The 132,506-nt window shown below is 36.0% G+C and overlaps 17 protein-coding genes across 33 annotated transcripts; 8 read left to right on the top strand and 9 right to left on the bottom strand.

The window, feature by feature from the left end:
- Nucleotides 1-4,402: 4,402 nt before the first annotated feature.
- LOC120003651 (cell number regulator 6-like) lies at nt 4,403-8,024 on the bottom strand. The gene is made up of 5 exons (XM_038852666.1): nt 7,864-8,024; nt 7,652-7,759; nt 6,771-6,885; nt 5,534-5,799; nt 4,403-4,570 (listed from the first exon to the last, which is right to left on the bottom strand). The coding sequence occupies exons 2-5, from the start codon at nt 7,757-7,759 to the stop codon at nt 4,403-4,405; spliced, it is 657 nt and encodes a 218-aa protein (XP_038708594.1). The 5' UTR covers nt 7,864-8,024.
- Nucleotides 8,025-8,177: 153 nt separating this feature from the next.
- LOC120004386 lies at nt 8,178-14,806 on the top strand. Of its 3 annotated transcripts, none has more exons than XM_038853730.1 (9): nt 8,178-8,326; nt 9,465-9,537; nt 11,134-11,266; nt 11,594-11,867; nt 12,442-12,570; nt 12,651-12,700; nt 13,499-13,596; nt 13,679-13,966; nt 14,257-14,806. In XM_038853730.1, exons 2-9 carry the CDS (start codon nt 9,487-9,489, stop codon nt 14,746-14,748), a joined length of 1,515 nt encoding a protein of 504 aa, XP_038709658.1. In that variant the 5' UTR covers nt 8,178-8,326; nt 9,465-9,486; the 3' UTR covers nt 14,749-14,806. The 3 variants fall into 3 exon arrangements, with proteins under 3 accessions (XP_038709658.1, XP_038709656.1, XP_038709657.1); XM_038853728.1 differs by having other exon boundaries at nt 8,207-8,326; nt 9,475-9,537; XM_038853729.1 differs by having other exon boundaries at nt 8,211-8,326; nt 9,493-9,537.
- A 1,877-nt stretch (nt 14,807-16,683) lies between these two features.
- LOC120003969 (E3 ubiquitin-protein ligase BRE1-like 1) lies at nt 16,684-31,960 on the top strand. 2 transcript variants are annotated; one of them, XM_038853143.1, is made up of 19 exons: nt 16,684-17,207; nt 19,080-19,241; nt 19,399-19,483; nt 20,811-21,038; nt 21,143-21,304; nt 21,833-22,026; nt 22,102-22,185; nt 22,296-22,415; nt 22,514-22,700; nt 22,838-22,998; nt 23,075-23,146; nt 24,532-24,608; nt 24,891-25,094; nt 25,944-26,016; nt 26,093-26,179; nt 26,328-26,465; nt 26,547-26,749; nt 26,826-26,991; nt 30,919-31,960. In XM_038853143.1, exons 1-19 carry the CDS (start codon nt 17,094-17,096, stop codon nt 31,048-31,050), a joined length of 2,649 nt encoding a protein of 882 aa, XP_038709071.1. In that variant the 5' UTR covers nt 16,684-17,093; the 3' UTR covers nt 31,051-31,960. The 2 variants fall into 2 exon arrangements, with proteins under 2 accessions (XP_038709071.1, XP_038709072.1); XM_038853144.1 differs by having other exon boundaries at nt 24,900-25,094; nt 30,919-31,056.
- A 6,915-nt stretch (nt 31,961-38,875) lies between these two features.
- On the bottom strand, nt 38,876-40,108 carry LOC120004325 (ethylene-responsive transcription factor ERF034-like). The gene has a single exon (XM_038853640.1). It carries the CDS (start codon nt 39,934-39,936, stop codon nt 39,235-39,237), a length of 702 nt encoding a protein of 233 aa, XP_038709568.1. The 5' UTR covers nt 39,937-40,108; the 3' UTR covers nt 38,876-39,234.
- A 3,942-nt stretch (nt 40,109-44,050) lies between these two features.
- LOC120004324 (chaperone protein dnaJ A6-like) lies at nt 44,051-49,274 on the bottom strand. 3 transcript variants are annotated; one of them, XM_038853638.1, is made up of 8 exons: nt 48,826-49,274; nt 47,072-47,249; nt 46,297-46,468; nt 46,041-46,179; nt 45,422-45,555; nt 45,190-45,332; nt 44,842-45,040; nt 44,051-44,739 (listed from the first exon to the last, which is right to left on the bottom strand). In XM_038853638.1, the coding sequence occupies exons 2-8, from the start codon at nt 47,219-47,221 to the stop codon at nt 44,393-44,395; spliced, it is 1,284 nt and encodes a 427-aa protein (XP_038709566.1). In that variant the 5' UTR covers nt 47,222-47,249; nt 48,826-49,274; the 3' UTR covers nt 44,051-44,392. The 3 variants fall into 3 exon arrangements, with proteins under 3 accessions (XP_038709566.1, XP_038709567.1, XP_038709565.1); XM_038853639.1 differs by having other exon boundaries at nt 47,072-47,238; XM_038853637.1 differs by having other exon boundaries at nt 47,072-47,253; nt 48,826-49,273.
- A 2,025-nt stretch (nt 49,275-51,299) lies between these two features.
- Nucleotides 51,300-53,213, top strand: LOC120003650. Its single transcript, XM_038852665.1, has 3 exons — nt 51,300-51,964; nt 52,333-52,535; nt 53,137-53,213. Exons 1-3 carry the CDS (start codon nt 51,300-51,302, stop codon nt 53,211-53,213), a joined length of 945 nt encoding a protein of 314 aa, XP_038708593.1.
- Nucleotides 53,214-53,225: 12 nt separating this feature from the next.
- LOC120003649 (transcription factor DUO1-like) lies at nt 53,226-54,861 on the bottom strand. The gene is made up of 3 exons (XM_038852664.1): nt 54,674-54,861; nt 53,977-54,217; nt 53,226-53,741 (listed from the first exon to the last, which is right to left on the bottom strand). The coding sequence occupies exons 1-3, from the start codon at nt 54,859-54,861 to the stop codon at nt 53,226-53,228; spliced, it is 945 nt and encodes a 314-aa protein (XP_038708592.1).
- Nucleotides 54,862-56,075: 1,214 nt separating this feature from the next.
- On the top strand, nt 56,076-56,545 carry LOC120003648. The gene is made up of 2 exons (XM_038852663.1): nt 56,076-56,086; nt 56,131-56,545. Exons 1-2 carry the CDS (start codon nt 56,076-56,078, stop codon nt 56,543-56,545), a joined length of 426 nt encoding a protein of 141 aa, XP_038708591.1.
- A 1,529-nt stretch (nt 56,546-58,074) lies between these two features.
- On the bottom strand, nt 58,075-60,124 carry LOC120004127. 2 transcript variants are annotated; one of them, XM_038853380.1, is made up of 3 exons: nt 58,569-60,124; nt 58,423-58,495; nt 58,075-58,286 (listed from the first exon to the last, which is right to left on the bottom strand). In XM_038853380.1, coding segments are annotated over exons 1-3 (1,611 nt in total). In that variant the 5' UTR covers nt 60,105-60,124; the 3' UTR covers nt 58,075-58,284. The 2 variants fall into 2 exon arrangements, with proteins under 2 accessions (XP_038709308.1, XP_038709307.1); XM_038853379.1 differs by having other exon boundaries at nt 58,075-58,495.
- Nucleotides 60,125-60,566: 442 nt separating this feature from the next.
- On the bottom strand, nt 60,567-70,187 carry LOC120004130 (non-specific lipid-transfer protein A-like). The gene is made up of 2 exons (XM_038853387.1): nt 69,850-70,187; nt 60,567-60,961 (listed from the first exon to the last, which is right to left on the bottom strand). Exons 1-2 carry the CDS (start codon nt 70,185-70,187, stop codon nt 60,931-60,933), a joined length of 369 nt encoding a protein of 122 aa, XP_038709315.1. The 3' UTR covers nt 60,567-60,930.
- Nucleotides 60,851-65,774, bottom strand: LOC120004128 (putative uncharacterized protein DDB_G0270496). Of its 2 annotated transcripts, none has more exons than XM_038853383.1 (13): nt 65,579-65,774; nt 65,223-65,497; nt 64,817-64,889; nt 64,526-64,600; nt 64,327-64,437; nt 64,131-64,170; nt 63,200-63,266; nt 62,514-62,616; nt 62,336-62,431; nt 62,164-62,196; nt 61,641-61,743; nt 61,258-61,342; nt 60,851-61,137 (listed from the first exon to the last, which is right to left on the bottom strand). In XM_038853383.1, exons 1-13 carry the CDS (start codon nt 65,666-65,668, stop codon nt 61,011-61,013), a joined length of 1,278 nt encoding a protein of 425 aa, XP_038709311.1. In that variant the 5' UTR covers nt 65,669-65,774; the 3' UTR covers nt 60,851-61,010. The 2 variants fall into 2 exon arrangements, with proteins under 2 accessions (XP_038709311.1, XP_038709309.1); XM_038853381.1 differs by having other exon boundaries at nt 64,128-64,170; nt 65,579-65,773.
- Nucleotides 65,913-68,709, top strand: LOC120004129 (50S ribosomal protein L13-like). Of its 3 annotated transcripts, none has more exons than XM_038853385.1 (6): nt 65,913-66,053; nt 66,361-66,442; nt 66,800-66,871; nt 67,230-67,396; nt 67,663-67,774; nt 68,271-68,709. In XM_038853385.1, exons 2-6 carry the CDS (start codon nt 66,401-66,403, stop codon nt 68,487-68,489), a joined length of 612 nt encoding a protein of 203 aa, XP_038709313.1. In that variant the 5' UTR covers nt 65,913-66,053; nt 66,361-66,400; the 3' UTR covers nt 68,490-68,709. The 3 variants fall into 3 exon arrangements, with proteins under 3 accessions (XP_038709313.1, XP_038709312.1, XP_038709314.1); XM_038853384.1 differs by having other exon boundaries at nt 65,963-66,053; nt 66,382-66,442; XM_038853386.1 differs by lacking the exon at nt 65,913-66,053 and adding an exon at nt 66,212-66,251.
- A 15,273-nt stretch (nt 70,188-85,460) lies between the features above and the next one.
- On the top strand, nt 85,461-86,314 carry LOC120004538 (ethylene-responsive transcription factor 2-like). The gene has a single exon (XM_038853903.1). It carries the CDS (start codon nt 85,494-85,496, stop codon nt 86,214-86,216), a length of 723 nt encoding a protein of 240 aa, XP_038709831.1. The 5' UTR covers nt 85,461-85,493; the 3' UTR covers nt 86,217-86,314.
- A 7,032-nt stretch (nt 86,315-93,346) lies between these two features.
- LOC120004419 (ethylene-responsive transcription factor 13-like) lies at nt 93,347-94,146 on the top strand. The gene has a single exon (XM_038853769.1). The coding sequence runs from the start codon at nt 93,405-93,407 to the stop codon at nt 94,047-94,049; it is 645 nt and encodes a 214-aa protein (XP_038709697.1). The 5' UTR covers nt 93,347-93,404; the 3' UTR covers nt 94,050-94,146.
- A 5,932-nt stretch (nt 94,147-100,078) lies between these two features.
- LOC120004359 (COP9 signalosome complex subunit 7-like) lies at nt 100,079-109,039 on the bottom strand. Of its 7 annotated transcripts, none has more exons than XM_038853688.1 (10): nt 108,595-109,039; nt 107,033-107,108; nt 105,536-105,598; nt 104,232-104,320; nt 103,569-103,658; nt 103,414-103,458; nt 103,228-103,298; nt 102,276-102,414; nt 100,697-100,893; nt 100,079-100,456 (listed from the first exon to the last, which is right to left on the bottom strand). In XM_038853688.1, the coding sequence occupies exons 1-10, from the start codon at nt 108,751-108,753 to the stop codon at nt 100,435-100,437; spliced, it is 951 nt and encodes a 316-aa protein (XP_038709616.1). In that variant the 5' UTR covers nt 108,754-109,039; the 3' UTR covers nt 100,079-100,434. The 7 variants fall into 7 exon arrangements, with proteins under 7 accessions (XP_038709616.1, XP_038709620.1, XP_038709619.1 ...); XM_038853692.1 differs by having other exon boundaries at nt 100,697-100,802; nt 108,595-109,038; XM_038853691.1 differs by having other exon boundaries at nt 100,697-100,805; nt 108,595-109,036.
- Nucleotides 109,040-110,149: 1,110 nt separating this feature from the next.
- Nucleotides 110,150-114,847, bottom strand: LOC120004345 (serine/threonine-protein kinase D6PKL1-like). 2 transcript variants are annotated; one of them, XM_038853672.1, is made up of 4 exons: nt 114,543-114,847; nt 114,072-114,115; nt 112,194-113,673; nt 110,150-111,138 (listed from the first exon to the last, which is right to left on the bottom strand). In XM_038853672.1, the coding sequence occupies exons 3-4, from the start codon at nt 113,624-113,626 to the stop codon at nt 110,256-110,258; spliced, it is 2,316 nt and encodes a 771-aa protein (XP_038709600.1). In that variant the 5' UTR covers nt 113,627-113,673; nt 114,072-114,115; nt 114,543-114,847; the 3' UTR covers nt 110,150-110,255. The 2 variants fall into 2 exon arrangements, with proteins under 2 accessions (XP_038709600.1, XP_038709601.1); XM_038853673.1 differs by having other exon boundaries at nt 112,194-113,635; nt 114,072-114,113.
- A 16,183-nt stretch (nt 114,848-131,030) lies between these two features.
- Nucleotides 131,031-132,155, top strand: LOC120003240 (phospholipase A(1) DAD1, chloroplastic-like). Its single transcript, XM_038852130.1, has one exon. The coding sequence runs from the start codon at nt 131,103-131,105 to the stop codon at nt 132,153-132,155; it is 1,053 nt and encodes a 350-aa protein (XP_038708058.1). The 5' UTR covers nt 131,031-131,102.
- Nucleotides 132,156-132,506: the final 351 nt, after the last annotated feature.

Here is a 132,506-nt window from a genome sequence, read left to right as displayed (position 1 = left end):
AAGTTCCCTTTCTAGTTTCTAGTCCCAAATGGTGGATGCTCGGTTTCGATTACTCAAGGTATGTTCAAAGAATCGTAGTTTCGATTTTTCTCTTTTAATTTCGTGATAGTTGTGTGATTGGATCTATGGAAATGACATATTGATGGTATTTTCGGATTGTCTAGTCTAGGGATTGCATCTAATGTGTTTAATTGAGAATTGTTAAACTCATTGCATGATTTCCTTAATTAATTGAGTTTTTCATTGCATAGCTATTAATTATGTGTATTGATGATGGAGTTTTGGGTTAAATTAGGAATATGCATGGGAGAGTTATGGTTAATTGATCTTTGAGTGTGAAACTAGGGTGTTAGCCAAGCCAAGCCCCAAGGGGGAACATTAATTCATAATATTAGGTGCTTATCCCTTTGCGTTCATCGTAGATTAAGAGACCCGATGGCCTACATGTATGAATTGAAGTCTTATAACCCAATTCTCTTTGCATATGTATGATTGATAGTATCACACAATGCATTGTGTATGGTTGTGTGTGTTTGCAATGATGCCTTGAGTATGAGAACCGAGTAGCCACCGGGACGGATTAGAGACTAGGTTTTTAATTAATTGTTTTAAATCCAATTCGTGCTTACTTTGATTACAAAATCGCTCATGCTACCGAGTCATTCGGCCAATTTCTTTTACTTGCTTTTATTTGATATTCATTGTGTTTATTAGTGTTAGCTAGTCATTTGCATATCATTCACTTCAAATTTGCATTGCTTCCTCGTGGATCGATACCGGACTCACCGGTTTATTACTTGACGATACCCTACACTTTGGGTAAGTACACACACACACTTTGGTGTCGGTCATATATGCATGGTCAAAAGAGCATAATCTCTACTGTAAACAGTGTTTTAAATTCTGGATTGAACCGGGTGTCGTATGGTCCGCTGATACGATTAAACTAAAAAATTGGGTATATACCGGATCGGTCCATACCAGTCAAAAATCGAATTTGAGAACTCAAGTAGGAAATACTAAGTCTTAACCACCAAAGTAACATGATTTTTATTACTCTTATCCTCCACAAAACATATATTTTTTATCTTTGTGTCACTCGGTTGATTGAACCCATTATACCACATATATATGACATATCAATCCTCTGACCGGCATGATTCTGATACCGATATTTAAAACACTAACCATAATCTTAAATTCATTATTTTCATTAGTACCAATATTTGTACAATTTTCTTAACACTAACCATAATCTTAAATTCATTATTTTCATTATCAATTTTCTTAACGATTAATGCAGAATTATTTTATTATTATTATTTTTTTTTTGAGAACACAACACAAACAAGATAAGACAACTCTACACACTTGACACCTATGATTATTTTATCACAGGTAAAAAGTCAAGTGGTAGAAGGAACTTATCAATTACAAGTGAGGGATACACACAAACGATGTGGGAGTTTTTATCTGTGTTGTCTAATTAGTTGGTGCTTTAAAGTCTAAACTTTAAAGTTGTCTCTGTTAGGGTACATTACTATCTATTGAATATTCTTATGATCACATATAATATGATAAGCTAATTAAGCATATATATAGTCCAATTTTTCACAAATTAATGTAAGAAAACTGTTGATAAATTTTGAACACCATTTAACGATCAAAAGAAGAATGGACTGTTTTTGATAAAGATGTGAATTATATTAAGGAGAAAAGAATATACAACAGTAGAACTTGAGGGACAGTTCCACTCGAATGACCCCCCTTAAGTATGCAATTCGGTTTCCTTCCCTCTTTCTCTTTGTATGGGTGAATCTCCATGGAGTATCAATACCCTTATTGAGTCTCACCTTGTGGGTGGTCCATATCCGAAAAGCCCATAGATTATCCAAACGTCATCGGGTGGAGGTCTTGAGAATCGAGTAAAGGCTCTGATATCATGTGATAATTTGAAAAATTGGTAGAGGATAAATGTTGTACCCAACAACACTTGAAGTATTGTCTCACATTGGACCAAAGTCTCATGTGGGTTTTGTCTCTAAAAGGACCAACAAGAGTTTTAAGGGTTGAGCACCACTTATTAATTATATGAGGATCCCACAGCTAAACGAGGTGAGACTCTTAACATAAAGCAATACCCTACATACAATAATACATTTTCCTAGGCCCAGTGACTTTGGCTTTGATCAGTAGTAGTTGGGCTTGCTCAGTGAGGTAGACTTCGGCTTGTAATAACTGAGCTAAGGAAGAACAAAGTCGTGTGGGTTAGATGTATCCATAGTAAACTAATAAATCCAAAATGGATAATATTATTGACATGTATGTGAGTGTGGATTTCTGATACACTCAAGAACCCTTCTAATGGAAAACCACAACATTTCCAGCCAACCATATAGACCAAAGAATGCCTTAAGAAATCATCCACCAAATCTTCTGTTGAAAATTACCCAGAAGCATAGAGGTCCCATTGATTGAACAACATCTCCATTGAAATAGGATCATAATCATTATCTAAATACTCCCAATTGAAGCTTTATGAAGACCATAATGAATGTTTGCAAGACTCAATTTTTTATATCTAAACTTTCGCAATTAAAGCTTCATTAAGACCATAATCAAATCACAGTTCCAACATCCATTTTCCATGGCAGGCAAACATCAAATGGTTAAATGACTGGAGGGGACGGTTAGATTTGTAAAAACAATGGAATTCGAAGGTTATATAAGTAAAACCACATGAAATAGAACAGAATTGGAGTAGTAGACGATCGAGGGAGGCCTAGTCTAGTCTAGTCTGATGGTATTCGGTGAAAGGCTGACACGGGACGTTGACTCTTTTGTACGGAATGTCTACTATGTACACTCCTCTGCGGCTAATAATAACAAAGGAGATGGTCTTTTTGAAATATTTTTCTGTTGTAACCCCTCAACAAATGATAATTGTAACATAATTCTTACCTAAAGACTGGTTATCTTCAAAGACATTACTTTTTGATACCACCTCCTCCTTCTTCTTGTTTTTTTTTTGCAATCCGTTTGACAAACTGTTAGGCATGCCCTAACGCAACGAACCTAGCTCCTTGAGGTGGAGTTTGCCGTATCGGTTTGTTTGTTGTTTGGCAAAGTGGTGCGTTGCATCCCACCGCATATAATTGCGGTACCAAATGAAGAGGAAATCAGCTACTTCTATTGTTGCAACGACTTGTTTTCGAGTTTTGTCCAAAAAGTTTTTATAGTTTTGTTACCTTCCAACTATAACTCCGGCTTCCGGTGGCCACTTTGGCCGGTGAAGGGGCAAAACATGTAGAACTTGGGCTGGACAATATTTATGTGGTTGTGGAATAGGTGGCATAGCTGAATTAGACATTTTTTCTCACGACTTCCGCACCACTTTGCACCGTGGTTCCAACAAAACGAGTGTTTTTCTTGGTGATTGATGGTCAGAAATGATTTATGGAGGTCAAGAGCCTCAATTTGATATGGCCAGAAGACGAAGAAGGGTGGTGGCCAGGTGGGTTGGTAGTTGGGACAGAGGGTCCGAGTGAAAAATATGAATTATGTGGTTTGTTTTGTAATTTATAAAACATTATCGGTGATTATTGTAATTTATTAGGTAGACTCTGTAATTTCATTTTGTTTGACACGCCAAAAATTTCTTGTCAACTTAACTCACTTCTGCTCACCATAATTTTTTTAAATCACCTAATTTTAATAGGTCAAAATACAACATTCCCAATTCCCAAACAAACCTAATATATCCCACCATAATGAAGGGTAGGTTCACATGTTGTCCTGTGGTGATTTTCACCATCGAATGTTGCATGAAACCAACTTATGCCAATGACAATAGGAAAACTATACAAATAGTTTTCACGACAGGCCTTCCTTATTCTAATTTGACTTCCTAATGAAAACGCTCAACTTATCCACTACAAGGATGGGATCACATAGGTAACCCATGCAATAAGGGTTCCACTATATATCTTTGTCCTTTGTAGGAAATTGAAGTTTCTGAAATAAAACCGAACAAGTCGAAGATCAGGTTTTCCTTTCTCTTGTCTTGTCAACATCTCAAGCCCATGATCAGACAAAACAGTTAGCTAAGCAATTTCATTAACCACCATATACATTCACCAGGAATCATCATCTCTAATGATTCACCAGAGTCTTCAAATTCTTAATACATTTGAAACAGCTAGGAAAAGATCGAAAGAAGAAGAGACCGAAGAAAGAGAAGGGAAAAACAAGCACAAGTAATTATCATAACAGTATGCAGACCATGTGGAAACTCTGATAAAGAGGACCACATGAAAACAAGAAGACAGTGACCAAATGACATTTACCATTGTTCAAAAAGGTTCCCGCGAAACTTCCATCGAAACTTTTCTCGCACACCAAATTAAAAATGCTTCCTGCAGCTGACAATCTCCTGTACTGGTGGAGGGTTAACGATGGTCGTGGATGTATTAGCATAATCAGATAAATGGATCTTCATCTCCCTGTGCTCCTGACACAGGGCACACCAATGCAGGCAGCAGTGCACAAGGCATGGATCACAAGGCGAATTCTGTAAAAAAAAAGTAGCACAAACGAGACACATGAAAAAGAAACAAATTAATCTGCTAATCATGTTGTATATATCTTCTTTAACAATGAGTAAGAAGAAAAACTCGTCATAAATTAATCTGCTATTCCCCGATGTTAATAAACATCTTAGTCTACCATATTAAGATGCTATTATTGCATAATTTGTATGCAATGATGACTTTGGAGGTTGCAACTTTGCTAAGCTCTTAATATATACCTGAGGTATTGAATCTTCAAAACAGCCAACAATAGAATATTCAGTATTATCATTTACAAAGGAAACAACATTTGGCGACAGAGATTAGTCCTGATATCAACCATCCAACCATGTATAAAGTGGCAGTGGAGCCAATGAACCTGGAGGTTTACACCATATGGCACCAGTCAAGGACCAATAAAGCAAGCATACTCCCTTGAAATGTAGCCAAAAATATGAACACACAACAGCCACTGATTCCAAAAAAAAAAAAAAACCGACATTGGATAAACTTTTACTTTCACTTCTACCATGTAAATCAGGAGAATCTTTACATCGCAACTTTCATGCATCCCACATTCTGCATATTTCTATACGACTATTGTCTCAGGCATCATGAACATAAATAAAGAGGTCCCTGATGAGTCAAGAGAAAAGAAAACATTAAGGATTGTCATGTATACACAGGTCCCTTACTATCTGTTCTCCACCCAGTTAAAATTTGATTGCAAGGTGCATATTTTGTTTCCTATGCAGAAAAAATCCCATTAAAAGAGAGTGAAATTTATTAAAGAGCACATCATGTGTCTTTGTTCATAAAAGGATAGTCGATGTTCGCAAATAGCACATAACTGTATCAATATGCAAGTGAAGTGAAGATTAAGAATGTACTATTTTTTTATCAAGCCGTGGACTTGAAGATTTTGAGTATCAACATTTATATGCATCATAAGGAGAAAAAAATACCTTGAGATGATATTTCGTCTGCAGAGATTGACGAAAGAGACCAGTGTAGATTCCACACATCCACCAAGCAAATAACAAGCTCTCACAAATGAGAAATGACGTTTTGGGATCAACACCATGGAACATTGCTGTAGCTGCTGCAAGTACCATTCCACCTTCAACACAAATGGCATGACACACACATGCATTCTGCCAGGGAATGTCCTCCCTCAATGTTTCAACATTACGCCCAAACAACACACACGGGCAAAAGAGACCAGTCCAGCCTGAAAGACAAATAAAATGATTACCGGATGAGTTTCTACCAGGAAACAGGACAAAAGGTTCATATGTACAATGGAAGAAGATTAGGGTCGGCATATTCAGAGGATTTCCTTAACTGCATGTTCCCCAATCCAAGCACAATAGGTGTTAAAATTCCACCCTCTTAAGTCATGAATCTGTAGGATAAATAAACTTCTCAATACTTCATTAAGGAAGATCTACGGGGACTAGATGCAACGAGAATTTTGTACAATTATTTTTTGATGCCTCCCTTCCCCCAACTCTACAACCAAGCTACAATAGAATTGTAAAACCAGAATCATCACCAGCATTAAAGCCTCTATATCCCAAATAATATTGCGGTTGGCAGCATGAATATATAGGAAAATTAAGCCTAAAATGACTGACTTATATAAGGTTGGCTCGATGAGAATCCATCTATAAATTCTACTTCACCATTCATTCCGCTCAAAAAGCGACACCCTCAAATAGTTCTATAGACTCCAATACATTCTACACCAAAACAGACATGAATGGTGAATCACAATGTGTTTTATGATTTTATTTGACTTGTCAATGAATTTGATGGGTTTGTAACAAGAATAAATTCAAAGTCAAAAGTGAGGACATGCTGTCTAAGGATAGCAACCAGATGAACTCTAGATATAAAAAACATGGATGTTCAAGGCAAATATCACAAACGCGATAAGAAAAAAATTCTCCATGGGTGATTACAAAGAACATCCATAAACAATTAGTCAATTACTATTACAAGTCGACTCATGCTTTCAGAAAAATATGTCAGTGCTATCAATTATAAATATCCCGGTACATATCATTGCACTGTCCATTGGTGCCCAATGTGGAAAATTCCGAGAAAAACATGAGCTTTGAATATAACAACAAATCATAAATTTTGTGACATATCAGCATTTTATGGCAGTTTGATAATAGCTATGCAATGGATTCTTACACCTGTCAGTATCTTTAGCACAACCAAAAATTCCGGAAGTCCAATCCTCATCAGCTGGTGGCTCATAACTCTCAGGTAAAGGTTGTTGACATTCAGGGCATCTATGAACAATTAGCTACATCCAACCATATATATACTCAGCAGAGAAGATAAGTGATAAATAAAGGGAAGATTATGCACTCTGTGGGCTCATCTTAAGGTCATAAGTGAAAATTTAGCACATGTGTATGTGCTATCATCACTGAATGAAAAAATGTAGATAGTTTTAAATGCCACAATAACAAGAACTGGACCAAAAGTTCTACGAGTAAATACGATTTGCTTAGCCCTTTGAATTCCACACGTCTCTCTTGGAATTTGAGCCATTACTGTTTACCTCAATCTGTTCTTATGTTAAACCTTTTGATAATACAAATACATTTTTCCAACACAGTATGGCTTACTAGTGCATAGCCAAAAGGTCATCTCCTTTTTTGCGTAATGGAAAAACTTGTGTTATAAGTTCATAACAAAAAATTTTAACCAGTAAGAAAAAAAAGGAATTCTGTGTAGTAATCTAGTTAGTAGATACATAACAACTGCAGAATGCCTGAACCGCAGAATCTCCAGATGGACATCCACCAGCATTTAAACATAAATGGCAGACCACTTGCACACTAACCTTCTGTTATACCCGAAAGAATTGTAGCTAAAGCAACAAACAGTCGATTTTTTTTTTCCGATTAGATATAGATAACTATATTTCCCTTCGCAGCCAAACAAACAAGCAAAAACCAAGAACAATATTAAAAAATACCCATTGAGCATCATATCAATATAAAATAAAGCTTCTTCAGAATCAGAGAAGTGAATCTAATGTATATATATAAAGGGCATGAGACCTGAGGGACTTGAATGGGTTGATTGAGTTCTCCGGGATTGATATCTTCCGCCGGCGCCTGATCTTTGGTCAACCTCACGTACCGCGATTGCACATTTCCCTCTGCCATCTGATCAACATTTTCAAAAACAAGGAAACCACATCACCAATTCATACACACGCAGAAAGAGAGGCAATCGTGTAAATGTATATGATCTGAAACTGAAACCGAACCTTGAATCTACAAAAGTGGACGAGGTTTTGAAGAAAATTGTGGAAGTAAAACCAGCTCCAAATCTGGAGATTGTATGGAGAAAATCCTTCTAGGTTTCCCCTCCGAAAAGCAGCATCTCCTTCCTCTGTTTCTGTTCCTTTTGACTCTGAAGCGCCATAACGTTAAATAAGAACGTCTTCAAAACGATGGGTCATGCGAGCTGATGGACGGAAATGCCCTCAATATAAAATCGAATGGGCCATTCCACACCGGGCTCAGCCCCCACATGGCCCAAACCACTGAAGCGCTGAACGAAACGACGACGCAGTCTTCTCCATTTTAGATTTTATCTTGTTCTTTGCTTAGGCGGTAAGATTCTTTGGATTCCGTGTCTCCCTTCGACCGTGTATAGAATTTTTCGAAGGCCGAAGCAGCTCCCATTCAATCACCGATACTGTGATGAGCGATTCGCGAACATTCCAGGTAAGATTTCTCTACTGGCACACCCTTATTGTCGGCTTATTTTATTTGTTTTGATCTTATTATCTATAAATTTTGTGAATTATCAGCAAGTAAAATGTATTTGAGGATATGTGAAAGAGAATCCCTTTGAATTGCTTCTGTGTTTATGCATACACATTAAGGCAAGGGCTAACTGACATTTGAAGATAACAGGAACCAGAATTGTTCAATCATTAATCACTAATTTTTTTTTTAAATAGGATTATAAATGGAAAAGGGAGTATACTTTACCCATTTATATTGCTTGTGAAACAAAATTCTATAATTTCTTCTAACAGAAGATAGATGGGTTTGTGAGATGAGATTCCTGACGTGTGTGTGTGTCGGGAAGTTCGTGAAATATTGTTATACGTATGTATGCTAGCTGTGGATGTATAAGTTATCTTGATTTAACTAAATGAACTGCAATTTATGGACTTCCTCACGGAGATTCCAATAATCAGGTATTTTTTTAAAAAATTTCAACATTCCTTTTGTAGAGAAGTTAGGCATTAAATTGTTTGAAAATGTAAAAGGATTGGAAAATATAATATGTTGCGAGTTTAAGCATGTTTGTATATATGAGTATGCAGGCACAGACATGCATTAATTAAAGGAATAAATTCTAGCAAGATGATGATTTGTTTGTATATATGTGTAACTACTTCCATTGTTTCCCAATCTGGAACTAAGATTCAGAGAGAAGATATAACGGATTGCTTTTAAGTTTTTTTTTTCATCATTTTAATTTTAAATCTTATATTAAAAAACATGCACAAAGAGTCGTTGACTGAGATGGTGAACTTGACTGCGGTAACTTTAGCGTAAGCAGGAGGCCGTGAGTTCAAGTCTCATAGGTGTTTCTATTATCGCAATTTGCGAGATGGACTCTTGCTTAACTCAGCGCGTGCAAATGGCATCCTTTGTTACCTTCCCGCATTGGACCTTGGCCCAGGTCTCAATTGGTTTCCATGTGGCCTGGGGTTTACCAACCAGTTGTCCGGTGGGTGGGTTCCACGTTACCAAAAAATAGGAGTTTTTTTTTTCATAATTGCTTACTTATTTATGCTTTTTGGGGCTTTTGAGAATATTCATTGCAAATCAACTTTTATAATTTTAGTGGCTTACAGAATTTAACTTCTATGAAGGAAGCAGAAAGCTCCAGAAGTGAAGAATCTAGCAGGCCACTTGTGGTTAGTATTATCATCTTAATGTTTTATGCTGATTGCATTTCTTCCAATAAAATTTTTCGGGGTGGAGTGTAGCATAGTTGTATAGGCGATGCAGCATTGGAGATCTTTTATTAGTTTGCTTGAGCTGGGTTTTTGGTTGTTTTTTATTTATTTATTTATTTTGATAATGCTGAGCCAAAGACACTCCGCCTTCTCTATAGAAGAACTCCACTGAGTTCTGACTTCTGAATGAATTAGCTCTTTGGTAATGGCTTAATGCCTTAATCTATGGATAGGAAGTTCTATGATGGGAAACTACCATGTTAGGTTTGGACTGGTTATATAATAGGTGCAGATGCAAGTATTTTTTTTATTTTTTTTTAAATCTTGGAAAAGGACAATCAGCCTATGGCCACATACTTTTGTACGCTCCCTCAAGTCAGGGGCTGATTCTCTTATAGCAATCAATTCTCCGGTCTCACACAAGGATCTGGTTATTTATTACGTAGCCGGATTACCACCGGAATATGAGTCTTTCATCACCACATTCACAAATAGCACAACCCATATCAACTAAGTTTTGATTGTTTTATGTTTTTGGTCATGTTTTTTTACGTTTCTTTTGGTTTTTATTATGTTCATTTCCTGCGGAAGCCTTGCACATGGTGGTTGTTTACTTTTTCTCAAGATTGCAAAAGCTGGTGGAACTTGGCAAGTCCAAACTTAAATTTTAATTGATAATATAAATGGCATGTAAACAATGTGGGAGGATAATAGTGGGCCTAGAAGAAGAGGTTGGAGTTTGCTGGCATTAAGCAAATACCGTGTGACAGGGAAAAAAACCCTAACGTGTTTGCTGGGGATATGTATTCAATTGATTTTGTTATGAATTCGATTATGTTGTGGTTGAAAAGTTTGAGCTTAAATGAAACTTGAAGTTTGTGTTTTACTGGTGATGGATGTGATTGTAATTTGTAAGGTTGAATTTTTCCTTAATCAGGCACTGATTAAAACTTCTGATACTCCTTATTGCTGCTTATGTTATTTTAGAATCTTCTTTCTTCATCACTTCCTAGGTTACACTGGATCTTTCAACCTCAAAATGATCAATTCTGACCTCTGTTTTTGCTCAACTTTTTATTAAAAAGCGAGAAGATGGAAAAGATCAACCATGACTCCGCTGTTTTGTATTAATTTATTCATGGCTTTAGCGATTTGTTTGTCTTCACTAAAGATATTGTTGACTATTGAAAACTTCTTCTGGTTCTTTTGCGACTTTTAACGCTGGTATAATTCGGAGCCATGATTTGACTCTCCACTTGCGAAAGACTCAACCTATTAATTTTAAAGGACCCTTTTATATCCTTATCTGCACTGCAGTAATGAAATTATCTTTCATCAACTTCATTTATTCATCTAAAGATTTATTATTATCATCGTCGTTGTTCAACAGGATTAGGGATTCAAACCCTTGCTCTTAGGATAGGATAGAGAGGAGTTTGACTACTTGAACTAGTGGTGCTCCTCAGGATTCTTTTTATCCTTTTAGTTAAAAAAAAAGATATGTTAGCTTTATGACTCTTGAAAAAATGTATGACATATTCTCTCTTTTGACAGGTGCAAAATCGTGGTCTTAGAAATGATGGGCTCATCCCTCAGATTTTCACCTCTGTACCATCACTCAATGAAGCTGCTTCTTATCTAGCTGAAACTACATCGTTGATAACCCGTTGCTTCAATGATCATTCAGGTGATACTTTGAACAATTGTCTTCTCACTTCCCTCTCTAAATTTTCCAGTAGCTTCAAGGCTGAAGGTTTTTCCCTCCCATTCTTGTCACTTGTCTGATACATTGGTCATTGACTGGCATGATATAAAAGTAATTTTTTAAGGGGGAGGGTCATGGTATCTTGCTTCTGGGATCCTTGTGTCACCCTCGTATTGAACCTGGGGCATTCCTCTAGAAAACAATAAAATGAAATTTCGTCTAACCCTATTTCTTTTCAGTTGCCTCAATATGCTATTCTTGCTTCTTGTTTGAGTCATTGCATTGGATTTTCATTTATCCACCTTGCAGTGGAACCTGTTTCCAGAGTTTCCAGGAATCAGTCTGGTATGCATGCACAGGAATTAGTAACATTCTCTACTGGGCAATCTGAGGCGCTGATTGATAATCAGCCATCCTCCTGTGGAAGCTATTCAACATTTTCTGAATCATCTGCTTCTGCAACTGCTCCTCCTCCTATTCATGATCGAGTTACAAGGGACACTGTTTCAAATGCATCTCACAATGATAGCGCTCCTGAAGATTCAAATCAACCTGGGCAAAATGGGATTACCATGTTTCAAGGGTATCAATTCTGTATACTACTTTGCTTGTCTTGTCTCGCATCACATGACTGAACTGCAAAAATGCTTCGTAGTTCACGTTAGGGCTTAGGCTAAAATGTTGTTGTATATTGTTTGCTAGTAGTGAGCGACATGTTGTCTTTCCTTTTTTCAAAAAAAAAAAAAATTTGATTCTCTCTCTCTCTCTTCATATGGTCATTTTTCCTGGTCCAAATTTTGATTGTATTATAGTGACCAACTTATCTTGTAAACTTTTTTCCTTTCATTGTAAAAGCCATGGTTATATGGGGTGCAACCTAGAGGTCACAAGTCTCGTTGCTCTCTTCTTGCTCCTGGGCTTTTCGCTTGTTCGGTTTATCTTGTTGGAAGTGGATTGGCTTCAATTCTTGGAAACAACCTATCCACATATTATGTGGGGCTAAGATTTGCATACATCTTGACTGTCCCCGACCCCACCTAATGCAGGTGCCTTGTGCAGGGTGGTATTTACTTTTATACCTACTTGTAAAAGCCATGGTTAATTGCGTTTGTGTGCTTTCCATCCCCATCAGTTGGTAACTTGAAGATTGATTTCAGGCTTATTGAACGGGCACGGAGGACTGTTCGTGGCTCTGCAGATGATATAGGATGGCTACAGCGTTCGTCAGATATGCCTCCAGCTGAAGATGAGACCGAAAGTTTTATGGAAATTCTTGACAACATCAGGTACAATCGACTTCTGAACAAATGCAATATGCGTAGCATGTTTATCAAATTGTTGATGAAACAGTTTATTTTTATTACAGGCATGGACTACACAAGCTACCGAATTCAATGGTTTACTTGTTGGTTCCAGGTGGTAACTGAAATTTTGACGCCTGAAAAAGTTCTTTTCAATTGTTAGTTTTTGTATGACGTTGTATACAATTATATATATTTTTTCTTCTGCTAATATGGATGCCATTAGCATCTACTTGGAAAGCATAATTGGTACTTGAGGGGCATCCCTATTTCCTCCTAAATAACATATTTGGTTGAGGACACTTTTAAAAACTATGAAACACAGATATGTTTGTCGCAGCTTTTTTATATATTAACTTCTAATATTTTTCTTATGTTTTGGATTAAGTGAAATAGGAAATGCTTAAATATGTATTAAGTTGATTAAATAGGGCATCTCCATCTCCTTGGGGAAAACTTGTCAAGTTTGGGGATGGGGATTGTTATCCTCTGCTTATTGATGAGTGGGGATGGTAGGTAATTCTTTATCTCTACCTGGTTTGGAGAGTGGGGTGCAGGTAAAGGAATGTGATTCCTCTCTGGACCTGGGGGATTACCATACCTTATTTTGAATTGAAAAGTAAATTTGTACCTTCTTGAGCTGTTTCCTTCACTGAGTCATGTAGTTAGTTTTTCATCTGGAATAATAATTGAAATGAGTAATGGGAATATCTTGCTGGAAAAGGTTTTGGGTGCAAAAAAATTAAGAATATTACATGCATTAATTTATGTCATTAAAGTCCTTGATTTGTGGATACTACAAGAGTACTGCCCATATCACTTGGATGTTAGATTTAGGGAGAGATCTTTGTGTGTTTTTGCCTTAATATTTGTTGCCATTCTCATAAGGTTTTACTGTGTGTACAAATGGCAGGCCTTTTCAGTAACCACGGGCCACTTTATTTTATTAACACAAAAACTAGTTTCTCGAAGATGGGGCTGACTTGCCATATTGCCAAGATTCATAGCGAGGTACCTTGGATGATTTTAACTTGTAATCTTGTATATTTATGTTATCTATATGCTTTACTAAACTCATATAGTCCCTAATCAGGCTTCTGTTGAGAAAAATGCTAGAGAGATAAAGGAGTATGTTGAAGAGATCTACTGGGGTTCCAAGAAACGTGTTTTGCTGCTTGGGCACAGCAAAGGGGGAGTAGATTCAGCAGCTGCCATGTCATTGTATTGGCCTGAGTTGAAGGATAAGGTTGCTGGACTGGCATTGGCACAAAGTCCGTATGGTGGTAGCCCAATAGCTTCGGATATTTTACGAGAGGGTCAACTTGGTGATTATGTTAATGTACGCAAACTCATGGAGATTCTAATTTGTAAAGTGATTAAGGTATGGAAATTATGCTCATATTATATTTCACATTTGTGCTTTGTGCCGTTGTTTCTGAATAATTTATGTGGTACGTGGTGCAATGTTTTATTTTTCATCAGATATTTGAGATATTTGTTGTCTGCATTGTGTCAATCATCATCCCAGTCTTCATTCCAAAAATTTGGAGTCGGCTATATAAGCCTATGAGAAAATCAACGGGAATCCACTATATGTATTATGTCTATGACTTCACTAGTAAATGGAACTTGTTTTATATAATTTACTATTTTACTATTTGCTTATGTTAGGGTGATTTGCAAGCTTTAGAAGACTTGACGTATGAGAGGAGAAAAGCCTTTTTGAAGAATCATCCTTTGCCAAAAGAACTTCCAGTTGTATCATTCCATACAGAAGCTGGCATTACTCCTGCTGTTCTTGCCACATTGTCTCATGTTGCTCATGCAGAGCTACCCTTGGTGGCACCTCTATCACCTCCAGGTCAAGCTCCTAAACTTCCAGTGGTCATGCCCCTTGGTGCTGCAATGGCTGCATGTGCTCAGCTGCTTCAGGCTAGGTATGGGGAGAAGAGTGATGGGCTTGTAACTTGCCGAGATGCGGAAGTTCCTGGATCTGTGGTGGTTCGGCCAAAACGTAAATTAGACCATGCTTGGATGGTTTATTCATCCCTTAATGATGACCCTACTGAGGCAGATGCTTCACAGGTATGTGAGGCTCTCTTAACTTTGCTTGTGGAAGTTGGGCAAAAGAAAAGACATGAACTTGCCATGAAAGATGAGTGACTCCTGTCTTACATTGCCTTTAATCTGAATATAATCTTCTTCTTTTTTTCATCTCCAATTTATTCTTTTTCTTGAAGATATCACAGCTGGGTTTTAACATCTGTGGCACTAAATTGAAATTGATCTGATTTTACAAAATTATGCTCAGTTGTTAATTATTTATTGATTCATATTTTCACAAAATTTGATTGAGCGATCGAAGCAAAAAAGATAGGGATTCCAGTCATCCCAGTAAATGATATTGTCCCCTGATTGATATAAGTGTGGGGCCCATAAAACTTGGTGATTGAACCAGATAGTGATATATCATTTACTGGGATCCCTGTCGTTTTTGCGATAAAAGTTAGTAATGGAAGGGAAAAATGTTTACATTTATCTGCAATAAAACTTCATATGTTTTTTTCCCTCTTAATTTGGATAAGATTTTCCAAAATTATCTGGTAATGGCTGTAATTGTAAATACATTTGTTCAAATCTGGCATGTATTTGACAGTTGGCCAGTTCCATTTCTACATTTGTTGCTATGTATTGGCAATATGCAAACACACCCCTAAAGTCTGTCTGTTTTGCAAAGACATCCTTTTAATTTTTATTTTTTTATGGACATCCTTTTAATTTTAAGAACAAGAGATGATTCACCACAATATGTAACAATAGTACCATACCAATTTTCAAAAGGCGTTTCAATATATAGCCCTTTTTTATGACATAAGATCTGGCAGCCACTATCTTTTCGAATGTACATTGGAGGATAAGCCTATGAATCTGAATAATAAAATAATAGCCCACTCAATAGTTTGGTTTTGTTTACTATTCATACCCTCAAATATCTAAAATTTGGTTTGGTGTGACTGATAAACCTAAGATTGGCATGGTACAAATAATAGATGTAAAGAGTAAATAATGCATATGAAATCAATCTATAATACTGAATGAGAGAACCAAATGAATGACTCTATGCCATTAATCTATCATCTACACGATTAAATTTGGATAGCTTGCATAAATTTTATACAACTCATTTTCTATTCACCTCGTTATCAATAAAGCCAAATAAAGTATTGAAATATATATTTTAGATTTGAAATGTCGTTATGTCGTTTGATATGTTTTAACCAGAAAACCTAATTTTTGAATTAGTTTACAATCACACGTGTCTTTTTTTATGAAAGAAAAAACATCGATTGAATTAAATTTGATTCATTTCCATATCATGATATGATCAATGTAAAATTATTAGGTTAATATCAATAAAGTCACATAAAGTCTTGAAATACGTATTGTTGATTTGGTATATCGTTAGACCGTTCGAACCATTTTAATGAGAAAGCAGAATCTTTAAAATTAGCTTGTAATCACGCGTGTTTTTTTCTACAGGAAAAAAATGGTAATTACAAATTTGGTATGCCGTTAGGTCGTTTTGAACCGTTTTAACGAGAAAACCTAAATTTTAAATCAGACGGGTGTCTTTTCTACGAAAGACAAAATATGCACCGATGGAATTTACTTTAATTCATCTACATATCCTGATATGATTAATGTAAAATTATAATTAGGTTAGTCATTTAAAAGAGATATACTATATGAACCACAATCAATCAAGGATTACATTTCCTACCGTGAATTGATAATATTGATGAAGAACTTATATTTAGGATATTTTACTACAATAAAGAATCTATTATCCCACTAATTATCCATGCTTATGAACTTGTCTCTAAAATAACAAAATAATGAAAATATATAAAAAAAAAAAGGTTCTATTTTAACATGGCCGTACTGTTGAATTCCATAACAGCCACTAAGATCTCGAGTTTAGGAGGAAAAAGTAAGGTCAAAAGAGTATTTCCAAGTTTTCCCTCCAACGACATTCTTCGCATTCCTCACTCTCCAACTTTTTTAGAATTCCTCCAACGATTGCACGCACAGAAAACCCGAAATACCCTTCCAACATTCCTAAAATTTCCAAGCTCTCCCAAGTACAAAGCCAGTTCCACAGGACAATTCTGCCTCCTCTCCTCGAAACTGCGGCAGATAGAGAGAGATAGAGAGAGAGAGCGCGATAAAGTTTAACTGTGTTCCTTCAAGAGATCGTTACCGGACGCTAAAAGGATTCAAAAGGGAACGATTTTTGATTGGGGAATTTGGGAGAACGGGCAGTTGGGAATCGGATTAGGGTTTTTGAGAATTGATTGGTTAGGGGGTGCATAGGGCAGTGCATGTGGTTTTCGATGTGGTATTTGATAATATTGTTTGGTGATGTGAGTGAAATTTTATGTGGTATAGTCTAGGGTTTGTGGTTGCTGGGTTGGACTTTCCTGACAGTGGTGAGTGTGGTTTTTTCAATGGGGAGCACGGGTGAGCATGACCGGAAACGGCGTCACTTTAGCCCCATCTCGCCCACAGAAACTGCTGCAGCAAAGAAACAGTCTTTTGCGCCAATCTCAGAGGAAAAGAAGGTTTATATGTGCTCCATTTGTTACGTGGTTGCAAATTTGGATTCTTTCGTTTTTAGTATATCAAATTTTGTTGATTATTGATTATGAATCTGTAATGTACTAATTCTTGCACTACTTCTTAGAAGGTTTCTTGCTTGGGCTATCTGTATGTGTAAGTGTTTTTATTTAATTTTAGGTGGGGTGATGGTTTCTATTATATAAATGTGAGGTTTTCTCTAACTTTCTAAGTGGAAGTTAAGCTTACCCTTTTGGTTTGTGTTTCTTTCTAAGTTGACTGTTATTTGGACAACTTGAGCAATGTTGCTTAAATTGTATCTAATCCGTTTCTTTCCCTCAGCTAATGGGAATCAGCTTATGTGATATTGGAATTTTTATGGAAACCTAGAAAATGTAGCATGCCATTTCAGTCGCTCTTTCAGACGAGAAAAATGGGGAATAGGGGTGGGAGAGAGTTTAGGCAGTTGGAAGTTGCAGTTGAAAGATGTGTTTTAAAGGAAGTACTCTCTATAGTGGGAAACATATGTCATAAACCGAAGCTGCTTTCCATTTTCGATTTTAAATGAGATATCAACAAATATTAAGTATCAAAATGTGGTGTTTATTGATTAAGTTGTAGAATTGGTTAAGATGCTTGGCTTTTTGTGATTCTGTTTTTTCTTCAAAATATTCATCATTACCTCACCATAAATTTCTTTCAGTAAAGCTATTTGGATGAAATGTAAAATGGCTTATGATGTATTGCTTGATTGAAAGATAACTTAAGCCTCAGAGAATTTTACAGATATGCTATTCGTATCCTAGTTGTGTATGATCTGGAATTGTTTGTTGCTGAATGGCAACTTTAGTAGAAATGGGAATGTTGCTGTGGATATGCCTCAATACAAGGAAAAATAGGATGTGAAATGACGATTGGAGGAAGGGAAAGGTATCTGATTGAAGAGGAGATAAGAGAATATTGTTCGGCATGGCATAAACATATTGCACATGGAGATATTAGTGCTTTGGGTGCAAACTCGAGACAATCATGGTTAAAGATGCAACAATCTATAAAAAATAAAATCAAAAGATGTTTAAAAACAGAAGAGGGAGGCTTAAACGGACACAAATGAAAGTATTAAAGAAGGATATGGATTCAAAAGGAATTAGAGGGACTGCAATTTTGGGCAGGATTGAGTGGCGAAAGAAAATCAACATTGTGAATTCTTGATAGTTATGACATAAAATTCATTTCTTTCACACCCTGCTGTCCTTCTTTAGGCCGATCAAAGACCTTCTTTAATAGCATGAGGTTTTTTTAAACAAATGATTGAGAAGTGCTTTTAATTCCAACAAGGAAATTTGCCATATACTTATATCTTTGCTGTATTGAATGTCTTCTAGATGCAACAATTTTTTTGGGATTCTTGACTTCATTATTGCTATAGTGTTCATTAAGAAGGCTGAACCCTTGGCGTAGTGGTTAAGTTGCTTCTCCACAGCCTAAAGGTTGTGGGTTTAAGACCTAGATACGGCCTCTCTGCTATGCAGGAATGAGGCTGTACGCATGTTGCCCTTCCCTAACCCCTGCCTCCACTGTAGTAGCCTTGTGCATATGAGTTGCTTACCTTTTTACACGTTGCCTGAAAATATCATCTTCTAGTTGTTGCTGCTTGATTCTGGTTTGAGTTTCTGATGCTCTGCTAGAGCACCCCTTTCTTTTTGCGAAGTTGCAACTCCTCGTTTGAGTACATGCAATGCCTATTATTTTCTAGTTTGTTAGGAGGGGATATATATAATCCCCTATTTGTTTTATAAGAATAGTAGGTTGCTATTGTGATTAACTTTGGAATAACGGATATGTTTTCAACTATTTATTCCTTTTCAACGATGTAGCTTGATGCTGCTGTTCTTCAATTCCAAAACCAGAAGCTTGTTCAGAAGTTACAAGCTCAAAAGGTTGAGTATTCTGCACTGGAGAATAAGTTATCTCAAATAAAGGAAAAACAACAGCCGTACGAATCCACACTGAAAGTTATTGATAAATCATGGGAAGCGGTAATCCTTAGCTGTTGGCTTTTCTACACATTGTATACTTTACTTCTGCAACTTGCACTATTTATAAATAGCATGCAGCCATGCACTATATTTTGTGCTTAATGCACTCAGTAAATATCTTGCTTGATGGGAAATTAACTTCTTGTTTTTGTTATAGCTGATTACTGACTTAGAAACGTCTTCTATCCACACCAGAGAGTCAAACAGTGGACAAGATGTTAAACATGTATTGATAACAGATGGTTAGTTTTCTCTGTTTTGTTGCCAGTCATTTTCTTTTTCTTGATTGTATTTTAGCATTTTCTATGTGGTAGCTTACTTGTGATTACCTTCTATGTTTTTTGAATTTCATTTACATCTAACTTCAGTCAGGCTGGTTAGATCTGTGGTTCCTTTTTGACTGGAATAGGGTGGTCAATGGAATGGGAATGAGTCTTTAGGACCAGCTGCAAAGTCGGAGGTCTTGGGTGTGAATCTAGCATCATGTATCTTGGATTTAAAATGATACTAGTGGTTTGTGGGATGACTGATAGTATACCAATTTACCTCTCATGGTTGGGTCCAATGTGGCACAACCCTGGAGAGGTTCCACACTCTTTAAAATAATTGTTCTATGGTTCCTTTTTGCATGCTTAAACACATGTAATTGCGTGATAGTTGGCTTTGCATTTATGATATGTGTTGTCTTGCTACTGTAATGGAGTGCCATTATGGGGGTAAAAATTAAGATGAAGTTAGCATGTGTTAAGGAGGCTGCAGGACCTTTAACTTATTGGATAACTTTACAAGATTTTGATGTGGTTAGAATGTATGCTGGTCAAAGAAATGCAGAAACTATGGAAGTTAGTTGTAATTTAGCCTTGTTATGGGTAACTTTTGATAATGACTTTGCATTTGCATGCACTCAGCATAATTATTCTGCGAATAAGTTGGAAGTAAATCATATTCTGGAAAATTAAAGCAATTTGAAAACCATTTTTAACTTCCAAATTACATTGTTATGTCTTATGTGGTCACAAGTTGCATAATACAAATTAAAGCAATTTTATAAGTTTGTAGTTGCCTCGTTCCTGCATCCCCTCCCTGAAAAGTGGTCTAGCAACTTAGCTACGATAATTGGCGTCTTCTAAAGGGAAAGTTTCAGTAGTCTGAAGCAGATTTAGTGGCATAAGTATATGGCTCTCTGTTGGGGAGTTCGAGTTTATGTAGATGGTGTTTTGGGAAACTTTAGAAGTAAAAGTTGTGAAAATTTATATGGAATGCTTCAATCTGTCCCCAAAAGCCTGCCACAAAGTGCCTGTTCAAATTATACATGGAAGAGTTTAAATTTCTCCTTTAATTCTCGCTGGGAATTGAGTTTATTAGTGTGAGTTATGAATTTTATTGAGTTATGTCTTTGTGCTGGAGGCATAAGCACTGCGGTGTCAGTCTTATGTCTTATCATTTAAATTTTCTCTCAGTAGTTTTCTGAGTATCATTTGATTGAAAGTTTTAATAGTTTGCTTGCAAAACAGGATGTCTCCTTATTGTTATTTGACTAAATACTCGATCTTTCAAATCGCTTGGCAGATGGAGCTTCTTCTCCCTTCAAGGATGCTTTTCTTAGCAGACTCTGTGAAACTGGTGCAACAGAGAGTTCATCTGCAAATATTTGCCCAAATCGAATGGAAGAAGATGATGGAACTACTTGTGAAAAGATTAGAAACATTTTAGGAAATATAGTAACTGCCATCGACAACCTTTGGAATTGGAGGAATGGATTGCATTCTGCAGTTCTTAAAGAGCTTCCGGTGGATGGTAGGAGTTTGATAGGCAGAATTATCCTGTGTTGTTTCTGTTCTATGCCTATTTTTGGTGAGAACTTTCTCTTAGTTTCCTTTGAATACTTCTCCTTTTGCTAGGTTCATGCAAGGAAAAGGCTTCTCGTGCATTAGAGATTGAAGTGAAGAGCCTGAGGCCAGTGCTAAGTGACCTTCATTTGAAGCACAAATCATTAGCACGGGAGTTGCAGAGTCATCGAGACATGGATGCGAGGAATAAAGCAGAGCTTAAGCGTTTAAAAGGTAACTTTTGTTGTAGGCTAAGAATGTTTGGGACCCTCTACTTAAACAGATGTAGCAAACATGTGTCCATGACTTGTCTGATGACTGATGCATAGGAATTTATTTGTTTATTTTGTCTGTATATATCTTTATACAAGTATTTTCAATGCATATGCACTTCAAGAAACATTTCCATTGATACGAAGAAGATTTTTTTCTTTGTTTCTGTTAAATTCCTTCCTAAGCTTGGTTTGATTCATAATGGTTGTTTTTCTAGAAGGGTCAGTGAATACTTTGTTTGCAATTTTGCATGCATTCTTCTAGTGTAATATATATTTTCCTTGATAATGTGAGAATTGGTCTCCTGATGCTTTGACAATTTATGAACTTTTGAAACGAGAATTTTTTTTTCTAAACTGGTGTTGTTCAGCTAGTTTTGCCAAATACCAGTTGTTTTGCCACTCTTTACCTGATGTTATAAAACTTTTGTGATTCCTATGGATGAGAGGTGATTTATGACGTGTAAGCCTGATTCTTGTGTTCCTGAAGGGGAATTGGGGATCATGGTTGCGGAATTGGAAGATAGTAATCGGAAGCTTGGAGCTCTTAAAGCGGAGAGAGATGCCACCAAAGGGGCATTTTTTCCTGTCTTAAACTCGGGTAGTAAACATGTTTCTAATGATAGAGTTAGAGATAAGAAGAAAGATATGCATGACATGGAGTGCGCACTGAAAGAGCTATCAGTAAGTCTATTTCCTTTTTCCTTGGCAATCTACGAGATTTACTTAAATATGTATGGTAATCAGTTGAGCTTGCAGGACCAAACTGCTTCTCGACTACTGGAGTTGAGGGGGCTTCATGAAGAAAGGATAAAGATATTGCAGCATTTGTCAGATTTGCGGGTATGTTTTTTTTTTTGGGTCCAGTTTACATGCGCTCCTTATTCTTCTTCTAAGGGATTATATCTCTAAATTTAGTTCTATGATTTGAATGGGAATTTCTGGTCTTACAGAACAAGTTGAAGAGTGTGAAGTCTCTTTCCTCTTCCCAAGCCTACCTCTTGGTCAAAGGTCAACTAGAAAAGTCAAGATTTGAAGTTTTGCAGTATCAGGCATTATACGAGAAACTACAGGTTGTTACTGGTCGGTAGTTTCATTATACCTTTTTCTGTTAGTCAGTTATGGTAGGGATTGGCTCAGATGCTGACATTTCTGTTGTCCCTGATTGTAGGCTGAAAAGGATAGTCTTCTGTGGAAGGAAAAAGAATTGCATATAAAAAATGACTTGGTTGATGTTTCAATAAGATCTTCTGCAGTTGCTGATTCTAGAATTTCTGAGTTAGAGGTAGAAATAGAAAAACAAATTAGTGAACGGAATATGATTCAATCGAAGTTTGAGGAGGCATCAAGAGAACCAGGTAACAAATACTGAAACTTTACCCTTTTTTTTTTCCATTCTGCATTTCCTTCGTAATTCTAGTTTTCTTGTAACTGCTGCTGCATTTATCTGTGCTTTTTATGCTGAAAGCTTTTTGAAACTTTTCTGTATTTTCAGGAAGGAAAGAAATAATTGCTGAATTTAAAACTTTGCTTTCATCTTTTCCTGAGGAAATGGGAACAATGCAAAGTCAACTTAGTAAATACAAGGAATCTACTTCTGATATACATTCTTTGCGTGCTGATGTGAAGTCTCTTTCTGATGTTGTTGATAGGAAGGTTGGTTTGTTGATATATATATAATTTCTTTCCATTGCATTATTTGGGTGGGTTAAAGGTTTGTTTCATGGAACAGGTGAAAGAGTGTGAACATTTATCTTTGCGATCGGCTGATCAAGTTTCTGAGATGCGAAAGTTACAAGCTGTGGTATGTTATATTTTCTTATATTATTTAGCCGTCTATATTTCTATTTTTCCTGGAGACCGGTTTGTTTTGGAATATTTACCTTGTCTTACTAAATGATTAGGGAAAAGTGTATGATGCCTCTGAACCATAGTATTCTAAAGTCCTGTATGGACATATATAATAGCGCCACGTCTATCACAGACAAAATATGGAAAGCTTAGAAGAAAATTTGCAGACTAAATTTCTCAGTTATGCAGCCATCTTATGCACATTACTGGTGGAACAAAAAGTATTTATTTTTCTCGAATGCAAAAGAATTGTATCGAGGGGCACAAATATACAAGCGAAAGGATATTCTCTATATCTTGAAACTGTGGTAGCTAGAATCTAGAAATGACTGGAGAATATGTATTTATGATGTGAAATGTGAGAGAGACAGTGGTTGACGAATTTGAACTTGGAGATGGACTTGTTTTGTAGACATTTTGCGTATTAAGAAAGTATATACAATTAATTCAAACTTGGGAATTGAGAGGTTCTAGTGAAAAGTACTAACAGGCAAATATATGGCTTAGTGGTAGAGTTGCAGGGTGCAACCTATAGGTCATAAGTACAATTCCTGGAAATAGGCACTGCACATATTTTGTGGAGGTAAGGTTTGCATACATCTTACTTGTCCCCAACCCCGCTCACCGCGGGAGCCTTGTGTATGGGTGTTGAGCGGTATATTAGATTGTGTAGTTGCCAAATGAGGACAGCCACATCTGGATATTTTTGTATTATGAAGAGATTAATGGAGATGGTTATTGAGTCTCGGTGGCATCTGGGACCAACTGTGGAATTCTGTGAGTAACAATTCTGTATGTAAACTGTGCTGAAAGCCTGAAACTTATTGCATTTTTTCATAGCTTTTGAGTATTTCAATGAACTTTGATAAAGATTTCTTCCACTAGGGAGAATTCTAGTTTGTCTGCAAGGCCTACGTAGATACGCGGTTGGTACTTTCTATGCTTTTCAACTTCAGATTGATTTGTAATACCTCCTTTCTTAGCGTATAGAGAGATGATAGTTTGGTAGCATTTGTTGTTGCTGGTATCGTATTGCCAATATTCCTGTTGTCATTTGAATTGACGAATATTATGTTTTAGATGTGCCTTGCTTGGTTTTACGTTTACTTTGTCAAGAGTTTTGTGATTGGGACTGAATAATTTGGCCCTTCTAATCTTTCATTCCTGGAAGGATTAGGATGTAGTTTCCCCGTGTCACAAATTCGCTGGGCCTTGTCTCGATATAAGGTAGCCAGTCATTGGAGGAAGATAATTTGATCGGAACTCTCTTTGTGGAATAAAAATATTTTTTTCCTTCATTTAAGAGTGAAAACTTGTGTATCAATTTCCTGGTTGCAGGTCCAAGACTTGAAGGAAAGTGAGCTGGAATTGAAGCTGATATTGGAAATGTATAGACGCGAATCCTCTGATTCAAGGTTGGAATATCAACATAAGATACTTTTTCTGCCTCATGGTCAAATTAAAGATTTTAAATTTGATGAATGCCTTCATATTTGATGACAAAACAATTTGAAGACTTGAACATGATAACATTTATTGTTTACACTGGATATTGAGTTGACTTGGAACTGTTTTGGTTGCTTCCAGAGTGTCTCTAGTTACCCTTTGCAAGTATCTGTTTATATTAGTCAATTTAACTGTGCATGCAGTTAGTTTGTGGTTCCGGATGAAGTTGCTGCCCTTAAATGTCTCTTCAGTAACTGCAGGGATGTCCTGGATGCGAGGGACTCAGAATACATGGCGTGGGCTCATGTTCAAAGTTTGAAATCCTCTCTTGATGAGCAGAACCTGGAGTTACGGGTTAAGACTGCTAATGAGGCTGAAGCAGTATCACAGCAAAGGCTAGCTGCTGCTGAAGCTGAAATTGCAGACTTGAGACAAAAGTTGGAAGGTTCTAAAAGGTTAACCCTTGACATTAAATAATTCTATAGCTATTTAGTACTTCACCATAAGCAGAATCCTCTTAAGAATATGTGCTTTTTGCCTCGTCTAAAAAAATTATAAACTTCATCACCAAGGTTGTTAAATCGAATCGTATGAATCGATTGAGCAAAATTATGAATCGTGAATCGTATGATTCACTTAATTTTTTATAATATATTATAATATGTATGCATATTCATATAAAATAGATATATAATACTAAAAACATATTTATAACAATCTAATTTTAAATATTTTAAAATATTTTATGTTGGTCCATGAATATTATGTGCAGCCTAGGTTTGAGAAAGAAAAGTTGACATCTATTAAAAAAAAAAAGAAGACAAACCTGTTGTGTTTTGTGCACATTAGATGAAAGAAAGTAAGAAACTCTGTGACTGTAGAGGAGAGAGTAAAAGTGAAGGTTTTATTAAGGGTTTCAAGTTCCAAGATCTATTGACTTTTTTTGAAGGCGTCCATTCAGGGTTTCAAGTTCCAAGACTTGTTGATTTTTTTTAAAGACGTCCATACAATACAGCATCGTTTTGGATGAAAACTTTGAAAAAAAAACAGATCTTTTGGATCGTCGGAATCGACGATTCCGGCAATTCAACCTGCGAATCGCCTGCGATTCCGACAATTCATGCATTCCAGTGGTTCAGTACACGATTCGCATCGTTTTCCATGAAAGTCGAACCGAGTCGATTCATGCGATTCTAACAACACTGTTCATCACAACTGTGCTGTTTAATGTTGTACTTGATAGTAATTTTTTTTTTGCTGATTAGCTAAAGATGTTTCGAATTATCAATTTTTTCTGTTTACAGGAATATGTCTAAACTTTCGGATGCCGTGAAATCAAAAAATGAAGAAAATGAAGCCTACTTATCCGAGATTGAGGTTAGTTTCTGTTATTTAACGTCGTCTTCGTCTTTCTACAACCATGATGTTTAAGCTTAGTTTGGTATTTGTGCAGACAATTGGACAGGCCTATGATGATATGCAGACTCAAAACCAACAACTATTGCAGCAAATTACCGAGAGAGATGACTATAACATCAAGGTTGTTAACATATTCTTTCTAAATGGTCTGCATTCAGCTGTGAGACTGTTTTGGTTTTATATAGGGGACATATTTCTTTTATCATGGGTGGTGTGTATTTTTGCAGTTTCCTGTATCTTAGCTAATTTAATTCACTTTGCTGTTTCAGCTTGTTGTGCAAGGGGTGCGAGCAAGGCAGCAACAGGATGCTCTACTTATGGATAAACGGAAATTGAATAGGGAGATTCAGCTAGTGCATGGATCAGTTGATTTCTATCTCATGAAAACTGCTAGAATTGAAGATCAGGTATCTTTTGCAGTGGTTTTTTTATTATTGGATCAATTACACTTGGAATGTAGATTTTGACTATGGATACTCTATTTGCAGTTGAGAATTTGCTCCGACCAGATTCAGAGACTTGGGGAAGACAGGCTTCAAAAATCTTCCACTCTGGAAAATACACAGAAGAGATTGCTAGATGTTAGAATGTCATCAAATCAGTTGAGGGAGAATATGGAAGAATCTCAGTCTAAGGTTGAGGGAAGTCGAGCAGCTCTTTTAGAGCTGCGGGTAGAACTAGACAGAGAAAGGTAATGAAGTGAAAGCTCTATTTCTCTTTGAATGCATCCAAAATGCAAGCTTGGAATGACCTTTATTTTCAAGTAGGTTTGACAAGAGAAGAATAGAAGAGGAATTGGAGGTTGCTAGGCGAAAGCTTTCGCGACTTAGAGTACAGATAGAGGGTTCATCTACTTTAGAGAAGCTTCGACAGGAACTCAGAGAATACAAGGAAATACTCAAGTGTAGCATCTGTCTTGACAGGCCAAAAGAGGTACAGATTTGATCATGAGTTTAGTGTTTTTATGCCTTTTTGTTTGGATGCTAGCTTCTAGGAATTCATCTCATGATTAATTAATGTTGACAGATAAACTGCTGGACCCTTGGAAACACTGACAGAATATTAGAAACAATAAGTAAACTTTTGTCAATCTTGGGAGGAATGTAATGAGAAAGCAGGTTAAAATTGACGAAAGGCATAAAAATACTTTATCTTAGATGAACTTGTTATGAGGGTATGCATTCTGCCTCTCTTTTTTGAGTGGAAATAAATTTTTGTGGAGGGAGGAAGATACTGAGCTGCTACCTTAAATCAGATGCTATCAAGTTTTCTTTCACATATAAAAATTAACATGCATCAATTATGTTACATACTTGCATCCACTACCCCGATTACAAAGTGTGTGACCATCCATCTTTTACTCTGGTCAAACTGGTTTCTATATAATTGAAGGTGCTTGTCTTTTTCTCATCCCAAATAACCTGGAGTATTACCAATAGTATTGCGTTTGCAAAATGCTTTCTCATTTCAACACTAGTTGAAAGCTTTGTGCTTGGATCTCCTCTTCAACTTAACCAGGTGTCACACACGAGACATTTGTGATTTCTGGGGCTTCTTCTTTAAGAATAGAAGCCCGTTTTGTACTGTAAGGGTGATGTGATTTATGTTACGTACACTCTCATATTTTGCGTGTTCAGCAAGGATGGGGTGATTCTACCCCTACCCTTGAGGGCATGGTGGTGTGATTTATGTTTTCTACTTTTCCTTGCACAAGTAACATCTTAGTCACCAAAAGAATGCCTCATTTTTGTGGGTAGTGGGTACCATGAGGTTAAAATTCTTTGCCAAGATCTTCCTAAGCATTTTTATGCAACTTTAAACATTATTCTGTGTAAAAATCCATATTCTACTCACAGTTGTTGTTAATATCGAAGGGTTTTTTTTTTTTTTTGGTAATTCAAAATTATTTATCGCTACACTGATCCAGTACACATAAAAATCAATTGAATGTTTATGCTTCACTCTCTTCCAACATTGGGGAAGGCTTGCTGGCTGCTGCTTTTGTCTTGTCCTGTTTATGAAGTTTATATCCAGTAGTAGCCGGGGTGAGGATTTCGGAGGATGCTTACACTGTGTTATAATGCTCGAATATGGTGACGGAGCTAATATTGTCATAGGCCCTTAGGCCTAACGAGGCGGCCCAGGGAAGCGCACCAGGCACTGCACTTAAGTGAATTGAAGGGTCTGATAAGGGAATAGTTTGACCTATTCAAGAGCCTTTCAAAGAAGTTACAACAAAAAGTTCCAATAGCCTTTGGCTGTTAAAAACCTAGAGAAGAAGTGAAGAACGTGAAACACTTGGACAACAAAGTTCATGTTTTGGATATAATTTTGAATGCTTTATTAAGTGCATATTTGCATACATATTAATTTTTTAATTTCATGGTTGCGCTTAGGCCCTTGCCTTTTTGTGCATATTGCCCAAGGCCCTAAGAGGGTACTACACGACTTGAGTAAGTGCAGCCACAAACCTTTGCAGTGTCAAACACTTTTCCTGGGCTCAAACTAGTATGGGCTGGTTCTGGGCCTAGGAAGACAAAGCGTGTGATCCAGTATGGGCTGGTCCAAAGCGGACAAAGTGTTACTAATGTGGAGGCGCGAGCTGTTATAGATAGTATCAAAGCCGAGGCCTTTGGGTTGAAGGTGGGGGACTCACGAGGACGTGAGTTCTTAAGGGGGTTGAAGGTGGGGGACCCATGAGGACGAGGTGGTAGGGCCATAAGCTTCTGCAATGTAAAGGTTGGTGGTGTTGGGCGAGCTAAAGGGTGACAAGGGGGCTTAGTGCTCTAAATCCACATGACTCAGGGGAAGAAGTGAAGTGCAGTATATAATATGCAAAACTTCCTAACTAGTTACCTAGGAAGCACTGACTCAGCAAAATGGTTGCCGAGTCCGCGTCCCCTGCGCACTCAGTTCGCCCGAGCCTTCGACTCGCCGAAATGCGGCTGAGACGCGCGTTGACCGCGTCTCAACAGTTGGACTTGCAGAGACGCACCTCCGACGCGGGTAAGATGCGGGACTGACTCGGTATTTCACTTAATTCACACGACAGAAGTCTAAAACTCAAGAATCGACCCTCTCCTTCTTCGTCGTGACTTCTCCGCGTGAGTCGTTACTCACTGCTACGACTACTTTCGCCTTCTCTGGATCAGCTTCTCTGGGTCGACTACTGTGTAAGAAAGTGGAGAAGAAATCCATCTCTGGATCAGCTTCTTTGGGTCGACTACCGTGTAAGAAAGTGGAGAAGAAATCCATCTCTGCCTCTCTGGATCAGCTTCTCTGGTTCAGACTACCGTGTAAGAAAGTGGAGAAGAAAAAGTGAAGAGGAAACAGTTGCATGACACTATCAATTACATTATAAAATTTAATATATCATATTATATATAACATATATACTTGATGGGATGGGACTTGGGAGTATGGAGAGAAAAGGTTTGATAATATATTTTTTATATATTATATATAATATACTTAATGGACAGAAAGAGTTTGAGTGTTTGACTTGTATATAATATACTATAAATAAATGTGTATATTATATATTTGGATGTAATAAATGTATATATTATTGGATGTGTGTAAATATATATGTATAAAATATACATAAATATTTTTTATTTGTCGAGTCCTCCCGCACTCAAATACAGGATTCTTTGAGGTTTTGCGAATCCCCGCGTTCCCGCACCCGCATCCCGTGTCCCCGCATCCGAGTCGGTGCTTCCTAGCTAGTTACAGATGCTTTTCTTCGGCTCAAACTAAAATGGGCTAGCGCTTGGGCTAGGAAGACTAAATCATGCTAGTATAGGCTGGGCCAAAGCAGACAAAGTGTTATTTGTTTAGAGGAGCAAGCTGTTACAGATGGTATTGAGGTCGAGGCCCCAAGGCTCAAGGTGTGGGACTCACAGGGACGTGAGCCTTTAAAGAGGGGAGACTATAGTACTCAGCTCGAGTGCGCGGAGCCAAAAGTCTCTGCAATATCAAGCTCGGTGGTGCTGGGCAAGCTATCGAGTGATGAGAGAGTTTAGTGCTCTAAATCCCACATCGCCCAGGTGAAGAAGTGAATTGCAAAATATAATAGGTCAAACTTCCTAACTAATAACAAATGTATTTCCTGAGCTCAAATTAGTATGAGCTGGTGCTGGGACTAGGAAGATAAAGCCTTGCGGGCTAGTATGGGTCAACCCAAAGCAAACAAAGTGTTACTAGTTCGGAGGGACGAGCTGTTAGAGGGTCTTTGCGCATGTGCTAACATTGGGATGAAGAGAGTAGGTTTGGCACAGGTTTGTACAGGTGCATTTTAGAGGTCACAGGTTCAAACAATTCTCTGCTTATTTTGTGGGGGAAGGCTGCGTACATCTTGCTTGTCTCCGATCCCGCCCAATGCGATTCTTGTGCCTGAGTTTTTTTTACCTTTGATAATTCATGGGGTTTGGCCACCACTAGGCCAATGCTTGCTCCTTGATATTATGAGTCTTATGAAATAGCTTTTAATTGGTTTAAGATGTGGTTAGCATCAAGGAAGCATTCGGTGACTTCTCTTGAACAATTATTTGTGCTCTTTAAATATCTAGGAATGGCTGTTGCCCCTTTCTTTTACATTTTGGCATATGCTAACATGCATTGCCTACTCTGTGTTGATGCCACATTTAGCATTTCCATTTCAATGGAGTGGAGAAAACTTGTATGGCATATTAGGCTGGTGCAAGCCATGCTGGTTGATACTGTATGAACTATCTTGATTGGTTGTAATACCATTTTGTGCATGTATGGTAGTTCTACATCAATTATCTTGTACTTTCCTCCGCTTATTATTCCCATCTTTTGGTGGCTTAGACATTCTACTATTCTTTCTTACTTCAGGTTGTTATCACAAAGTGCTATCACTTGTTCTGCAATCCATGCGTACATAGAATCATTGAAAGTCGTCACCGCAAGTGTCCCGCATGTTCTGCAAGTTTTGGGCCGAATGATGTCAAGCCTGTATATATCTGATGGGAAGGAGGAAGCTTTGTTCTCTCCTGTTATTTGTGGGATATGTCATTTTTCAGCTCATGGACTTGCAGCATATGGCTGATGGCGTTTGCATAAATATGCCCACAGGTTCATCTTGTAGTGTTGTTGCAGAAAAAGAACAAAAACGCTGGTAGCTGGTTCCCTGTCTTATTTTGTGAAAATCAGCTTAGATTTGTTGTAGGTTGTTGATTGGGCTGAAATGATTTATTATGACATTTTACAGTAGCCATAAATTTTTGTCATTTTTACTGCTTGGAGCCTCTGTGATTTTTCAATTGATTTCAGAATTGATCAAATACTATTGCCAAAGACCCTGAACGTTGCTTGACCCATGTAATGAACAAACCTACTGGTGCCAAGCCTCAGAAATAGCACGCAGACATGTTAGTGGCTCAAGTTGGCTCCAGTAGTCATATGCATCATCATGCATGCAACTCCAGCCCCCGGAGAAAAGCTGGAGAGATAACTGTGTATTCAGTATTTCAGCTTGTTAAACGTTAGGAACTTGACAATGTGCATCTTGTAGTTTTGGGTTTCCTTAGCTGATGTGCAGTTGTAGGTTGATGATGTAACTTCTGTACTGTTAAATTGTTATTTATTTCATAATTACGGTTGATTTTTTTCCTTGAAGAGTCTTGGTTGAGTAGAATTATCTGGTTAGCCCACCCTTACAAGCTGTATTGAGTTCTTATATTTAACTTTTTGTGTCTTCTCCAAGGAAAGCAAGAAGTTCCTCTTGATGATGTTACAGAGGAGGCCAAGTTGGAGACATGGTTTTAAATGTTGCAGGGGGCAAGCTGGAGGCATGGTTTTTTTGTATTAGAATTCTGTAATTTGTAAGTAACGGTCTTGAGATTATTTTTATTAGATCTTTCTTTTGCCCTGCCAACTGTGTTCTGCTATCAAAAGGACAATATGTGTTGCAAGTTCTATTGTTGTGAGAATAATGCATGTTTTGCACATAGAACTCTGTAACCAATTTGTTCTATTTATTTCCAGAAGAGAAAAATACATGCGAGCATATGTGGTTTAGTGGTTAGGTTGCATGATTATCATATTCCGTTCCATTGTTTTGGTTTATTGCTTTAGTAAGCTTCTAATTGTAGTAAGATAGTTTCTGAGTTGGGTTTTTTTAAATAATATATTCGAGTTCAGCGTTTAGAATTTAGGGATGGCGAAGAAGTTGGTTGTGGTACTTTACAAATGTGTATCACAAGTTCAACTTTCTCGTTTAACAATTTCGGCGTTATTTTTTTGCGTGGGTTAAAGGCACATGAGAGGTTTCCCGCTTGGGCTTCAATTTAATTTCAACTATCGCCAACTAAGAACAGACTGGGTTAGTGGTTCAAATGTAGAGCTGGCCCAGAATGTTGGTGGGCATGTTGGATTGGAGAACGTTAGGATTGATCAATAAAGCATGGTTTGACATACACAACTCATGTATAATTATACTATTTGTAAGTACAAGACTGTACAAGGAGCAGTATAAGAGTACAAGACTGAGCCAACGAGTTCTATTACAAGTTTTTGCAGTCCCACATCACAGTGTGGTTTTTATGTAAAGCAAGCAGTGATTCGAAGATGTGGGAAATCTCTTGGGTTGTAAGTGTGATCAAACACGAGTGGGGCTTATGACTTAAGTACAAGACTGTACAAGGAGCAGTAGAAGAGTACAACACTTCCCCACATCACAGTGGTTTTTATGTACAGCAAGCGGTTATTCTGACTCTAAATCATTACAACCACAAACTAGATGAAACATATATATATATATTGGAATTCTCACGTAATGGTCTAATGGAAGAGTATAAAATAAGAGTTATGTTTTAATAGTATGGATGAATGAGATGACAAGTGGGGTCCATTATTTTTGATCCCACTTGTTTCAAATCAATGGTGTAAACGTAGATTTTTATTTTACATCCTTACATTAGACCCTTATGTGAGAATTCTTAATGTCTAAGCATCCAGCAACAGTAGTACTGAAAATGATGCGCACCTTCTCTTGTTCTTCTCTAAATGGTGGAATCTTGGAGATTTTTAGGGTTAAGTAAACTTTTGATCACTGAAAAATATTTAAAATTTCATTTTGGTTATCCAAAAATCAAACGTTCAAAATTAGTAACTCAAAAATTTCAAACATTTCAAAATGGTAACTCAGACAAAATATGAGGAATTTTGGTCAGTCCATGTGGCTAAGTGGCGTTTAAAAGTCCAGCAATTGATTTTTTTTTTTAAAAACTGTGATTATGTGTAATTTTCTAACAAAATTTAAAAAATGTGATTATGCGTGATTCCTGGATCGGATAGTAATGGGATCCTAAAATGTCAATATATACAGAAATTCTCCTATGAGATCTTAAAATGAGCTCTTAACTTTTAGGGTTCAATTTTTTCTTTTATTTTGATCGATTTTACGAACCCAACGATGTATTTTTGGTTCAAAACAAAAATCAAATGCAACTGAAAAAGTATATGAAATGTCTTTTGTTTTATATCCAACAATCTAGAATTATTATGCATTTTTCATGTTGAATTTACATTTTTGTTTCGAACAAAAAAAGATCTTTAGATTCATAAGACCAATCAAAATATAAATATATTTTTTCTAATTTAAAAAAAATATTTTGAACCCTAAAAATAGGACATCATTTTAGAATCTTACAGCATAATTTCTCTCCATATATATATATATATAAGTAATTATTTTTACTAAAAACAAGATGGAGATGATGAGTTGAATTGCAAATGTGTAGGTTTTTACAGTGTAGGCATGTGCAGAGAAGATGATGCTCATGTGGGCCATTGGATGCCCTAAGAAACAAGAATGATCTGCCAATTTTTTGGGATTATATTCCTTGTCATGTTTTTCTTGAACAATCAAATAATTTAAGGTACTACATTACATAGTTTGTATATATATATATATATATATATATGCTGCTCAAGACACATTGGATTCCTTCGATTCTCTGGTTTTTTCCCCCAAAAAATTATTATTTTATACATATGCCAAATCAAAATAGAATTCAATTCAAGTGAATGAAACATCTTAGAGCACTCGTACTAGAGCCTCTTAATAGATTTTCGATTTTACTTACTCGAACATCACTTTTCGACAGTTTGAGAGGAGAGAATAGAGTATATTATACTATTAAATGATGTTTTATGTTTAGAGACTCTATAGTGTCTCCAAAAATAAATAACCACTCTTATAAGTATCTATTTTAACTATTTTTTACAGATACGGATGCAATGCAGTAACATTTTTTGCAACAATATGTTATTTTCGTTATATATTTTAGCTATTTGCATGTTGATGAAAGTGCTCTAAATTTTTAATATGAATGAATTTTTTAATAATATATTTTTATTAAAATAATATTTAAATTGATATTTTTGTTTCTAAAATCATTTTTTTCCTATTCAGTTTTAGGGGGAAGGACAAAAAAAAAAAGAGTCAGAATTCCAGTCAGTGTGGTTCAAATTGGGGCACATGCACCTCTCACTCTCTCTGCAGCTCCTTTTTCCACTTTTTTTCCTTCCTTTTCCTTTAATCAATACACTAAAATTAAAGAATAAAAATATACTATTTGTCTCCCAATAACTTTTTAAATTTTTGCATTTGTAGATGTAGAAAATATGCTTTAATCGTAGTAATTCCTTCTTTTGCAAAGACAATATTAGGAATTTAATATAACAAAAAGATAAAATAAAAATGATTACATGATAAGTCATTCATTGAAAAGGTGCCTATATATGTGAGGATCTTAATTTAGGGTCTCAATCAGTTTGCTGATTAATAATTTGCTTCAATTAATATATTGGATTTCCGAGTCTAATGATATTTTTTTTTGTCCAAAATAAAAATTAAATTGAATATGAAAAGACATTAAAATTATGGATCGTTGAATATAAACCCGAACATTCTATGTCTCTCTTGCGATGGATTTAATTTTTGTTTGAGACAAAAAAAAAAAAATGTTGGACTCGTAGCCCGATTAAAACACATTCATAATTTTTTATAAAAGAAATTAACTACCCTATTTTTATGATATTGGAGTCCGCAATAAAAAAATTACAACAGACCCCGGACAAGTTTCTATTTTTGAGGGATTAGAAAATTTTAATTAACCCATCTTTCTTTTTTATTTTAGATTTCGTATTCTGGACTTTGAACGTCAATTATAATTTCATTGTCTTCTCATTATCATTGGTGTCCCATAATAATTAATATGTATTCATCATTAATGTAATAATGTCATTGTCTTTCACTACTCTTGTGAATTAATTAATACACACATAGGGGATGGGGATTCGAACCTTGATTATTAGAAAATATATATATATATTTTATGGCACAAAATGTCTACATATATATACTCGCACAGGCGGATATGCTGATTGGTTATTGTATTATTGGATGAGATCTTGATTGGGAAGTGATTTGGTACACAGATTTTCTAAAAATGTTGAAAGCCAAATTGATATTATATATAACGAAAATGCTTTTACATTAATAATTTTTAATATTTAATTAAATCAACTTGCTTTTGGTTTTGTTTTTGCATGTGAAGGTCAATGATGAATCCAATGAAGAGGTATATACTCCTAGTAGATCCTCTTGTTAATTACCCTATTAATAATTTTTTTATATTTATGATTTGACTAATTAAATTAAAGCCTCTCTATCTTTCACAAAAGAAGAAACATGCATCAAAAGCATACAAGTATCTCATAATTATTTTATGAGCTAAAGCATTTGATGCATTTTTCTTTCCAACTTAAAAGAAATTAAAGAAAGGAAAAATAAAAAAAATAAAAGAAAAGAAAAACAAAGATGAGATTCTTTGCTCTTTTTTACTTTCAAAGACATGCAACGACATATTAATGAATTATGACCATGAGCTTTTACTTAATTAAAAATGAATAATATATTTTTTATTAGTATGTCAATTAATTAATAATTTAATTGATATTGTAATTAACTTCTTGAACCAACAATTGGATCACAAATCATTATGTTATGATTATTCTTTACGAATCTACTATATTTTTTCCCTTATGTTTGTTTGTTTTGTTCTGTTTTGTTTTTTATTACTGAGAACTACATCATACAAATTTGTCATTTGGACAATTGATAGACCTAAATTCGGATCGTTAGGCCGCATGCATAGAAGTTACCCTTTTGTCCCTGATGTTACATGTTCTGAAGCTAACACAATCCGACAATTAGGTGTTAGTCTTCAAGCAAATGGATTTTTTGTTGTTGATGAATTAGTTTAGTTATAGTAATCTTGCAAACACATAAAAAATTGAGATTTCCTTTTCAAGAAGAGATTTCGAAAGATCATAGACCAATGATTTATTAATTTGAAAATGAAAAAACAACCATAATATCGTTGGTTCATTAATTAAATAACTACTTGCGATATTTATTTTTCTTTACTTGCTTGAAGACAACCAATGAACATCCATTCAATAATTAAGTCATGGCCCTTAAATAAATTCCCAAGATCCTGTTAACTAAGGTAGCTAGACTAATTGTCATATAATATATATCATTATATATATATAATTGTAATTTTGTATATTGTTATAGAGGAAAGAATCCAAGAAAGATACTGAGTTCGATTCTCACTAGGAGCCCCAATTACCATGTCATCAGATGAGAAACTTCTATAACACGGGTCTGACAATCCAAGTTTAGGTCTCATATTGAATGTCCAAATGACAAACTTATATGGTGCCGTTTTCAGTTAGTAAAAAAAATAATCCAAGAACATGATCTTATAAATCAAGTTAATATATATTAAACAAAACCCAATATATTAATGGAACATATATCAATATATGTATTTTCTACTTGACTGAATTGCTTAAGAAAACATAGTAGATCGCTTTGTCTTGAGAAAAATAATTCCACTCAAAATAAACTATCAAAAAAAGAAAAATATATATTAGTCATATATATGTTAATTCAACTCTATGGTTTCTTTTATGTGAACATCATATCATTTACGAAAATGACATGTAACCCATTAGTTTGATAGCCCATGAGAGCCCACTAGGTTTATTTCATTGATTTAATCAATGGATAGTTTTATTTCCACTTTTTATCCCAAAATTCATTGTCCAAAATCTATTGTTTTAATATAGATTCTATTGTTTTTTAAAACATAATCTATAATTCATTGTTTTAGTTCTGAATTCATTGTTTTTGAAAATTCCATTGAAAAAAAACAATGAAATTAAGAAATTTCATTGAAAAAAATAATGGAATTAAGATTTACCTGATAAAACTCATCGACAATGGATCTTTTTAGAAAGAACTTTATGCGTTTATTCTGAATATGTAATTTTTTTTAAAAAATCTAACATGTATTTTGAGAGTAAAACGTTTTAACCACCACATATTATATATATATATGTATATATGAAAGATGCATGAAAACTATTTGTATTTCATATACCCTACGAAAATTGACCTTGTCTTCCACTTATGATCACAAAACCAGCAGCCCTGGAGATAAATCCCACAAAATGTCCAACAAAGCAATCAATAATTAACCACTTTACTGAATATATATATTAAGCCAATCTCCTTACAAACCTCTCTATCTGTACACTGTACTGTCATTATCAATTGGTCAAGACTCAAGACTACAGAAAGATTAAAAAAGGAAGAAGAAGACGACGACGAAGAGAAATTGTAAGGTTGTAGCAATCAGTTTCCTTACATCTTTGTCTTTTCTCTTGTCCCATTTTTTTGCATTATATATAATTACTGTTTAGTCCTAAATATTATTAGCTCCAATGACTAGGCTACTTTATGGGTCTTTTTAAGTTTATAACTAATTCTTTTTCTTTTGGGTCCAATGGGGGATTGAAGAGTGTCCTAGCTAAAACTAATGATGAAGAAATTGGATATATATAAAATAATGTTGGGGATAATGACACTGAAGTCCCTTAGCACTAGCTAGTGCATATAGTGGGTGTTGATGATTCTAGAAAGAATTGGAGGCATATATGTGTGTGTGTGTATATAGGGCCACACATACACTTGCTTTTTCTAGATAGGACTTTCACTAAAGAGAGAGAAAATTTTGAGCTTTAACATTGCTTTAGTTTTATGTGATGGTTGTCATCCTATTTAGGTCGCCACCATTGGTGTGTGTCTACACATGGGAATTTTGGAATCTAGGTACTCCCAATTTCTTTGGTTTAATCATAGTTAGATATAAGAATGTCCACATGCATTAATAGTACTCCCACCATGATATATATATATATATATATATTGCAATTCAACCTATTGAGTAACAAAAAATTTTAAAAAAAAAGATTGTGTTCAATAGAGTTGGTCAAGAAAGGAAACCTTAACTTATTGGGATATATACACACACACATACACCACATTTTAAAAAATAGAGAAAATCTCCATCCATACCTCACTTTATCATTTTATAATCAATTGTGAGATTAATTGTGAGAGTACCTATATAAATATGGCAAAAAGGGTCTTACTTCACCTAAAAGCAAGTCATTCTACCTTATTTGGAGACATTTTACTATTCAATATGTTGAGGAATTAACGCATCATTGTCAATCATTATCCATTTGCTAACAATGGGGCCTTTGGTCATCAATTTCGATGAGAAGAATTATAAGCTTGCCTTTGCTCTTTGGACATTAGATATGAATTTAAATTTAGATTGTCAGATGCATAAAAATTTCTCACTTGACAATAAAATAAGTTGGGACAAAACTCAGCACGTGATCACAAAGATATAGCTCCCAGTGTTAATCGAACTAAAAACAATGACACACTATTGCAAGGAAGAACCAAAAGAAATTAAAGGGACAAAAAGTAATTTATGATACAAAATATATATGTATATGTATATGTATGATGAGTAACATTATTGGGAGTATAATAATATATCACATTGAAGTAATATTGCAAGCCCTTTTCTGTCATTTCCATGCATGTTACCAACCAAGCAAGCAAAGAAATAAATCTCAATGTTTGTCTTCCTCCATTTACTCCAAGCAATTGGCGATATGATGATATATATATGAAGCATTCAGATTCCAATCTTGGTCGTCCTCCATGTGATCAAATATGTTGGAGAATCAGACGGCCTGTAATTGAGCATCCAATTAATATTCCCACAAGAAGGGCTCCTCAACCCGGAACCCATAATCGGCTCCACACAACTGCCACGCAGCAGACGAATAGCACAACCCATCGCCTCGATCACAACCGTCGATGAATAGATCTGGAAGGTCAAACAATGCGTCATCACCATCAACGGAAGGAGAGCTTGCAGATTCCTGCGAAGTAGTATCTCGGCTTAACTCGGCTTTGGTCTCATTTTCACGACTCTTGACAGCCTCCCCCGCAGCAGCCTTAGCAGCGGCGGCTTGGATGTCCTTGGGAGAGCTGGTGGCGGGACGTGGAAGCTCTTGAGCCAGCTCGGGGAAGTTGAGGTAAGCCGAGTGGCCTTTAATGGCTAGAGCGGCCACGTCGTGGGCTCGAGCCGCCATTTCAGCCGTTGGATATGTTCCGAGCCATATTCTTGATTTCTTGCGAGGCTCTCGGATTTCGGACACCCATTTGCCCCAACTCCGCATTCGGACTCCTCTGAATGTTGGATGTTTCTCATTATTGTCCTTCTTCTTCTTGTTATTACCTTCATTGCCACTCTCAATGTCTTGATCATGATGACCTCTCTTATTTGCTCCCCTGTTTTCATGGGAATCAGAAGAGGAGGAGGAGGTGGAGGCAGATGTGGTGGTGGTGGAGGAGGAGGAGAGGAGATTTGGTTGGGCACCACTCTCTATGTTGATTTGTTGTTCCATATTGTTGGAGCAGATGATGAATGGGAGTGCCCTTTGGGCTTTTTAAATTCTTCTACAAGCTGTATTTTTTTTTAATTTTAAAGAAAAAAGATGAAAGAAAAATGGGGCCCATGACACAAAAGGGAATAATACTATACAGTTCAGCTAAATTGTATAGTATACCATGTGGCAATACAAATGCTTTTCTTTTTCTTTTTAATTTTAATTAATTTATAAGGTATTTTTTTTTACACCCATTTTGTTTCTTGGACTTATGCAATCCAGGAAGTTCACATGAACTCCTATTATGGGCCCCCAATATGAAATTCCCCACAATTAATTATTATTTTATGTTTTAGCTTCAATATTTGTGTATATGTTTGATGAAGAATTCTCACATGTACACTAACCTATGCGCATCAACTTTATGCATTGAAAATCCAATGGTTGTAATAAAAAACACAATAAAAGTAGGAATCACACATTTACTGTGGACTCACTGCATTTATGATTGAAAAACAAATATGTAAAGTTTGTACGCAGGTGAGAATTCTTCTATGTTTGATTTGGAGTAACATAGTGTGTATGAGTACCAACAAATTAAAATCAAGTCATTATATATATATATATATATATATATATATAAATCAAATCAAGTCATATAAATCTTAAAAGCCTTTGTTGGTACGTCAACTTCAAATTGAACCCAATAATGTTCTCGATGTGATCTGGCCTTGATGAAACACTGACATTGGTTTAATAATATGTATAGAAACATTACACACACACATATAGAATCTTATGTGGTGTGCCATACTTGTCTCAAGTAGACAAAGACAACTAAATAAACTCATAGCTACAGCCTTGGTTCAAAACATGTGATATAGAGGGTGTGTTGTAGTTTGAAACTTCGATCGAATGCTATTTGGAGAGAATATTAACCTATTCATGCAATAGATACCGTTTCCCATTTTATCAAATTGTTTTTCCTTGAAATAAATGGAACCTAAAACTGTGAACTTAAAATTATCAGTGAAGTAATATAGCAGTTGACTCGAGTGGACGAGAGGCCACAAGTCTCTATGACGTCAAGTTTAGTGGTGTTAGGCGAGTTACTGAATGACGATGAGACTAAGTCTCCTGTCCACATTGCTAAGGAAAATATGTGAGGTATCGAATATAATAGTCCAAACTAATAACAAGTGGTTTTTTTTTTTTGGGTTTAAACTAATATGAACTGGTGCTGAACCTAGGAAGATAAAGCCGTGCTGATCAATATAGATTGTCTCAAAACGGAGATAATGTTATTACTGTAGAGGGGCGGACTGTTGCAAGTAACTTCAACATTGCATCAATCACCATGTTATCATTTTTGTCTGCAAGTTAACACAAAGTTTTCTTTATCACTCGCACTCGCACTGTTCTTTGTTTGAAATTTCAATGGGAGTGCAAAGAAGATGGATACAGAACAAAGTTTGGAAATTCTCTAATATCACAATCGGAAACACATGGAGGTGCACATGCCAGTACTGCACTAATGGGCCACTAGGAAAAGCCAAACATGCCCTAAATTTTAAGTCAATTAGAGTCACCCATGAATGTAAAAAAATTCTCTCTCTCTTTTTTTTTTTTTTTTTTTTTTTCCCCTTTTGTCTCCAATTCTAAATAAGGTTTTGTTTGGTTTCTTTCGAGAAGTTTATTCATTCTGAATTGGTAAAAGAATAGTTTGTCCCCATTATTATTGCCAGATAATTTTTTATTTTTATTTTTCTGGTCTTATCCAAAACCTCTATAAGTGGTCAAGTTTTCCCAAGTTTTCGAGAACATAATGCAACAAAAGTACTACGTAGTAGGCACAATTTCATGTAGTGTATGAATACAAATAATATATATATATATAGATGGTAGAATAAATGAACAAACACAATAATTTTGGATCGTGATGTCAAGATTAAAAATTGTATATCGATATAAGATAACATAATCGAGTGGTTTATAAGCAAAACTCAACTCATATCCCATTGAAAAAACGTTTTTGGGTCTAGAAACCAATGACAACAATCCATGAAGAACAAATATGTGCAGATAGACCCGTGGATTAGAATAGATAATATCTTCAATATGTTTGAACTGGGAATTTGAAAACCTGAAACTACAATTTTAAGTACTAGTTTGAAATCCATATATGGGCTTCAAATGTACTTAGAATGAATATTTGGACGTTTGTGGAAGAGTATGAAAGCTCTTAGTACATATAAGTACTAAGTACATTTGTACCAAGTTGCTTGAAGACTTGACATATACGCACAATGTGTGACATTTAATGTTGTCATTATTTATATTTGTACATAAATATTTTCCATCTGATTACACTATCTGAGTAATAGTGTTTGCAGAATAATTAACCTTGATTACATAAACAATTAATACATATTATGACTAATTGACTACCTACTAAATGGTCGATATAACTTAATCCTTTTGTCATTTGGGTTTTTTTGTTATGTGGAATCCACCCAGCTATTCACCGAAAAATTGATTGGTAAATTCGGGCTACATGGAAGTCCTCGCAACCCTCATTGGCCAATTGAGACCTGAGCCAAGGCTTAGTGTGGAAAGATAATGTATTCGGGCTACATGGAAGACCTTGCAACCCTCATGGACCAGTTGATACCTAGGCCAAGGCCTAGCACGGAAAGATAATGTAGGGTGACATTCGCACACGCTGGACTGAGTAAGAGTCCATCTCGTAAATTACAATAATAGAAACACCCATATGACTTGAACTCACAACCTTCCTCTTGCAGTTACTGCGGTCAAGTTCACTATCTTAGCCAATGACCATTTGTTGTCATTTGGGCTTTGCTTCAACTTAAACCCCAAATGATAAATTGGTTAAACAAATATGTAGTGCTTTTACAAGATGAGCCAAGTGAGCCAAATGTGAAAAGAAAAGAGGGTCTTAAGTCTAATTATGTACAAGCCCTAAAAATACAAGTACATGGACCACCCATATATTAACTATGCACATGCATGCCCTTAATGACACAAGTACTCTTGCTTACCATTTTAGTTGAAGAGACCAAATTTTTTGCCCTTATAAATTGGTGACCTCTCATGGGTCCTTGTGGTGGTTACTAGTTGTCCTATCTTTACACCAAAAAATTAGGAAGCTCTCTTGTGTCCAAACTTGTATGGGATCCTTCTTGGAAATTGGACATAACGTAATCTATTTGGTCTTTTTGAAAGCCAAATCCAATATTTATATCCTTAAAATTCAATTAGGTTCATTATCATGCATTAACAAATCCTAACTATGGGCCACAACAATATCTAACCAAACCAAATCATGTATATTTATTGAAGTTGTCATTCCCTCATTGCCTTTTTTCTTTCATGAAATCTTTGATTTGTTAAGAGGATTTATTGTGCCCACTAATTTTTCACTTTTATTTTCTTTTGTAATTTTTATTTGGGTAACGGGCCTACACTTGTAAGACTTTGTCATGTCAAAAATATAGGTTGGAGTCTCTATGCTTACCAACAAAAAGCAATTAGTGGTAGAAGAGGGTTACTAAGAATATGTGTAGACTATTGTGTTTTAAGAATATATACTCTCTTTTTTTATTTTTTTTTGTAAATTTAAATGTCAAATCATATCTTTTAAGTGGAAAGTAAATCTACTAACCTACATCATCTTATCTAAACCACCCTTTTTGATGTCCATAATTTTGGAATGTCTAATCAATAAAGACATTCATGGGCTTTTCATAATCTTTGATGAATTACATAAAATATCTGTTCTTGATTAATACCCACTACTGATTAATCAATTGGGTCATCTCACAAATTTGTCACAAGATTTTGTGGGACATTTAAGGGGGAAAAAAAATCAGCCCTTGAAAAGATCACACAAACAATTCTCTCCAAATTCTCTCCAATTTTGTGTAAACCTGCATGTAAAGTATATACATGTATCATACTCAAAACTCCCGCTGTGGGCAAGGTAGGGGATATATAATATATTCGCAGACCTTACTCTCACATAATATATGAAGAATGTTTTCAAGAATTAAACATTTGACTTCTAGGTTATAAACCTACAACTCTTATCACTGGATCACATCTTCGTCGGTATTATCGAACCAATCTAGTGCTTATAATCATGGATGAAGATTTTTAAAATGTACCCCACTAATCAGAGAATTATAAAACCAAGTTACAATATACCTGCCAGTTGTATTTCAGGGTATCCTAATGATGTAATATAATTCCACACACCCCTCATATTTGATCTTAGAAAACTCATTAACTATAAATAGCACAAGTAGCTGATAAAATAGCAGATTACACGATGATAATATTATATAAAGGTAACTAAGAAATTGCTGATACAACTGCAGGCCGCAAACATCACTCGTAGCATTTAGCCCACCTGGGCATCAGTTCAGATGCCCGGATAAAAATTATGGTCGGCTTACTGCTGGGCACACTGCACTCGAGGCATTGATTGTTCATCATCATCATCATCTTCTTCTTCATCATATGCCTCACGCTGCCGGTGGAACTGCTGCTTTTGCTTCTTCCTATTCACCTCCTCAGAGCTGACATCATGCAAGGTGGTCTCCTCGCAGTCGTCGAGCTCCATATCAGACAGCTGTTTGCTTGGCCTTTGGGGGAGTATTGCCTCCAGTTTTCGGCGCTGATCAGGGCTGAGAAGCCCTGAACCTGGGAACTCCACATTGAAAAGAATATAAAGCTTCCCTTTAATGAAAGGCCTTTGGTATTGAGGCATTCCCTCGTCATTGATTGCTTTGGCTTGACCTGCATTCAAGTAGTAATTCAAATGAACAACTAAAGAACATCTAGCATTTAAAAAAGAAAATGGAGTAAAAGGAAATTTATTCATGTGTCGTTGGCCATTACCAGGTTTTATGATCTCTCCGGGGTTTGACTTGATTAGGAGCTGCCTACCATCAAGATGAGTTATGGGAAACTGAAAACCACAGAGAGCCTCTGTTAAGCTGAGGGTATGTGCTACTCGAAGATCATCATATGTCCGCTTAAACTTTGGATGTTCCTTCACTTGCAGAACAAAGACAATGTCTCCTGTAATTACATCAGGCTGCAATATCATATGGGAAGTAAATGCAGTATGTTAGTTAAGTATTTGCTTAAAAAAAAACTCCTAAAATATTCACAAGACATGTCCAATATTTACAAAACAAAAGGCAAACAGTAACCAGTTAAAGGAAAAAATCAAACATATCTTACAGCTTCATCGGCTTGCCTCTCAAACACAATTTTCTGTCCATTTTGCATTCCTTTTTCAACATGCACCTCCATCACCTTCTTCTCCTGAGTTACCTTTTTCCCTCTGCACTGTGGACATCTATCCCTATCACTGATCACCTCACCTACGGTCATAGTGAAATAACAGAATGACAAGAAGATCGACATGTACATCCCAAAGTGAAATGTAGGTTGAGCAAGAGTTATCATGTACCAGAGCCTCTGCATTCAGGACAAATATGTTGCATCTGCTGAATCATGCCCAGCCCAATTTGTCGCATTGTAACTTTCATACCAGTGCCTTGGCATCCAAAACAAGTCCCAGAAGCTCCACTCTTTGAACCTTTCCTGATATTTCAAAACATAAGGCAAAACATGTATGCTTCTCAATTTCAGTTCTTGGTTCAAAAAGGAAATGCAACTTGCCCACTGGGGCTATATAAAACCCTACAGTTGAATCCAAATGCTAAATAAAAAAATCACTCGTCATTTTGGCTCCCTCTCACACACTTAGCTTCAGATTATTTGCATAAAATTGTCAGGAAAAGCCCTGTCACTTTCAAACCCTTTCAATAATAGAACAGAGGAGCAGAGGGATAAGATAAATCAAAGACAAGATTTACAGGTAAACATCGAATATAATTAAGTACATATCATAGCAATGGCATAGATACAAGATGATACTGTCCATGTTCAGTATTTTGCACAAGGAAATGAACACAAGCGAGGGCCGCACACACTATAAAGTATAAACTCAAACTTAGATAACAAGAATCATTAACTACTGTAAAATAATAACATGGAATAATACCATTAGAACAGAGAAAACATACCCTTTACATTTGAAGCACAGAATATTTCTAGAAAGAGAAAATTTCTTAGTGGACCCATTGTACAATTCCTCCAAGGAAACCTTCAAAGTATGCACCATGTCTTCACCTTGTTTCTGCCTTCTTCCTCTTGAGCTGCCGCCTGCCACAGAAACAGAAATGTTTGTAACCGCTTATCAAAAGACAAAAACACAGGGGGGGAGAGAGTGTGTGTGTGTGAAGTGAAAAACCCTCTTAAGTTCAGCAACAATTTTCTCACCACCAAAAGATCCTCCGCTGAAAAATGTATCAAAGATGTCAAATGGGTTATGCATGCCACCACCACCACCTCCACCCATGCCTTCTTTAAGAGCATCTTCACCATACTGGTCATAGATTTCCCGTTTCTCGGGATCACTCAGAACTTCATACGCATGAGCCAACTCCTTGAACTGATACAAAAAAACAAAAAAAAAATTTGTCAAAAAACAAAGTGAATGACCCTTCCAGAAACACAAGTTCGACAGAACACAAAAATCTTTTGATTTTAACTGTGCAACAATTTTTCCAGCAGTTCAAAAATAGAACAAGGTAGGAATGTGAAGAAAACATTAATCAATTATCATCCCTGACTATTTATACAATATACCCACGAAAAAAAATTATTTATGTATTTCTTTTAGATATTCTGGCATCAAACACACACTTCAGACCTCCAATCTATTACCCATACTTCAGAAAAAGATGTCAAATAGTCAAGATTCAGAAACTGAAACAACTGTTTCATTTAAATCCATTTTTAAAATAAATAGCTCTGAAATAATCAAGTCAGGATTCTCACAAAATGAACACAACACCACCTATCAATTTAACCACTATGGCAAAATCAACTGCCGTGCCTTTTGTGTACCTGAACTTCAACCTGTTCAAGTGCTTAAGACCAAAAGTTAGTGCTCCTAGTGATTAGATTATCAAATGGAATTTAGCAAGGGAGTAGTACTATATAACTCAAAAAGACATAACAAAACTGTAAATTGAAGAGACTGAGAGTCGACCTTCTCAGGATCTCCACCTTTGTCGGGATGATTCTTTATGGCAGCTTTTTTATATGCCTTCTTCAGTTCATCTTGGCTTGCGCTTTTAGAGACACCAAGAACAACATAGTACTTGGAGTTATCACTCCTCTTCGGGGCCCGACCAAACATGCTTGATGGCTGATGCACTGAATTGACCCTAACTGAGCAATAGAATTAGAAAACAACTCCAACAACCTCGAAATGCCAAAATGAACCATGTTGCATTCAATATACAAATCTATAATGTTTAAATAGCTGTGAAAATAAGCAGCAGTACATTTGGAGGCAATAAGATGATAAACACATGCCCACAAATTCTGAAGGCAAAAGAATTCAGAAAAACAACATGCAAGCAGGACAAACTTAAACTCAGGGCTACAATCTCTTGTCTAATGGAAGCCTAGATGGATTTCAGCGACATTATAACCTCAAAAAAAGATAAAAAATTGTCTTGCATATTTTTTACTCGTGACCTCAAGTCAACAACCTATAAATAAAATCTTGCTTGTTTAACACTTCTTAACAAAAGGAAAATGTGGGAGAGAGGAAAAAACACCTATGACATGTTAGTTAAATACTGATACACTTAGATGTCTAAACTAAGACTTTTTACTCTATTTGGTTTTTCTGTCTAAATTTTATGTGGCATACTTCTGCTTAGAATTAGAATCTCTTCTTCACAACAAATAGTCACTGCCAGAATCTAAGATGTCAGCAATACAGGTTGCTTACATATGCCTTCCCAAACACTGTAGTGGCAGTGGGAGCTATGAGACACTTTATCAAGTGTCAGCTAGTACTTTCTTTTTTCAGGAATGCAATGTCTTCCTGTCAATAGAGTTCCAACTGGCTTCGGATTAACAGACCACAAAAAGGTCCTTTGCTAACTTCCCTCCAATGAGACTATAATCCTTGTTGCTGTGGCAGCAGTCAAGTGTTCTGCGGAAAAAAAAAGCACCCAAAACACCAGTTCTACACACCCAAAGAAAAAAAATACTCCAAGTTGTCACGAAGGCACAAAACTCTTCAAACTGACAGATAAATTTTCACCTATTTATCGTGAGAAAAAAATACAGCACATCACTATGCACTGTGTGAAGAAATGTCTAGGGTTTCCAGATTCTTTTCTCTCTTTTTTTCAGCTGTGTACTGCTAACTGGGGCTACCTAAGAGCCACCAAACTAAATCAGAGTGTCCATTGCATCATACTTGAAGGAAGGCAAAACTAGATGTTGATCTGGCACACGATCACAAAACCAAAAAAAACAACGAAACTACTTGCAGAAAATTGCAGTGAACAGTATAAACCCGAAAGCAAATCCACCATCAAAGCCTTTGCCCAGCTTTTTTTTTACAGAGGGTTTGAACTCTATCATCAACGGCCAACGGGTAATTTTTTAATTAGCGCACTACAAACCAATAGATAAAAATTAAAGGGGAAAATCCTGAAAATCTCAAGTCTCATCAATCAACGCTTCCCTCGGCACGTCCTGAATCGCTAAACTGAGGCAAACCCTAAAACAAAAGACTACAACTTTAACCCACAGGACAAAAGAAAGGTCGAATTCACTGAGTGCAAACAATAATCCCAGATGACGGGCTATAAATTCAAAACTATCGAACCATTACGGATCATAATCCACTAAACATTGGAAAAAATTGTAACTTCTACAAACACATCTATACAATAAAAGTTTGATCGACTGCCTCACAAGGCATAAAGAGAGCAGTACCTCAAAGGACGTCCACGCGAAGAGGAGATCTGACAGAGGTTTGGAGAGGAAGGCTTGATAGACGGTGCGAATGTCTGTCTTCTCCGCGCAGAGTTTCACCGCTTGCTTTATATAAAGGGTATCTCTTTTTCCTATGGCCACCCCGAGAGAGTGGAAATAGCCAAACATGGTGATTTCCAAGGGACGAAGGAACCGCCGAGAATGTCAATGACTTCATAGTCCTTTGGCATTTTATTGGTCCACGACGGAAGAAGGGATTTTAGGTTTTACGTGACAAGGGGACGCATCTCTAAGATGCAAATAGGGCTGAGGTCAGAGAAGATCTGGTTCCTCCGTTTGGCAGAACGGACGGTGCAAGAAAGTTATTTGAATCTTACAATGCTTTTCGTAGGAAGCTTGCAGCGGTCGTAGTTGACGGCTCAGGCTTACCACATTTGCATTTGTATCTGTATTTGTGTCTCCAATCCAATTATGTATAACCAGGCTTTCATGGGGTGACTTAGAGCTTTATTTTATTAGTTCCTTCGTAAAAAATGATGGTTAGACGATCAACTTTCGATATGATGACATAAGATCTGGCTGACTTAAAGCTTCATTTCAATAGTTAGATCGTCGAAAATGATGATTAGACGACCAACTTCCGATATGATGGCATAAGGAAAAGGAAGAAAGGATGATATTTTGGTAAGTTAATAGCTTTTATCATTTTTTTAAAAGTTTTTTTTAAGTTGTTATTTATTATTGGAATACAATTTTTAATTTTGTCCTTGTGGATAAAAAGATCCCAAAAAAAAATTTAGGATGTTAAAATAATAAAATTATAAAATGTACTTAATAAATTACAAAATTACTCATAATGTTTTATAAATTACAAAATAAAGTACATAATTTTTTTTTCACCCGGACCCTCTTTTTCTACTACCAACCATCACCTTTCTCCGTCATTCGATCACTGACTGGGGCCAATGACCTATCAAATAGAAGTTTTCAATCTCTATAAATCATTTTCGACCATCAATCGCCAACAAAAATAGTTCATTTCGCCAGAATCAAGCCTCAAAGTGGTGCGTACATCTTGAGAAAAGATATTTGATCCGACAACTGCAGGCCACGCCGTCGTACTCCTCCCACCACATAAAGATTGTCCAACCCAAGCTCTATTTGTTCCGCCCCTTCACTGGCCAAAGCAACCACCAAAGGCCGAAGTTATATACGATGGGATGACAATACGCCACTTCGCCAAACAACAAACAAACTGACAAGGCGGCTTCCACCTCAATGAGGTGCCTTAAACACCTGCCTAATGATTTGCCAAACAGACCCATTATCTATCCAAAATTACATGCATCAAATTATCTGTTCTAATATCAAAAGCGCTAAAATATTAAATATTAAAAAATTAATTATCTTTTAATCTAAACACACTCTTAGTCTTGAAATAGACCCAGACTATTAATTATATGTTCATTCATGGAGTATCTTAACAAAGACTTAACATTTTATGTGATCCAATAATTTATTGGATATAGTATTCTTGTATTTCATATATCCCGTCACATTCTAAATGAAGTTTTGGATCATAAGCTTTCAGAAAATTCGTTTGTTGATTTGAATAAATATCTTATGTTATTCTCAGCAGCAAATTTAATATTTACGAATTAGGGGGCTCTGTAATTAATTTCAAATTGTAGAGTCTACAATTGAAATCCAATGACTTGAGAGTTGTGCCACATCACATTACATTTTTATTTTTTTATTTTAAAATTTGTATGACTTTTTCTTCACTATTGGATATGAATTGTATACTCTAGGGAATTGCGGAGCTCCCAAATCCTTACACGAGAAGGGGAGGTTCGAACTCGAGATCTCTATGAGATACCATACACATGAGTGTCGTCTGAGCTACTCGTGATTCTCATTAGGATATCATTAGTAACTAATTAAATTTTGGTACAAATTATGAATTTTTTTGTAGTTCAAGGTGGATTAATGTTGATATTGTCTATCAAAAATCTACAACTGATAAAGAAAATATATAATAGAAAACCCATGCCAAAGAGGGAGAAATCAAACTGGGCTTGAAATTTCATACCCAAAGAACACTTTCCGAATATAACAATATCAAGAGGATTCATATTTTGCCCAAAAAGTGGCATAATACTATATTATTTACTATTCAAATGACGTGGCAATACCTGATTGGACTGCATGTAATACAGTTACCAAAGAAAACCCTAACCGTTGTACCTTCACTGTAATCCCCCCTTACCAAATTAACGCATACCTTTTGAAGCCCCCCTGAAGTTTCAATTATCTCTCTCACAATTTCTCTTCCTTTGTTCCTCACCAAAACACACAAACAACACATTGTTTTCTACTACTTGTTGTTATCTTCTTCTTTTTTGTGACAAGGGAACTCACCGAAAGTACAGTCCACCGGACTTGTTGTTCTCATGCATATCGATCTCTCAACAATGGACTCTATTAGCAACAAGTACTTTAGCATATTTTCTCGAAATGAGGTCAAGAGGGTTCTGTTTCTTCGAATGCTAAGAATTGGGGTCAAATTGGATGGATCCATGAAGGCTATGGCTTTGTGGATTTGGCTTGAAAATCTTGGTTTTCAAGGGATTATACACAAATTATCTTGTCAAGCAGACGATTGTGTCTTTAAGGTCTCAAACGAGGCCAATATATTTCTCAATTCACTCCACATTGAGGATTCACCAATCTTGCAACATCTCATGCCTGTGTTTCTAGACCTATTCAGGGTGGTTTTCTATCTCAATAACATATTGTTACAGAAGAATAGGATCGCTAGAGAAGTTGGTGAGACATTCAATCGTGTGTGTACCAATGTTTTTGAGGATGTTTTGAGACATCATGGGATATGCAAAAAAGAAATTGTCCCTGTAAACCACCCAAAGCTTGGTGGGAGTGGGATTTTAGGGTCTTACCCTGGAAATAATACTGATCAGAAGGAAAGTGAAAAGAAATCCTCCTCCACCACAATCAACCCCGGCGCGAGGGCATGGAATCCTAGAGAGAATTATTCGCCGGAGGAAAACAGATGCTTGTTCTTGACCTTCTCTCAGGGATATCCTCTCAATGAAATGCAGATTTCATGCTTTTTCACTATGTAAGTACAAGTACTTGAACACCATGCTAGTACATTACATACATACATATATATATATATACACACACACATATATATATGTGTATATATATATGTATATATATATACTTATAGGAGAATTCCTCATATATATATATATATATATATATATATATATGCATAACTAATCACTATTTATACCATGTCTAACTTCTTGATAAATAGATTGTCTTAATTTATCTATATGGTCATACAAATTTGCTCAATGATACTTTCTTGTTGTAATGAAATTAGATCTCCCTTTGATATATTAATGTTTTGGTTACATGATTATGTTGATGCACTTAGTTTGAATATATTAATGGCGGTATGAGTATGGGATTATGCAGGAGATATGGAGCATGTGTGGATAAAGTTCATGTGCATATGCCAGAGGGGAAGGAGTATGAGAGACCAAATCAACCTGTGTTTGCCAAGGTTTTGTTCAACACTTCCATTACACCAAGATTAGTGTTGAGTGATGCAAAACAAGTCAAGTTCATGGTGAATGGTAGGCCTATGTGGTGCAAACCATATGATATTGCTAAAAGAAGTAGGTAGTGCTCATTCTTCCAACGAAACCTAGCTAGATATGTATATGCCATTCTCATCTTTTATTATTATCTCAAATTAAGCCATGCAGTCTATTACCTAATAATAAATGGCTTGATTTACGATTTTCCTTCTCTTTTTTTTTTTTAAAGTAAGCGGTGAGGGTTCGAATTTGAATACCACTAAGTCGAGTATACGTCTTAACCATCTCGACTGAGGGACGTTGTTGGCTTGTTTTAGATTCCCTCGATCTCTATATATATGTACTATATCTCATTTTGTGGTAGATTCAATGCAATTATATATATATATATATATATATATTAGGCTCAATATCCTTCAAGTGAGGGGGAACCAAAATCTCGTTATCCCCTTTGAAAGCCAAGCAAACACCGCTTTCGCTTACGAGGTTGCCCACAAGAAGCCAATAGGAAATGTATATTATAGGTTTAGTTTTACTGAACAAGGGTCTTAAAGTTATGTAATAGTTTGCAGGTGGGTTATCCAAAATACAAAGGACTCTGCCGGAATTTTGTTAGAAATCTCGACATATGGGGTGTAAAGGAGGTAGGTGTTACAAGTTAAACAGTATCTTACTGCAGAGAATATTAGCACTGGGAACTACAGGTTAACAAGACTCTTGCTTCTTTTTCTTCGAAGCAAAAGAAACAGCCTCTGAAGCACCATAGAGTCACCAGTCTGATGGACTGGGAAGCTTCTCAATCTGATCAAAAACGTTGTCAGGGAAGTCATCAAAGAAGGAAAATGGGGTTGCAGGGTTGTTGCTGCTTCCATCCATTGCAGCAGCACTTGTACAGCTTACTACAGGGTCATAGAAAGGTGGTCCGATAGAAAGTTGTGATCCATTGCCAAGTTCAGGAGCCCGTGCCTGTCCAAACATGTCGAGAAAATAAGGATCCTGGAGCCTGGACAAGAGCTCTTGACTTTCCGGTGAGAATATGAGGCCTGATTGAGGTTCTGGAATCTGAGGAAAGGAGACTTGTGGCTGTGACTCAATGAACATGTCTTTCTCAGTATGATCAAGCTCAAGCTGGAAATGGTTCATGTCGAAACTAAAGAAGTCCGGCCTGTCCATGTCTGGCAATGTCATTATCCTGACAGCTTCTGGGTTTTCTGTGTAGGATGATGAACACGAATGAACCTTCGACGATGATTCTTCCTCCAAAGAAGAACTGAATGTTGGGGCCTTAAAATTTCCACAGGAAAAGAAAATAATGAATACACTATAGTGATTCATGGCCAGAAGAAGACTGCTAGTATTATATTGAACCATATTGTTGATATCAATCACAAAATCCCACAAGCTAATATTAAGATGTCGTCCAAAAATTTATGCCCAAATCTAAATTTCTCAATTTCCATTTGAAAATTCAAAATTTACATGAGAATAACAGCGTATGATGGTGATTCGGTCTACTTACCTCCACGGAGTGAACATAGTGGAAGGCTGGAACGTCCCTCTTGACCTTCTGTGACTTGGAACTGGAGGGTGCTGCTGAATGAAGAATCCTAGCCAGTCTCTTCTGCCTGCTACTCCAGAAATTTTTCACATCATTGTCAGTTCTCCCTGGCAAATACGTCGCTATTTTCGCCCATTTGTTGCCAAATTGCGCCTGCAACTCTATTACCACCCTCTCTTCCTCCATTGAAAATTTGCAACCACTAACCAAAGAAAGCAGCAGAAAAACACATATCATTTGAACAATTCATCATGGTGAAAATCATTGAAAAGAATAAGCAAAAAAAGCAGAATCAAACAGTACTATTTTGCACAGGAACCCATCAGCAAGAACTTCTTCATAGATCAAAATGTGCATGAATATATTTTTACTTGATATCAACCGTTATCGCCACTCTCTCCTCCAGTGAAATTTGAACTCACTAAAAATTTATTTTTTCGCCCAAAAATGGAGAAGTAGAAACACAGTTTTTGACAAGCAACCCATCACCAACACTTTCTTCAAATACATAAAAAAAAAAAGCATAAGAAAGTGTGGCACAAGCAAACAAACAAACAGTTAGACTGCATCCCAATATCATAACTACACATAGAATACCGTTCGATAAAACATGGTGAAAAGAATCTTCGAAATAATTATCATAGGAAAGGTGTAGTACTTCTTCAAGTTCGGTCGAAGCTTATTGACCCAACGAAGGCGACAGGACTTTCCGGTCCGATGCAGAAGGCCTTTGGATCGAATGGAGCTCCAGTCTCTGGGTCCATGTTTCTTGACATGATTGATAAGCACTTCATCTTCCTCTGCTTTCCATGGCCCTTTCCTTATCTCTTCTTTCTTCGCCTCCATTTTCCTCCAAAACCCAAAAAGAGATCCGTTGGAAGTGATCGAAAGAGACTCACTGGTCTACGTTTCAGATTCGTTGCAAATCTTCTTCACTGCGTCTTTTTTTTTTTTTTTTGAGATTTTGGGTTTTATTTTCTCTGTTTCTTCCTCTGTTCGTGTCTTTGAAAGAGGTGGCGGTTAAGGCGGTTTCTCCCCAACTACCCTCCTCTAATAAAGCCCATATTCCCAGTTTTTTCTCAAGTTCAAAATGGTTGTTAAATGACATGTATGCCCTTCCTAAAAAAAGATGTATATAGAGTACATATTATTTTCTTTTTTTTTTTGTAAGAAATATTTAAAATTATGCATATTTGATTTTGTTAAGAAAAAGGGGATATTAATTCATTTCCTGTTGTAGAATTTTTGTTGGTTCTATTATTATTTTTACGCCCCGTTTTGGTTTCAATGTAGTGCAATTGTAATATGAATCCTATTACGCATCACGCGTAATTAGAATACCAAGTTTTGATAAAGTATTGTGATTACAAATTTTATAATATATGTTAAGTATTGGTAATGTGAATATTAAAAAGGGTGGTTGTAAATAAACCTACTCTAAGGTGCATGTAAAACCTACTCTAAGGTGTAGGTACATCACCCTACGACTGAAAATGTTGTCAACTCACTTGTTAAATAAAAAATTGCATTATTTCAAAACCAAAAACAAGATTGTATTGTTGTCGATTTTTGTGCTTCTTAAAAGTCGAAACTCAATCATTTTTGTTCAAAAACACATGCAGTGATGTTAATGGTTGAAATCCAAACGTATTACAGTGGGGTTTTTTTTTTGGCTTTCTCGGCTCTATCTTCAACGGCTCTCTGTGTTTAACGTTCAAATTTTAACGGCTATAATTTCAGAGAAAAAATGAATTTGGATCATTTACGAAGAACAGGGTGGTGAATACCAAGCAATAGACAGTTATTCATGATCAAGAACAAAATAGACACAGTTATTCATATGGACGCCCCATCTCAAAACAAAAGGCAATTATTCAAGATAAAGAACCAAGTAGACACATTATACATACGAACGCCCTATCTCGAACTTGAAGTCAAGCACATCGACTCAAGAAAATTTGTTTGCATACGGATTCATTGAGTATGATTTTCTCCATAGCCAGGAACCAGTGAGACACAGTAGCTGCTCTCTCTATAATACATCATCGCTTCCTACACAAATGAGTTCAAGGTCTGAAAGGATATTTGGGATCAATATGTTGCAATATTTGGCAGTGAAGAGCGAGCATATCATATTCAAAACTCATTGAACTTCTTTGCAACAGATAGAGGAGCATCGGTTGAGGACTGGATGACAATGTCAGACATGGGTCTCTTGATTGCTTTGAGGTATAATGTCATACTACACGTTCTTAGTCAGTTACAGAGCTTGACATATTTGCCACTTCGATCAACTCCTCCACCGCTATATCAACATGTTGCTATAGCTATTGGGCACGTAAATAATAATAATTACGTTCGGGTTGCGTTGACAGAGGGTTACCCGATGCCTCCCATTATGTATCAATGGAAACACTTTCGGTATGATTGTGCACCTATATGGGCTACGCCTTACATGGAACAACTTGATGCGTTCATGCAGTATACTTGTTCTAGGTTCCCTCTTGAAATTATTGTGTTAGAAGATTAGCGATGTAACATGTATTAATGTGATTCAATAAAATCATTGTTTTACTTTATTATAGTAAATAATTTTTAGAGAACTTTATTTGTCAAATAATTTCGAATTTGCATTTATCAATCTATGTCAAATAGACATGGGCCCCACTGATAAACAAAGGAAGAAGTGACCTGGTCTGTCATTCAAACAGGAAATTTTTTTTTAAAAAAAAATGTCTATAAAAGTGAAACGTTATAATGGGGTCTCTAACAGGGGTGCATCTATCGAAAAGGAGGTTTGAATACCAAAATGCTACTAAAAATAAAGAAAAAGTTAAAATTAAATCAAACATTATAATGTAATATTAATACAATTACCATTACAATACATATAAGTTAATACTTATTTTCTCGATTCTCTCTACATGTGTAATCCCTCTACCTTACTCTTTTTTTTTTATTTTGTATAACGTGGAATCCCCTAGCTATTCACTAGACAATTAGTCGATAATCTCGGATCACATGGAAGACCATGCAACTCCCATGAACTAGTTGAGATCTGAGCTGAAGCCCAATGTAAGAAATCGTGGAGGGTGACATTCTCACATGATTAGTTGAGCAAGCCCCCATTTGTGTATAAACCATGTCACATATCAGTTTCATCCCCCCAAGTTTTAAACTATTGAATGTCTTCTAAGTTCAACTTGGCTTAGCTAGATAAGATTCAACGGACTGGTCATCTGGGATTAGCACATGTTCCACAATATAGAATATGAAAATCCCAGATTGTCTGATAGATTTCACTCTCATATATTTGGCAATTCATGGTACAAGGCATTAGATTTTGGATATGGTACTCAATACAATGAAGAGTAATGTTATTCCAAGTATACAAAGCAGGCCTACATTGCAAAATTGAATCCGCCTATCCAAGCCAAAGTAATAAACAAAACCAAACAATATCACATTATCTAATCCTATACTAACCAATATTATTACATTCTTCCTACTAACCACTCCTCTCTTCTTGATAGCAAGTACTAGCTAGGATAGTCACTTTCATAGTTGTCTTTTGATCCACAGAACCCATACCAGGAATGGATTATTAAAAACCCAGAAAGATCTAATTTACTACCCGTTTCAGGTGTCATCAAGCTAGATCTATTCCCATTGTCCATAAGTAAAACACACCATTCAAAGAAAGATCAAGAGCCACATAGAATCCAACTTCCATAAAAATCATTATGGAATCTATCCGACACACACTATTCTTATTCAAGAATATCTTGCGGGATTAGGCATGAAAAACAGGAGGCTTCATCAATTATTAGTTACACAACAATCAATCAGATGATTATCACGAAAGTAATTATGGAATCATATAGTGCCTTATAGAACTTCTAAAACTGATTTGCCAAGACGATGAACGGATATAAATGGGGGCAAGCCAAATCACCATTTTTCATAGCAGAGTACGTCTTAAATCTTAAGAAACTATCATGTCAGGAAAAACTAAGAAATCCTTCCAAAAAAGTAAATAAGCCGCTGTAGCAAAGCATATGAATTTATTCATCTCAACTACTATTATTAACATGGACTAAACTCTGATATCCCCCTCAAGGGCTAAGGCCGATTGCAGTTGCAACAAAGATAAAAGGCAGCCCAAAGAAAGAAAAAAAATCCCTAGCTTTGTTCTTTACATAAATTGCTCTTTACCTTTCAAACATGTACAGAAGAATCACAACGAATATGAATCTCTCATCTCCTCCTTCCTACAGGCAACAAAGATCAACCCTCAGCATCCCACAAATTCCAAAATATATCAATGACAAGAACAGTTAACAGTAACATTTTCACATCTATGGACATGAATAATAAATCAAGCTCTTGGATTTCCATTGACCATACAGTTTTTAGGCTTGTCAGAAACTTCGTAAGAAGAAGGTGTAATGGTGTCCAAACGCAATCCCGGAAACGAAGACTGCAAAATGGCGTAGATGCAGAAATTAGTACAATGTTCCAAATTTATAATTGAAGGGGAAAATTATACATACATCTAGTCGTCTCTGCAGTCTCTTCGTTCTCTTTCTTGGCCTACGGGATGGGTTCGACCCGGTCATTGCAATGAAATCTGCTTCGATCTCTTCTTTCTTGAGAGCAACAGAGAACTTCGTGTTCGTGTTCGTGTTCTCCTTTGGCTTAGTCCTAGACCGAGTCGACTCTGTCTGGCTCGATTTTCCTTGATCCACCCGCTGCACCGCTCCACCGATTCTCGAAACACCTCCGTCAGCTTTCACATTCCCGACTGATGTCTTGAATCCCACTTTCCTCGGCCTCAAATCCCGTATCTTTGGATTCTCTTCAGCATCTTCCACGGAATTCAAGTTCCGACCGCTGGTTCTCGCGGCCACCGCATCATTATCGCTATCGTTCTTGTCGTCGCCGTATTTCTTGGTACGGAAACGCAGCACATTTCTTCCCCCCTCTTCCGAAATATTCTTCTTCGAACCCACAATACCATGATCGGAAGAAGAATGAAAAGAAGACGAGACTGCGACAGGGTGGCCTTCATTTACCATACGACTCCCATGGTCTTTTGATGGAGATACGAGTCGAGAAGGAGTGTGCCGTTGATGCGATTCAGTTCGAGCGGAATCGTAATGCTTGCGGGAGCCTAGGGGGTTCTCGTCAACATTCCCGACTGATTTCTTGAATTCCACTTTCCTCGGCTTCAAATTCCGTATCTTTGGATTCTCTTCAGCATCTTCCACTGAATTCAAGTTCCGACCGCCGGTTCTCGCAGCCACCGCATCACTATCTCTGTCGTTCTTGCCTTCGCCATATTTCTTGGTACGGAAACGCAGTACATTTCTTCCCCTCTCGTCCGAAATATTCTTCTTCGAACCCACAATACCATGATCGGAAGAAGCATGAAAAGAAGACGAGACGGCGACAGGGCGGCCTTCATTTACCATACGACGCCCATGGTCTTTTGATGGAGATACGAGTCTAGAAGGAGTGTCCCGTTGACGCGATTCAGTTCGAGCGGAATCGTAAGGCTCGCGGAAGCCTAGGGGGTTCTCGTCGACATTCCCGACTGATTTCTTGAATTCCACTTTCCTCGGCTTCAAATTCCGTATCTTTGGATTCTCGTCAGCATCTTCAACTGAATTCAAGCTCCGACCGCCGGTTCTCGCAGCCACCACATCACTATCTCTGTCGTTCTTGCCTTCGCCGCATTTCTTGGTACGGAAACGCAGCACATTTCTTCCCCTCTCGTCTGAAATATTTTTCTTCGAACCCACAATACCATGATCGGAAGAAGCTTGAAAAGAAGACGAGACTGCGACAGGAAGGCCTTCATTTACGATACAACTCCCATGGTCGTTTGATGGAGACGGGGGTCTAAAAGGAGTGTCCCTTTGAGGCGATTCTTTTCGAGCTGAATCGGAATGCTTGCGGAAGCCTAGGGGGTTGGGGTGATTGGTGCCCCATTTCAGTGGCGGAAACCGGAAATTGTGCAGCGGCCGGCGATATTTGGACGAGACCGTAGAAGTAACTGGTCGTTTAGTCTCTTTCTCTTTCGCCATTCTTCGGTTCTCCGATTGAATGCGTTCGTATTTGATGAACTGATCGAAATATAGAGACTGTGAAAAGGTTTCTTCGCAAGCAAAGCGCGAGGGCGGAATTCAAAGGCGCTCTGCATTTCCAAAAATACCCCTCAATATGGCTTGGATTTCCATTGGCGGCCCTATGTTTGACTGCTGAATAAATACCCCATTTTAGGATTATCAAAATGCTTACAAACCCAGCCAATAAATTAGGGAAAAAAAATAAATATTCACTAGTATTGTGGTTTAGGCAGGCCATCTCGACATACAGCTCTCCGATTTGAAAGTCATATTTCGACCCAACGTTTTCGAGATGCCCCTAATGACCAACGAATGACAAGTGCATTTTCTTGTGTGAATCCTATTTCAAATTTTCAATGACAACTTGACCAATCAATCCACCTACACATTTTGCTCTTTCGATTGCTTGACGTACGTATATCAGGAGTTACTCCACGTATTGCTTGACGTAAAACAAATACTGGATTTATTTATCTTTTGTTGAATCTTTTTCAAATTAAAAGATTTACATCCCTATTCACCCTAGATCCGATTATGACCAAGAAGATCCATCTCAACCAGCCTCTTCTTCCCATTCAGAGTCACAAATAGGCCTTACGGGATATTGGGAAACATCTCAGGATCAATCTTTGCACGAAGAACATTCACATTCTCATACTTACAATGCCAAGACGGAAAAAATTATGTTACCAGGACATAAGAGCTGTCACAATATTAGACATCAAGAACATGATGTAAGCGTAACGAGAACATAGTCCACTAGTTTCAGTAACAATGCCTCTGATTAAATCACCAAACGAACAATAAAATTAATACTACAAAACTTGAGAGGTTTTCAGGCATCTTGTCGCAGAACAGTATATATTAAGCCATGGAATTGGGTTTTTGAGTCCTCAATCCAAACAAGTTCTCAAATAATTTAGGGGCCATGGCAGGAAGGTTCATCGGCCGAGGTGCCATGAAATTCACAATCTTTTCATGAACATCGTGCCTACAAAAGTAATATTCAAGGAGATGAAGCTTGTCAAACAATTTGAAGTATAACTATGGCTTATCTGGAAAAGGAACCAGTTTCAAGTATAATGACTGAAAGAATCCTTCTCATCCTTACCTAATTTTGCGACTTTTAGAGGCACGTCGATCATACGCCTTTCTCTTCTTTGTTCCCATTTTCTTGAGCTCATAACCAGCTGCCTCTGGAAAATCAATAGTAAAGGCTCAACAATGTTAGGGAGCTAAGAGTTGATGTATTAAAGAGTTTGGAAACAGAATAAAATGGCATTTTCAAACTATTGAAGACCCCCACAACAATTTTCAGACTACAATTTTTTTTCCAACACCGGGCTTTCTGAAGAGGGCATATACATGAGCAATTATGTCGCACTTTTGCTTTCCAACCTTAATTGGGCACAAATACACACAACACCACCATATAAGGTGGCACTACCGGTAGCGAGTATAAGCACATTACAAAAAATGAGATAAACTGGTTACCTGAGGATGTTGGGTCCATTGCCTCAAAAAATTCCTTCAATAACTGCTGATAGAACTCTGAGTCATCCAGAAGCTCAGGGTCACCATCACCAGTAGGAGCAACCTAATCAACAAGATCAATGAAAACCTCACTGAACTGATTGGAATATTACATGGGAAAATGCTAATTTACGCAAAAGAAATGTGGAAGATTTTGGGATTTGAAAGAGTCTAGAATATAGAAATGTAAAAATATTCATTCACACCATATGTGCTTCTATTAATTAATGGGACATCTGATAAATTATGACATATTTCCTTTCAGCAACAACTGTTCCCCCCATGTTTGGAAAGAGCAAATCCCATCCCCTATCGGGACTTGAATCAATTTAGAGAGAGAGAGAGAGAGAGAGAGAGAGAGAGAGAGAGAGAGAGAGAGAGAGAGAGAGTTGTGGTGTGGACATTCTAAACTGACTTTGTTTGCTAGTCACACATTCAAGCTGGTTAATAACTCGAGCACAAGAAAAAGTAGTATTACAATTACCTCTCCTTTAACATCGCCTGTGTCCTGAGGGATCTGCCAATTTGTAAGCAAAAATATTATACGTCAGGGCATTATGTAAACTTTATTCAAGTATGTGTACATCCTTGTTCCTTTTCTCTGTAAAGAAACATGACATTCCATTCAAAAAATAAATTAGAAATGAAGAACTTACAGTTCCGAAGACGCCAACACTCAATCTACTTTGTTGCATCTGTTTCATTCTTCTACTCGGATCCCTCATATAAGAAGCAACTTGTTCACTAACATTCTACAGTAAGAAAATAAAGAAAAAAATGAGTGTAACTACACCTCCTACAATACTAACATGTCAGTCTAGTCAGAGGACAAACCTGATTAAAGGCATGTAATTTGTTTTTCATGGCAGCAGCCCCAGTTGTCACTTGAGTTTTTCTCTGCCATTTGTCTATTGACTTGTCTCTGAAAGGAGCTATTCTACAAGATACAGAATTAGAGCATTCAATTAGGATAAATTTACACTGACCGGGCTAATCTTGTGACGAGACAAGTAAATGCAAGTAGGGATTAAATGTATTAGATGCGAGAAATTGCAGCCAAAGCTCCATTGTGGCCCCTTCTAGCGCTTTAGAAGGATCACTGCTTCCAAGGAACTTATTATTTAGTCAAATGCATGTCAAAGAATGCAACTCTTTGAGTATATTAAAGAAACCTGGTGCTAAATTGCCACCTGTATATTTCATCTCTATTGAAGTGCAATAAAAAAAAGTTGACAGAATCACCAAATTTAGTGGTAGGCGAAGAGTATATAGTTAATTTTTGGTAGTTTAGTGACAATGATATAGGTACGATAATATCAAGTAACAAAAGGTAAGGTTCCAAAATGTTTCACTATTATGGGCAGACAGACAAGCAGTTGAAGAAATTCGATGTGAGAATAAAGCAAGCAAACAAATCTACTGAAAAAAAGTAAACAAAAAATTGATATCCATGCAGTCAAAAGAAAATGTTTAGCTCGACTTCAGTAGAACAAGATAGCATTTGACAATGCAAGAAGTACCTGTGATGCATTTGAGAAATTCGTAACCATTCTTCATCATCTGCATCCTTGGAGCCTCCAGAATTATCTTAAAAGCACAAGGCAGGGGATGACACAAAATCAACATAAGCACCACTTACTCCAACTAATTATAAATGCTTAATCATTTGTGAATGTTGATCAATGGACCATATGATCATCTTCAGCTAAAAAATTTACAATCTAAAAGAAAGCATAACGAGAATCACTAAAATAAATACTCTCGTGCAAAAATTAGGGACTACAGAGTTAGATGGACCATTGCCAACAGAAGGAGTTTAGGGTTAACCGAACGAAATTAAAAGCAGATCTTTTTCTCCTCTCCTCTTTTTTTTTTTCCCAAGTAGGAATAATGTCGGGAGCTTGTGGTGCATAAAGCTCTGAGGGGCGATGCACACAAAAATTCCTCCTGATTCCTCAAAAGTGCATTTGATAAAGGAAATTTTCTGAAGGATTTTGTTTTCAATTAAATTAAAAGCAGATCTTTCTCCTCTTTTCTTCTTCTTTTTTTTCCCAAGTAGGAATAATGTTGGGAGCTTGTGGTGCATAAGGCTCCGAGGGGCGATGCAGAAAAAAATTCCTCCTAATTCCTCAAAAGTGCATTTGATAAAGGAAATTTCCTGAAGGATTTTGTTTTCAATTTAATTTTGTAATGACAACTAATTTATGCGACTCAAAAGAAAAAATGCTATTAAATAATGCATAAGACTACCCTTCCAATGTGGTAATTGGAAATGTGGTTAATAAGTATAAAATCACTTTGTCATGCTTTCCATGTGTTTTCTGATGATAGGGAACCTTCTAAAAGAGAGAGCATATGATGCCAATATATTAACTTAGGTAAGCATTGTTATAAACACAGAACAGAGAGACGAAATATGGACAAATCAAAAAGCGTCATGGCACATACCATCTGAGGATTTGATAACAGATGGATTAGTCTCAAGAAGAGCCTGAAAAAAAAATAAAAACAATGTACAGAAAATTACGTTAGCAGATACAAAGCCAGTATCCGTATAAGCATAATAACGATCTGGGATTGCTCATGAAGTTTCAAGAATCTACATATCAATGCAGCAAAAGTAACAGCTCCTCTGCAATGGTCGTACCTCTTGCAGTTCCAATAGAGATTCCAAAGTCTGTTTGGTGGCAGTGACCAGATCAGAATAAGCTGCACTGATTCCTTTATCTGAATCACAAAATGCAAACCTAGCAGGCTCCTGCAGAAAATCCCTATCGTGAGCGCTCTTTATCACACAGAATTTGATTCATAACATAAATAAATGGAAGTCAACAACCAAAGGATACCTGTGGTAATCTATTTGAACTTGAGAATGATTTCTGAAGTAAGAATCTAAACTCAAGAGCTTTGTCCCAAAGAGCCTTTGCAAAAAACAAAAGAGACAAAAGGGTTAAAATCAGTCAAAAAATGTGCAACTCAGTGATAAATACAATAATGAAGTAACTTATGAGAATTATTTCATGACTGAGTTTACTTTGTTTAAGGCAAAAGAAATTTACTAAAACATGAAGCCCGCATGTCATGGTTAAGGGCGTCCAGCCGTCCACGCATCTCATAAAACCATACAAATCACATACCTTTTGGTTCTTCACTGCTTGACCTTTGGCAACATCTTCGTCCTTGTGACGGTTGAGATTCTTCAATATATCTCTGAAAATATATATAAAAAGAAAATATATTTATGAAATTGAGATGAACCTTTGCTTGTAATTAGTAAACAGGGTCATGAAGAGAAAGCTAATTAATGCAACTTGACAATGCATGGTAAACTTCCTCTCTCTAAAACAAGGATAGAAGCACAAACTGTAAGCAACACTTAACCGTCCAAACTTTCCTCTGAATTCCAAAATCAATCCCCAAAATCTAACTTATCAGGTAAACAGTGTATTTGATATTCAGTAACAAAAATTGTTAATTGGCGGTTGTTTCCAATAAATTTTAGATGTCAATGCATAAAACAACAGACAAAGAAACTGGTCTTACTGCTCTTGACGACGAAGATCCATATACTCTTTCTCAAGGTCTTCCATCTCACCATCATTAACAGTATTGTTCTGTTCGTCGCCGTCTTCTTCTTCATCGTCTTCCTCCTCCTCCTCCGAGCCTACCTCATCTTCTTCATCTACTCCTTCTTCTTCCTCATCCGCCTCTGAGTCCCCCTCATCTGAGTCTTCCTCTTCTTCCTCCTCTTCATCTCCCTCATCCCCACCATCTTCATCATCCATATCTTCCCCTTCATCCTCCTCTTCTCCGTCAACCTACGTCACAAATCACAAACTTAGAAAAATAAAAGGAAAACAGAATTAACAAGGCGAATCAATTTCCGAAATTCAACAAACCATTAGCTGCTCATCCTCCATATCATTGAAGTCCTCCGATTCACTGTCAGTGCCTATTGATTTTCTAGCTCGCTTCGAAGCCGTGCCCATTTCGAATCACCAATCAGACACAATATTCGCTTCGAGAAGAACTGAAGAAGAGATGTCAACGAGCCATTTATCGTCTGAACTTGCAATTCTGTGTTTCCAAAACCCTGCTAGTGCTAGCCTTTTCTATCGGGTCGCCCTAAACCCTAGAAAATAAGGATGATATGCTATGGGCCTTTGTACTTGGGCCGGCTAATTAGGGTTAGAATCCCTGACCCGATTATTCGTAGCCCAGTGGGCCAACACAATAACTCTCACTTCGTCAAATGCTTCAATGCATACTCCCCTGCTTCCTTAGGCGGCTTCACCGCGCATCCCTCCTTCCATTCCGTCCGTTCCTCTCTGCGGCTTTTCCACCATCGCCAACTGAACAACGGTTCTTCAGCAAGTATCCCTTCTTCTTTCACTCTTTTATGTATATTTCGTCCTTATTTTTTCAACAAACTTTAGAGATTTCGAAATAGGAGTAGGCCCTTCCATGGCATCTGAACGGATATTTACACTTGATTTCTGAACCGGTTCCCGGAAATCTCCAGAGAATTTTTTTCCCCTCCCCTGCGTTTAGTGGTTTTCTATTGCTCTTGAGGTGTAATTGGACTTAAAATGACTATTTTCCATTTCTTTTTTTATTCAGTCGTTGTGTGCACTTTATTTTGATTACTAGTAATCTATCATCTTTGTTTAATTCGGAAAAGGTGATTGATTTTTGTGAGAAGAAGTAGATATCCAAGAGGAATGGCAAGTCAAGCAGCTGCCTCTTTCAGTGGTAACATGAAGGCAAGTCTTTTTTTTTTCCCCTTAAATTTTCAGCGAAAACATCTGCTCATTACTTACTCCTTCAAAAATTGACTACATTATTCCAAACTTAAAGCAGAAAATTTTTTGAGTTTTCCTAAATGTTTACATGTCTGGCTCCACACTCTAGATGCTTCGGGAATCAGTTCTTAAAATCTTTTTGCATAACTAGTAGGCTCCCAGTATTGTAATTTTATATTTGTTGCATAAAATCATGCATGCTAGTGTAGATGACTTAATATTTTTCGGTTGAGTACCATTTTAGTCTATGACTTTGTAATTAAAGTTTTAATGCTGATTTGTTATTATTAAGAGGGATTGTCTATCTTATTTTCACAGAAAGCACTTGCTGGCCTGAGACGTATTGATCTAGAAGGTCTGCGATGGAGAGTTTTTGATGCCAAAGGCCAGGTTGGAACTTGGAACTCGGTTCAGATCTGCCATTTGCTAGGGTTTCTTGATTGTTATGTTGGAAATAATTTTCTCTCTAACTGATGTGGATGAGAAGTTAAAAGCGTGATAAATTATATGATTACAGTGCTCTTTTTATTTACTAGTAATGCTGGCTTTCCACCTTTTTGGAGCTGAAGTACCCATTTTGAGTGATTTGTTTGTCAAATTAGGTTGGTGGATGACAGATATAAGATTTCGAATGCGGTGATTTCTCATATCAATGCGTTCTTAACCAATGATAGAAGTTTTTGGATGTCAAATTATAATTTGTTCTTATCATGTATTTGTGAATAGTAGTACTAACTTAGTTTGATAGGTCCTTGGGAGATTAGCATCTCAAATAGCTACTGTGGTTCAAGGCAAGGATAAGCCAACCTATGCCCCTAACCGCGATGATGGAGATATGTGTATTGTGCTAAATGCAAAGGATTTAAGCGTTACGGGGCGGAAACTTACTGATAAAGTTTATTACTGGCATACTGGGTAAGTAACACCTCTTTCTTTATCACTTCCTGCCAGTAGAATGGTGGAAAAGGTTATGGACATTCAGGCCTTTGAGATCGTGGCCAAATTATCACTAGAAAAAGTTAATAAGCTGAATTCAGGAAACTTCTTTAGAAGTTCGCAAACATTGTTGTCCCTGAAATTGCGCAGTTTTAATCAAAAGAAGTATAATTTACCCTTGTAGTTTCACTTGTGTAGCTGTTGATGTATATCACTGTCCTAATGTTAACACATATTTCCTTCAGGTATGTGGGACATCTCAAGGAACGAACTTTAAAAGACCAGATGGCCAAGGATCCTACAGAAGTCATTCGCAAAGCTGTTCTACGCATGCTTCCCAGAAACAAATTGCGTGATGTGAGTGATTCTCTTTGTACAATATAATAAGTACGTAGTTTGTGTTTTTTTCTTTCCAGTTGGCACTTATAGTCGTAGAATCAACATCTGAAAATTTATTAAGAGGGTAAATTCCTAAATTATAACACTCTGTGCGAGAGTATTCTAGATTGCAGCCTAATGTACCTAGTTCGCTAAAATCATTATTGAGGCAACTGATTTGGATTGATTTGGTATTCCAGATGAAGTGATGAGCACAAATGATTTTTGGTGCATAATTCAGCTACCAGTGCTAACATTTTAAGCAAATGTTATTATAAACATTTTTATTTCGGAAAAGCGGTGGTGGATAGCTAAATTGTAGCTCTTCTTTCGTGAGACTCGTATTTTTTTTACTAGAAGAGTGTCTTATAAAGCTCAGAACTTAGAAACAGTTATCATTCTAAAAGTGCAATAATGCTGCACTTTTCAGAGAGCTGCCCAGTTCTTTAAACACCATTGTTTCGTGTAACTGCAGGATAGAGATCGTAAACTCAGAATATTTACTGGGAGAGAACATCCTTTTGGTGACAGGCCACTCGAACCTTATGTGATGCCACCTCGAAAAGTTAGAGAAATGCGACCCCGTGCAAGGCGTGCCATGATTCGAGCTCAGAAGAAGGCTGAACAACAACAACTGGGTCCTGATGATAGAAGACGCAAAAAGAAAGAAGTCAATATGGAAGAGGCTGCCTGAGTGAGTTATTTGGCACTTCAATAGCCAACTCGCTTGTCATCAGCATTTTACCTTCATAAATGTGTGGAAATTACGTTGTGTGTTTGAATATTAATGTTCTGTAGGTTTGTGAAATTTTATACAGAGCAATTTTTTGCTATTAAAATTCTAAAGACTATGAGGACTGATTTTTAGTTCCACATGGGGGAATGCATTAATCAAACTATAATTCTTCCGAGCATTATTGTAGTATGGAACTTTCGATTACTATTTTCAGTGGGTACGCCATAAGCAGATGGAGAAGTCTCACTGACCAGGTTTATGTGCTTTTGTGGTGCCCCAAGGATTGGAAATCTCTGAAAATCACATAGGGAAAGGGGCCGAGAATGTGGACTTACACTGAATAGGATAAGCAACTTAGTCGCTTACAAGTCCTCCATTCTCGTTGGCACCTGTTAGTTGATTCCCCAAATTTTTTATAGTTTTATGTAGGATGTATTTGAGAAAGGAAATTGCGGCAACAATAATTCTTGCAAGATTATATGTTCATTTTTCAGCAAGTGCAATATCATGGGCTGACACAATATGCTTGTGCAGTTGTGCCAGTTAGCTACTGCTAATTAGAATCAACTCCTTAAGGAGGACTAATAGACTTGGGAAGCTCATCCCATGGCTGAGTAGAACATTATAAGGGAGGCTAACTTACAGAATACAGATGCCACCCTTGAGGTTTGGTCTAAAGACAAATAGCTCCCTTAAGTGTCAAAAACATGGCACTTATCCTATTGTTAAAGTAATTAAGAGTTGGATGCAAGTTATGGTTAAGCTGAAAATATAATTTTGCCCTAGCCATCAGATGCTGTAGTTTACATTTCCTTCTTTCAATTGTTCTAATCACTGGCTTGAATCATGACAGTGAGAAATTCTGTTTTGACAGAATGATTTTTAATCTTGCGTAAACAGGAATCATATTTGTTTGGTCAATTGGCATTACTTGAAGTTTGACTGTGCCTTGACATTCCTTTATTTCAATCCTTTTAATGAATTTAATGATAGAAAGAGAGATTAACTCAATTATAGGCTTCGGATAGCATATTATTCAAATCACAGTACATCTTGGTGTATGTATCACCAAATTACTATATAGTATCCTCTGATAACATCACAACAAAGCCTTTATTCTATGGAATTGATGATAGATATTATTGCAAGAACCCAAAATTTCATTTAGCTTTATTCATTGCACGTCCTCAAGTTCCTCCTCAGTTAACCCTGCACCAAGGCAAGCAATAAAAAGCACAAATTAATTTACAATGTCGTTCATAATCAAAAGTCCAAAAGGTCCAAGTAAGGAAGAAAGAAAAAGAAGAAAAGAACTCACTTGGTACAGTCTGTGTTTTTGTTAATGGGAACGCTGGTGTCAACACCACATTTTTGAGGAAGAGAAGAGGCTGCATCTGGGTTTATATTTGGGAATTTAGCAGCAGCTTGTTTGAGGCAACTGCAGGCTGCTTGTCTATCCGCGGTAGTTGGAGTGATTGCCTTCAAATTCTTGACACCTTCGCAACAAGCTGGTGTGACATTGCTGCCCGAAATGAGGTATTGCATGCATGCACCCAAAGATGACTCCACTTGCCCACAACTCACCGCTGCCTCTCCTGGCTTGGCCATGAAATGAACCATCGCAACCACAACCAAGATAACTGCAGCTCCCTTCATGTTTTTCTCTCCTTCTCAAGGGTTTAAGCTAATTGTGGGAATATATTTTCCTTGGCTTCTGCTTGGATGTGATTGTTGAAGAGGCTTCTATGTTTATATAGCGTTTTTGTTACTAACAATCTATGAAGTTATGCGTCATGGAAGTTGGAGTGTTTTGGCTTCTTCTCTATGCCTTAATGTGTTTCACTTTGTCTTGAATATCAAAGAAGATAAGATGGTAGATGATGAGCAATTCTTTTTCTTGCAGGTTCTTCTCCATGAGCATACTCCAATCAGCGATTATGTCAAGCATTCGTCATTCTGGCGCTGGCGGAAACTAACCTTATCAATTGTGAGTCACATATATATTGTTGGATCAATACTACTTTCTGTTAGTTCAGAATTCAGATGCATATGACCATGCATGATCGGTTAGTTTTTGTCAGTTCAGATGCTGTGTCGTTTGGGACTTGGAGAGGCTTCAGTGATTTATGTTCCTTTTGTTGTAGTTTTTAACAACTGCCGGAAGTATTGGGTCTTGGAAGTTAAGGATCTTTTGCCTTCTTCATTAGGTTGGAGATACAACAAACTTGTTATTGGGGTCCCCTTGAATAGTAAAATCAGGGGGAACGCATGATTTTATGTTACGGTGGACAAAGTCAAGCACGGGTCCTGGGGCAGCATTCCCAAAAAAAAAATTTTGGTTATCTTATTACTTATGCCCTCGAAAGTACGAAAAATGACACTAAAAATAATTTTTTTATAAAATAGCGATAGGTAAAACATCAACTACCAAGTTTGATAAACTAATAAGTAGCAAGCCATAGCTCACTACTCACATTTGATTCCTTGAGAGTGAGATTGACTAGGACTTGAGAGAGAGACGAGAGGCGGAGCAAAATGGTTGGGCTATAGGGTGAGCAAACTAGGCTGGGTTTTGCCAAATGGCTAAAAGGCTACAATTACACTTGGGCTGGGCTGGGCCAAGTGATTTTTCAGAGTGGGCTTGCAAGAGTTCGGTTACAGAGTGGACAAAACATTGGGCTGAATATTGAAAAAAATGTCAGTGTGGGCAATTGCCTACCCTTTACCCTATGTAGATCCTCTGAGTAAAATTAAATTTTTGTAGTTAAAAATGCACATATGATGATGAAGAAAGTTTCACATGCACATTAATTAGTTAAATAAATGAATGCCAAGTGATTTATATACACAAATATATGCAGCATAAGTCATGTACATATTTCACATAATCATGTAAAATATTTATAAAAGCTTGGACTATATAGTATTATAGGCTCCTGTGTATTATAAGTTATTATGTATAAAAAAAAAATTATGTTCTTGGCAAGTTTAATTAAATACGTACTCTGGGTCTAACAATTAGTTCCTACTACTTTGAAGTTTGACTATACATACATACATACATAGGGTTCAAAATATTTTTTAAAAACATTTAAAAAATATATTTGAATTTTGATCGGTTTTGCGAACCTAACAATATTTTTTTTTTTCAAAACAAAAAATCAAATTTAATATGAAAAGTGCATAATAATTATGGATTTTTTTTTTTTTCTGAAATAGAGATTTGGGAAGGGGATAGGATTTGAACCCACGACCTAATGGGCGGGTGATCTCTTACATGCAATGTGATTGTCGTTCAACTAATAGCTCACTTGCATAATTCTGGATTGTTGGATATAAAACACAAAGCATTTCATATATATTTTCATGTTGTATTTGATTTTTGTTTTGAACAAAAAATATATCATTGGGTTCGCAAAACCGATCAAAATACAAATATACTTTTTTTTTAAATTTTTTAAAAATATTTTGAACCCTAAAAGTGAATCATAAAAGTTAGGACCTTATTTTAAGAACTCATTTTAGGATCTCATAGGAAAATTCCTATATATATACATGTCTTCTTCTTGAGCTTATGCTTATGATGTGACTTTTGGAGACACTTGTGTGTGTGTGTGTGTATGTTGTATCTATATAGTGTTTTTGGCTGGATTAACAACTTTTAAAGTTGTGTATCATGGAAGTTGGAGAGTTTTGGATTGTTGTACGCCATGACTTCTTGTCATTTGGTCTATCACTTGTTACGCCAAGCATTCTCTTTCTGCACTGCCAGAAACTAACCTTATCCTTCGACATACCATATGTTCAATCTTATACGACGAATAGGTCCATCAACTAATGTTGTCTAATGTGTGCTGTTGTAGCATCTGGCTTGATTGGGCGAGACCACAAGCTTCTGTAATATTAAATTGGTGATGTTGAGTGAGCTACTTAATAACGATGAAGCTAAATTTTTTACCTCGCGCATGAGAAGATGTAAAGTAAATAATATAATGGCCAAACTAGTAACAAAATATTTTTCCGGACTCAAATTATTATATATGAGCTGGTGTTAGGCACATGAAGACAAAATCATGTGAACTAGTATGAGATGGCCTAAAATGAAGAAAGTGTTTACAGTTGTTAGCTGTTACTCCCCATAAATTGATCTCTTCGAGAACAATCTTATAGAAGTACAGAAACCACATGCAGAAATGAGATGCAATAGTGACTCAAAAGTCATTGTCTATATATCCTTTTCTTTTCTTTTTTAAAGAAGCCAGAAATTTTATTGCATAAGGAGGAGAAGAATAGCCCTTCTCCGGTGGCTCACAATGGGGGACTAAACCTAACCCATGGACAAAAAGAACAAGAGAACAAGCATCAAGAAGGAAAAGAACAAACCATAACAACAGCAAACCAAAAGGTCAGACAATAGCCCAAAAATGTAACATTAGCAGTTAATCTGTCTCATGACAGGGACCCCCATCGAGTCAATGTGTATCATACCTTTAACTTGAGCTGGAAGGTCGTTGTACCTATATATCCTTCATTCAAGTTTATTATGATTTGAATATTCCATTTAATTGGAAATCAAGGGTAGCCTAGTACTTGTAGCCCTAAAAAATGTTAAAGATCTCAGTTATCCTAATAATCAATCTTGGCCATTGATTGATATAAATATAGGACTCCACAAAACCTGATGCACATCAATCAACAAAAGATATGATTGTTTACTGGGATGACTAAGATTTCATCCCTATCACTTCTGTGTCATCCATTTGTCATTTCATATATATATATATATATATATATATATATACATATATATATATTCTATTGCCATATTCTCTTGAAAGTAGTCCAGCTTTACGTGCCGATCTCTAAGCCTCACGAAATTCGCCTTCTAGTACAGCCCAATAATATTTTTACAATATATGAAGATAATATTCACCATACAACTTGATTACAATACAAGCTTCGATCATTAGTCAATATTAGGTGGCTTCATTCGGTCAATATAGATGGCCTCGCATTGATTTAGCTGCTCAAAATGGTGAATATAAAATGGCTTCAGAATCGACTATATATATATGTATCTAAAGGTGCATGCATGTATATATATTGTGTGTGTATATATATACATATATGTCCATTTGTTCTTCTTACGACGGTGGTGTGGTGGTTGCTCTTGCGATTAGTTTCACCATCCGCAGCTCATAAAATCCAACAATGCTCTTCCTGACGCTCCGATCGATCAGATTCATTCAGTAATATTTATGTTGACTGCCGGAGAGTGTATCGGACCCTGATTATGTGCCAAAAGTGAAGCTCCTCGCGTGCTTAATTTCACATTTGGCACATAATCGGGCTCTGCTATACTCAGTACTACATGCAGCAAGAATGAACCTGATCCACTGGAGTGGTAGGAATGGTATTGTATTACTCTCTAAACACTGAACCCTAAATCTTCTCAATCCTTTAAAACACCCAAATCAAAATAGGGAGTTAAGCGGGTTAGAAACATAATTTTTAATACCGGATCATACAACCGGTTCGACAGCAAAAATCGGGAACTGGAGACTACGCTATAATTTTTGTAACAAAATACTGCACATACGATCAAACCGAGGTTCAACCCCTTACTTTCATGTTTGTTAATTGGCAATTTGGTACTTTGTTTGTGATTTTTATAATTTTGATTTCAAATGTTAAACTTTATTTTGTTATTAAATTTAAGTGTGAACTGTGGACTATGAATCATAAATGTTGATTCATAGAGGTATTTCATTATTTTGAATATTTTTGAGGTATGTATATTGTTGTTGTATATTATCTATTAAATTATTATGCATTATAAATTTACAGTTCAACCTTCATCATACCGATTGAACCTTGAAAATCTTGAAACTTGATAGTTCAATACACGGTTCGGTATTAAAAACTATAGTTTAGAAGGGCAGGGCTAGCGGGTCCTATATATGTTGGTTACCCAAAAAGAAGGGTCCCATACTACTAGCTAGTTGCATCAGTTAAAACCCTAGAATCACCAAGGAGATTGCAAAAGTTGTTTTTTTTTAATCAGTGGTTGCATTAGTTAAAACCTAGGATCAGCAGGGATATTCCAAAAACATAATAAATTTAACTTTTAATTTATGTAGTAATCTCAGGTTGTTAATTCCCAGGAAACCCATTAATTAAAGCTATATTCATATGGGGCATCCAATCTTATTTTGATTTTGTTAGAAAATTATTACATTGATTTTCATGACTTACAGAGTTGGTCTCCTCTAGCTTTCTTTATTTCAGAAAATTCATGAAGAAGCTAATACTGCAGCATGGGATATTGGGCACCATTTTTCTTTTGTCCATTAATTGCAACAACATTATTTAATTACTTGCTATTATATACTATAATTATAATAATAAGATCATAAGTTGATCTCAATGTTGTGCATGATGTGGTTAATTATTTAATTAATCTTTATTACTTTATATAGCCGTTAATGATTCAATAAGTTGATCCAACGGTCCACATGCAAAGTGGTGGTCACCTCCTCTGAAGCATGACCTAGAAGATGTTAGCAAATGTACTTCATTAATGCTAAAAATATATATTTGGTCGTGGTTTGATAGGTGTAGTGATTTAATTAATCATTGTACATTAATATTAATTTCTTTTTATGTTGATAATTAAAGTCAATAAGTTGTTTCTTAATTACTTTATTTTTATTATTTTCATTGAATGTATAATAAATTAGAGCTTTTTTTAAAATATTGGGGAAGGGATGGGGGAGGCTCGAACTCGAGATCTCTATGAGATACCACACACACGTGTGTGCCATCTAAGCATTTTTAATGATAGGACTTGTATATTAGCTACTTTTTCTTTGGCTTATATTAACTACTTATTATGGCTTTGGTTCTTATATATATATAAGTTTTTTGTGCTTTGATTGTTGTCTATATTTCTTGTCAAGAACCATTGTTCTATATAAAAAAAATTACAAAAAAAGGTTATATGAGTGTTTCCCTTTTTGATGCAGCTGAAATTTTTTTAAAAAAAATGATGAGATCTCTCATTAAAAAAAGAAAAAAAAAAAAAAAAGAAGCCCAAGTTATTGGGCCATCATCTTTGATCCATTTTTTGTGGTTTCTCTATCCATCTTCAGCCCATTAGCCCATATCTGATCCTTTGGATTTCTCAATGTTTTAATAACCGGATGGGTCGGTTCAACCGATTGATAAAAAGGTTATTGTCTTTTAAGTTTTAAAAGTCAAAATGAAAAAAAAAAACAAAAAAAAAAAAAAAACTTTTTGGTGTTAGTGGGATTTGAAAGTAAACCTGTAGACTAAACCAATGTTTCCTTTTAAGTTCACTATATATTATTCATATATAAAAATAAAATTTTTCTTTAATATTCAAACCGGTTGGACCGGTGAACCAGAAATTGAAGATATTTCCGGGCCATTCCTGTTTCCAAGTTTAAAAAATTGTTTTTTCTTTTAATCTTTGTTTGGATTAAAAAATGAAGAGTGAAATAGAGTTAATGGAGAGAAAATTAAGTGAGGAGAGTCATGGGGGGGACTACGTACCTTGACTCACCCTCACTTGCCGGTGCGGAATCAGAAAATTGTGTCGGGGGTGGGCTGTTGTTAAAACAATATCATCTATAGAAAAACTTGTGTGGGGTAGAAATTTTTTTTAAAACTATTTATAGCAATACAACTCCTTAAAATGATATTATCAATAAACATTTATCTTGGTGTTTGGTCTCATAAAGTAATCAAAAAATTAACATAAAAACATATTAAAATTGATAAATACTAAAGATCTATTAAAGTTCTGTCCGATCAGATTTCAAGAAATATACATCGTCAATTACTAAATTGAGTACTTTATCCACAAGCTAATAATTCATTTTCTTTTCATTATTGTAATTGTCACTTTTTCATGAAAATCATTGTCATTATATATATATATATATATATATAGACACACGTGTACAATAACCAAATAAATATGCTGATTGGTTATTCAATTATTGGATGTTGAGATCTTGATTTGGAAGTGAGGATAGTGATACATGCATTAAAGGCATATTGCGCCACTAAAAAAACAGCTTTCTTATCTATATATTAAAAAAATAAAAAAGCTGCCACTGTGCTATAGACCAGTGCAGCCACCCCTAAATACGCCATTGCTCACTTAGATAGAAGGTAGAGTTAAAGAGAGATAAAGAAACGTGAGTTACAAAAATACCCTTATTAAGATTGAAATGAATGAAAAAAAAATTATGGATGATTTTGAAAATAATAAACAAAATTTTCTATCACCTCACAAACCCCTTCAAATAGAGGTGTTACAAAATGTAGAGTTTGAGGTTTTGCTTAGATTGAAAAATGAATAGTAGAGTAAAATCAATGAAGGAAGAGTTAACTGAGGGAGAGTCATGGGAGAGGGTTACCTTGACTCACTATTATTTGGATAGGAGGTAGAGTTAATGAGAGTTAATAAATGTTAATTATAAAAATACCCTTATTAAAATTGAAATGAGTGAAAAAATTTATAGATGATTTTGAAAATATTACCCAAACTTTTCTTTTACTTCACAAACCCGAAATTTTGGGGTTACAAAATGTAGAGTTTGAATGTTAAGTCGGGGAACTTCTTCCCTCATTCATCTCACTTAATTCTCTCTCCTACAATCTAAACAAGATGAAGTTATTCCTCCTCCTTAACCCTCCTCACTTAACTCTCTAAAACATCAATCCAAGCAAGCGCTGAAAATGGAGTGAGGAGGAACTTACCACCTCCTTCACTCCACTTAACTCTTTCTCCCACAAGCCAAACAAGATGGAATACTCATTCTTTAACTCTTCTCATCAACTCTCTAAAATATCAATCCAATCAAATCCTTAAGTTTTTAACATAAGCCCATGTATGTGGACATGGACTTAATGTTAGGAGTCTGAATTGGTTATTTGACTCTTTTGTTTGGAATTTCGGCGTTTAATGTATAATTGGAATTTCACATGTACGAAGACGTTTAATGTGGTCGTGTCTTAATGAGTTTTTCAATAAAAATAATAATTTTAGTCTAAATATAAAACTATATATATATATAATTATACTATATAAAACTAAATAAAAATTAATAATAGTTTAACTCAAACTCTAACCATTAATTATATTAAAGAAAATAAAAAAAAAAGTTTATAATAATTTTATTAGAACTCTATTATTGTAAATATCACTATATATACTTACAAACTATTTAGATATTTAATTCGGCAAAATACTATTATGTTAATTGAAGATTCTTTTGATTATAGTATGAGACTAATAATAGATATTATATAATAAAAATATATATTATGGTATTCTATTGTGACTCTAATTTATTGAATAAACACACAAATAAATTCATGTCATAAAAAATTTTCTTAGTTATTATCAAATAGAATTTTAATATTTACATTTTTGTAAAGTTCTCCGCTATTTATTTTTTTATATGTATACATTTTGAGTGTCTAATTTAACATGTGTCTATAAATCAATTAAAAAAAATTAATTGGATATTATTAATTTAACTTTAAAGAAAGAGTTATGATTTTATGAAAAGAGTGATAATTTTAATTTAATTAAATATAAGTTAATAAACCCCATGATTTGTTGATGATATTTCCTCCTCTCTTTTTTACCTGTAAGTAATTAAACAGTCTAAAATTAAATGTGTATTTTTGAGTAATAATTTATTGATTTGACATGTGTTCATAAATGAATTTAAAAATAACTAATTGAATATTATCAGTCTCAATTATTGTGGTTGCTTGTTTTTTTCCTATCGCTTTTGCGAGTTGATTACTACGTACACTAGAAAAAGTATTGATAGTATATATAAATAATTGCATAAAAGAAGGGTAAATATAGAGAATCTTTCTTTTACTGGCTCAGCAGAGATGTGTCTAGAACACTCTTGTCTACTTTCAATATAGTAAAAAAATATCAGTCTTTCGTTTTTTTGAGTATTATTGATTGTTATTTAACGTAATATGATATTCAATTTTTTTTTTATAAACAAGTAGGGTGTGGGATTAGAATCCTTTCCCTAAACCCTAGCAAACTTATGTGCAAACAACTTCACTTTTTTTTAATGAGCAAGTAGGGGAGTGGGATTAGAATCATTTCCCTAAACCCTAGTCAACTAAGCGCACACCGCTTGAAAGTAGTTATATTAATTTAGAATTGAACTCTTATCCTCGAGTAAAATTCAAGTAAAATTCTTTACAATCTATGTTCTGAGAAATATTGAAATAATCAACTAGACTATCGTCAAGCGACCAGTTAAGCTAGAACTTAATCCCTAAATATAAATATTCACTCGGCACAACAATACAACACAGCCACATATGTATATCGTGTGGTATTAAATACGTAAAATTCGTGACATGTACCCATTTAACCAGCATGGGAAATCAATATGACATTTGATTAATGAAATTGGAAAAAGTGGTCAATTATTGTGGTTGCTTGATTTGTTGTGTGGCTTTTGTGAGTGGATTAGTACCTAGAAAAAGTTCAAATAGGATAAACAATTGAACAAAAGAAAGGGTATATAGAGAATCTTCTTTTACTGGCCCCATCAGAGATATGTGTCAAAAGTGCATCAGAGATATGTGTCGAGAACACTTTTGTATACCTTTAATTTACTAACAAATTTGTTTTACTCTTTGTTCTGTGTGAAAATGTACTGCATGTGGTTATGTCATGCATATGTGCATATATAAAGCCTGATGACGATTGAGATCTGGGTTCAATCGTCATTAGGGTTTAGCTATATGTAAATAACTCAGATGGCGATTGAGATTCGAGTTCAATCATTGTTAGAGTTTAGGGTTTAGGTTTAGTTTTAAGAATTTAGGGTTTAGGTATATGTAATTAACCCTAATGATGATTGAGATCCAGTTCAATCATCATTAGGGTTTAGGTATATGTAATTAATCCTAACGACGATGAGATTCTTGTTCAATCGTCATTAGGGTTTAGGTTTAGTTTTAAGAATTTAGGATTTAGGTATATGTAATTAACTCTAACGACAATGAGATTCGTGTTCAATCGTCATTAGGGTTTAAGTTTAGTTTTAAGAATTTAGGGTTTAGGTATATGTAATTATCCCTAATGATAATTGAGATCCCGGGTTCAATCGACCTTAGGGTTTAGGTATATATGTAACTAACCTTAATGACGATTGAAATCCCGGGTTCAATAGTCATTAGAATTTAGGGTTTAGGTATATGTAACTAGCTCCCGTTGATCCTTAATCATCCGATCTTGAAATTTTGGGGGAGACGATAAGTCTACATGAAAAATACAAAAATGGCCGTGAGAAAGGTCGGCAGTGACAAAGACTGGCTAAAAATTGACCTTTTTAATTTCTTTTCTCAGAAAGTTTGCTTAGATGATAGGTTTTGTTAACGTGTACCGCGTGGACAGATGCGACCAATCTTTTCATGTATGCAAAGCCAAAAAATAATAATAAGAATAATTAAAAAATAAAACAACCTCATCTTCATTAATGGAGCCTTATCACATATCAAATCAATAATTATTTTTTCAAAAAAAATGTTCTATAATTTTTGTTCTCTTATATTATTGTTGTTATATATATATATATATTTGTAATTTTACTTTTATACACAAGTATGAAAAGAAGCCTTTGCCAAATTAGGTTTTTTTTTGGTTGCCAAATTAGGGCATATAGCAGTACCATCACAAGCCATCTATAGCAAGTCACTCTTACTTTCAATCTCAAGGACACATTATTAGCTAGGGTTATTCAAGTAATTATTAGATTTAATTATTTAGACAATAATTACTAGCTAGGGTAGGAGTAGGATCATGAGGAGTCTTTATATGGTAGCATCATAAGGATTCTTTAAATGGTAACACATGTTGATCTCATCCCTTCTCATTTTTTGGCCTCTTCCATTCATCCGCATCATCTGATCCTTACTTCTAAAAGTTTAGATCGACTATATAAGTTTATAAAAATTTCAATGGAAATCTATTGGTGAGATTCAATGGCTGAAATTATGTGATGTAGATTGCTAAATTTGCAAAAAGCTAAAATTAGAGTGTATTCATAAATGTTATGTTTTTTATTGGGGTTTATTTACAATGGGGTGTGCTTAGTTAAGTAAAGGGTGCAAATAGTCCTCATCAAATGTATATACTTGAGGTCTTTCTGTTGTTGCTGTTGTTGTTTTTGGACATTTGTATCATTAGATTCACTTTCTTACTACTTCAAATTATGTCGGTTTAGGTTTTCCTTTTCACTTCTTACTCTCTTCTATACAAATTCTTTTGATTCTTCACACCACCATACTGATACTCTGCGTTGTATATGCACATACCACCTTAAATAGTTTTCTCACAACTTATTTTTAATTGGTGTTACTCCTACTTTATATCTAATTATAATCTTATTTCTCATCTTATCTTCCCTCTTATGGCCATATATCCAACGAAACAATCGTACCTCTACTACATGTTATTTCTTAATAGGCTAATAGCTCAACACTCACAATCATACATTATCATAAATTTTATATATATATAATCCATCTATAGAAATTTCTCTTCAACTTTAATAAAGTCGATCGGTTGCAGAAATAATATAGATGATCCCCACTTAACAGCATGGTCAGCATATACTTACAATTAGGTCCATCTTTTTTTGGCGTCTTCCATTATTGCCATTTTTGGAGTCTCTTCAAAGACCAATAATGTATATAGGTCATCACTACCTAACATGGCATTGTCCATCTTTTTTGCTTTATTGATCCAAATTAATGTAATCTTGAGACAAATAATATCCTGCTACAGTATCTCTCCATGTCATCATGTCTGTATATCTATAACGTATTCATCGTATGGTACGATATTGATTTTATACGTAAGTCCCAAATTAAATATTAATGTAATCATATTTTGGCATGCTATAATAGTGGTCCGATTATTTTAAAATATATATGTGATAATTATGATTTAAATAATTTGATTTCTTTTTCCTTTTTTTTTTGAAATGGGAGAGGGAGAATTAGATTCCTGACCACTAAAGTGATACACACCATCTTTATCAATCTAACTAGTAGTTTGGGTGTAATTTGATTTCTTATTTAGTGGTAGTATCTAATGTAGGTGGGAGAATCTATCCAGCTTGAGAAAGGGAATTGTACAGTTGGTCCTTGTGGTTTTGAAAGTACAAAAATCATCATTGGGGTTTGAACTTCAACTATTTTTAGTCCTTCTGTTAAAAATACACTGATAGTATTAACGGGATTTGGGGGCTCCGTAATTTCCTAAAGTTTATAATTCACATCTAATGATGAAAAAACTATCAAACAATTTTTAAAAATGGAAGAACAAAAAAATGGTATGGTGTACACCTCCCAAACTATTGGAATCAAATTGTAGAGTTTACAATTTTAAACGAATTGCGGAACTCCCAAATTCCTATTAAGGATATTTATTGAAATGCACAGATTTGCCCATAAAATACCATTCCTCAATTGTTATTTTCTTGTGATACGTTTCATTTATGAATTTTTCTATAACATTTAACATTCAAGTAAATGAATTTTTTTTTTTCAAAAAGGTATAAGCCCCAAAAATTTATAGACAACAGATTTTATGACTTCCTACTTGTTGACTTTACAAGTTTTTGATCTGAAATTTACCTTCTAGGGCTAGATCTGGAAAAGCAAATAACGGTAAGGATTGTGATCGTCGTCGACATGGAGGTTGATCGGGGAAAGAAGGATCGACTGCCAGCGACATGGAGGTTGATCAGAGAAGAAGGAGATGTCGGTGGTCAGAGATGGTCATGGCTGTCGTCGACAACGGAAATCATACGAAAATCCAAATCTTATTGTTCTCTCTCTTCTTTGTCGTTTAGTGTGAAGTGTTCAAAAAGCATTAGTTGATTGGGTTATTTTTGTCCCCATGTGTCGCACATTCAGTGGGACATGCACACCACATCAGCATGCTAACATGTTGTGCGCTTTGTAATACCCTGCTCTGCGTCATATGAGGCGAGGTGTGGGGGTTACTATTCTGGATGAAATACCACATCGGCCAGGGATGGGTCTTGGGTGCAGAATATAACATGCTGCAGACCTTAAACTATTGTCCAATCTTTTCTGGTATGGGCCAGGAGGGTTGGGAACTGCCAGGCTGGGCTTGGTATGGGCCAAGTTCAGTGGTTGGTGGGGAGATTGGGCTTTAGTGGGTCGGGCTGTTACAGTTGGTATCGGAGCCGACCAGGTGGGTATGTGGGTTTCGTCCCTCACGTCTAACCGGGGCGCGGTGCCCGTGTCTGGCGTGACCCACGGGGACGTGGGCTCCTAAGGGGGGTGGACTGTAATACCCTGCTCTGCGTCATATGAGGCGAGGTGTGGGGGTTACTATTCTGGATGAAATACCACATCGGTCAGGGATGGGTCTTGGGTGCAGAATATAACATACTGCAGACCTTAAACTATTGTCCAATCTTTTCTGGTATGGGCCAGGAGGGTTGGGAACTGCCAGGCTGGGCTTGGTATGGGCCAAGTTCAGTGGTTGGTGGGGAGATTGGGCTTTAGTGGGTCGGGCTGTTACACGCTTCCCACTAAATATTTTCTCTCTCAAAAGATTATTTGCGTCATGTCAAGTTACTTTCTAAATTTTGTAAGGGGCATATGCTTGTGCTCCTTTTCAATCTTCTTCTATTAACAATTTTTCTATAGTCGAAAATGAAATCATACAAACTTACCATTTAGACATTCGATATAGGACTAAACTAGGATCGTCAGGCCTCACCACAAAAAATTCTCACGCACCTAATGATAGTACGAATTGAGCCAAAGCTCAGTACGTGGTCACAAAAATATTACTCTCGCGAATCGAATTCATAATTTTTCGAGTTGATATGATTAAATTATTCAACAACCATAATGGGTGGAATTCATAGTATGGCCGGCAAACTAATCGATGTATATCCAAGAACTTATTCAAATGCGCAAAATATTTGATTTCATCTGATTTATAGAGTTGAGAAGAAAAAAATATATAAATCCTTGGAAAAAATAAAAAGAAAAAAAACCCCGACATCAAGTGAATTGGGCTTGGCTTACTTGTTGGGATTGGGAGGAACAAACCCGCAAAGGTAATTCGATGTATGTACGGAAACCGGAATCCTAAAACAAACAATATAGTTGGTTGTTTGGGATGTAGATTTCTGATATAGTATCGAAGCAATACAATTCTATTGGACATAACCTCTACTCCATTTGTTGGGTCTGGCTTAACCGAGCCCACAAATGCGGAGGAGTGTTAAAAACATATATAATACCACATCGGTAACACTTGTTTCTTCTGATGGGTATATATAGTTAAGCCCACTTTCAAACAACCAATTAGGCCTTTTCCCAAGTTTGATGAGTTGAGCTTAGCTCACTTGCTGGGTTTGGGAAGAATAAACCCTTGAGGTTAATCCAATGTATCCACGAGAATATGAACCCCAAAGTGGACCATATAGTTATCGTTTGAAGTGTGGATTTCTGATATACATAGTAGGTTGGATGGTTCTGTTGGGTTGTGATAAAATTGGGTTTAGGAGGAATGAGTCAAAGTGAGGTGTGTGAGTCATTTAGTATGTTGGATGAACTTTTTTTTTATTGAGTATCTTAGTGGACTAGGTCGAAATGATAGGAGTGTGTGTCTCTTAGGAGGCTGGGTGGGCTTTTTTAATTGAGTAACTTAAGGACCGCTTTTCTCAAACGCCCCCCAAACACGGGGTTAACACTGGGCGTTACCGCCCTCAAAACAGGACGGAAACGCCCTCCTGGAAATGGAGCTTTTTTCAGTACGTTAGCCCTCTGTTTTTTTTTTAAAAAAAAAATTTACTAGTCCCCACATCTTTGCTGTTAAGATTTTTGAAATAGTAGTGGGACCCAATTACTTTTTACTAGGTCCCATCTACTTTACAATTAATAATTCTTATATCTTAACATTTTTTATTAATATAAATATTATTTAAATATTAAATTAATAACGTAGTATATATTAAATTACAAACTTATTTAAATACTAAACTAAAGTAATTATAATTTAAATATTAAACTAAAGTAATTATAATTTAAATATTAAAATTAATTAATTTAGTTATTTATAATTTGTATTTATTCATTTATAATTATAATAATTAAAATTTATATTGAAATAAAATAATTAAATTTTTTTAAAAAAATATATATATTTTATACTTCTTAACTGCTAACAATAGTTAACAGCTTTACCAAACACCTCACAACTGTAAGCTCAATTTTTTTTTCATAACTTAACCGCTAACGTTGAAAATCAACATAACCACTCTACCAAACACACACTTAGTGGATTGAGGTCATTTTTTTGTCTGGAGGCCTATACAACAATCCATATTAGGGTTAGTGAAAATTTTGTTGAGTCATTCGGGCATGCTCATAAGGGGTGTCCGCCTCCATAAGGGCATATGGTTGTGGCTCCTTTTCAATTTTGTCATTTAGACATAAGATATGGGTCTAAACTTGAGTCTTTAGTCCCGTAAGCACAGAAATTTCCCACGTGACGACATAATAAATTGGGTCAAAATGTTACGCGTGGCCACAAAGATATTGCTTCCATATCCAACGTTCTGATATATTCTATACGATTAAATTATTGAACTACCCATAATGGGCGGAATTCATAATATGGCCGTCACATGTAATCGTTCAATTTCCAAGATGAAAACTTATTCAAATGCGGGAAAATATCAGATTTCATCTGATATACAAATTGGGAAGGAAAAAAAAAACCCCTGACGTCAAGCCTTCACTATATAAACCCTTTCACCTACTCACCTACCGAACTCAAATAAACAGAGAGATTTGAGAGAGAGAGAGAGAGAGAAGTGGGTAGAAATGAATAACACCAGTGAGAGTACTCCACTACTTGAGTTTGACATGGCTGCCTTGGAATTCTTTCTCCAAGACGATTTCTTCCAAACTCCGACCATCACCATCGATGATCTTTCATGTGATGATTTTGTCCCATTAGAACTTGAATGTTCAGACATCAATGTCACCTATATTAATACCAGCCCCGCCGTTACTTGTAATGATAATATTATATCCTCGGAAGCATGTGCGGACCAGATTCAATCGACGTCGACGAGGATGCCCGCGAGTGTACCGGCAGTGTCTGATTATGTGCCAAAACTGTACACTCGCACGCCGTCGAAACCCGGAAAATATAAAGGCGTTCGGAGAAGGCCCTGGGGGACGTACGCGGCGGAGATTCGAGACCCGAAGAAGAACGGCTCGAGAACTTGGCTCGGGACCTACGAGACGCCTGAGGATGCGGCTCTGGCTTACGACAAAGCCGCCTTTAAAATGCGCGGCTCGAAAGCTAAGCTCAATTTTCCTCATTTGCTTGGCTCGAAAGGATATGAGCCGATAAGAGTGACGAATAATAAGCGCCGTTCGATAGAGCCTTCCGCAACGTCAACGCCGTCGCGTTCATCTTCTTCATCACAGATAGAGAACAATGTTGATTCTCAACCAAGGCCGAAGCAGAGATTGAACCAAATAGCTTCGGCGGCTCCAGCCATTTTGGAGAAGCTAAAACAAATTATGAATGTATGATGTATTAGAATCCCATATCCATTGGGTCTTACCCAATTAAGTGATTCAGGTGTGATGTATCATCGTGTAACGGATAATCATAATATTGTCGATGTGTATCGGAGTGTAGATTTCTAATATGAAGCTTAATGGTTAATCATGGTGTAACCTCGTATTCCTCCGTTTTAAGTTGGGTTTTTAATGAATATTCGAGATGATGAGGACTATTTGCACATTAGAGATGACTAAATACACCCCAAAATCACAAAAAAAATCATAACCTAATAACACTCCAACTGATCCTATCATGTATCATTTCTCTCGATCTTTCTCCTTCTTCACTTCACTCTCCATCTCCTTACAAAACCAGACCACTACTACTTTGCCTACACCACTACTACTGCATCTCTCTATTCTTTCCTTCCTTCCCACCCCCCATTCCAGATTCTCAATGCGATTTGCTCCTCGCTTATTCAAGGCAACATTTGCTTTTTACCCATAAAAAAGTCTTTTACTTGTTTGAGTTCGGAGGCCTTTTTATTGCTTAAGTACACATTTCACCTTCTTTGCCAAAGTTCCTATTTTTCGATTTGTTTCTTTGTGGCATTTGGGTGTCAAAGACTTTGCAAACCATGGGGAGCCATTTGTGGGTTCTGGCAACATTAGGACTTGTTCTTTTGAAGTGGGTACATGGGTCCGTGGCTATTAATGAGACAGAGTTAAGATTTGATGGTGTTATGGCTTGTCTAATGTCCTTGAATCTTTCCCTTCTGTTGTGTCTTTCTTTTCTCCAGTGTTAGTGCTTTTTTTGTTAAGGTTATTAGTGGTTGTAAAAGGAGATGAGTTGTTGTCCTATGTAATTTCTATTCTTTCTAATAAATTCTTATTTATCAAAAAAAAAAAGAGACAGAGTTGTCGTACATTGAGGTTTATAGTTACCAAGGATCTAAAGCAGTAAGGAATCCATTGATGGTAGGACTTACCCTCATTCCAACTGCTGGCGCGCAAGGTGTTTGATACAATGTCTCATCAGAGAGACACCATCTCGTGGAATTCCATCATAAATTGCTATACTCAAAATGGTTGTCTTTTAAAAGCAGTGGAAATGATGAAGGAGATGTATTTGTGTGGTTTTTTGCCAAAACCGGAGTTGTTGGCTAGCATCTTGTCTCTCTGTTCTGGTTCTACTGTTTATCATGGGGTGTAGACTGAAAATTTTGAAAAAAACTGAAATTGGGGTGTACTTAGAAATGTTATGTTTTATGCTGGGGTTTATTTAGAATGAGGTAAGCTTAGTTAAGTATGGGGTGCAAATAGTCCTCATCATTCGAGATACTGTCCTCTTTCAGTAAAAAAAATCAAATCCTCTAGCAAGTATTGAATTTTTGTTTTTAAGACGAATACTATTAATTATATATTAACTTGGAATATCCTAGACTGCTATATCATTCAAATTCCTTCAATTGGTTCCTCCAATTAATTAATTTCGCACCCAGAAATTTACACTAAAATATAATTAAATAGCTTGTATAACAAAGACATGCTTAGAATGGTAAATGGTCGATTTTTTATTTTTATTTTTTTTACGTGAATTTAACCAAACCGAAAATTTGTTATCAATTGTTATATATTTCAATTATTAGTCAATTATATTAAAGAAATATGTTAATTTTTTTTTTTTAAATGACCGACCGATCGATTCGGAAATCGATCAGATCGTTTATTTTCTTACAGATTGACAAAGATTAGTTTCTAGCCATAACATCAGATCAGATAAGGGTTCACATGGCACACTTGTGTCCTTATAGAGTGGGACAATCCATCACACAACCCCACATTTGTGAAATATATTTGGGTCATGCAACTTAGACTGTTTTGGCTTCTTCTATATAATTGGATGTGCCACTTACTTTTTTGGGCTTAAATTTAAAATAAGATAAGCTTTCAACATCATGAATACCTTTCTCTGTTTTTTACAGAATCTGCTTCGTGAGGTGTATTCCAATTAGCTTGTCATTCTATTAATAATTCATCTTTTCGGTATATAGGCAAAAAAGCTAACCATATTTTTGTTGACATGTTAACAAGACTATATATATATATATATTAATTAGCACCAGCCATTTAGCCCTAAAGAGTAATGTGAGATTGTTGACATGTAGCAATTATAAGCATTTGGCATTATGTGTTCAAGGTTTAATTGTTATAATCTAAGTTTTATTAATGGCTTGGAGATCATGACAAGGGTATATATATATATTCTCTTATGTGGATATATATGAAGAATTCTCACATGATATATTTTACGTTGGGCACATGCATCGATCATTATTCGTATTTCACCACAACAGTTCTCTATTATATTCCTTTCAAAACAAACCCATTACCTTGAATGATTTCGAGGTGGGATCGTGCGAAATAGTCTTCTTCTTTTCTTCTTGTTTTTTTTAATATTCACTTTATTGTCTATCTTCGCATATATATAAAATATTTTAAACCTAATTGCTTAACGCGTGTATATATATATATATATATTGAAATCACGAAACAATTTAGTACATATATGACCAGGCTAGCATATAATATTATGCTAAGATTATATCATACTATACGACCTTTATTTTACAAAAATGATGACTCTACCTGCTCACAACCCACCATTGCCTCTCCAGGCTTCACCATCAACAACTGAACCATGGCTAGAGAAATCAACATTGATATGACTACGTACTCCCTTCATCATTAGCCTTAGCCTTTGAAATTTTGTGTGTGTGTGTTTGTGTATATATATATATATATATATATATTGAATTTTGTGTTTGATGAATGGGGGTGGTATATATAAAACTATATATATATATATATATGATAGACGAGCATCAGAGCATGTTGCCAGTCATTGGCACAAAGCTTTTCAGTCACAGAAATTTGGTTTTGTATTGTCCTTGATCAAATGTCACAACCTTTTCGGTGCTGTTTATGTTTCTTCTTTACAGGCTGTTGTTGGAGACATATCTCTGGTCTTTTTAAGACGAGTAATCTATCCATTAAAATCAAAATGAGTGCAACGACTACATCAAAAGTACAACCAACAAATTAAGATTCGACTCATGTACGAACCCATGTAATCAAATCAGAACCCAAACCACCTAACACACCCACTTTGGGAATGCATCTGATATGGAGTGCGACCCTTTGGCCAGCAATAGGCCGGCCCAAAGCCAAAGAGTTTGATAATGTCATATTAATTTGAATCCTGCCCTACACGTGGTAAATTTCAGACACGTGAGTCCGTCTGTCCTATACGCACTAAGAAAGCAATTAAGTTATACTTTGACAAATTATTAAAATAGTCTACTTTAAAAAGCAAATTAATATGATTTTAATTTCAACAAGTTTTTTTTTTTTTTTTATAACCCAATGTGTAATGCTGGTGAATCTTATCATTTTATTTTTTTCTAAGGTTGTTATTTAAATAATTTGAGTCTTCTTTGGTTGTATTAATTGGGAAAAAATTAATCTTGCTAAGATTGGCGACAATACTGATAACCATGCATATATATGACTTAGTCAATATAAACATGTTAATCGTGTCTATTTAATTAATTATATTTTTATTTTTCATAAAATAAGTTATTTGTTGGATTTTGTTTTGTAACTTTAAATTATGGATTTCCATAAAATAGAATATATATATATATATATATATATATATAATTATACGTACTTCATTTAGATTCAATTTATTTCCACTTTCCAATTTTATTGCTGAAGAAATTCAAGTAATAATTTGTAGATTAATAATAAGAAAGGAAAGACAATTGTAGATTAGGAAGATTCATTGGAACCATAAATGATTTTATTACAGAATGTCATACAAAACACTAATTAACATTATTGGCATCTTCTTCACTTCTTGTGACACAGCCAACTTTACAGAATAGTTTGCACAAATTTTTCAACGATTAAATAAAATATCATTACATTTGCAATCTAGGGAGAAAGTAGAATAAAAAAAAATATTCGTAGAATTTCATTATAGTAATGATTACAATATGAATAGAACTTGATTAACTAAAAAATAATAAAAGATTCATTTGGTCCACGAAAAATGTTAGAAATCCCTGTAAATGGGATCTCAGTCATCCTAATAATTCGTCTTGTCTATTCATTAATGTAAATGTAAGGGTCTACAAAATTTGATAATTGAACCAGAGAATAACATGTAGTGCGCTCCACTTGTCATTTTACTTATTCATACACTTAAAAAGTCATGCATATGTATATATATATATATATATATATGTGTGTGAATTCTCCCATAAAGACATAAAGTAAGAACATAAAATAATGATAACTTTTTAATCATCGTTTTGAAGCAGTGAGTTGCTTATATATATTTAATGCCTAATTTTTCTCATTCAATTGTAGATTAGGAAGATTCATGGGAACCATAAATGATTTTATTACAGAATGTCATATAAAACACTAATTAATATTATTGGCATCTTCTTCACTTCTTGTGACACGGCCAACTTTACAGAATAGTTTGCACAAATTTTTCAACGATTAAATAAAATATCATTATATTTGCAATCTAGGGAGAAAGTAGAATAAAAAAAAATATTCGTAGAATTTCATTATGGTAATGATTACAATATGAATACAACTTGATTAACTAAAAAATAATAAAAGATGCATTTGGTCTATGAAAAATGTTAGGAATCCCAATAAATGAGATCTCAGTCATCATAATAATTCATCTTGTCTCTTGATTGATGTAAGTATAGGGATTCACAAAATCTGATAATTGAACCAGAGAGTAACATGTAGTGGGTTTCACTTGTCATTTTACTTATCCATACACTTAAAAAGTCATACATATATATGTAAATTCTCTCATGAAGACATAAAGTAAGAACATAAAATAATGATAACTTTTTAATCATCATTTTGAAGCAGTGGAGTTGTTTATATATATTTAATGCCTAATTTTTCTGATTCATTTGTCATTTTTGAAAATGAAAAAGTTAATCCGTCTTGTCGAACTTTATCGAGCCTCTCAATTTATCATAATAATGGTTGTAGGAAATGACAAATAATTGTGAGGATCTACATGGCAAAAAAAAAAAGAAAAAGAAAAAATCTAATTAGAACATGACTCTTTTGTATATCCTTCATGGAATTAATCTTGAACAAACTAATTAGCACATATATAGAATTAACAATCCCATTTTCTGATGTGGTAAACACTAGATGCTTTAATTTTTTGGAGGAAAAAAAAAAACTTCAAATAATTTGGTATGATTTATGGTTGTTTTTTTTTTTTTTGAATAGGATATATATTGGTAGTCACATAATTAATTTTTGATGTCCTATTGATGGGGGACTATCAATGATAGATCATTAATATGGCACACTTGACATCCCAAATTTCAATTAAGAAAGGACAAACACAATAGAATATAATTAGACATCAAATCTTTTTTTTTTTTGAAAAGGGAGGATTGAATTTTATTAAATAGGAATCGACATGAAATCTATCAATACAACCTCCTGGAGCCATCGAGACTCAAAAGATGATCGCCATTCACATGGAATCGGAGATCTCAAAGCAAATTGTGCAATACAGTGAGCAACCTTGTTTGCAGTTCTTGGCCTAAACATAAATTCTAAGAAGGAAAAAGAGTCTATGAAACTCTTAATCTCTTGTATGACACCATTTCATCTTCATTAAGGCCAGATGAAATTGAATGGATCCTCTCAACTGCTCCCTTGAAGGCTCAGGATTAAGTCAGCCTCAAAATTCAAAAAATTAGCGCGGATTAAAATCATGAATAAATTATACAAATTATTTGTTGAAGATAGCTATACAAATGAAGCGATAAAATCATGAATTACACATGTCAGTTACCTTATATATATTATATTATATAACAACTCTAATTATTGTTGATATTTTGGAACCTTGCAATAATTAAAGGTGCCTTGCTAGCTGCAGGTCGCCCATATTTGAACACTTTTTTTTTTTGGTAAGTGCCCATATTTGAAAACGATAAAAGAGGAGTAATATATCTATATACATATACATACATATGTATATATATTCTCTCACGTGGCAGCAATGAGAGTAGAATAATACAACAAACATAAAAGAGCATCTAGTACGTACGTGTTTGTCCATACTTCAAAGTTCAACAAACAAAGGCCAAACAAGAAAACGAGGAGAAAGACGAGCCAAAATCATCAACTTTTTATTACAAAAAAAAAAAACACTAATGAAATTATGAACGATGATGTGCAAAATCGGACCGGTTCTTTAATTGCTCGTTATTCGACTGTTAGGTTTTGTCGACTATCAAATGGTCAAACTAGAGATCAGGATGTAGTTGCTCTATACCTACAAAGGAAAAAAAAAAAAAAAAAGTTTTGGGTAGCCTATGTGTACCTTAAGGGATGCTCAATTTAGGTCGGTTGACAATGAGGCTATTGAGATAACTCGGGTGTTTTTGGAGCTCTCTCTTGAACTAATAGTGAAATGTGAGAATGTGAGAGAGATTTGGTTGGGTGGAAATCCCCTTTTATATGAATCTGGAATAACTGATTGTCCTTGATTGCGAGTGAGATTTCTCGGGGGTGAATCACATATAGATCTCTCATAGATTTATGTTTGGTTATATGACTATTCCTCAGTATCCCAAGTTATGCTTGTTATGACGTACTAAGTAGTCTAGACGGAGATGATAGCTTGGTTGGCCAAGATACTCCCCCGCTCAATCTCTTCCTCTTCAATCCATATGGCAACACGTGTGAAAATCTCATTTGGGAGTAGTTTTGGTATTATCAACGAAGTTAGTCCTTATATTAGAAATAAGTGATCGATTACTAGAAATATTATAAATTAGGGTGTGCATTACATGGTTTGATACCATTCCAGATCTAACATCCACAATTATTATATAAAGACAAATGGACATAATAAAGTAAAACAAAACAAAGAAGAATAACACACGTGAAAAGAGTATTTCAAACACATGCATGCCAATGAACCTTCAATTCATTGCATTTGCACCGTCCACCTCATCTTTAAAATAATAATAATAATAACACACGTGTCCTCTTTTTCAACCTATATAAGCAATGAAAAAAGATCGTACATGTCAAACTCACTATTGACATTCTTAACTTTCTGAGAAAAAGAAGAAGAAGATGAGAATGACTGAAGAGTACAGTACTTGTACTTCTCCATTAATGTCGGAGTCCGATGTTGCTCTTTTGCAGTCCGTTAGCCAGTACCTTCTGGGCGATGATTTTGAATTTCCGACAGCTTTAACGGTCGGTTTTGACGAACTGCCGCTAAATGTTCACGCCGTTAACATTGGACGGACTCCCATGAACCAAGCGGAAGCGGTAACTGAACCGAAACAAGCACGTGTTCCAGAAGCGCGGAGGAAGGGGTGTGGTTTCAAGGGAGTGAGGAGGAGGCCGTGGGGGAAGTATGCGGCGGAGATCAGGGACCCGAAAAAGAACGGCGCTAGAATTTGGCTTGGGACTTACGAGACTCCCGAGGATGCCGCCGTGGCTTATGACCGAGCTGCTTTTAAGATGCGTGGCTCGAAGGCTAAACTCAACTTTCCTCATTTAGCTGGCTCGAATGAGTATGAGCCGGTTAGAGTGACTAATAAGTACCGATCACCAGAGCATTCTTCTTCGTCCTCTTCTTCATCCACGTGGACTTCTTCATTTTCCGATTCTCCAAAGTCGAAGCGGGGAATGGGAGAGGTCGGCTCGGCGAGTCAAGCAGATCTAGAAAATGAGATTTGTTTTGAGATGCTTGATGAATTGTGGTTTTAATAATTTTACAAAAAAACAAATGTAGATTAATTTATGATATTTGCAATTGAGGTTTTTCATTCATATGGGTTTTAAATGTTCAAATTTCTTTACATCAGTGAAATTTTCAATCATAGCAATAAAATTTCTTTTAAGTTTTAATTGTGATAAATCATATTAAGTATGTAAGAATATTCATATGAAATTTTGTAACAAACGGAGTACGTATAATCACTCAAATAATTAAAAAAATCTTTTTAATCCAAAAAACGATTTGTTCCCCTTTAAATCGAACAAAAACCGAGTTCATGAACATTTGCCATACATCAATAACACATCCAAACCTTTTACAATATATTCAAATTCGTCTAAAAGTGTAAATATAGAAAAAATTAATCGAAAACCTCAAAGAAAACAAAAAAACAAAGAGAGAGATTCGTGATTTCGATATAAAATAGAGATTGAAGAGATTGAGAGAGTCGAATCTTGGAGAGGGAGAGGGAGGTGTGAAGTAGAGAGAGAAGAGAGATACCTGAGTTTGAGGAGAAAAGGAGAAAGGCTTGAGGTAATAAATGATATAAAGTGTATTAGAGCATTTTTGTCCAAAAAAATCAATGACTTATTGATATAATGTGTTTGAGCTTGAACTTAATGGTGCATTACTTTTAAGCCATCTCATAATCTAATCCATTACATTTTAATTCAATCCAATCTATTATTGTCAAGTACTATCCAATAAAGTATGCCATAGTCCAAAAGATTAAGGTTGTGTTTGGTATGGCGTGGCCAAGCGTTTGACACTAACGGAAAATGCTTGGTCACGCTCCGTCACCAAACAGGCAGAACACGGCAGCATATAGCTGCCATTTTTGCCCAAAAAAAACATGCTCCAAATGTGAGCGTTTTTTCTTACCGGTCTGACTTTTTCCACAAACTACCCCGCCAAAAACTTGATGTGATATTTAAGACCCGCTAAAAGTATAACGATTCCAAACCCAAATTATACTCGCAAGTGCACGAATCAATTGTAGTATAGAAGTGACAAATACGAGTGTCGTATCCAAAAGGACTGAATATTAAATATCTACAATTCCAACTCTTCGTAATTATCAGTGGAAACAAAATGAATAAGAATTAACACAAATAGACAAACACTAGGGGTCCAATTTCATCAACTCTATTGTATTTAAATTATATAACCAATAATTATCATTTCATTCATGCATGTCAAAGATCAAGTCCCCCAATTTATGTAATAGTCATGGGCATCTGACTTACCACGTCTATTCTCAATTACAACCATCCATGGGCATATGGCCGGATTGGCTAGGACAATCAAGAACGCATTAGGACCTATGGTAACTTATGTAGCGATCACAAAGATCCTAGCATATGACATTTATGTCTAAGTAACTCCGGTGTTAACTGCAAGAAGCTGGTCTTAAATTGAACATGGGTATATGCCTCAATTTGGATCATGGTAATCAACCCTAGATGGTAGCTAAACATCAGGATTTAATTATCAATAAAGAATAGCTAATTAACACTTGACATAACATAAATAAACTAACAATTAATCAAACCAAATTTATTTAAATGTATAGAGTGGATCCATCACCCTAGTAAGAAGATTAGTTCCTCATACTAGGTTTACACAACCAGCAATTAATCTCACAAAATTCTAGAAAGAATATGTGAGAGAATTGCTGTAAAAGAGAAAATAAAACTCAAGAACTCACTCTCTGATTTTCTTTCTCACTCCCTGATTTCTTTCTCCTCTTGCTCTTTGTTTTCTATAGAAAAATCTTCCTCCTCGAATTGTCCTCAATGTCTCAATTTATAGTAGTGAAAATCCACTGGTGAGATGGAGAATACTGATGATAGTCTTCACACGATTCTTTTAGTGCCGTATTTTGAAGCCTTTTGGACGAAAGTTGAGCTACAATATTAATGCATACATGAAAATCAATACAAAGATTATTTATTGATGTCAGACACTTACATACATATACATATACATATACATATACATATACATATACATATACATATACATATACATATACATATACATATACATATACATATATATATATATATATAACACTATTGCGTGGACTTTTGGTACCCAATATATATATATATATATATATATATATGTATATATGTACACACAACTATATACATAGAGTAATATATATATAGACTTTCGGTACCATATGTTGATGGTAATAAATGATGTGAGGTAAACATATATACATATGTATGTATATTTATCTACATGATAGGATGATTAAATGTTATGGTGATATGTAAATATAGAGATGATGCAAATGGTTTATTTTACACTTAGTATAATGACACATGGCTGAACAAAACCAGGCTTCATAATATGGTTTTTTTTATAGAATAAGACCATAACTGAGAATGTGTTATAAGTTTTTGGGCCTAAAAATATAGACATAAATATAAAGTGATTAAAAATGATATTTGTACTTTAATTATGTAATAATCACTTCAAACCCTAATTGTATGACAAATGTCCATAATAAATTATCAATTAAAGTGTGCATTTGAACATTTATCACCGCACATGACAAGTCTTGTTGCAACAGCCAAGCCTTCTCTCCGTGCGTCTCTCCCATGGGTTTCAGTTATCGAGTTCTTCGTGCAACTATTTTGGGATTTCATCAGAAGCCCTAATTCGAACGAGTGGAGTTGGGCTTGGTGAGGACACGGGTCCAACTCTGTGGAAAGTTTGTAGCCACCACCATGCATCTCCAACAATAAATTCTTTCAATGGCAGTCAACATCTCTGGTATTTGTTGAAAGAATGAAGCTTTGAGGTAAACAAGATGAAAAGGCAGAGGCTTGAGCTGGAATAAGGTTCTGGGTTTCAAAGTTGGGTTAATCATGCAGTGTTGAGTTTAAGTTGGGTCATTTTTTACTGAAGAAGATGTGAAACGCACCATTTCAAGTGGGCACAAATTAGACTGTAATAAAATTTAAGTTGTATTTTTTATTCTTTCAAGTCATTTTTATGATGGATTGTTTGTCCTTTACAAATAGACAAGTGTATTTATAATGTTATCTAGCTCGTTGTTGTTGACTTACAAGTGACAAGTAGTCGTCTTTATTGCAACTATAGGAAAAAATAAATAAATTATGTGCCGAGCACAAGAAAAGACACGAGGATAAACATCAGAAGATTCTGAACACCCTTGAGGGTTGAGCCCTGTGAAGGGTATTGGGTAATCCGGTGACCCAAAATTTAGTTTCGGGACCCGATAACCCGATACCTCTTAGCAAGATTATCGGTCGAATGCGTACCCTCTTAAAATAACTGGGTCGGGGTCAGAAACATACAATGATAAAAACTTGGTCTTGAAACATAAGTCCTTTTAAATATGACCATTTTGTTAAATATATTTAATGTTCTTATAGGTAATTTGATAACATATGCTCTATGTCTAATTAACATATTTTATAGTTTCGTCAAACACCTACTACCTGTTTGGCAGGACGACTCCGCACTACCAAACAGGTCAAAAACGGCCAACGGATCCACTAGCTAGAAAGAACCTCTCATAGGGAGCTTCTTTCACAACGGAGACAGCGGAAGCTTAGACATTGCATCATTTTTTGTGGGACCCACACTGCATCATTATGTTTTGACTCTTTTACCTAAATTAATGTGGGTCCCACAACTTTAATAATGTATATTTAATACATTATTTAGTTTTATAAATATTTTGTCTATAAATTTAATATTTATAATTAATATTATCAAAATTGATTTAATATTTTTAAAATAAAGAAAATACACATTAATAAGCTTCATATAAAAAATTATTATTTTATTTATTTGACTAATTAAAATTTTCAGTTTTGATATAAAAAAAATTATAATATACTTAAATTAATTTTAATAATAAATTATATTTATTAAATTAACTTTAATAAAAAAAAATGATTAAAAATTTATTATTAAATTCAAGATAATACTTTTAGTCAACAGTTTTTCCGCTAGCGTCAGCTTTTAATTCACCAAACACCTCGCAGCATATTTCACAGTTTTAAACTCGGCTTTTTTTCTACAATATTTCCGTTAGCGTTGAAAATCAAATTTTCCGCTTTACCAAACGGAGCCCTAATTAGCATATACTCTAGTGTATATTCTAGCATATATTAAAAGAATATACTCTAGCATATACGCTGTCAGTCATACTCTCTACCAAGCACATCATATACTTTAGTGTATACTCTAGCATATATTAAAAGAGCATACTCTAACATATAGGCTGTCAGTCATACTCTCTACCAAACACATCCTTAGGGAAAAAAAAAAAAAACAAGTATGAAAATGGAATAAACCGTCCTGACTAAGGGGCTGTCCGTCTTGTTTTTAACGCTGATCCAGCTCATTACAGCCCAGCCACCACGAATAATTAAATAAGTAAAAAAGAAAACCATAAGGAACACATTTGAGAAAAGATACAGAATCTTTACAAGAGTGGAATTTATAGAGGTCACGTGCACCTGGTGATCAGGAGGGAAAAAAAAAAAAAATTTGTAAGCTGGCTTTTGTCGAACTTCAAAAATGAAAAGTCAATTATTGTAAAAAGACAAAATTAGGTAGAAGACAAAAAGCAACATTTATACCCACCAAGGACAAACCAAGAAAAACTTAAGGAAAAAAACTATAAATATTGTTAAATGACTAAAATGTCCTTCCTATTGTAAACACATTGTTCTTTTCTTTCTTCTTTCTTCTTTCTTCTTTCTTTAGCGATTCTCTTCTTCCTTCCTTCGACGCCTCTCTTTTTCTTTTTTCTTTGCTACTTCTTCTCTCTTCTTCCTCGATCGACTCTTCTTCCTTTGCTTGCGACATAGATCGACAATTCTCCTCGTCTTCTTCCTCCTTGCGACTAAGATCAGGATCGGGGCTCTTTATTCTTCCTTCACTTTCAGTAGAGACGAATCTTCAAAGTAAAGTTTTGATCTAGAGAGAGAAATAAAGAACAAACATGAAAAGACATTGTTCTATCTTCAGTATCTAATATTATATCTGTTTTGTATCTATCAATATTATATATGTTTTGTATCTATCAATATTCTTCTGAAATCGAATTTGAATATACAGATATGTCTGTTTCAAATATGTTCTGATATGTCACGTGATATGTTTTTGTCCTTTTGGAACTTCAAACATATAACATTTCATTAAAGACAGACAACATTTTAACAAGACATGTAACATTTGGCAAAACAGATAGCATACGACAGATATCAAATTAATCGAAACGTATAAAATATCACTTGCGGTCTGTAGATCTCAAATCAGAACTAAAAAACCACGAAAATCACCACAGAAAATACCAAAAAATAATGATAGGATGACATATCGAAGAAAAACAACAATATTTACAAACCCCCTGATGAGTATGAGTAGATTTAGTTCGAATACAAAAAAAATGGATGAATGTCATATAATTGTCGAATAAGTGATGAGGGTCGGAGATAAAGCTTCCGACGATCGAGACGAAGCTTCCGACGAAGGTCAGAAATGAATCACATGGAGGAGGAGTGTGTCTTGTTTGAGGATGAAGATGAAGATACTTTAGGCAATAAAACCATATATTTTAACATTTTATCCTTTATGGAATAATGTTTTAAACTTCATAAACTTTATGGAATAAAACTTTTAAGAATATCCTTATTGAAATAAAACTTTTAAGTGAGAGGCTTATCACCAATTTTCCCTCGTAAAAATGGGGCTCCATAATTATTATTTTCAAAAAATAAACCAATAGTGTTTCAACCTGCATTGCCATATTCTAAACACAGCATTAATCTGCAAATCCTCCACAGTTGCATCTGCAAAGGCTTACTCTTATTGACCTCCTAGCGAGAGAAGATTGACACAAAACAAGATACCATACATCAACAATAGATCAAACCACAAGGTAATTATAGCCGAGCCACTAGTTAGAGTGATAAAGATATGGTGTGTCTCACTCTCGTGATTAGGGTTCGAATCCCCCTCCCCATTTCAAAAAACAAAACACAAGTTCATTTGATGCAGGATGTAGTATAATATATCATAACCAATTTTGTCACAAAATAATGATTTCTAAGAACATTATGAAAATAACATCGACTACTACAATATCAAGTATCTAACAATAAAAACTTTTACCCGCACCAACTATTCTTGCCAACTCGAGGAATAACACTTGTTCAAGATAAGCATAACACTCCCTAAATATACTCAGGATGTGACAATGACAAATTCACCATCTTCTCCCATCACCATTCCTGAAAGCATAAATCAGCATTGGAATGCCATGAACAAAAATCTGGCTGCACGTCTAACTCCAATCGAATGAGTTCCACATCTCTATATTTACAAAAATGGATGTCGCCTCCTGCATTTTTCTTAGGCATTTGTCAAACAGTACAATAAACTATCCAACTCTGTCAAGATAGATAGATATCAGGGATGATAGATATAGAACTTTGGGAGTTAAAATTAGCTATTGCATAGAATGTCCTATGGTGAAGGCTAACAATGATTTGCCCATCTAACATAGGTGTTTTAACATGCAAGAATGTATCAACAATTTGAACATGTGGGTTGTATCTAGTAGAGCAATCTAAGCCATCACCTCTTAGGTCGGCTCCTGTCTTCCTCATAGTCCATCACCCCACCAGGTTCTGAGAAGTTCTCATCATGCCCTCGGAAGTCCATGTCGGCCTGCTCACAGTTTGTAACTTCTGCCACAACGTAAGTAAGACACATCGACCAACATATCCCCGTAATTGAATATAACTCAATCCTTAACCCATTCCCTTGACTTGCTAACTTTAAGAAAATGAAATGATATAAAAATAACAAATAACACAGATAAACACACACTCATTAACAAAGGCTTGCATAACTTTTTTTTTCGAACAGCAACAAATATTGACATAATTAGTCATGTTTGTATAAGATTAATGCATATACATTGGTTCTTTTTTATAAAAAAACAAATACATGCATGTCATAAAATAAGGAAGAAAAAATCCCAGAGTTAAGCACGTATAGCTCATCAATTCCTCGTCAATTTTTCTATATATAGTTATAGACATAAGAGGGCCAGTTAAACAGGTAACTTTCAAAAAAGACACTGTCCTCAAGGATGGCAGTTATCAGAAAGGGTTGGGATGCCTGGTTCGCCTTAACTAAATACCAAGCTGGTAGAGGCAATTCAATAAGCTTCTGGAATGATGTCTGGACGGGAGATACACCAATTAGGGTTTCTTTCCCAAACTTATATAGTATAGCTTCTCAAAAGGAGGCATCCATTCATCAGGTGCTTCAGGTTCATGAGGGAGGCATCACTTGAAACATCACTTTTATTCGGGAAGCTCAAGATTGGGAAGTGGATATGTTTGCAGAATTTTGGTGCTTGGTTTATGGCTCAAAAATTAATCCCACCAAAGAGGACAAAATCTGCTGGAAGCTAGAAAATAACAACTTGTCCTCAGTGAGCTCCTTTTATAAAGAGCTTCTAAGGGACGAGCTATACATGGGAAACACTAATTTTCCTTGGCTTTGGATCTGGAAGACTATGGCTCCCCCTACTAAAGTTGCGTTCTTCTGCTAGGAGGTAGTTTGGGAGAGAATATTAACTCTGGACAACTTACAAAGGAGGGGCTTTTCTCTGGTGAATAGATGCTATTTGTGTAAAGTAGCTCCGGAGTCTATTAATCATCTATTCTTGCACTGCCTTTGGTCCAAAAAGGTCTGGGAGACGGCTTGGAAGATGATGGGCATATCCTGGGTCACAAACTATACAGTAGGCAAAGAGTTGCTAGCTTGGGGTTCTTTCGGCAAGGACAAGCAACAAAGGAAATTCATCCAGCTTATTCCTTTGTCAGTGATGTGGCAGATCTGGAAGGAAAGAAACAACAGAATATTCAACAACAAGGAATCCTCCTTAGACTGTTTCATTGATACTTGGTTCGATTGTCTTAAGTTTTGGACTTATCATCTCCCTGGAAGTGTGTTTGATCTTTTAAACTATTCTTCTTTGTGATTTGGGGGTTGCACCCCTTTGTTGCTTCAATCAATAAAAGTTTTCCATTCAAAAAAAAAAAAAAAAAAGGATGGCAGTTATCTATTCACTTTATACAATTCATCATGATGATAAAAAAACAAAACAACAAGCATTCAATCTAGCAAAGCAGGATATAGCTGACCTTGATGGCAAGGGATTTCTTCACATCTTCCACCCTGTCTTCTATATCCTTCCGGTGCTTCTTGTCTAACTCGCTCCTATTGTCAGCCCACTTTATCTTCTCTTTAATTGAGACAAGTAGATTATCAGATGTAGTCAACCTAGATTTCAATTGATAGATTTAAGTTAGAAATTAAGCTGGACACATTAGACTTAAGAACTGGAAGAAATTCTAGCATAAAGGTAAAATATTTTTATCCATAAGCTTGTAGCCAAAATCATGGTAATAAAGGAACCATGCAAGATCAACAGTGAACACCTTAAGCTAGCCAGACAAATAAAATAAAACGTAACATCCTACAAAAGAGAATAAGCATAATCCACAGATGGACCTGAGTTCACGGATATGAGGACAGTAGGACACAAAAACACATTCCTTTGACATGATAATTTTACAAGGTCAAGTAACTATTTCAAAGGTTTCGGACAGAGATACATTATAGGAAGTAGCCGTCCCATCTTGATATCCCCTAGGAGCACCTATTATCTATGGCAAAACTTTAATGAGCACGGCCAGCGATCTCAAAGACCATCTCTCTCACTTCATCACTCATAAAGAATGCTTCGCTGTTGCCTCTGTCTGCTTTAAGTTCTGGAGGACTAAATATCATAGCATGGAATGCCTGATCCGGTTGATCCGCCATATAGGCTGGATCGCGTCTGCTAGGGATTGCCCAGTTTTCTATAGAGTTCCTTACTTTACCACGGTACAGGATTATATGATAATGGATGCCATAAATATATGGATTTATGATAGTCTTCATAAGAAGAGGCGTCGGGTAACTCTCAGAGTTTCTTCTTCTAAGAGAGATCATCAGACTTTGAATTTACAGATAATGGTGACAATTCTATACCGAGCAGCACGACCAAAAATCATAATACTTCAGAATGCTAAATAAATTGGAAATCTTTACCAATTCGATAGAGTTTCTATCATACTTCCAAGTTGTCCAGGCCTCAAATCCCTCCCAGCAGCAAATTGGATCTTAAGTATAAAAAATAAATATTAAAAAAAAAGTAATAAAAAACTGAAAAAGAAAAGTAGTAGTGGTAAATGGTAATAATAATAAAGTGAAATAGGAAGGATAGCATTCTCAGACCTCAAAGCACCTTCGCAACTGATTCAGCTTTGCTCTAACTACGCCCTAAAAAACATCCAGAAGAATAATGGGTTGCAACAATCAGGACAATTACAAGAGAAGGTATGATTCTGCTCTGGGACAAAAGATTGCAATCTAGGTAGGCAAAAACCTACCGCGTACATGCACTCATTGATGAGAAAATCTTCAAGTTCACGCACATTTCTAACATCTATCTCCTGCATGAGTTGATCATAAGGCAGTACCTGCAAAAGGAACAAACGATTAAAATTCAAGAATATTAGACTATTGCAAATGACCAAAATGTAAAAGATAAACTAAATAATTATTCCCCCCACCCACAAGGGTTCCAGCAACATACATGAAAATTGGGACAGGGGAGGTGTAAAAGATAAACGAATATTCCGCCACCCACAATGGTTGCAGCAACATACATGAAAATTGGGGCAGGGGATGAATAATAAAGCCATCAACAGTGTCCAAGGTAGGACAAATGAAAATTCAAACTTTTACAAGAACATTAAACCAAAAAACCGTAGAAAACTTCCGGTTGATTTATTGCACACAAGATAAATTGACCACCCTTACCATGAAGGTAAGGATTTCTGCCAAAATTGATGCCGCAGAATTTTAATGGCTATTGGTAAAACAGTAAAAGCATTACTGTGTAGTATCTAATAAATGTTTAACAAAATATACAAATGACTGCCTACAGTAAGCCAAACGTTGCCCTCGAGCAACAATGAAAATGCGTGAGCTAATGAAATATGTGCACATATCTCAATGACAAGGGTCAAAATTGCAAGCAAAGGCGATACCTTGTTTGTTTCTGCCAGTGTGAGCACAGTAAGTTGCTTCAGCTTGAGAATTTGATCAGGAACTAATGGTGGAAGACGGCTAATATTATCTGTCACAAGAACATCAGGTTATGCATTACACCATGACTTGAAAAAACAACGCAAAAACAAGCTCATAGATGCAGTTCATAGAACAATTGATGTGTGCATGAGGGAAGAGGAAAGTGACCAGTTCCAAAGTTCCCAATCATCAAACTTAATACTTCCATGACTGAAACAGCAATGCCAAATGTAGATCCTTAAAATCCGGCACAATAAGTAAAAGACTAAAAAGTTACAGCCAAAAACATGGAAAGGCAAACTACTCCACTGAGTGTTCTATGAATTCATGAATTATGTCTTAATTTTTAAGTCAATGCTCCCCAACATAAGCATCTTGTATTCTCTTGCACAAGCATGAAACTTCTCTTTTGTCCTTTAAAGGAAGAAAAGATAAAAGAAAGTGCCAAAGAATCATTCCAGTTGAAAATTATGAATACTCTCATGAATTAATGGATACTCCAATTGTAGCCATGACAGTAAGGATTCCGCAACCTTCTCAGTCAAAGCCCAAAATTCAAAATTATCCAGAAAGCTGAAAGCTCCACCCACTTTCATAAGCTCCTGCCATAGCAACATGCTCCTTCCTTAAACTGTGTCAAAGATCATAGTTCATGCCAAAATCATATGCAACAATTATCTACAAAAGCCGACGCTCAAGCCAATTTCACAAGCTCCTAACCATATCACAATAATATTCCAATGCTCACGCAAAGGTATATTTGAAAAATGAAATGTTGTTCAAACCATAATTAGTGTAATTGCAAATATTTGTTGGGCTTATTCAATAAAATTAATTGGACTAAATGAAGTAGCCTCCCCACAATGTGGGTCTAAGGGGAATACAATTGACCCTCCCCAAACACTTCACCACTGGGAGCATCATGCACCAAGCTTCCCTCTTAACTGTGATGCATGTATGAGTTATACTGATAGATATGACACGTGAACATGGTAGTTAAATCGTAAAATCGGTTCAGAGAAGGGGAGTAAAATCGGAATCGTAAAATCGAATCATAGAATCGTAAGATTTTATATACTATGTAACAATAAGAATAATTCTCAATACAAAACATGTTACAGCAATAATATAATGCAATAACAATTAGAATATATCATACAAAACCATCTTCCAACATCCAAACTTGCAAAATAGTAAAACTAGCTCCATATCATGTTCCAACAACCAAAATGCAACCGATAAGGCTGCAGAGGGAAGAGCTTGCAATGTTTACATAGGGCTGCACGGGAGGGAAGAGCATCGTTGACAGAGGGCAGCAAACGAACTTCTGTCATTGTTACGGCAAAGAAGTTTCGTCGTTGTATCAAACCAGTAGTAAACTGGTTAAAGAGGCTCATAACTCTTAAAAAGAAGGCCCAAAACTGATTTATAAAAAGCCCATGTTAAATATTTGATCGGCCCACCTTAAACTGATAAATAACCCAGCTAATTTGGCCATTTCTAAAATCGTTAAAATCATTCAAAACCGTACGATTTTATGATTTTCAATGATTTAACAAACAAAATTGAATCAAAATCGTGCGATTTTGTTTCAGGTGCGATTCCAGTTAAATCGCGATTTTAACTACCTTGCACGTAAAGCTTTTGTGACCTATGCACAAAGGAGAATATACCGAAGTCAGTGAGAATACAAATGCAGATAAAATTCTAATTGTTGCAACTCCGAGAAAATTGTGAAAATGCCTGGTAAGCCAAAACTAGACTGTAATAGAGTCCACTAAAAAATAAACTGATGGAATTCAACTTCTTTATCAGCAAACAGTCTATTATTTCTCTACAGCCACACCAACTACCAGGTAATAATAGAAGTGTTTAACAAGATCTTTCCATGTCCTCTGTTTCCAAGCCATCCCCATTAACCCAATTGACTCCACTCAAACATTTAGCATTTTCTTTCATGTCGTATTATAACACATTTAAACACTTACAAACTTAAACAGGGGTAGACAAAATATATCCCATTTTATTGGTAAGTTATGCATATCCCACCTGCAGCAGATGTTACAATAATTGGTAGCTTATGGAAGCAAACTACCTTCTAATGATCCCCAATCTCCCAATCAGTTACTACATCCACAATCAAATATCTAGCTTTTCGATAAACCTGTCAGCTCACACTTACAGATAATAGAAGAAATTTCCAAAATGGCTAATACCACTTAAATGTTTCAGAAACCGGACATTTGAACTGTTCAAAGCATGAATTGCCACATAATCATGGAATACGTAAACATCCAGCGAGCATGAACATTTTCCTAGAAAAGAGGTTTCCGCTGCAATGTTTCAATTCCCAATGCATAAAAATACATTTGGAACTTCAGAGGCAAACACTTAACGGAAACATTTTACATGTAAAACACAAAATAAAGTCCAAGATACCCTTTCCAAGCTACATAGAATAGTCAAGTCTACAAGACTACAACCATTAACCTCCACTGACTTACAACTTTTTTTATCTTAAGACCCTATAGCCAAGAGCAAATCATCAGAGAAACCTGTTTCTCAAACAACGTTTTGCATATGTATAGTTTTAAATCATATCTCAAACACAAAAATACTAAAACAGGCCAAGAACAAAATCGCATTTTTCATGAAAAGACAAAAGAAAAGACCAAATATGATTTGCATAAAATATTATAGAAAGAGAGAGATGGCAGATTTATTTCTTTTTCTTTTTAAAAGCAGGAGTTACTGAGCTTACTCTTATAATCACTCCATGTGCCATGTGCAAACAAACGCAGCACATCCAGTAATACAGAACTTTCAGTTCCTTCAAGCTGCACAAGAAAAAAAGAGCATATAACCCATTTACAAGTGATACTGAAAAAACTAAAACCAAATCACAACATAACTTGAACACAGCATTGGAAGTCAAGTAATCGGGTAAAGAAAACGATGACGAAAAAACTAACAGTTCAGAAGAGAATACAAATCCAGGGAAAACAAATGAAGCAAAAAGCTAAATATACATGAAAAAACTGATGAATGTAACACAAAAAATATAAAACAAAGGGCTGAGAAGAGATTCAATGCCCAATTAGTCTACTTTAATTGTTTTACTCAGTCAAAACTCATGGGAACATTCTTTTCATGGACCAAAATAGATCAAAGAAGACTATCTTAAGACTGAGGATAAATTTGCCGCATCCATCTCTCTTCTTCACAGAAGAGGATAAGGTTAAAAAACTAAACAAAACATAAATGACCCTAGACTTGAATTTCCAAAGACCAATTTTTTTGTGCAAACCAAAATTTGATTCTAGGGGCACAAATAGAGTGCCACTCACAACCGAAAAGAAGACAAGGCTACTCTAGGCAGAAAACATTAATAATAATGTTCCATTGTCTAGAAAGCAAGATTTAATCATGGAGAACCTATGACATTGTTACAATGTCTAAACCGATATAACCAAATGGCCAAGTAAATACAGCTAGTGCCATCCCATGAAGGTTGAAAAGCACTGACATACACTAAAACAAAATAATCAAACCACCATTCAATAAAATATTTAAAGGAGCATGGGAACCTCTCCAAGGTCAAGACGCATAGGACCCACCCCTGAACCACTGAAAAATAAATATAGAGACACTAGCAGTCACTGGCAAACTACAATTGTGCCATTAATTCCCAGATGCAAAAGATTCAAATCCAAGATGTCAGAGTTTATGGCTGGTCCCAAAATTGCATTCCTGGCCCTAAAATTCCTTCCCTTTTCAGGGTTCCCTTGTAGATTGATATTAGGCAATATATAGATTCTTTTTCAGTCGTTTACAAATTTGACATAGGAGGATCCAAATTGCACAAAATCATCACCAAATCCAAACTACTTATTTTTCCTAACTTTAATCTCAGCAAATATACTAACTACGCCAAACTGCTATCCGTTAAAACATCATTAATCCATTATCAGCTGAAGAGGCAAATAAAAAATTAGGTGCTGAATACACAATTCCTCGGCAATTTATGGACTTAACACACGAGCATCGACATAAAAAAAAATAGTCCACTTTCTTCTAATCAAATCCATTAAAAACACCAAAAATAATCCATCAAAACAGAATCGACCCAAAGAAAGAAGCGGCAAGCAACAACAACAATAGGGAACCAGTAGAATCAATGTTATCTCGCTTCCACGTGATTCCGTATTAACAAACCACACGCATAAACATTGACCAAAACAATACTCAACAAAAGCAACTATAAAACCTAAACAAAACTAAAAAATAATGCAAACTAAACCCAAAAAAAGGTGTTCGTCTTGCCTCGATAACTGTAGGCACGGAGAGAATCTCCGAGAAGGCGAAGAGGGAAGGGTGAGAGGTGGCTTCCACAATCACAGGCGCGAGAGCGGAGCCCTTGTTAACCAAGGCTTTCTTCACAAAGTGATCGATTAACTCAGCTTGCCTTTGCTCGATATCCATTTTTAATAAAATCCCCCAATACGAGCGTAAAATAAACAAACGAGGATTCAAAAAAAAATGGATATTAAGGATGTAGAGCCGTAAGGAGCATTGAAAACAAAAATTAGGGTTTCTTCCGGGAAACAGAGCCTGTGTATTATCGATGGAGGTAGCTTTCTAGGGTTTTAGGGACTGTGAAGAGGGACAAGACGGTCTCTTCGGATTACGGAGAGATAGAGAGACGCCTTGTTTCTGGCTCCGGATCTTCAATGAACTCTTTTTTCCCTGGGAGCTTAGCAAATAAACAGAGATGAATTAATATTGTATTAGTTATTAATTAATTAATAGAGTAATTACCAACAGAATAAGTTACATCTTTCCAACTAAAAATAATTATTAATAAGTACAAAATTTATTAAATTATCTACATCTTTTTTTATTTAATAAAATTACAGAACAATCATTGTCTTTTCTCTTCCATATTTTCCCTAGAGACACGAGATTATCAGTTTTAACTTTTTTTAGTGTAAATAAATTTATTTGTATTACAGATAAATTTTAATATATAATAACAATAACAAAAACATAATGTAGATAAATTAAGGCATATAAATTATTTAGTGCTAGTAAATTTTAATACATACTAACCATAATAAAACCACAATAGATAATACAAATAAATATAGTGTAGAATTATGTCTATACGATTTACAATTTCGACGCATAAATTTTGCGCCTTGATTTGACATGTAAAACATTCAAATCTTCAAAAATATATTGAACACAATTTTATGGGTCTTAGATTCTTCTTTCGTACGTCTTAAAATAAGCCCAATGGGTTCCAAAGAGCAATAAGGCGGAAGGACACAATCTCAATCCAGACAAGTAAATCGGATAATGACCTAATCTGAGTTAAGATCCGGACAAATAAATCGGATAACATTTATGTGTTTGGAGTTTGGACTCAAACCCGGTTTTAAACTGGACAAATTTTTTGTGTTTGGACCAGAATTTCAGACATATAAGTTACTTCCAAACTTAGTTTAATATGAGTTGGACAAATTCGGTCATCCAGATCGGATAAAATTTTGCGACCCCTACTGCAATCATCGAATGGATCGTGACCAACCAATTGTAGAAGACTGATTCTTGGTTTCAGAGATCTCTTGTTGAACTGATTCAAGAATGTCTGTAGAGTTCTACTTTCATTTTTGCTCAATGAACTACAAAAAAAAAACATGTGAATCCCTGGATAGTAATCAACATCAACGAATGTGATTAAAACTTCGACAAACTCTGCAGTTGTAAAAAAAATATTGTAGAGAGTCCCTCCTCCATTCTCTTGATTGTCGAGGAGAAAAGAAACAGCCAAGAGATGCCAAAAATCATGATCCAATAGTTGGAATGAAACCAATGTCTGTAAATGTATGCTACTCTTTCAGATGATTGTTCTTTCCATTGCATTGAGTAAGCAGTGCTGAATTTCATCATACAACTCAGAACAACAATTCCTTAATCCAAAACTAAAAGAACTCGAAGTCGAGATATTTACCCCCAGCTTTCATGTCTGTTCCTACAATCCTTTTACTAGTGTTGCCAACGCCAATTGGGTCGACTTGACTGAATTTTCCAGGAAGCTCGGCCTCTACTGGCCTTGGCATTGGCACCTCTGGTGGCGTGCTACATCTTATTAGAGCCCAATTCACACCTTCAAAGAAAGGGTGTTGCTTGATCTCAGTTGCACCCCTTTTCACTCCTAGTCGGTTTTGTGGCTCCTTCACCAGCAAGCACCGGATTAAATCCCGGCTAGCATAACTGGTTGCTGGAGAGTCTGGAAATTTAAGTTGCTGCCCTACCACGTTGAACAGAGTGGCACGGTTACCTGAGCCTTTGAATGGGGTTTTACCATAGAGTAGCTCGTGCAAGAAAATGCCAAATGTCCACCAATCGACTGCACTACCATGGCCTTCTCCCTTGATGATTTCAGGGGCTAGATATTCATGGGTGCCAACAAAAGACATGGATCGGGCTGCGGTAGGTTCAGCAACAAGCTCTGGAAGCGCCCTAGAAGGCAACCCATGTTCTACCCGAAGTTTTCGGTTTTTCTTGCTCTTTTGAGGGAAGATTCGAGGAATGAAGCAGGAAGGCTGAATGCAAGCTGATGTAGGCTCAATACAGGCAGGTTGAACGCAAAATGCACCACCAGCACCCTTTTTTGAAGGGTCCGAATCATAAGAGGTTCTGATCAGAGTGGGTGAAACTGCACATCTAAGTGAAAGGTCAAAATCTGAAAGCATTATATGCCCATCATCACGGACAAGAACATTTTCAGGTTTTAAGTCCCTGTAGACAACTCCAAGCATGTGCAGATACTCCAGCGCCAACAAAACCTCTGCAGCATAGAACCTGCTTGCATAAGAAAAAGAGAATTAATACCTAATTCATCAGAAAATAATATTTCCACAAGAAGTAACTCATCTAATGCCATACCATTTAGCTTTGATTTAGCAAAAACTTGACTAGCATAAACATCAAGTAGGCATACTTCACTAGCATAAACATCAAGATGACAAGTAGCCCTAATAGCAAACATTTAGGGTCTGCAGCATGAATCCTTAACAGAAACTACCTTGAGGTCCACAATTATTTGCATGGAATCGTTTTAACAAGAAGAGTAAACCATGCTCTTTCTCGCATTAAATAGGCAGAGACAACAGTGCACAACTAAGAGTAAACTCTGTGTGAATAAATATTAATAAAGGCCTGAAGCACCCAAGCATTACTTTTTAGCATGGTCTTTGTCGCATTAAATAGGCAGAGACAACAGTGCACAACTAAGAGTAAACTCTGTGTGAATAAATATTAATAAAGGCCTGAAGCACCCAAGCATTACTTTTTAGCATTGTAGCTTATCTAGCTCTTCTGATCAAATATTAGTTCTGGCTGAGAGAAGAATCAACTGAGGTGTAAATTCAAACAGATGGCTATACGAAGAGTCTAAGACAGCACTACAACAGTACAACCTTCAATTTAAGACTAACATATCCAGATTCTTCAATGCTGCAGGTGCAATGCTATGATAGAAAAGAGACAAGGCATATACCTCCTACATATACTAAATGACCAAGTATCATACCAGTACTAAACGATAACTGAAACAACATTTCTTTGACAATAGTAGTTGAAACAGCATTATGTAACAAATGATTGACTTATGCAACCTCGTCTAAATGAAACTGGTAGCTAGAGAAGCAAACCTATGAATCAAGACAGCAAGAACAAGTGAGAGCCATTTTAGGTAATCATAACCATCTTTAAGTTGCTGAAAATTTATAAAATGGCAAACAAGGGCAGACAAAAAAAATTCAGAACAGAAGCCTTTAATCATGGAGGAGAAAAAATGGTGGAGGATGCTGAATGCCCAAGAAGTTAAAAAGAATGTCAGTGAGTATAAACCATACCGTGCAGCGTACTCAGAAAAATGTTTGCCAGGTTGTCGTTGCCTCAAAGTGTGTAGATCCCCTCCAGGGCAATATTCCATTACCAAACAAGTAAATCTGTCTGTTTCAAAATGTGTATATAAAGTTGGAAGAAATGGATGGTCCAACAGGTACAAAATTTCCCTTTCTGTTTGAGCCCTGGTCAACTTCTTCCTGCTTGCAAGGGATGCCTTGTCCATCACTTTCATTGCAAAATAACAACGAGTTCCACTCAGCTCTGAGAGATATACACTGCCAATATCACCACAACCAAGCCGTTTGAGTAATCTAAAATGACTCATGCCCAAAATTCCATCACGTGCTCGGATGGCAAGAATGGCCTTCCACCTAGGGTCATTTCCTTTGTGAGGCTTATTAGCACTCCCAGTAATGTTGCTCCAATTACTTTCATCGCTAAGACCACTGCTGTCACTTGCTCGGCCAAGACTAGTCTTTGCACTCTCAAGTGAATCCCCTTTAACACTCCCTTTTGAGCTCTCACATTTCCTCTCCAGGCTAAGCATGCCATCACTCATAATGGCATCGCTCCTATATGTACTGGAACAACTATTGGCAATGCTCACAGCTGTGGCAACACCCATACTGTCAATGCTACTATAAGGGCTTACGTTACCACTCGGAGGCAAAGAAGCATCCCAAACACATTCGTTCTCCTCTGAATCTGGAGGAAGGAGAGAGTTGTCTGTATTTTGTGATGCCCGGAGAACTAAAAATGGAGGAGGAGAAGTAATCATGTCATTAGGCTCTTCAACTATACTTTCTGCAGGGGAAAGAACAGCTGGACTTGGTTTCTTAGCAGGAACACGGATAGAAAGATCTTCCAAAAAGGGTCCCTTCACGGACATACTCTTCATCAGGCAACTAGCCTCGGATTTGTTTTGACCAATTGGTACATAGACTGGTCTCATTAAATCCGTATCAACGGGTTCTGGGGGATGACTAGCCCCGGAGAACGAACTTGGGACATCTTCCTCGAAATAATCACCACTGCCATAGAATGAAAGAACATCGGTCGTCCGTTCTTCTAGCTCAGGCAAAGAATCTTTTCCTTTCCATGTTCTGATGGGTGCAGGAGAGTCTGAATCTTGGTAGTCTCCTCCATTATAATGACCCATATCCACTCTTGCAAAACCTTTGTGCATGTCAAATGCTTGACCAACTTGTTTAGATAAAAAGTCTTTTCTGTTCCAAGTTCTTATGGGTGCGATTAAGTCTAAATCCCTGGTGCTTTGTGCATTAAATTGATTTACTTGTTCTCTTACTAGGCCTCCTCTGTGCATCCTTGATACCTCACCCACTTCTCTCTTCGAGGTCATACTCGTATTTGGTAACTCAATCACTACAGGCAATTTCCTGGGAAAAGCCTTTGCCTTTGATTCTGGAACCCTTTCCATCTGCAATCTCTGTATAACATTACAGAAATTATCTTCAGCAAGAAACCCTGCAAATAAGAAACATGATCCACTGGGAACGTAAGTTCCACACCAGCTTCTACTTCAATCACCGTCTTACATCAATCCTTAAATACCTTTTTTTACTTAATCAAGAACATAGAAGCAACAAAAGAATATTCTCAATTCTAGCTTGTTAAGGGGTATCAACCTTCTTAGCTTTCATCAACCAATTTATTCACTCGAACACATATATCAAATTTCAATAATTGGTGGAAATGAATGTTGAAGGACAACCGGAAAACAAGCGACCTCAACCCCGTGAACGGGGGTCCCAAAATAAAATAGGAAATAACATAACTCAACTGTATCTTGTTGTTTTGATTTGTAAAGCAGCAGTATCATAGTGTATAGGCATTCTAGCATAAACACATAGATCACTATGTACCTGTTGAGCAGCTTGAGCTGGAAATTTGTCTTATCTCACTTTCTCTACAAAAATGAAAATAAAAGGGTAAAAAAAACAGCTTTCAAAAGTCACAACAAAGGGCACCCATATTTGGGATCATTGTCAAGATTGCAATGCCTTATATCAGATAAATTACAACCGATGCTACCCTGCACTACAAGAGTCTTGTATTACCAAACCCCTTGATATGGAAAAACTCTATTTTCCCAGTTTCTGAAAAACCTCTCACCAGATGCGGCAACTTATGCTCAAATTCAACAGAACTCTAATACAATAATATCAAAAAGTGCAAGAAAAAGCAAGCCCATTAGCTCAACATAGAAAAGGAATCGAAATTCTCTAGCATCAAGGCACATTCCCAATATAAACCCTTATAAATTCCACGCAAAACCCAATTCGAATCCAGTCAGACAAAGAGATCTCGAAACCCATAAAAATGGGATTACTCACCAGCAACAGCTATAGCAAGAGTCCGTACGGACGGGCATGTACAAATCAGAGGTATTCCCAGAGAAAGAGCACGAAGCTCTGACTCTTTTCACACTACACTACACGCTTCTCTGAGATTCTCACTCCACAAAGCCTTTTCCTCCAAGTAGCCGTCCGAGATTTTAACAGATTTGCAGAGCCCGAGCGCCAATAGAGCTCTGTCTCTCTCTTCTCTCTGCAACTGAAGCTTTCTTTCCTCTTGGGTAGCTGTAGCTGGTTACTAGGAGTTGTAGCTTTTGCTTTCTCTCCTCGGTTCTGGCTTCGAATCAATGGACAGCAGAGGTAGTGGCACTTTTAGCAGAAGAGTGGGGAATGTGGGGTCCACGGTAGGGTAAGGTGGTGGGATCTTTCTTGGGACCCACTATGTTCCTCCTTTACGCTACACTTCTTTACATGCTTGTGGGTCCCGCTCCCGTCCTTTCCTTCGTGGTCATCTTCATTCACCAATAAGCCAAATTTCAACGGGTTCGGATCTGGGCCGCATGATGGAGACCCCCACGCTATGAGGAGCGCGTGCACTCCAAATTTGTCCGAGACTTGTATTAAGTGTTCTTAATTAAAACAATGTGTTTTTGGCTCCTGTAAATCCTCCGGGTTTATTTCTTGAGTTAATTATACTTTTTAGCATCAAAAAATTGGACTTGTTAACAACTTAGTTAGTCCATAGGTCCATTTGTTCTAGTGAAATCACTCAATATTTCAAAATGAGACAAAACACCCAACCCAAATGTATTTCATACAGTCACTTTTAATCTTTCCGTTGATGTGGCATTAAGTCAACTATACGTAGTGAACAAACACCAACATTGAACTTAAATTGCTTTAATCAAATCTACTAAAATTGATATTCATCTTGTTTTTCATATAATTATTTTCTTTTTTGTTTATTTTATTGAATCACAATAACCACTATATATTTCCCAACCCATTCTTTCAACATATGACCATAGGCGTTATGGATGCCTAGTATGTGGTGTGTGTGTGTGTTTTTTTTTTTTTTGAAACAGGGAGGAGAACTTGAACCCTAATCATTATGATAATATACACAATTCTTACCACTTCAATTAATGGCTTAGGTGTGTATGGGGCGTGTATTAATTAGTGGCGTGGCCATTAAAGTTAAAAATGTCATTTACAATAAGATAATATATAAACATATATATTAAGTATATTTATAAATGGAATCATTTTTTCTTGCTAAAAAAAAGGAAACGAGGAAAAGAGTGGGCCATGGTTATCAAACTTGTCTTCTTTCTTCCAATGACATTCAAGTTATATGCACATTTGTCGTAATATATAATACTTTCTTATTGATTAATCTATTTTACTAGTCAAAGTTTAGACTTTTGTAGCCTATATGGTATGGTTTTTTTTATTAATCTTTGTATGGTAATTGGTTTTCTCCCAAGATATTTCCTTACCAAGTCTTGGGTCATTGTAATAGTAATAAAAATTCAATTGTTATTATTGTTATTAACTTTTTTTTTGCAATTTTTATGTCTTTTCCACACTGACAAATATGGCTATTCCAAAAAATGGTTCAACTCAATGAGCAATAATAACTTGTCCCTCTTTTTTTAGAAGAATTTAAACCCCAACAATAATAATAAACGTTACATCTAATATCACGTTAACGACATAAAACGACATGAGATTTTACAAATACTAGTAGATAAATTACAAAATTGAAGAAAAAATTATGGACCAACACTGAGCAATTCTGAGATGTACTCGAATAATACTTTCCCATGCTAAACATAGACAGCCTAACCAAAAATATAAAGCAAAACAACACACATGGATTGGATCAAGATTTTTGGCTTTCCCTTAATCAAGAAATACCATCTCCACAATATCTAGGAGTCTCATCACTGTTCACAGAATATGAATCGCTATAACACACCAGCATAACTGGTATTGTGAAGAAACCACAATAGCTGGATGAGAAGAATCAAATTTCATCTCCATAGGAGATGGTGTGGTGAAGAAAACTTGCGTATTCTTTATTGAACATAATATAGATTGTTGACGAGATTTAAGAATCAGCAACAAATCAACAAAATTAAAATGACATATTATAAAAGGTGTATGAAGGTGTTGTCACCTAAATGTTGGCCCAAGGTGATGGTGATTTGCGGGTGTGCCAAGGATTAAAGTTTCCTACACTAATGAATATATTGCACCAAATATAAATATGACTTCTATCTAGACGATTGAACGAACTATCTTGGGACCTCAATAGCTCTAGGTTCCCCAACTCCACTGAAGTGCGCTTCGTTGAGATTGAAATGAAGAAACAAAAACAGATACCAAGAACAATTTACACAACGATGGTTGGTATTGAAACTTGATTGGAAATAAATACAAGAGAATTTGACATAGTTTAAGATTGACAAAGATTTGGAAATGTAATTGAAATGCTAGAATGCTAGGAAGCTTGAAAGTTGAAGTTGCCTTTGGGCTTGAGTAGTTTGTTTGATTGATTGTGTGTGTCCCGCATCTGTCTGTCTACCATCTAATATACTCTCTGTCTTGCACGAAAATCTCCTCCATAAACTGCAGTTATTCTTGATTTACTCCATGTTTTGTAAGTTGGAAGTTACTGCCATCTTCTCCCAACAATTTTTCTCATTTCTCTCATGTGCTGCCACCTGGACCACCTTGTTATAACTGTCACCACTTCTTCCTCTTTTCATGAACCATTCTCAGCACAACTCTACCTGGCAATTACTCATCAAATGGGCTTCTCTTCTTCAATAATATAGGTTTATGGGCTGTGATAAAACATGATAGACCGTATGGGCTGCACCTTGGGCCTTGTACATAGACTAGGCTTATTAGGCCCAATATATTTTTTGATGCGAACAGAAGGAAGAGGATATGGTGGTCTCCTTGACTCCTCCTCCTCCTCCTCATATTTATACTAAGAGAGAAATTTTAGTTGAGAGAATTTGAGAGAAGGGGCAGATAGGGTTAATTAATAACATGTCCCTTTTGTTATTGTCCTATCATTAATATTAATTAAATAAAAATTTGATTAATTTTATAAAGTTTTTTTTGTGTAATTTAAAAAAAAAAAGATTCTTTGTCCATTAAATGGAATATTGGGGCCCCCGCGAGCGTGCTTCTACGTAATCGGAAGGGCACGGGGCAAGTGAATCTAATTACAAAGACGGATGTACCCCTGCGGAGATACCTGCGTAAGAACAAGTATGAGAGAGAGGTCAATTTCGGGGGTCGATAAAAGGACGAGCGCGCGTGCAAAGACCAGTCAGTGTCGAGCATGGCGGACCACAATAGACGAATTGGTTCAAACAGAAACGGTTCGGGGTGGGGGGGTTACGGACAAGTTGGAGAGTGGGTTCGGACCAGGTTAGCTTCTTCTGGCTTCTTTGTTGGCCTCAAGTGTAGCCACCCGAGACAAATATTATTCTCACTGAACCAGCTCTTCTTGCCTGCGTTGCACCTATTTCGCTTCTAGCTTTGAAGTATTTGGGACGTCAATCTCTTTCTCACGAGCTTCGTAGAAATGAGACATCCAATACAATAACGAAATGTGCAAGACCAACATCTCCACATCATTCAAATGGAATTCTAGAAGCTACAAGTAGCAACTTTTTTCTTTTTAATGTGGAATCCATCCATTCGACAATTTATTAGTAAATTCGATCCACATACATGACTCTGCAATTCTCATGAACTAGTTGAGACTTGGCCACTTGGATCAACACCTAATGCGAAAAGATAACGCGGATGACAAAACACTAAGAGATACTTAAACTCAACAATTAGCATTCACATGACATATATATATATATATATAAATTGGTCTGAAAGTTTACACCTTTACACCAATTAATATAACTCTATCTGACTTGCAAGACCAACATATCCACATTATTCAAAGACTAAAAAAAAGTAAAGAACAATAATGTGGCAAGACAAACATGGGTGATGGGGATCATGATTGAGAAACTTTAAAAAAAAAAAATTCAAACGAATATTTATGTATATATTTATCGATGGTCAAGATCAATTGCAATTGGGGTTGGTTTTCGTGTGAGGACTCTCAAATCCCATGAAAGTTCCAAAACTTGGCAGTGATTGAAATGATTAGCAAAAATATTTTACCACTCAAGTGTTTATGATCTCATTTGCCCACATTTCCAAAAAGAAAGTGTGTTTTTTAAAATCAATGTGTGGGGCAGGCTGGCTTCGCTTTATTGACAAGAAGAAAAATACTAGAGGGTTTGAAAGTATGAGTTTGTGTTGGAATTAGGGAAAGTGAAGGAAGGCATTCAAAGGTGGGTACTTTTTCTCACTTATTGTTTTTGGTCCACTAAAAGGCTTTTTCCGTGCCCATTTTTGGCTCATTTCCTAGGAATCCTCCATTAACCATGGTGCATGTGTCTACCATTTATGTTTATCTTGATGGGAGTGTTGGAAAATAATGATATTAAATATCATTAAGTGTAGTTGAATGAAATATACTTCATTCCAAGACACATTTTCCACTCATGTGTAATTCTCATATACATTGGTGCATAATATGACTAATTCAAAGTTAGTTAAAGTCCTCCCACAAATTTCTTGGTTTGTTTATGGTCAATGATTAGTGGAGATAATTTCACCATGAAAGTGGGTCAATAATGAGTCCTAAAAATCAGTCCATATTGCTGATTTTGTGGACCATTTTGTTGAAATGCTCTACTATAAATAGAGAGCTTAGTTATAGAGTTGAGGGACTACAAAAAACTATTATTCTCCTCTTATTCTTTTGTTCACAAATCTGAGAGTACATTCATTTTCTTGGTTCGAAAGTGTTGTGTGGTATTGAAGTGTCACTTACCTACACAAAAAGAGCGTTGTATCTTGGGAGGTGCTTGTCCGGAAGTGTTGACACCAAGTGGCTGGGGCAAATTCACCTTAAGGAGATTCGGTGCACACCGTACCTCGCTCTTCCTTGCTGTTCTCCTATCAATTGTCTTGACGTTTTGGTTTAGTATTCTTTAATATAAGCAATTGCATTTATGTTACTGTTTTGTTAATGTATGTTACTGTTTGTGTAACTTGGTCATTGTTTATGCAATTATTACTATATTGACTTATGCATGCTATATATATTCAACAATCTTAAGGTGAAATTTGGCTTTTGTATCTTTGTTAAATCCGGCATGCTTGCATATTATATTGAACGAACTTTGCATCTGTCCATCTTTATATGTACGTGCATATCAACTTGATTAAAAAAAAAAATCGATTAGTGCAGAATCAATGAATTGTCATATAAGTTTGTGCATGTGAATTGTCATATAAAATTACTATTGTTGTTGGTGCGGTGCAATTGTTATAGTTGGATTGATTTCATTGGAACAAAGCATGTTATATGCTTAACTGCTTCTCTGCCAAATGAAAAATTAAATTAAATTTTTTTTTAACCGTGTATGTCTCAATATTTGTGACATCTCTAACTGCATGATTCAGTGTGTTATATTGATTTTATTAAAACAAAGTTTAATTGTTTTAATTATCTAAATATTTTGGTAATCTTTTTAGTGATTTAACGATGACTAAGCAATGTCTAGAAAGTTCTGTCTAGGAAAGAGGTTATTTAATTGTGCGCCGTAATATACGGAAGACCCCCTCTTACCTGGGAACGATCTGGTTGCTAAAGTTGTAAGTCTCTAATTGAGAAAGCCGACAAAGCTTTTTGTGACTTTAAATTTTGTGTTAATTTTGTGGTGTTATATCTTAGAATTATTAATATAATTGTGTTACTTATTCTACACTTTGATTTGTGTAGAAAAACAATGGCTCAAAATCAAAACACTAAGAAATCCACCGTCCTTCTTGGAGGTGATGAAAAAACGCTTGGTGGTTTGAACAACCCAGGTGGTGTGACTGCTCCTATTGGAGGTATGGCTGCTCCTAACGGAGGCGAGCCTAAGACTGCTCCTGTTGAGCCTGCTGCTCCAGCTTATGCTGATGAGAGGACTGTGACTCCTCTAGTTAGCTGTGTAATGGTTCCTGCTGAAAAGCCGAAAAAATTTACCGGCAAGAACTTTAAGCGATGGCAACTAAAGATGCGGTTTTATTTGACCACATTGAGTCTTGCCAAGTACCTCAAGGAGGTGTGTCCAATTCTGTCACCAGGAGAGAAAGACAGAATGACTATAGCAGCAGTCCAGTTGTGGAAGGATAATGAATATCTGTGTAGGAACTATATCCTTAATGGATTAGTTGATGACCTGTACAATGTTTACTCCAACATCTCTTCAGCCAAAGAGCTTTGGGACTCTCTTGAAAAGAAGTACGAAATTGAGGACGCTGGTACTAAGAAATTTGTGGTGAACAAATTTCTTGACTTCAACATGGTGGATGGCAAGTCTGTCATCACCCAAGTTGAAGAATTCCACATCATTGTACATGAGTTACTGGCTGAGGGAATGTCTATATGTGAGTCATTCCAAGTGGCGGCAGTCATTGATAAGCTTCCTCCCAGCTGGGCTGATTTCAAGAATTACTTGAAGCAAAAACGCAAGGAGATGAACATGGAGGACTTGACAATCCGCCTGAGAATTGAGGAGGACAACAGGAAGAAGGCAGCACTTCCAAGAAATCCTAAGGCCCACCTGGTGGAAACTTCCAAGCCCAAGCATGGGAAGAGAAAAAGGGAAGCCTAAAGAGAAAACCAACAAGTTCCAGGGCACCTGCTTTGTCTGCGACAAACCTGGACATAGGGCCAAAGATTGCAGGAAGCGTCCTAATAAGGACAAGAATAGCTGATGGGCTTTTTAAAGCCAACTGCGTTGTAATAGACGAAAAGTCTAAATTCTTGTACCCAAAGACTATTATTAATAAATAAAAGTCTTCAGCTTACATGGTTGTGTCTCATTTTCTATGACATGGTAGATTAGGACATGTAAACTATGGTACAATGTAGAAATTGGCAAACTTAGGTTTAATTCCCAAATTCAATTTGGATGTCAATCACAAATGCAAAACTTGTGTTGGAGAAAAGTTTGCCAAGAAACCCTTTCCAATATTGAATGAAGCACTGAGCCTCTAGCATTAATCCACAGTGATTTATGCGATTTGAAATTTATTCAAAGTAGAGGTGGAAAGAAATACTTCATCACTTTCATAGATGATTGTACTCGGTTTTGCTATGTCTATTTATTAGCGAGCAAAAATGAAGCTTTGGACGCTTTTATCAAGTATAAAAATGAGGTCGAAACTCAACTTGATAAAAAGATCAAATCTCTTAGGTCCGATAGAGGTGGAGAATATGATTCTGCCTCATTTGATGAGTTATGTGCAAATTTTGGAATAATCCACCAAACTACTGCACCATACACTCCTCAGCAAAATGGGATTGCTGAAAGAAAAAACAGGACATTAAAGGAGATGGTTAATGCCATGTTAATAAGTTCTGGTTTACCTCAAAACTTGTGGGGGGAAGCAGTTTTAACTGCTAATTATATTCTTAACAGAATGCCCCACAAAAAGACAGGCAGTATTCCATATGAAATGTGGAAAGGAAGAACACTTTCTTTCAAATACTTGAAAGTGTGGGGGTGTCTTGCTAAGGTGGCAGTACCTCCACCAAAGCAAATTAAACTTGGACCTAAGACAGTTGATTGCATATTTATAGGATATGCACAAAATAGTAGTGCATTCAGATTTATGGTACACAAATCTGAAATTGATGACATCCATGTTAATACAATCATGGAAACAAGAGATGCTGAATTTTTTGAGGAAACATTTCCTTATAAAAATACAGAAAACTCTCAGAAAAGGGTTAGAGAATCGAATTCTGAGAATGAGAATCAAGAGGCTGATGAAATAGAACCAAGAAGGAGCAAGAGATCAAAAATCTCTAAATCCTTTGGTTCAGACTATCTAACATACATGATAGATAGTGAGCCTCAGACATTCAATGAGGCAATGTCAACTCCAGAAGCTCCATTTTGGAAAGAAGCTGTAAACAGCGAAATAGAATCCATTCTAAGTAATCATACTTGGGAATTGGTTGATCTCCCTCCGGGGAATAAACCAATTGGATGTAAATGGATTTTCAAAAGAAGCTTAAAGCTGATGGTTCTATAGATAAGTACAAAGCAAGGCTTGTAGCCAAGAGCTTTAGACAAAAAGAGGGTCTAGACTACTTTGATACTTATTCACCGGTCACGGGAATTACATCCATCCGGATGCTAATTGCCATAGCCTCACTATATGAATTGCAGATACATCAAATGGATGTAAAAACTACATTCTTGAACGGTGAACTCGATGAGGAGATCTATATGGAACAACCTGAAGGGTTTAAGGTCAAAGGACAAGAACACAAAGTATGTAGACTTGTCAAGTCATTATATGGACTTAAACAAGCTCCTAAACAATGGCATGAGAAAATTGACCAAGTGATGATTCGGAACGGATTCCAAATCAATGAGTGTGACAAATGTGTTTACACCAAAGTCGTTAACGACGAATGTGTAATTGTTTGTCTAAATGTCGATGATATGCTAATTCTTGGACGTAATATTGAGATAATCAATAGTACCAAGAAAATGCTATCAAAAAATTTTGATATGAAAGACTTGGGTGAAGCAGATGTGATACTGAGTCTAGCTTTATCTCAATCACATTATATTGAGAAAGTGATTGAAAGGTTTACAGGACATGGCATCAAGGATGCTAATAATCCTTTTCTCCCTCATCTAGTCTTACATAAAAATACTGGTAACAGTATTGAACAGTTGGAATACTCTCGGGTTATAGGCAGTCTCATGTATATTATGAACTGCACGAGGCCAGACATTGCGTACTCTGTCAGTAAACTAAGCATGTACACAAGCAATCCTGGACATGAGCATTGGAAAGCTCTATTAAGAGTATTAGGGTATTTGAATAAAACCAAGGAGAATGCTTTGCATTATGGTAAATACCCGGCTATTCTAGAAGGGTATAGTGATGCTAATTGGATTTCAGACTCCGAGGAGTCGAAATCAACTAGCGGTTATGTATTCACCCTAGGGGGTGCGGCAATATCTTGGAAATCCTCAAAACAGACATGCATAGCACGTTCAACGATGGAATCGGAGTTCATCGCTTTGGATAAAGCTGGTGAAGAAGCAGAGTGGCTTCGTCACTTTTTAGAGGATATTCCCATATGGCCGAAACCCGTGCCTGCAATTTGCATTCACTGTGATAATCAAGCTGCAATTGCAAGGGCACAAAATATGATATATAACGGTAAGTCCAGACATATTCGTCGTAGACATAATACCGTTAGGCAGTTGCTCTCAAATGGAATAATTTCCATAGACTTTGTGAAGTCTAAAGACAATTTAGCGGATCCGTTTACAAAGGGGTTGAGTAGAGAGCAAATTGACTGCGCATCGAGGGGGATGGGCTTGAAAGCCTTATAATAATGAGTTATCCAGATGGAAACCTAACCTAGCAATTGGAGATCCCATGGACTAGGTTCAATAGGACAACACAAGTTTGTGTAACTCAAGTGAGTACCTTGGAATTTTAATTCCAACCCATTCCTTGGATGCACCAAGTGCTAAGCGAGTATCAAGGTTAAGCAATGCTTTTAATGATACCTATATCTTGTAAATACAAGTGGAGTATTATAGGATACTCTTGATAGGATATCACATATGTGAGTGAAGAGTAAGGCCGACTCTATGAAAAGCTTTAAAGGCGGGATTTTCTAAAGCACTCACTGAACCCAAGATGTTCAGGGCCGAAATAATGAACACAACCGAGAACCAATTATGAATTGGATTAGTGCTGTGTGAGATTTATTGACTAGGCTTACATAAACAACTGGCAGTTCAAGGCATTAGTCCATTGACTAGTTAAGTGAGTCCGATAAGTTTTCACTAAGGAAGGTTCAAAGCCAAAAGCTACCTATCTCGATGCAGTACTTCTCCTAATGTACTCTCAGACTAACTTCCGTGTCTGAATTATCGTCTATTATCATTCAATGTGGGGGATTGTTGGAAAATAATGATATTAAATATCATTAAGTGTAGTTGAATGAAATATACTTCATTCCAAGACACATTTTCCACTCATGTGTAATTCTCATATACATTGGTGCATAATATGACCAATTCAAAGTTAGTTAAGGTCCTCCCACAAATTTCTTGGTTTGTTTATGGTCAATGATTAGTGGAGATAATTTCACCATGAAAGTGGGTCAATAATGAGTCCTAAAAATCAGTCCATATTGCTGATTTTGTGGACCATTTTGTTGAAATGCTCTACTATAAATAGAGAGCTTAGTTATAGAGTTGAGGGACTACAAAAAACTATTATTCTCCTCTTATTCTTTTGTTCACAAATCTGAGAGTACATTCATTTTCTTGGTTCGAAAGTGTTGTGTGGTATTGAAGTGTCACTTACCTACACAAAAAGAGCGTTGTATCTTGGGAGGTGCTTGTCCGGAAGTGTTGACACCAAGTGGCTGGGGCAAATTCACCTTAAGGAGATTCGGTGCACACCATACCTCGCTCTTCCTTGCTGTTCTCCTATCAATTGTCTTGACGTTTTGGTTTAGTATTCTTTAATATAAGCAATTGCATTTATGTTACTGTTTTGTTAATGTATGTTACTGTTTGTGTAACTTGGTCATTGTTTATGCAATTATTACTATATTGACTTATGCATGCTATATATATTCAACAGGGAGAATGAGAGAGAGTGCTTTTGAGCTTGTGTTTGATGGGGGGTGGGGATTGAGAGAGGGTTTTTGAGCTAATGTAAATAATTATATTTCAATTTAAGAGTCGATCATTCAAGTAGAAATCCCTCAAAAATTAAAACTAAACTCATTCTATAGTTAAATTTAGTCATAAAATCCTAACCCCTAAATTAAGACGCACTAAAAAAAAACTTTGAGAGCGTTATCTCTGAACCCCATCAACCTTCTCTCTCTCTCTGCCGCTAACAAAGCCCCCATCAATCCATTTTCTAGATTCACCATTTTCTAGCCATATCATATATGTGTGTATATATATATATATATATAATGCAATGTGAGAATCCAATGTGATAAATTTTAATTGCAAAAAACTTTTCTTCTTTCTTTTTCAACAACCGAAAAAAAAACTTTAGTAAATGACGGTGGAGCCCATAGGCCCAAGTTGAGTCCCAATAATGGAAGGTTCTTAAGTCCATACGGATTGGGTCAAATCGTTGTGGCCGTATATACTTGCCTTATCAATCAACTGATCACAGGCCCAAAGTTTCTTGTTATTGAAGGCGGCATTGTGGACCCCGTTGTTTAATAGCATGGCCCGTTTTTGTACATTTTTCGTGTTTTCAAAATTGGGCCACGAACTTCGTGAAAGCCACAATTGATAGGCCCATGTTTTACACTAAAGAAAAGGAGGGTAACCGGGCAATAGTCTAGAGAGATGATGCACATGAAATCTCGTTCATACAATTCAATAGATGAGATAATTGAGATTCCTACTAGCAGTTGGGATGCCTATCATAACTAGGTGGCAAAAGGGTATTCTACAGCTTTTGTGATTTTGACCCAAAGACTTTTTTGGTAACACAAATATCAACATTAGATAAATTTTGATTAGAGGGCGGTGATTTAGACTGTTGAGTTAGGAGTTAGGAGTGTAAAGCCACACTGTTGATTCCTGAACCCATCACTGTGAAGGTTTTCCATTCTTATGCTCACAACATATGATATAGGACTAGTGACACCTTATTTACAATAAAATTGCTTAGTAGGATTGAAAATTCACATTGTCAGATTTGCACGAAATTCAATCGGGTGACTCGGATCAATCCGAATCACCCGATCGAATTTCGTACAATTCTGACAATATGACTTTTCAATCCTACTAAACGATTCTATTATAAATAAGGTGCCACTAGTCCTACATCAACATATATTCATGTCACATATGATTTTGTAACAATGATTAATCATATAACATGGACCAGAAAAGACCCAACCCTAAACTTGGCTAAGATAAAGGTCTAACATTGGAAAATTAAAGAAAAGCAAAGCATTTTATAAGTTAAGATTCAACACCTCCCAATTGCAAAGTGTCATTTAAAGGACAAAACCGTATAGGTCTTGAGATCTAAAGTAAACAATTAATACCTCTAAAAATTATTTAGGTTGAACGTTATTATGACAAAGAAAACAAAAAACACACATGTAACAATTAAGTATAAATGTGAACTTTGGCGGTTTGGTCATACTAAAAGCTGATAAAATGTAAATGAAGAAGGATTTGTGTACGTAGGAACACTTGCTTTGGATTTGTTCTACTTCTCATACATAATCTTTTAATCTAAAAATTCATATGAATATAAAGAGATTTTGTGGACAGGTCTATCCTAAAATTAAACCTTTTTTTGAATTTGAAACCAACCAACATTGGCTACTAATTAAACCTTTTTGTTTTTTAAGGATTAATTAATGGTGGTTTTGGGAAGATTCCAGTAAAAGAAGATTTGGAAACCAAATTATTAAGTAGTAATCGAATTTGAATTCCTATTTTAAGAAATTATTACTCATGTATTGTATGTTTAGACAAGTGTGCCCCAATGCTCTCAGTTTGTACATAAAATAAACTACAAGCCACCTAGGTCGTGTTTGAAACCCAACTTTAATATGTTGCCATTGATTCACATTGTTAGGAAATTCTTGGAAGAAAAAATAAATCTGATTCTTGGCAATATATCTATTCAAGACATCATGTTTCTTCAATGCCTATATATATATGTATGTATCTATATGATAATGCTTGAAACCCCAAAAAGTGACCCCCAAAAGACTTCCATTTAATGTGGAGTGTTGGATGTGAAGTGGGTCCTACATGTATGTTTTTAATCAATGACTATTTTAAAGTCACATAGATTTGGGGGACTTTTGGGGATCAAATTTTGGGGGTTTCTAGCATTGTATATATATATATATATATGAATTCTCACATAAGTGTCTAAAATAAGGATGTATGTTTAATGGTGTAGATGAGTAAGATGACAAGTGGAGTCCACTGTTTTGATTTCCACATGTTTCAAATCGAGGGTTCAAAAACAATAAAGACTTTACAAATTGTTTCTCTAGATTATTGAGCAAGACAATGCAATGTTATACCATTACCAATTATTGAGTATGGTATTTTTACTGCTAACATCGGTACTGATAACGATTTGAAAAATTCAATATCATTGGATTTACCAATTATCGACATATATATGAAATATATACTAGTGTTATTTTTATTTTTAGTTTTATTTAATTATGATCGTTAAATCTTTTGGAAAATAGATAAAACCCATTTATTTTTTAGGGCTTAAGAATTTGGGATGTAAGAACTACTTAATCATGGTTTTATGCTTCAATTAGTGTTCAAGATATGAATTTGGATTTTGGGATGTAAGAATTTAGTCACGATTTTTTTGATATGTTGATACTTCAATAGTTCAACCTATTATTCTAGATTGATAAACTAACTAATTACCGACTAGCCATTATCAACCGATCGGTTTATTATATAATTGACGTTTATCGAAGCGACTGATAACGATAATAGTAACAATTGAATTTTTTGAGTTATCGAAATGATCGAGTATGATAACGGTTTTCCATATTAGTCCTATTTGTCGCCCAATACTTTGTACAATTTTGATGGGATTGATCCGATGTATTAGTGTATAGGACCATAGGTATATATGGTGACAATCAGTATGAATAAAGAATAATTATACACATATATAGTATCACGGTATGAAGGTAATTGATCAGCAAAAATAGATATAGAATTAATGGAGAGTACAGCTCCACATGCCAAAAAAAAAAAGGAACATAGACATATATATACTGTATGCAGACATATATAGTAAAATAATTTAAGAGGAACATCGCACTAACTTTTTTCTGTCAGAGTCTATACCTTCATTCTTTACATTCATGCATGGCTTCTGTTGATGCAAAAAAAATTGCACGACCTTAGACGTCAACAGCTGGGATTGAGGCTGTAACATAGACGTTGAAATCTCCAACATGTAAGAACAAGAACGGATGGCCCATTGTGGTCCGAGGACGCTCCGTTACTCAAGTCAGAGTATTTCTCAAGAGAAATCAATAATCTAATGATGCAATACAGAGTGCATACCTCTCCTCTTAGGTGGATGGTACATTTTATATAGAACGTATGTCTGTTGAGATTTTCATATCTCAATTGTTTAGTCCATTGAGGTTGTGGTAAGAGGAGCCTCTTGATCCTTCGTTGTGATATTAGGATCTTTCCAATCCTCATATCGAAGATCGTTGAAGTTGTTGTAATATGAGGATTTATCCTCATCCAACAACTTTATAGTTTGAGTTTGAATCCTCCTTAAGTTGTCGTTAAGAAATTCTCTATGGAGTCTTCCCTCCTTGGGTTCAGACTAAGTACCTACTTTCTTAAGTCATGTGTGATTGTTGGGATTCTCTTATCCATTTTCTTAGTTGATTTCCTAGTTTGACTCTTCTTTGAATTGTCTATAGGAGAAGTTATTTTCTCTGTATGTCACCTGTCATGCTGCATTTTTTATTCATATATGTATATATATATATATATATATATATATATACTTTTTTATCTTTTGCTTCAAAGATTAGGTGGCTTGTATAAATACATAAGATGTTAAAGAACAGGTCGTTATAACTTCTCACATTCCTTAGAAGTTTGGAATAAAAAAGACAAACTGCAGAGAAAATAAGTGTTAACATTAATTGGGACTAACCAGATTTCCAAAATGTTTGGTCTGAACCCATTTACGATACTAAGATATATACATTCCCCATTTTACTACACGCAACCAAAAGCTACTTCTTTCAAGAAAAAAAGGAACAAACCCAGCTCGCGAAGGTTGAATTTCTATCACTTTCACAATAAAGAAAAATTAAATTTATATTCACTGCTTAATGTTTTAAATACCCTAGAAAAAAAAATGAACTTTATCTTTAGATATATACATATCTCCTTAACCAAAGAAAAAAGTAAAGCCAAGATGCTTGATGTAGATCCAATGTATAATTTGTGTGTTGTTTTTCTTTCAGTCTTTGTTACTCGATGTAAATCGATGGAGACCGACGAAGTCCGTTGTAATATGGTGTCGTCTGAGAGTGTCCGATGATGGACCTTTTTAGTGTTTATATATATTCTTCTGTCTTGTCTTGTTTTTCGTTTTTTCATTTTTTCATTTCTTATTTAATCCTCTTGATAGTACTTCATCTTCATGGTAGTCCCAATGATTACGAATCTTAATTACCTAGTTTATTGGGTGAATCAATACAAGTATGACCTTTTCAAAAAAAAAAAAAGAGTGGAAACATGCACGAGAGGAGGGGTAGCATGGAAATTAATTTAAAGTACGAGGTTAATGTGTAAATTAATAAATGCAAGCCTTTGTTTTTTTGTTCAGACTAGTCTGTCTGTCTCTTTGGCTTTAGCCGAGCCGAGTCGATGTGGAGGAGGTTTGACATCGACGTGTAGAGAATATGATGGTACGGTCGGAAAGGGGAGTCAAACTATTTGGACATTCTGGTTAAAGTAGTACTCGCCATTTATCCGAGTCAACTCTGCGGTTTGATTGGAAGCGGACCCACCAGTGATGGATGTGACTGTCACTCACAAAAGAGACAATTTATCATTGATCAACTAATGTTTGTATTGCCAAGAAATTAAACCAAGAGGGATGAGGATTGCCAGAGAGGCATAGATGATCCAAATTTAGGCCCATATATAATATGATAAATTTATATAATGTCGTTTTCGATTAAGAAAATGTGTTGAATTTATATCCCTTGGAAGCTTGGAAGCTTGGAAGCAGGCGAACTTAGATCACACTTTTTTATTTTTATCGAGAATTATTATATTAAGAAAGTAATACCTGATTGAGAAATTGATTCGTATAATGTTAACTCTTATGGTTTCACGTTGATTACAGAACAAACACTTTGAACTGTGAATCATGTTAAAACATCACTTTGCAATTAAAAAAAAAAATCTTTAGAAGAGTGATATCATACTTCCATAGCTCCATAGCATACAAAATATGAACGAATTATTGACTTTTTGTTTCCATTTTCCCCATCTCTCTCTTCTCGAATGTTGCTTTCTCACACACAGGCTCTCTCAGTTCGAGTCTTTTGCGCTTATAAAAGGCCATTCTGACTCCGCCATGGACACAATCCTTTCGTTCTCGTGGTCTCTCACTCCGAGACAAAAAAAAAAAAAGAAGAAAAAAGAGGCTTAAAGGCTTTCTATGGCACTTGCAAGGCCATGCACATTCTCACGTGCTCCCATTCATTCCACACCACCAACTCACGTGACCTTACATGGCTGCTCCCTCACTACCAGTACTGCACCCCAGAGACCTAACCACAACTCAACTCAGCTTAACTGGGAGCGCTTCCTTGACCCGATTCATCATAATAACCCGACCACATCCCGACCCGTCAAACTCGGCCACAGGTGGATGGAGTACCAAGGGATCCAAAACTGGGACGGACTACTTGACCCGCTCGATGCTACATTACGAGGCGAGATCTTGCGGTACGGGAAATTCGTTGACGCGGCTTATCAGTCCTTTGACTTTGATCCCTCTTCACACTCCTACGCTACCTGCCGGTTCCCTAAAAGCTCATTGTTGGACCGGTCTGGTTTAACTCAAACCGGTTACCACGTCACCAAGAATCTCCGCGCAACATCTGGGATTCAACTGCCACGTTGGATCGACAGGGCTCCTAGCTGGCTAGCAACTCTGTCTAGCTGGATTGGCTACGTGGCAGTCTGTCAGGACAAAAATGAGATTGCAAGACTGGGACGTAGAGATGTTGTGATTGCCTTTCGAGGCACCGCCACGTGTCTCGAGTGGCTTGAGAATCTCCGCGCCACCCTCAGCCCAGTTCATTCCGGGAAGCCCGGCCCAATGGTGGAAAGCGGGTTCCTCAGCCTCTACTACTCCGGCAATTCCACGTCACTAAGTTTGAGAGACATGGTACGCGAAGAAATCAAGCGTCTCCTCCAATCCTATGGCGGTGAGCCTCTCAGCTTAACTATCACCGGCCACAGTCTGGGAGCAGCCCTCGCTACACTCGCGGCGTACGATATCAAGAAAGCGTTCAAACGTGCGCCTCTCGTAACCGTCATTTCCTTCGGCGGTCCACGTGTAGGAAACCGTAGCTTCAGGCGGCAGTTAGAGAAACACGGCACAAAAGTTCTGCGAATAGTGAACGACGACGATCTAATAACCAAAATACCCGGATTCGTGATCAACGACGACGTGTCAAAAAACGGAGACGTACATGTGGCCAGGCTGCCCAGGTGGATCCGAAAACGGGTGGAGGACACACGGTGGGTGTACGCGGAGGTGGGAAGAGAGCTGCGGGTGAGAAGCAGAGACTCACCGTACCTGAAAAGCGTGAATTTGGCCACTTGTCATGAGCTGAAGACGTACCTTCATTTGGTAGATGGATTTGTAAGCTCAACGTGTCCCTTCAGGGCCACCGTCCAAGACGTCTTTCCTTAAACAACCATGGAGGATGGAACGCTATTTATATCACAAATGATGAAGATGAGAATAGTCCGTATTTCAGTTATTCCCATTGCTGAGTTAGAAGTAGAAAATCCAAGTGAATTCGTGGGTTTCGTATATAGCACATGAGCAGTTGAAATAACTAGGGATATAAGTTATTGGAATCCCTATCATAACCCTATATCCTATATAGGGTTTTGAAATATGGAATGTATATGATGACAAAAGGTAATTAGGTAGATGGATAATCTGGTTTGTGCCGTGCGTACGTGTTTATATTGTACCAATAGATGACAAGTCTTCAATTTTTGTACAAATTATTAATACAACAAATGCATTAGTTCA

This window comes from Tripterygium wilfordii, chromosome 8, assembly GCF_013401445.1.
Source record: "Tripterygium wilfordii isolate XIE 37 chromosome 8, ASM1340144v1, whole genome shotgun sequence".
Classification (NCBI taxonomy): domain Eukaryota; kingdom Viridiplantae; phylum Streptophyta; class Magnoliopsida; order Celastrales; family Celastraceae; genus Tripterygium; species Tripterygium wilfordii.
The sequence above is the reverse complement of the archived record's forward strand: the minus strand, read 5'-3'. Positions and strand labels throughout refer to the sequence as shown.

Excerpts from the sequence above, each read along its gene's own strand:
- LOC120004128 (XM_038853381.1), bottom strand. The coding sequence starts at position 65,668 with ATGGGCACGGCTTCGAAGCGAGCTAGAAAATCAATAGGCACTGACAGT. Across the intron at positions 64,438-64,525 it reads GTTCAAATAGATTACCACAG|GAGCCTGCTAGGTTTGCATT; the intron begins GTATCCTTTGGT and ends GATTTTCTGCAG. Across the intron at positions 61,343-61,640 it reads AATGGACCCAACATCCTCAG|AGGCAGCTGGTTATGAGCTC; the intron begins GTAACCAGTTTA and ends TTGATTTTCCAG.
- LOC120003240 (XM_038852130.1), top strand. The coding sequence starts at position 131,103 with ATGGAGTACCAAGGGATCCAAAACTGGGACGGACTACTTGACCCGCTC.
- LOC120003650 (XM_038852665.1), top strand. The coding sequence starts at position 51,300 with ATGGACTCTATTAGCAACAAGTACTTTAGCATATTTTCTCGAAATGAG. Across the intron at positions 51,965-52,332 it reads ATTTCATGCTTTTTCACTAT|GAGATATGGAGCATGTGTGG; the intron begins GTAAGTACAAGT and ends GGGATTATGCAG. Across the intron at positions 52,536-53,136 it reads ATATGATATTGCTAAAAGAA|AGAATATTAGCACTGGGAAC; the intron begins GTAGGTAGTGCT and ends ATCTTACTGCAG.
- LOC120004325 (XM_038853640.1), bottom strand. The coding sequence starts at position 39,936 with ATGGAACAACAAATCAACATAGAGAGTGGTGCCCAACCAAATCTCCTC.
- LOC120004127 (XM_038853379.1), bottom strand. The coding sequence starts at position 60,104 with ATGGCGAAAGAGAAAGAGACTAAACGACCAGTTACTTCTACGGTCTCG. Across the intron at positions 58,496-58,568 it reads GACTGCAGAGACGACTAGAT|TCTTCGTTTCCGGGATTGCG; the intron begins GTATGTATAATT and ends GCCATTTTGCAG.
- LOC120004345 (XM_038853672.1), bottom strand. The coding sequence starts at position 113,626 with ATGGAAAGGGTTCCAGAATCAAAGGCAAAGGCTTTTCCCAGGAAATTG. Across the intron at positions 111,139-112,193 it reads TTTTCTGAGTACGCTGCACG|GTTCTATGCTGCAGAGGTTT; the intron begins GTATGGTTTATA and ends TTATGCAAGCAG.
- LOC120003969 (XM_038853143.1), top strand. The coding sequence starts at position 17,094 with ATGGGGAGCACGGGTGAGCATGACCGGAAACGGCGTCACTTTAGCCCC. Across the intron at positions 24,609-24,890 it reads CGCGAATCCTCTGATTCAAG|TAACTGCAGGGATGTCCTGG; the intron begins GTTGGAATATCA and ends ATGTCTCTTCAG. Across the intron at positions 26,180-26,327 it reads GAGATGACTATAACATCAAG|CTTGTTGTGCAAGGGGTGCG; the intron begins GTTGTTAACATA and ends TTGCTGTTTCAG.
- LOC120004324 (XM_038853638.1), bottom strand. The coding sequence starts at position 47,221 with ATGTTTGGTCGGGCCCCGAAGAGGAGTGATAACTCCAAGTACTATGTT. Across the intron at positions 46,469-47,071 it reads AAGGTGGAGATCCTGAGAAG|TTCAAGGAGTTGGCTCATGC; the intron begins GTCGACTCTCAG and ends TTTTTGTATCAG. Across the intron at positions 45,041-45,189 it reads AGAGGCAAGCCGATGAAGCT|CCTGATGTAATTACAGGAGA; the intron begins GTAAGATATGTT and ends ATGATATTGCAG.
- LOC120004538 (XM_038853903.1), top strand. The coding sequence starts at position 85,494 with ATGAATAACACCAGTGAGAGTACTCCACTACTTGAGTTTGACATGGCT.
- LOC120003649 (XM_038852664.1), bottom strand. The coding sequence starts at position 54,861 with ATGGAGGCGAAGAAAGAAGAGATAAGGAAAGGGCCATGGAAAGCAGAG. Across the intron at positions 54,218-54,673 it reads CTTCGACCGAACTTGAAGAA|TGGTTGCAAATTTTCAATGG; the intron begins GTACTACACCTT and ends TTCTTTGGTTAG. Across the intron at positions 53,742-53,976 it reads ACTATGTTCACTCCGTGGAG|GCCCCAACATTCAGTTCTTC; the intron begins GTAAGTAGACCG and ends GGAAATTTTAAG.
- LOC120004359 (XM_038853688.1), bottom strand. The coding sequence starts at position 108,753 with ATGGATATCGAGCAAAGGCAAGCTGAGTTAATCGATCACTTTGTGAAG. Across the intron at positions 105,599-107,032 it reads CACATGGAGTGATTATAAGA|AAGTTCGTTTGCTGCCCTCT; the intron begins GTAAGCTCAGTA and ends TAACAATGACAG. Across the intron at positions 103,299-103,413 it reads AGTTGCGAAGGTGCTTTGAG|ATCCAATTTGCTGCTGGGAG; the intron begins GTCTGAGAATGC and ends TTTATACTTAAG.
- LOC120003651 (XM_038852666.1), bottom strand. The coding sequence starts at position 7,759 with ATGGCAGAGGGAAATGTGCAATCGCGGTACGTGAGGTTGACCAAAGAT. Across the intron at positions 6,886-7,651 it reads AACCCATTCAAGTCCCTCAG|CTAATTGTTCATAGATGCCC; the intron begins GTCTCATGCCCT and ends GGTTGGATGTAG. Across the intron at positions 4,571-5,533 it reads AGACGAAATATCATCTCAAG|AATTCGCCTTGTGATCCATG; the intron begins GTATTTTTTTCT and ends TTTTTTTTACAG.
- LOC120004129 (XM_038853385.1), top strand. The coding sequence starts at position 66,401 with ATGGCAAGTCAAGCAGCTGCCTCTTTCAGTGGTAACATGAAG. Across the intron at positions 67,397-67,662 it reads GTTTATTACTGGCATACTGG|GTATGTGGGACATCTCAAGG; the intron begins GTAAGTAACACC and ends TATTTCCTTCAG. Across the intron at positions 67,775-68,270 it reads CCAGAAACAAATTGCGTGAT|GATAGAGATCGTAAACTCAG; the intron begins GTGAGTGATTCT and ends GTGTAACTGCAG.
- LOC120004130 (XM_038853387.1), bottom strand. The coding sequence starts at position 70,187 with ATGAAGGGAGCTGCAGTTATCTTGGTTGTGGTTGCGATGGTTCATTTC. Across the intron at positions 60,962-69,849 it reads AAAAACACAGACTGTACCAA|TATTAATTTTATTGTTCGTT; the intron begins GTGAGTTCTTTT and ends CAAGTTTTGTAG.
- LOC120004419 (XM_038853769.1), top strand. The coding sequence starts at position 93,405 with ATGAGAATGACTGAAGAGTACAGTACTTGTACTTCTCCATTAATGTCG.
- LOC120004386 (XM_038853728.1), top strand. The coding sequence starts at position 8,303 with ATGAGCGATTCGCGAACATTCCAG. Across the intron at positions 8,327-9,474 it reads GCGATTCGCGAACATTCCAG|AATTTAACTTCTATGAAGGA; the intron begins GTAAGATTTCTC and ends AGTGGCTTACAG. Across the intron at positions 12,701-13,498 it reads GGTTTACTTGTTGGTTCCAG|GCCTTTTCAGTAACCACGGG; the intron begins GTGGTAACTGAA and ends TACAAATGGCAG.